This window comes from Stegostoma tigrinum, chromosome 13 (genome assembly GCF_030684315.1).
Source record: "Stegostoma tigrinum isolate sSteTig4 chromosome 13, sSteTig4.hap1, whole genome shotgun sequence".
In the NCBI taxonomy this organism is placed as follows: domain Eukaryota; kingdom Metazoa; phylum Chordata; class Chondrichthyes; order Orectolobiformes; family Stegostomatidae; genus Stegostoma; species Stegostoma tigrinum.
Window position 1 is genome coordinate 30,903,973 of NC_081366.1, and position 144,179 is coordinate 31,048,151.

General features: G+C 40.6%; 1 protein-coding gene across 3 annotated transcripts; it reads left to right on the forward strand.

Moving 5' to 3' along the window:
• Positions 1 to 54,178: 54,178 nt before the first annotated feature.
• On the forward strand, positions 54,179 to 114,032 carry ddx46 (DEAD (Asp-Glu-Ala-Asp) box polypeptide 46). Of its 3 annotated transcripts, none has more exons than XM_048543260.1 (24): positions 54,179 to 54,300; positions 60,002 to 60,193; positions 66,470 to 66,523; positions 68,228 to 68,356; positions 73,685 to 73,772; positions 77,697 to 77,862; positions 81,608 to 81,756; positions 83,621 to 83,734; positions 83,857 to 84,022; positions 88,103 to 88,223; positions 88,322 to 88,497; positions 89,618 to 89,739; positions 91,155 to 91,233; positions 95,528 to 95,610; positions 97,381 to 97,545; positions 99,413 to 99,575; positions 101,740 to 101,933; positions 102,043 to 102,180; positions 102,364 to 102,513; positions 102,685 to 102,858; positions 110,262 to 110,480; positions 111,075 to 111,219; positions 111,453 to 111,526; positions 113,647 to 114,032. In XM_048543260.1, the coding sequence occupies exons 1-24, from the start codon at positions 54,284 to 54,286 to the stop codon at positions 113,692 to 113,694; spliced, it is 3,126 nt and encodes a 1,041-aa protein (XP_048399217.1). In that variant the 5' UTR covers positions 54,179 to 54,283; the 3' UTR covers positions 113,695 to 114,032. The 3 variants fall into 3 exon arrangements, with proteins under 3 accessions (XP_048399217.1, XP_059506624.1, XP_059506625.1); XM_059650641.1 differs by having other exon boundaries at positions 66,485 to 66,523; XM_059650642.1 differs by lacking the exon at positions 66,470 to 66,523.
• Positions 114,033 to 144,179: the final 30,147 nt, after the last annotated feature.

Genomic DNA, 144,179 nt, shown 5'->3' on the forward strand with positions numbered 1-144,179 from the left:
GGCTGTTTGTGCGACTGGAGACTGGTATCCAACGACATACCATAGGGATCAGTGTTGGGTCCCTTATTGCTTGTGATACATATAAACGTTGTGGATGATAATGTGGCAGGGTTAATAAGCAAATTTGCAGATGACAAGGGTTAGCAACTGGTTGACACTGAGGAAGAAGGTCTTTAGTTACAAGAATATATAAGCATATTCGTCAGATGGGCAGGTCAGTGGCAGATGGAATTTAACCCTGAAAAGTGCGAGGTGACATACTTGCACAGAAGTAAAAAGACATGGGAGTACTCAATGAATAGTAGGACAATAGGAAGTTCAGAGGTACTTTGGTATGCTTGTTCACAAATCCCCGAAGGTGGAAGGAGGGTCAATAGGATAGTTAAGAAAACGGGACACTTTCAGTCGAGGCATAGATTATAAGAGCAGGAAGTTCATGTTGGAGCTATACAGAATGTTAGTTAGGCCACAGCTGGTGTACTGTATGCAGCTCTAGTTTCCACACTATAAGGAGGATGTGATTGCACTAGAGAGGATGCAGAGGTGATTCACCAGGATGTTACCTGGATAGTATCAGAGATAATGGGGACTGCAGATGCTGGAGATTCCAAGATAATAAAATGTGAGGCTGGATGAACACAGCAGGCCTTGTGCTCCTGAGATGCTGCTTGGCCTGCTGTGTTCATCCAGCCTCACATTTTATTATCTTGTTACCTGGATAGAGTGTTTTAGCAATGAAGAGAAGCTGGATAAACTCGAGTCACTTCATCTGGAGCAGACAAGTTTGACAGGGGATCTGACTGAGGTCCACAAGGTTATGAGGAGGATGAACAGGATGGAGAATAAGCAACTGTTCTCCTTAGTTGAAGGGTCAATATCAAGGGGGCACACTTTTAAGGTGAAAAGCAGGAGGATTAGCAGAACGTTGAGCTGAAATCTTTTCACCCAAGTTTGTAGGGATCTGGGAATGGAGTCTGGAGAGTGGTAGAGGCAGGTCATAAACTTTAAAAAAAACTTAGATGAACATTTCAAATGTCATAACATTCAAGATTATGATCCAAGTGCTGGAAAGTGGGATTAGTGTAGCTCTAGTATAGCTTTGGTGTTACAACCTTGATAGGCCCAGGGCCTCTTCTGCACAGTACGATTCTATGATATTGAATGAAATACGTTGATTTAATAAACGAGATAACTGTTCCGGAACCTTGAATATTATGGAGCTAATAGGATTATGAAGTCTCAGTGTACCCATTGTTTTGTTTCATAAGGAGAGGATTTGAGTACAGAAACAAGGATGTCTTGCTGCAATTATACAGTGTATTGGTAAGTCTACAGCTCAAATGCTGTGAGCAGTTTTGGTCTGTTTATCTGAGAAAGAATGTTCTTACTGAAGAGGCAGTTCAGTGAATGGATTCCAAACTGACTCCTGGGATGGCAGGATTCACATATGAGGAGAGATTAAGTTAGTTAGTTAGGATTATGTTCACTAGAGTTTAAAAGATCAACGGGGATCTGCTAGACACTTATGATATTCTAACAGGACTGGGCAGGTTAAATTAATTGCAGGAAAGATGTTCCTGCTGGTAGGACAGTCTGGAACCAGGAGTCATGGTCAAAAGATAAGGAGTAACGATTTTAGGACTGAGATGAGGAGAAATTTCTTCACCCAGTGAGTGGTGAGCCTGTGGAATTCAGTACCACAGGAAGTGGTTGAGGGCAAAACATTACGTGTTTTCAAGAGGGGTTAGATATAGCTCTTGTGGCAAAAGAAATCAAGTGATACAGGCGGAAAGTGTGATTAAAGTATTGAGTTTGATGTTCAGCCATGACCATATTGAATGGTGGAGCAGACTTGAGGGGTCTGATGGATTTCCCTGCACCCATGTTTCTATGCTCCCGGGCTAATTTCCCTTGCTACTTATTGCCTTGTGCACTCCATACAAGATCCATTCCAACTTGATGGGATGCCACTCTTTGCTGTTAATTAATATCCTGCAGCAAATACATTTGGGAAATTTCAATCCAGTTCCAGTGGCATTCAAAGAACTAAAGCAATAATTTTTCACTGTGAATTGCTAATATTATGCAGTATGCCTGTTCCGTTTATCCCATCAAGCATTGCTGGTCAGTTTTAACATGCATTAGAAACAGAATAAAACTCCTATTTTGCTTGTCAATATTTTTCAGGTCCAAAAGTATGTGAGAGAGTGATAGAGGCAGGTAATCTCACAACCTTTAAAACAAATTGTTAGATGAAGCCTTAAAATGTCATAACATTCAAGGTTATAAGCTAAATGCTGGAATGTACAAACATGATTTTGTTTTCTCATTGTTGTTCATCCTTATAACCACCAAAGTTGAAATTGTCAGGTACTACCGAGTAATAGCACCCATTATGGTCAGCTACAGCAGTATGCTACAAGGACCCAGGTGCCTCAAGAATACACCATCTGGATGCCTCCATGGACAGTTTGATGCAGCAAAGCCAGGTTCCAGCACACACACACGCACACACCCTACCCCGAATGGTGACAGGGGAATGGGGAAACTGGATCTCAGTCCCCAGTGCCCCTTCCTCATGTGGAGACAAAGCAGTGCCAGGAAACACCCAGAGGGAGGAGGAAATACATACAGGCCCCTCAGAGGTCTCCATTCAGACACTGTCAAGGTAGCCTGGCTGCAAATTCTTGCCAGGGATGGTCCATTTGCCTCTGGCATCTAGGCCCTCAGCATGTCTTGCTTGTTCAAACACAAACACGCCTAGGTTCACCCAGTCTCACCTTCAAGGCAACTGGTTCCACTGCCAACAAAATTTCCTTCACCATAGCAGCAGAACCTTGGACAACACGGAGACATAATGGGAGGGGATGAAAGAAAAATACTTTAAAAAACATTTTAGTGGCATGGGTGACAGTATATTGTATATGAAGTATCACTTTCACATGAATTTTATTGGTTTTGCAATACATCCATTCGTTGAAGTCTTTGTGTTGCCTTTAATATACTGTGCCTATGTAGTGGCTTACTTTGTGTTCATAGAGAATGCATCATGGATCAATACCTGTGCGGAGGACCTGCTGTGGCATGTGGAAACAAGATGGAAAAGGCATCTATATGGTAATATGTTCCACTGGTGCCATTAGCCCTTAGTGTCAAACATGCCTATTCTTTCCCTGGCATTTGTGACCAACAGTAATGGTGTGAATGAAGTGGTCAGCAGTGTGTGAGGCAGGGAGGTACAGAGCACTCAGGGAATCAATACATGAAGACCACTAGGGATTAGAGACTTTCAGGCCTGAGTCCTGTACTGGGGCATGGGTCTGTGTGAAATATTCTCCATCTAAATGGTCTCAAATCAGTGGGTATTGCAGCCCCTTTGGTTATAGATTGAGACATTTGCCTTGCACCACTCCTGCCAAATTGTCCTTCATAAGGGACAATGCTACTAGAGTGGGTCTGCAGCAGAGGGCAAGGGAACCAACAAAATTAAAATATCTATTTGACCTTGTCCTCACCAATCTGTCTCAATGCATTCATGACATTAATGGAATGACCACTGCATAATCCTTAGGAAGATGAGCCATTTCTCTCCAATTGCCTAATTTTGATTTCCAGCACAATAGAATGAGACAGTAAATACTCTTTGGAGACACAATGGGTCAAATAGCTTCCTTTTGTACAGGAACCATTCCATAATTCTGGACTCAAAAACAATCTATTTCATCTTTTCCTCTTTCCAAATTTATTTTTGTATTCTGTACAGTGCTTTTCAATATTATCTTTGACCTTTTTTTAAAATCCAATATCAGACAATACAGATATAAAACTTATCCTATTAATTATTTTAGTGAAGTTAACTGATAAGTCACTAATATTTAATATGTCTCAAAATGTCAGTGTTTATTAAATAAGAAATTTAGAAACTTTAACTTATCTTGCAATGTTTCATACATTTATAAAACCTTCATATTGGTCTTTAATCTATGTTACTTTCAAATTATAGCAATCAAATTTGAAAAAGTAATGTTCACACACTGTAGATTAAACAGGGGAATGCAAAAACAATATTTTTAAACCATTCTGATGGATGGACAGGTGTGATCACTAGGAAATATTGACAGTTTATTGTCACACCATGTGTAATTTTTAAAATTGGAAATGTCAAATAAATTGATTGGATCCTACCTTTATGCTCTGCCTCCCTAACCTGTTCTTCCTCTCACCCATCCCTTCCTCCCACCACATGCCGCACCCCCATCTACCTACTAACCTCATCCCACCTCCTCGACCTGTCCGTCTTCCCTGGACTGACCTATCCCCTCCCTACCTCCCCACCTATACTCTCTCCACCTATCTTCTTTTCTCTCCATCTTCGGTCCGGGTCTAGGCCCGAAACGTCAGCTTTTGTGCTCCTGAGATGCTGCTTGGCCTGCTGTGTTCATCCAGCCTCACATTTTATTATCTTCCTACAGCGTGGTTCCATTGTGCCCTCTTGTGCCTCCTATATCCCCCACATTTCAGGCTGAAGGAAACAATGTGCAGCTAAATCCTTCATCTAGGTAGCCCTCCAATCTGCTGAGGCACTCACATTGTGTGAATGGATGTATATCCACCACAGATATATATATACTCCAGCATAATCTAAAACTTCATGGCCCAACATATCACTCTCTCAACCCTGGTTCATTGAAGAGTGCAAGAGGGAATGCCAGGAGCAGTACTACGCAAATGAGGTGCCAACCAAGTGAAGCTATTAACCAGGATTATTTGTGTGCCAACCAGCAGGAGCAGCATGCAATAGACAGAGCTGAGCGATCCCACAACCAATGGATCAGATCTAAGCTCTGCAGTCCTGCTACATCCAGTGGTGAATAGTGGTGGGCAACTATACAACCAACTGGAGAAGGAGGCTCCACAAATTTTACAATCCTCAATGATAGAAGAGACCAATATGTAAGAGCAAAAGATAAGGCTGAAGTATCTGTAGGAATCTTCAGACAAAAGTGCCTAATGGATGATCCATCTCAGATACCTCATGTTGACTACAGCATTACTGATACCAGTCTTCAGCCAATTTGATTCACTTCATGTGATGTCAAGAAACGACTGGAGGGACTGGACACTGGAAAGTCTATAGGCTCTGACAACATTCCGGTAATAGTACTGAAAGCTTGTGCTCCAGCACTTGCTGCACCCCTCACCAAATTCTTTCAGTACCATTACAACAGTGGCATTTACCTGACAATACAGAATAAAGCAGGACAAATCCAACCTAGCCATTTATTGGCCCATCAGTATATTCTTGATTCATCATTAAAGTGTTGGAAGCTGTCATCAATAGTGCTATCAAGTACGAATTGCTCATCAATAACTTGCTCTGTGACACCTAGTGTGGGTTCTATCAGGGCTACATAGCTCCTTAGCTCAGTACAGCCTTGGTTCAAAAATGGACAAAAGTGTTGAATTCTGGAGCTGAGATGAGAGACTCAGCCCTTAACATCAAGGCTGTACTCAATCAAATGTGGCATCAAGGAGCCCAAGTGAAACTGGAATCAATGGGATTCATCTTCAGTGGATGGATTCATACCTGGCATTTAGGAAAATGGTTGTGGTTGTTGGAAGTCAGTCATCTCAGCTTCAGTACATCTCTGCAGGAGTTCCTCAGAGTAGTGTCCTAGTCCCAGCCATCTTCAGCTGCTTCATGAACGAACTTCCCTCCTTAATAAGGTCAGAGGGAATGTTTGCCGATGATTGTACAATTTTCAGCACCATTCATGACTCAACAGATACTGAAGGGCATGTTCAAATGCAACAAGATCTGGACAACATCCAGGCTTCGGCTAACAAATGGCAAGTAACATTTGCATCACACAAATGCCAGGCAATATTCACCTCTAATAAGAGATAATCTAATTATTTCACCTTGATATTCAACAGTGTTACCATTACAGAATCATTCACTATCAACATCCTTGGGGCTACCATTGACCAATAATTCAACTGGGTTCATCACATAAACATAGTGGCTACACAAGTAGGTCAGAAGCTGGGAATACTGCAGCAAGAAACTCACCTTCTGACTCCCCAAGTTCTACGAGTTAGAAGTGTGGTGGAATACTCTCCACTTGCATAGATGGGTGCAGTTCCAACAAAACTCAAGAAGCTTGACACCATCCAGGACAAAGCAAATTGGATTGGGACCACATCCACAAGCAACCACTCCCTCTACAACCAATGCTCAGTAGCAGCAGTGTGTGCTGTCTCCAAGATGTATTGCATAAATTCACTAAAGATTCTCATACAGTACCTTCCAAACCCATGATCACTTCCATCTAAAAGGACAAGGGTAGCACATACATGGGAGCACCATCACCTGCAAATTGCCCTCCAAGCCACTCACTATCCTGATTGGGCAATAAATTGCAGTTCCTTCACTGTCGCTGGCTAAAATCCTGGACTTCCCTCCCTAATGGCATTGTGGATCAACCCATAGCAAGTGGACTGTAGCAGTTCAAGAAGGCAGTTCATCAGTACCTTAAGGGCAACTAGGGACAGGCAATAAATGTTAGTCAGACAGCGATGCCCATGTCCCACGAGCGAATACAAACAAAAGCACTTAGGTAATCAGGAGGAAATGGGCTACACATTAATATCCGTAAAGATCTCAAGCTAGACTCTTTTTTTTCCCCCATCCATGACTCTATGACATCCTCTGATTGGGTGGAGCTTGATACAGACTCCTATATTTTAACCCTTTCAGAACCATTACTTTACACAACAGTATTTGGCCTGTATTCAGCATTGAAAGGAGGCCACATTTCTTCAACTGCCAGCACAATTTTCAACTGCTGACTGCTTATGTTTTACCAACACAGGACCGTAACTCACTAACTGAATGTATTTTATTTTTATTTATAGCCATTACTGAAAAACATTACAGTGTTCACCTTCTTTGCCCTACAAAACTGGTTTTGACATACAATCAGCTATGGCATTCAGAAGTAGTAAAATTTCAGTTCCAGCTCAAATGTCCAGTCAGACTTCCCAGCTCTGTTTCACCTTCCACAAATGCTGCCAGACCAGTGGAGTGTTTTTGCTTTTATTCTGCAGCACTTGATATTTCACCATCAAATTAGAAATAGTTCTATTGTCAAATACTTGCCCAGAATCACCTATTCATTTTTATTGCAGAGGTACAGCATTGTTGGAAATATATTGTAGTGCACTCACAATTGAAGATTTGGGCGATAATGGATTGCTTGATCTGATTTGCTTCTGCGATTCTGGAAATATGGGAAAAACATTAGTATATTACTCAGTTTGGGAAGTGATTCCTATAGGCCACATTTTAATGCAAAAGCAATCTGTGGTTTTCATGTTTTCACTGGTTTATTTCATAACGTATGATGCACACGTGTTCATATACACTTGAAGTTTTAGGCTTCCATACATATTTTTTAACATAATGCACTGATGCAGCATTATAGTTAAATCGTCTCAGTGACCAATAATTTACTGTAGAATAATACCCAAGAGTCTGGCAGCCAAGTAAGAAAATCATACCCTGAAATCATAATAAACAAGAGATTACCCTGTCAAAATGCAGACACCCATTAAGTCAAAACTAACCTTAATAACATTTGTTTTGACAGCACTCTAATAATTAGTCACACTCCATAGATGAAAATAGTTAAAACAAACCTGCACACAGTATGCATGTGTAACACACATATCGCCCCAAGTAGATCCTTCTCCATAAATGCACATATGTATAAATGAACATAAACACCTAACCATCTTTTCATTACCTTTACAGTCACTTAGATGCAGAGCCACACACAGACACAGATACATAAACATACACTGACACATGCACATGGAGACACACATACACAGAACCAGGATTTATTATGGCTCATCACAGCAGCTGGATACATTTAATCATAGTAGAGGCTCTGCATCCATCTCCTAACTTCAAAATGCTATGAAGTGGTCACCAAACATTGTCAATTGAGGTTGCAACATATTTTAACCTAATGGACTTTAATGTACAGCCAATCTGTGACAACATATGAACCTGTCAGTCTGCTGTTTTGTTGTGCCTGCAATGTTGCATTCTCTAAACCTTGTCCACCATCTGCAAAGCACAAATCAGAATTCTGATGCAGTATTCTGCATTTGCTTCGATGAGTGCAGTTTCACAACACGCAAGAAGCTCAGCATCATCCGGGACACAGGGAGCCACTTCATCAGCATTCATTCCACCGTAAGCATTCTCTACCTTCCTCACCAAAGCACAGTGACAGCAGTGTCTACAAGGTGACCTGCAGCAGCCTACCAATGCTCCATAGATAACACCTTCCAAACCCGTAAAGTCCAACACCAGAAGAAGAAGAGCTGTAGGTGCACAGGAAAATCAGCACTTGCAAGTTCCTCTCCAAGGCACATACCATCCTGACTTAGAACTGTACCATAGTTCCTTTACTGTCACCAATTCAATATTGGAATTCTCTTCCTAACATCACAGTAGATACATAAGTATTGTATAAATTGTGGCAGTTCAAGAAAGTGGCTCACCTTCATAAGTGCAAATAATGATGGGCAAAAACTGCTGGGCTTGCCGGAATTGCCGTCATCCAATGGGAGAAAATAAATGGAGGCAGTTGCAGCTTTGATTACATACCAATGACAAATATCTGGATACCCTCTGGGAAATAAAAGATGTCTTTTTCAAACTTATCTTAGCACCCTACTGAAAGTTGGGTGTGTGAGTTCTATTTGAATATCGTTCTTGATGAACCATGGGTTTAGGTCCTAAAGGCATGGGCCCATTAGTTAGATAGGGTTCTTGGGTTTCCTGAAGTAGTCCACAGCAAACATTTTCCAAGTTGTCATAGTTTGTGGTATCTAGTACAATGGTGCTCTTAATAGATTTGTGCAGTTGTACCAATGTAATGAATCATTTTCACCGAGAGAAGCTGTTCTGAATCGAGTAAAACAGCAACTGACTGAGGATGAATCAAATAATTATCCATGGTCCCTCATTGTAATTTCTAAATTAATTCTCTCTCACATCTAATGCATAAACACTAATCGAATGCACATCAATTTCCTCATTAATGCAGATCGAGTAAAAACAATTAAATAAATGTCAAAGAAATGCATTACTTAGTATTAAAGACAAGGCAAATGTTGCAGTTAATCAGGTTCATGGTGCCTTTTCTGTATGTCTACATGGTCAGATCCTTGCACAGCAAAACCATGAATTTCTCTTAAATGTCACCTGAATCCAAGGTCAGGAATTGTCTGGCTGCTGCCTGTCACTTTGACTTTCGAGTGATTGAGATAACTTCCATCTCGGGAAAGACTATCGACGCCTTCAATGTAGCTATCTCTCAAAAGGAAAGAAAATCAATCAAAGCCCCTAGAAACCCCTACTGTGTCTACCTGACCTCTAATCAGATTAACTTGTTTGACCTGGAATCCATCAGGATAGCCAGTAAACCCAAACAGACTTATTTCACAACTAAATATACCAGCAATCCTTGGCTACGACTTGTCAAGATTTATCAGCAACATGTAACCTGGGAACTAGGCAACTGACTGTAGGCTGAAGGGGAAAGCGTCAGGTCCATCCTAACAATGTGTGTTATGTTGTCATTTTGTTTCCTGCATGCTATCTGGTTGGGTAGATGCAGGCCAATTGATATGTAGCCAGAATAGCTTTTGCAGCTTTGAAGCCTTGAGGACACATTCTAATTGCAAAGAACATCTTTGCTTCAATTGAAATTGCCAGTTTGTGAAGCTGACTACTGATGGCTGCAGCAGCATGAAATCAGGATTGATTGACCTACAAACAAAAACAGACCAAGCTGGAGAACCTCAGCAAGTTAACGTTTCAAATCCAGTGACTCTTCTACAGAACAGTTTGCAGCTTGGCAAAAATTGGTATATATTCTGAAGATGGGCATGAGGAGGTAGAGATATAGCCCAGAGAGAGAGAGAAAACAGCAATTGGGCCGACAAAGGAATGGATAATCGTGAGTCTTAAAGAAGGAAAAGCTGTGAATGCATTTGTTGGATTGGTTGTGGTAAAAGTAGTCTCCATGATGACAAGGCCTGGAATGAGGGGGTGGGCAAAGGACACGGATGGAGGTACTCAGGCCCTAAAATTACTGAACTTAATATTGAGTCCTGCAGGCTGCAGGTTCCCCAAGGGGGAAATGAGATGCTTGGCTTGCAGTTTATGCTGAGCTTTGCTAGAGCACTGCAACAACTCTGAGACAGAAATATTTGCATGCAAACACAATGGCCTGTTGAAGGAGCAGGCAACTGGAAGCTCAGGGTCAATTTGCGGACACGATATAGGCGTTCCGTAAAGTGGTCACCATCCTTGCATTTTAACTCTCCGAAGAGGATTCAATTATTCTCATCCATTATCATGAAATCAAAAAAGACAGAACACTGTTAGATGGCTGACAACTGCAAAGAATGAGGTAATGTAATTTCATAGGGTTCTGAAGCCAATCTTCTCTATGATTCTCCCTGAGATTTGTTTTGGAAATGTGCCTGATCTAGTAGCAAAGATGATCAAACTGTTGGTTTGCCCAACCAGCACATTCTGGTTATCAAATATTGCCAGGTGTCAATGTACATATCAGATTTTAGCATGAAGCTGATATAATTGGCTTTTCCACTTGTACCTACAGAGTGGTCCCACCATATTTCTGCTGCTGTTCACAATATGGATTGGCGTGACAGCTGAGGGCCCTGATGATGGAGGGTCATTGTGAGGAGCACTGAAGACAGAGCAGTGCAGAAATCCTGAGGGTCAGTGAGGGAAAATGCAAGCACTCTTTGCCTGATGAAGACAGTTATTCCCAGCCTTAATGAGATTAATTAATTTCACCAGACCAGCCGCTGCTTCTACCCTATGCCCATAGGAGCTACGTATTTGATATATTGTGTTAATTTCATGATCTGTGGAAATGCACATTTAAAAACCATTCAAGCTTCATTGATCCAGATCATATTTTTCACAAATAAATTAGATGGATGACAATAGCAATTAGAGAACACTTTTATTTTTCGAGGAATGTATTTCATTCAACATATGTACATATTTTACATTACAGAAATACTGTTGTTGCAATGAAATTCAACTACTTCCCATTTGGTGTGTCCATTCTTAGGTATCTCAATATGAGTGTCATGCTCTCAATATTTACAATATATATTCATGTTTACAATATTTACAACTAAGAGCCTGACAGCATACATTTAAAAGGCAACAAAAGTGTTAGGGAAATAAACTGTACTTCCTCTATCAAATGGGAATGTGTTCCCCAAAAATGTACTTTATTAATAACATTTATAAAGATCAACTGTCAATTTTTAAGCTTGAGAGCTGTATGAAGAACAGGTTGTATTGCAAGAACTAGAAGCTAATGTGATTTAAAGACGGGGCATCCATGAGGCACTGTGTGCTATCAACAACACGAGAATTGTACTCCAGCACAATCTACAATCTACATTCTCATGACGTGGCATATCCCCCACTCAATCGATACCATCAAGCCAGGGATTCAACCCTGGTTCAATAGAGAGCACAAGAAGGCATGCCAGGACATACCTAAAAATGAGGTGTCAATCTGGTGAAGCTACAACTTACATGTTAAACAGCAGAAGCAGCGAGTGGTAGACAGAGCTAAGTGTTCCAACACTAACTGATCACATCTAAGCTCTGTAGTCCTGCCACATACAGCCATGAATGGTGGTCGACAGTTAAACAACTCACCGGAAGAAAAGGCTCAACAAATATCACCATGATGGAAGAACACAAAATATCAGTGCAAAAGACAAGGCTGAAACATTCACAGCAATTTTCAGCTAGAAGTGTCGAGTAGACGATTCTTCTTGGCCTCGTCCAGTAGTCCTCGGCATCCAAGATGCCAGTTTTCAGCCAATTCAATTCATTCCACGTGAAACCAAGAAACACTGAATACTACAAAGCTAAAGACCCTGGCAACATTTCAGCAATAGTACTGAAGGTCTGAGTTCTAGAACCTTCCACTCCTCTAGCCAAACTCTTCCCATACAGTTACAACACTGGCATCTACCTGACAATATACAAAATTGACCAGGAATGTCCTGTACATGAAAATATAGGACAAAACCAACTCAGCCAATTACCTCCCATCAGTCTACTCTCAATCATCAGTAAAGTGAAGGAAGGTGTCATCAATAGTGCTATCAAGCAGCACCTGCTCAGTGACACTCAGTTTGGGTACCGCCAGGGCCACCCTGCTCCTGACCTCATTACAGTCTCAATTCAAACATGGACAAAAGTGCTGAATTCCAGAGGTAAGAGAGACTACCCTTCACATCATAGATACATTTGACTGAGAGTGTAGTCACATTGGGTGGTACAGCGGCTCAGTGATTAGCACTGCTACCTACTAGCACCAGGGGCTTGGTTCGCTTCCTCTCTCAGGCAACTGTCTGTGTGGAGTTTGCACATTCTCCCCGTGTCTGCATGGGTTTCCTCTGGGTGGTCCAGTTTCCTTCCACTGTCCAAAGGTATGCAGGCTAGGTGCACTGGCCACGCTAAATTGCCCGTAGCATTCAGGAATGTATAGATTAGGTAGGTTATAGGGGGATGTGTCTGGGTGGGATGCAGTGAGAGTTGGTGTGGACTTGTTGGGCCGAAGGACCTGTTTCCATACTGTAGGGAGTCTAAGTCTAAGTCTAAGAAAGCCCTAGCAAAACTGGAACCAATGGGTATCAGGGTGCAAACTATCCTTTCATCAGAATCATATCAAGCACACAGAAAAATTGGTGTGATTGTTTGAGGTCGGTAAACTCAAATCCAGGACATATCCCACAAGTTCCTCAGGGCAGTGTCCTCAGTCCAACAATCTTCAGACTCTTCATCACTAACCTTCCCTCTATCATAAGGTCAGAAGTGGGTGTGTTTGCTGGTGATTGTGCAATGTTCAGCACCATTCATGACTCCTCAAATACTGAAACACTCCATGTTTGAATTCAACAAGATCTGCATGATATCCAGACTTGGTCTAACAAATGGCAAGTAACATTTGTACCACATGAATGCCAGGTAAAGACCATCCCCAGTAAGAGACAATCTAATTTCTGCCCCTTGACGTTCAATAGTGTCGCATCACTAAATCACCCACTATCAACATCCTTGGGGTTACCATTGACCAAAAACTCAACTGGACTTGTCGCATAATCATAGTGGCTTTAAGAGCCAGTCAGAGGCTAGGAATATTGCATTGAGTAACTCTCCTCCTGACTCCCGAGAGCCTGTCGCCATCTACAAGACACAAATCAAGAGTGTAGTGGAATAGTCCCAACTTGTCTGGATGGGCCCAATTCCAACAACGCTCAAAAAGCTTGACACCATCCAGGATAAAGCAGCCCATTTGATCAACATCACATCCACCAGCATCTATTCCCTCCACGACCAACACTCAGTAGCAGCATTGCGTACTGTCTGCAAGATGCATTGCAGAGATTCACCAAAGATCCTTAGATAGCACCTTCCAAATCTACAAATACCTCCAACTAGAAGGACAAGGGCAGCAGATATATGGCAAAACCATCATCTGCAAATTCCTCTTCAAGCCATTCACCATCCTGACTTGGGAATGCAATGCTGTTTCTTCACTGTTGCTGGGTCAAAATCCTGGAATTTCCTCCCTAATAGTGTTGCGGGTCTAACTACAGAACATAGACAATAACAGTTCAACAAGAAGACAGCTCACCAGCACATTCTCAAGAGCAACTAGGGACAGGCGATAAATGCTCGCCAACCAGCAATGCCCATGTCCAATGAGTGAATTTCAGGAAAAGTAACCCATTGAAAACCTTACAAGTCACACCATTGTTCCTAGGCAGAACCAAATATATCAACCAGTGGTAGAACACTTTCAAAGCTACAACAGTCACAAGTTGCTGTCTTATACAACACAGGTAGACACAAAAAGAATGGATTTTATCAAGAATACTGAAATATGTACTGTAAAGTAAGTATGGGTGCTTCTTTTTGTCTGACCTAGTGGCACAGAAATAGAGAGACAAAAAATAAAAATCAAAAAGACACCAACGCCAAAGTTTGTATTGTAAAAAGGGCTTAATTAGCTGCATTGTTATGCAGAAAGTACACAGCGGGTTCTTTAAGGTCTGGTTAAGATGAATACAAGAAGACAAATTTATTAGCTTAATGTACTTAATATGTATTGGAGGCATTTGAAAACTAATGACTGAATCTATTAGCTTAAACTACGTAATATTCCTATTTGTTTCACACTGCCTTCTACCTTTTGGGGACTTTGGCAACAGTGGCACTCAGAGCTCTGTTTCTAATTCCATGGCACTCATCTCATGAACCCCATCCTGATGGTGAAAGTTTGATGAAGTGGGACAAAGCCCCTGATATTAATACAATTCTGAATTTAAGATTACGTGCTGAATCCTCATTTCGTAATGACTGCTGTGCTTTTCCAACCTTCAAAACAGGCTGAAAAGCAAATCCAGGGGGCCCCATATGTAACTGCACAACAGGACAATTCTTCTTCAGGCAGCTCATTCTATTTGTGCACTGCCCTCTGCATGAAAGAGTTTGCCATTAGGTCCTTTTGAAATCTTTCCCCTCTCACGTTAAAACTGTGTCCTTTAATTTTGGATTCCCCAAGCTGTGAAAAAGACCTTGTCTATTCATCCAATCCATGCCCCTCATGACTTTATAAATCTCTGTAAGGTCACCCCTCAGCCTCCAGGGAAAATAGCCCCAGGCTGCTCAGCCGCTCCCTACAGCTCAAACCTTCCAAACCTGGCAACATCTTTGTACATCTTTTCTGAACCCTTTCAAGTTTAACATCATCTTTCCTATGACAGGGAGGCCAGAATTGTTGGCAGTATTCCAAAAGTGGCTGAACCAATGTCCTGTGCAGCTGCAAAATGATGTCCCAATTCCTATAGTTAGCACAGTGACTAATAAAGGCAAGCTTACCAAATGCTTTCTTCACTAACCTGTCTTCCTGTGACTCCACTTTCAAAGAACTATGAACCTGCACTCCAAGGTCTCTTTATTTGACTCCTTAGGACCTTACCATTATCTGCATATGTCCTATCCTGAGATAATGGGAACTGCAGATGCTGGCAAATCGGAGATAACAAGGTGTGGAGCTGGATGAACACAGCAGGCCAAACAGCATCTTAGGAGCACAAAAGCTGACACTGATGAAGGGTCTAGGCCCCAAACATCAGCTTTTGTGCTCCTAACATGCTGCTTGGCCTGCTGTGTTCATCCAGCTCTACACCTGTCCTACCCTGATTTACCTTACCAAAGTGCAACACCTCACATTTATCTAAATAAACTCCATCTGCCACTCTTCAGCCAATTGGCCCATCTGATCAGGGTCCAATGTACGCTGACATAATCTTCTTCACTATCCTCTATGCTATCAATTTGGGTGTCATCTGCAAACTTACTAACTTACAAATTGTTTCTTAGTTCAGAACCCATCAGCAGTTTAGTGTCTCCTATATTTGTTAGTATCCTGAGAAAGTGCAACATTGAACACAACTCACAATATGCTCCAGCAAATATGATTTTTAAAACTGTAGCCATCTCTTGCACAGTCTCTTTGGCTTAAAGCACTATTTGCATTTTTTAGTTCATAATTCAAAAGTAAAAGGAAATGACAGTTGTGAGGTTTATACAGTCTAGTTGCCTTTTGAATGATTCAATTAAACTAGCCTCACTACATACGCCCGCTGAGCATTCCTGACCCTAACTATGTTAAGAAGATTTCTTCCCATCACTTGCGTTTCTTTTGTCACTGCTATAAATTTGTGCACTTTTATTCTCAATGCTTTTTTGAGTAGGAGCAGTTTTACTCTATTTACTTACAACATTTTTAATTGGTTTCTCTATCAAAGCACCTGTTGGCTTTAATTGTTTGCTTCAAGGAAAACAGACCAAACTCCTCTAATCTTTCGTTGGAGTTGATAGTTATTAATACTTGGATTAATATTCTTGTGCATTTTTCTCCATGCTGCCTCACATGTTTCTAAAGTGTGGTGCTAGAAGTGGATACAATACTCAGCCGAGGTTGAACTGATGTTTTAATATAATTTCAACCTAATCTCCTTCCTTCTGTACTCTGGGCCTCCAGATAATAAAGTGTAGGATATTGTAAACTTTATTAGCTGCTCTCCCAAAGCGTCCTATAGTTCACATCTGGTTCAGGAATTTTTTTTATCTGTGTCTTATTCTCTAGGAGGCCTCTTTTCAACAAGGAAACCATTCCTTATTGAGAGGCTCTGCTCAACTGCAGAAATGTTCCTGCTTTGTAACATCATTTACTGTCACCACCTGCTCCTGTAGACCCATTATGCAGAGATATATGGTTATATAAAGTTAGCTAAAACAAACTTGGTCAACAGCTAACATTATTGCAGGAAAGTGACTGTCACCACTTCTGGGAATGTAGATCTCAGATTGAAGAACCAGGCTGGAACAGATTGCGGCACAGGAAGCACAGATCCAGTGCTTACTGTCCTATCTCTGCATTAAGCCTCACATTCAATCAAGCCCAAGAGATGATCCAAAAAGACGTTGGAATTATAACAGGTCTGAATTCTTCAAATGAGACTTCTGGGATGATACTGTGGCTTTAAGAGGTTATTTTGTCCTGGTTTGTTTTGGAGAGAGTTTTTAAGGCAGAGGTGTTGAGCTGTTTATGAGAACATAAACAACTTGCGAAGGCTTGGGTGTTTTATTTTTAAAATAAGTTGAAACAATAGAAGCAGCTTGAATGGGTGTGGTCAATCTCCCAACCACAGAGCCAGATTTTTAGTTTTAGCATTCAGCAGTTGTTACTGGGGTCTCAGCGGGTTTGGAAATTCCTGTCAATCCCTCCCGTCTGCTACACTCTCTCAGTGTTCTCCTGATGTTTTCTACCTGTGCTACTGGAGTTGCATGTGAGACAATGTGTTTTCTGATTTTGCCTTTTGCCAAGGGTGTGTTTATGGGATGTTAGTATATTGGAACAGTTAACTAGTAATAGTTACTGCATCTATTATTCTGTTTAGTTTTCCAATAATGTTAAGTCATTCTATTCTTTTTTTCTTTTGTTGTATTTTAATAACACTGAATAAATACAGTGTGTTTGGCTTTAAATCTGGTAGTTTGACCAATCATATTACATCTGGAACTCAACACCTTACATTTACCTTTAAAATAAGACAAAGTTAGGATCTAGATTATCTTCTGAATATTTTGAGGGTGTTTGGCCTGGTCTATAACACCTCTATCAACCACAGCCACTACTGTCATCAACCATAGAGATCCCATCCAGTGAAACAGTCTTTCCTTCTCACCAAGCATTAAACTATTTGGACCTCCCATCGGGAGCAAGGAGTACAAGGTTTCTTCAGGATAAGGCTCACTTTATCTACAGTGTAGGCACGTCCACTACAGTGAGTGGGAAATTTGGCAACATGGACTTGTGACTTATTGACACAAAGCAATGTGTCAACCATTACTCATTTGTTTTTCTGGGACCATCTTGCTGAAGGTGCGAGCTGATCAATATCTCTTCCATCATCTGGGTCTCTGCATTGCAATGTTTGGACATCCCTTATCATTGCCATATCGATTTGCGTCCATCTGTTTTCAACTCACTTTTCATAACCCTAGATTTGTGATAGTTTCTGACCCAATTGATACTTCAATGGAAGTAAAAAAAAATGTGAATACCTACGTTATATTTTTAAAATTACAACAAACAGAACCGCACTGATAGAAAACATCTTTAAGTCATGTATATTAAAACAATCCTGACATAACAAACATTGAACTTGATTTTGCTTTCTGACAACACATAAGTAGTAGTATGGTTGATTTTGTTCTTTAAAATTGTTATGAAGCAGAAAACAAATAATATATTTTTTGCTTTGCATGGATTTCTCACATACTTTAGTGGACATTTTTGATGCAAGAACTAAAACAGGCTAGATGAATTTTCTTACTTGTAATTAGCTTGTGATCATGATACCAGTACTCTATGAGATGCTGGTTAAAAGAAAATCTTCTGCTGTACACCATAAATGCAGGGAAGAAATAATGCTCAGAGCAGTTTGGAGCCAAGATTCTATGTATTGGAGATACTAAGTTTATCAGTTTTCCGTAAAATAGAAAACCCGAATTAAAGAAATTAATCATTAATCAATACAGTAAATTGTAATGTCCTAAGGAGAGTTATGCAGGTAATGGTAAGGTCCTGAGGAGTGTGGTGGAACAGAGGAACCTAGTTCATTTAAAGCAATGTCACAGATAGATGGGCAATGAGGAAGGCATTTAGCATGCTGGCCTTCATCAGTTGAGGCATTGAGTGCAGGAGTTGGGATATTATGTTACAGTTGTATAAGTCATTGGTGAGCCCGCACTTCAAGTATTGTGTACAGTTTTGGTCACCTTGTTATAGGAAAGACATACTTAAGCTGAAGATGTAGAGAAGATTTACAAGAATGTTGCCAGGCCTGAGTTATAGGGAGAAGTTGGCTAAGATAGGATTTTATTCCTTGAAACGTAGGAGAATGAGGAGTGACCTTAGTGAGGTATATAAAATCATGAATAGGATGACTACATACAGTCTTTTTCCCAGGGATGGGGAATTGAAAACTAGAGGGCCTAGGTCTAAGGTGAGAGGGAATAGATCTAAGAAGGACCTGAGGGGCAACTTCTTCATGCAGAGAGTTGTGTGTATATGGAACAGGCTGTCAGGAAACGTGGTTTAGGAAGATACAGCGGCAACATTTAAAAAACATTTGGATAGGTACACAGATGAGAAAGGTTTAGAGGGATATGGATAAAATGTGGGCAATTAGAACTAGCTGAGTGGGCACCATGGTCAACATGGACCAAAGGGCCTGTTTCCATGCTGTACTATCCTATGATTCAATGATTCTATGAAATGTCTCCAATCAGTTTAGAAAGCGTATAGAGGGGTAGTGATAATTTGTGGCTTGAAATAAATATTAGTCTTTTCTTTTCGCAAATATTTTTCACAGGAGTGAAGGTATAGATATCTTTTATAGGTACACTGCAATGTGCTGGAATGTTAATGAAGTGCTTCAATCCACAAGGAACAGAATTAATAACTTTTCATTAAAATAAACTGAGAATTTAATGTTTGTGTTTTATGGTTACCAGACAAGCATGTTTCATATCCTATGTTTTTTTAAATAAAGAACTGAAAGAATATGACTTGGAGAAAGGAAATGAATGTATTGTAGCCAAATTTGCAGATGGCCTCAATATAGATGGAAAGGCACATTGTGAAAGCAATATAAACAGTTCACAGAGAAATAATGAGGTATTAAGCAAGTGGGCAAATGTTGGCAAATGGAGTTTAATGTGGGATAATGCAAAATTCTTCATTTGGAAGGGAGAACAAAATAACACAATATTATTTAAATGGAGAAAAACTGCAGAAAGCTGCAACACAAAGGGACTTGGGAGTACTTGTGCATGAAACACAGAAAGCTAGACTAAAGGTGCAGTAGGTAATCAGAACAGCAAACGAAATTTTGTCCTTTGTTTCAATGGGGTTGGACAATAAGAGTAGGGAAGTCTTACAAGGTGTTGGTGAGCCAACATCTGGAGTACTGTGAGCAGTTTTTGTCCCCTTATTTAAGGAAAGATATCATTTCTTTGGTACCAGTTCTGAGAAGGTTCACTAAGATGATCCCAATATGGGCCAATTGTCTTATGAGCAAAGGCTAAACAGATTAGGAAACCACTCTTTGGAATTTTGAAGAATGAACAGTTATCTCTTTGAAACATTTAGGATTCTTAAGAGGATTAACAGGGTAAGTGTGAAAAGGATACTTCCCCTCATGGGAGAGTCTAGGACCAGAGGGCATAGTGTCGGAATAAAGGGGCACAGATTTAAGGCTGAGATGAGAAGGAATTTCTTCTCTCAGAGGGGTATGAGTCTTTCAAACTCCTGTGGAGAGCTGTGGGGGGAAAGTCTTTGTGTACTTTTAAGGCTGAGACAGATAGATTCTTGATCAGTAGAAGAATCAAGGGTTACGAGAAAGGGCAAGAAAGTGGATGCGAGGAGTGTTGGATCAGCCATGATCCTATTGAAAGACAGATCAAATTCAAGTGGCCAAATGGCCTACTGTTGTTCCTATTTCTTATGGTCTTATTGTCTTAACATTGCAAAATCACAGATCTAGTAATTTAATGGAAAATAAAAGCAGATAATGTATGCATGGCCCTTAAGAAAAAAAAAACCTGCTCAAATTATATGCTAAATGTATACTTTAAATAAGCATACAAAAATAAAATTGAGCCAGGCACTCAGTTCAGATTTAGCCAGCCTCCCAATGTGGAGCTAAGCATGTGGTCCACAATCAAACTTAAATATTATTGAAACAAAAGTAAATGAGTTACTCATTATCCACAATTATAATTTGTTGTAGTGCAGCAACTCACATAAACCGAGAATTGAACATTTTTTATCTTCAATAAAACCTAAGTTAATCCAACTGAATGAGAATTGTTAAGAATGAGTTGAGATCTTGAAAGGCAGATTTGTCCATTTGAGAACAAGGATTAGAAAGTAGCAGTGCTGTGTGTGTGGTAAGGTAGGTGTCAGTTTAATAGTTACTCGGGAGTATTTAATAATCTAACACTTTCTGAGTAACCATTTACTTAACTGCTGCAGAACCCTCCAGACTCTCCAGTCCAAACTGATACCTGGTACAGGAGAATTGACAACTAAAATCTTCACTTTCCCAGGCAATGCCTCCTATGATTACAATTCACAGGGTCCCCACCCGTAACTACCATCTACTTTTTCAAAAACAGTTATCTGGCCATTTGAAAATACTGGTGCATGAGTCAAAACTACAGCTGCAGGACTCTCAACTTAGCTGATATCAGTTAGATATTAAGTAATATAGATGGGAGCATAAAATTACAAAATAATGTTGAAAAAATTAGGTGAGTAGGTAAAACTGATAGATATGGGTATTGTCTAAATGGTGCAATTAATTAGGGTGTCCTCCCTACACAGATCACTAAACATTTGGGTGAATTTGGGCCTCAGTTTCCTACACTACGTTCTAGAAACGGGTCCGATCAGGATGCAAACCTATAGCCAATGCTCCCTCTGACTTTGCTTTGTTGACCTAGGTAGCTTTTTGCATTACGTAGTGTGTTTCAGATTGTCTTATGCCTGGGCACCCCCACTGCTAAAAAGGGTGGTTAAGAGTGGGCTATTTGTAACAACGTGCAATAAATTCTGCCTACTCACCAACACAGTCTATTTGGAACATTTTCTATCATGAGAAAGCATCAGTACCATATTGTTAGCTCACTACCCTAAAACTGGTGCTCCTGAATATATTATGTTCTATTACAACAATCTTTGTATCATTGTTCAATTTGATAAAAGGCTTTCTATTCTGTTATCTAAATTAACTAAGGCCCTAGACATTCTGGGCAACTATGAGTCACTTATTTCTAATTTGAATAGATGCCCATAAAAGCCATTCTCTCTTTCAGTCTCCAGTTGAATGGCATGACCATTTTCAATTCTGGAACTCAATAGAATGGCACAACCAGAGCTCACTATTTACCAGAGCTAGCCAATTGTCATCCTACCTCTGGGCACCTGACACAACTAGATCATTGTGTTCAAGGAAGGATTTATAATTAAAGGAGGATGGTGTGCGTCAGAAAAGTTCCTTTGTATCTAAGGTACCAAACTCACCAACTACAGGGATAGAGATGACACCTAGAAAAGCTGTTATTCAGATTTCCCTCTATAAGCTGGAGGGTATGTCATGGGATCTGATGGGCTGCAGTGAAGAATGTTCTTTTAAAGATGGGGAGAAGAGTACAACTTCTCCAACCAATCATATGCAGACGGAGGCAACCGAGATAGTCAGCAGCAAGAATGTGCTCTCTTTAACCTGAAGACAGCAGCACATAGGATCCACGCTACAGGAGTGCAAAATAGATAAGTGAAATAAAGATAGGCCGGAAAATAAATTGTGAGCATTACAGAACAAGCATGCAGACTGATATAGATTGATTCATTGAGTGGGCAGAAAGTAGCAAATAGTATATAATGTGGGAAAATGTAGAGTTGTTCAGTTTGGCAGGAAGAATAAAAAAGCAGAAGTTTACACAGGCCTAGAAAGTCTGCAGAATTCGAAGGTGCAGGGGACCTAGCTGTTACAGTGCATGAGTCACAGAAAGTTAGTATACAAGCCAGCACATAATTAGGAAGACTAATGGAGTGCTATCCTTTGTGATGAGCATTGAACATAAAAGTAAAGATGTTTCAGAGATAGTAGGAACTGCAGATGCTTGAGAATCTGAGATAATAAGGTGTAGAGCTGGATGAACACAGCAGGCCAAGCAGAATCAGAGGAACAGGAAAGCTGTCTTTTCAGGCCTAAACCCTTCTTCAGAAATGGGGGAGGGGAAGAGGGTTTTGAAATAAATAGGGAGAGAGGGGGAGGCAGATAGAAGATGGATAGAGGAGGAGATAGGTGGAGAGGAGACAGACAGGTCAAAGAGGCAGGGATGGAGAGTTACAGTGGGAGAGAGATCCACTGAGGTTTTTCCAGAGGGAGGAGGTTAACTTCTTCAGGGTAGGCATCCTTAGAAGAGGCTTCGCAGTGGAGTTTTCTTCCAATTTATTTCAGAATCCCCTTCCCCTCCCCCATTTCTGAAGAAGGGTCTAGGCCCAAAACATCAGCCTTCCTGCTCCTCTGATGCTGCTTGGCCTGCTGTTTTCATCCACCTGTACACCTTGTTATAGAAGTAAAGATGTTGTGTTTCAGTTCTTCAAGACAGAATTAGGTAGATTGGTGTTAGTCAAGGCAATCAATGATTATCCAGAATAGTCAGTATGTGAAATTCAGAATGAAAACAAATCAGCAATGACTTTCCTGTGTAGCAGAGGAGGCATGAAGGCCAAATGCCTATGTTTGATCTTAATTCACAGCTCATCAGTAGCTCTGAAGAAGCTCTTCCTGAAGTTTACTGACCTTGGAGAGTTCCGACAGAAAACAAACCTCCAGCTGAGAAATCTAAGATTTAGGATTGAGACAGGTTTTAATTCATTTCTTAACAAATTCAGCACGTCCATAATTACTTACTTGAATGATCCAATGGCTTCTTCTCATCTGCGATTCCAGCATGGGAACATTTGGAAGATGGTGAGATCACATGACTCAACATCAATCTGCAAAACTTTCACAACCGGTTGCTACCATTGCATGTCCACCAGGGTGGGAAAGTTCTGCTCTCTGTCTCTACCACCAATACGATTGCATATCCAACCAAGAATTCACCATCAATTTCAGGAACTTTCATTTTAGCTAATTATCTCTTATGTTGAACCTTATTAGATGCCTTTAGAAACTCTGATACAAATTGATCAACGTTGCCCTGTTTGCAAACTTCATCACTCCCTCAAACAGCTCAACTGCATTTTTTTAGGAAAGATCCGCACATTATAAATCAATGCTGGATCTCTCCAGCCAGCTCAGATTTTTCTAAGGTACATAGCCTCCCTGTTCCTGATTATATTTTCCAATTACCTCCCCAGATTAGATATTAGAGTGGCAGATCTATAATTTCCTGATTTTCCTCTTTCCCCTTTCTTCAATAATGAAGCGACATTTACAAATTTCTAAACTACAGCAACAATTCCTGAATCAAAAGAGGTTTGGAAAGGTTATGGTGAAGCCTCTCATTGGTTTGAGTCAGGGTGCCACAGACAGGTGAGAAAATTATGCGTGCAAGGCTGTTATATACCAAATAATACATTAAATTCTCAGCAGGATCCCAATTTAAATGAATGAATGCAGTGAATAAAATGAAAATAAAATGTTCTCAACTAAGGGCAACTGCTTTTGCAAGCTTATAAATAACAACTGTTAGCATATACAGCTATTCATTTGGATTGTCTCTAGAAGTGCTGTTTATAGGTCTATAAGCAAAACATTTAAAGTATAGATTTAGAGATTCCAAATATTAAATTCTCTAAAACTCATTTGTAACATTTAGGAACTTTCATGAATTTCCCTGGAAATGGCAGAGAACAAAGTAAAATAATTGAAGAAGTGCAAAATGGTTTTTAGTGGATCTGAACTAACTCCATTCACAGCTGTCAAAATGTCATTGATGTTCTGACATTAATTTGTGAAACATTTCATTCAACGTGTCTGGGCTATAACCTTCTTTTATCACATTATCACCCTTTCTCCCTTTTACAAGAAGTTGGCTAAAAACACAGGCGCATAAACTGAAGTTTGAAATTTCTTCAGAGATAGTAGGAACTGCAGATGCCGGAGAATATGAGATAACAAGGTGTAGAGCTGGATGAACACAGCAGTCCAAGTTTTTCTGCTCTTCTGATGCTGCTTGGCCTGCTGTGTTCATCCAGTTCTACACCTTGTTATCTCTGAAATTTCTTATTCAGTTTTAGAGAAAATAAAAACTTGCCATTATATAGTGCCTTTCACAACCAACAGTTTCAAAGTACTTTACCTCTGATGAAGTACTTTTGAAGCAGTCATAAACATAAGAAACATCCCAGAAGGGAAAAGCAGTAAAAGAAAACTGTAATACTTGGAAGTGAACATATTGCAGTTCTATTTTGAAATATGCAAGATGAGTTGGACCAATATATTTCATTTACCAGTCTTACTGAATTTCATTTTGGCATGGCTGGCAAATTTGTGCACTTCAAACTTCCACAAATAGCAATTTGATATTGATCCTTTTATGTCATATATTGATTGAGGAATAAACATTTGCCACAACAAATGAGGATAACTCTCTGCCCTCCATGTGATTGTACTGGGTCTACTGGAACAGGCAGCAGGTGGTCCAGTTAAATGTTTTATCTAAATGACAAAAGTTTGGAAGCTAAAGTAGTTTTCTTAGAATAAGAATTGGGATTAAACTTGTAATTTTATTTTAAATTGCAGATTGTTGTTTCATATGTTACAATCCCAAAAAAGTATATTGTCAATCCGACTGTAAGGCTCTGTAATTGCACTTGATAGTCATCAAACTAGCGGGGAACCATATCATAGCCTTCCATCTCAGTTGTAAAATTGGAATACAAACATTTGATGCCTTAATGTTTTTAATAACCCATCAGTATGTCCTATTCATGGCATAGATGGAAAATAAATGCATACTGGAGCTTGTACCATCCAGGACATGCTTTGCTTTATTTTTAATAAAACACTTCTTCTCGTGTATCAGTGACCTTCATCAGTTCAGAAAATATGAACTTGAAAAACTAAAACTTAGTACCTAGCTTTTGCTTTTCCATTTTCTTTACTGCAACCTCATGCTTCCAAAGTTTCTGCACCTAAGTGACATTTGAAGACCAGGACTTTTCTTAAAAATATTAATTTTGAGGTGTTCTTCAGACTGTTCGCCAAATTTCCACACTAACAAGTGGACACCATTATTTCTCTCTCTTGACTCTCCTGTGATTTTAATCTCATATTTTGGAAATACAGTCTATCACATTTAATTTTTTTTATTTCTTACTCACGTGTGACACATGGGCATCTCTGGCTGACAAATATTGCACCAGTAATTTCATTTCTTTTCTACCCATTTGGTATCTCTGAAAGCTGCTTCCATTATAAAGTGCACCGTGAATGCCTGGTGCCCCTCAAATGAAAGGTCAAGCTGCACTATTACTCTGCAACAAATCCAACAAGCTGCAGTTTCTGAGAATATAGATCATTTTATAAAGAAGTTGTTCTTAATTTTAATAGACTTGTGCAAAACAAAATGGTGCAATTCATTCTGAGTTGTTTAGGGAGAATGAATTTCTATGTGAAAGATCATAAAAATAGGAATAGGTTATTTAGTATCTTTAATCTGTTTTGCCGTTCAGCTAGAAGATTTACACTACAACTTCAAGTGGCTGAGCCCAATGTATGTAGGCAATGCCAGGTCATATGTATCCTTGTGGCAGGGTTTAAATTCACAATGCATAAATGGCATTAGTTGCAGTCAGTCAGGTTATAAGTGCTTGTGTAGGTATGCCTCTAAATTCCCTAAGTTCTACTTAGATCTTATAAAACTGGGAAAGAAAGACTGAGTGATGTTAATTTTTTAAAGATCCCTGGATTTCACAAGTCCAGGATGCCATTACTGTCAGTTAAATGCCAAAAAAATCCAAATTGAAGTCATGAGAAACCTCATCAATAGGTTTATAGTAATCTAAATGTTGACCTGGGTGAGTCCCCACCTATATTGCCCATCACTTGATTACAATTAAGCATCCAATTGACAGACATTAACTATCGCTGGCAATTGAGTAGAGACTTTTCTACATTGATCACTAAATGAGAGAAGATTGCCTCTACTTTCAACAACTGTGATCCATGTTCTTGAATCTGTAAAATTTTAATGATGGGGTTTCTGAGGTTATTGTCTTCTGGGCTCCTAGGCCAAGAGCAGCAGTTTCTGCCACATTAAGGAAGAGAAAATTGTTTCCTCATCATTGTCTCTTACCTGTTCCTACTCTATGATTCATCTGATCATATCCCTATTGCCTATACAGTTATCACCTTAAAGTTTTTGAGAAGATTTGCAGTTTGAGTTATGGATGAGGTTGTAGGCATGCTTACTGAGCCGGTGTGTTTGGTTGCAAACATTTCTTCACCCTGGTAGGTAACATCATCAGTGCGTCTCCAGTGAAGCATCAATGTTCTGTCCTCGTTATTTATATGCCTCGGTTTGCTGGGGTGGTCGGTATTAATTCTGGTTCTGTTTCTCAGTGGTTTGCGCACAAGGTCTAATTCAATGTGTTTGATGATGGCATTCCAGTTGGAATACCATGCCTCCAGGAATTCCCTGGCGTGTCTCTGTTTGGCTTGTACGATTATGGATATGTTGTCCCAGTCAAATTCGTGTCCCTCATTGTTCATGTGTAGTGAGACAAGTGAGAATTGGTTGTGTCTCTTGGTCACTACTCAGTGTTTGTGTATCTTTATTGTCGGTTTTCTTCCATTTTGGCCTATGTAATGTTTCTGACAGTCCTTGCATGGTATTTTGTATATTACACCAGTTTGAATACCCAAAAAGCACAATCTGCCGTTACCTCCAAGACAGGCCACAATAGGAAGACACAACACAACCAGAATCACTTATCATCTTCCTGTACATCAAAGACATTTCAGAGATAAACACAAGACTACTCAGACCTCTAGGTATCAAGAGTAACCCACAAACCGACAACCACCCTATGACAGCTACTGGCAAACATAAAGGATCCAATACCCAAAACCAGCAAAACAGGTGTAATATACAAAATACTATGCAAGGACCGATAGACACTACATCGGCCAAACCAGAAGGAAACTGACAATACAAGTTCACAAACACCGACTATCCACAAGCGACGTGACCAATTCTCACTTGTCCCAGAACACACAGACAACAAAGGACACATATTCAACTGGAACAACACATTGTTAAGTGCACCAGCCAAACAGAGATATGCCAGGGAATTCCTGGAGGCCTGGTATTCTAACCGGAACGCCATCAACAAACACATTGAATTAGACCCTGTGTACAAACCACTGAGAAACAGAACCGGAAGTAATGCTAACCACCCCAGCAAACCGAGGCATATAAATAATGAATGGGACAGAACACCGACACTTCACTGGAGGTGCACTGGCAATGTTACCTAGCAGGGTGATGAAACATTTGCAACTAAACCCACTGGCTTGATGAACATGTCTACAACCTCAGTTATCACCTTTAATGGGTATATCCATGTCGATTTTGAGATCCTTGGATGAAAATGGAAGTAGGGTTTAGTTGACAATGATGGTCGAATGTCAATGCAAAAGTCTCTGGGGCAAAGACACGAGAATGACACCAAGTCATGATTTACATCAGGACAGCCAGTGCAAACATATTGTTCCCGTATCTCCTCCTTCTGTGGCATAACACATTCTGCAATCTTTCAACATCTGCCAGCCACTTATGTATTGGATAGTCTTGAAAAGTGAGAAACCCAATGCGGTGGAGGAAGGGGAGATTTTGAAGCCGGTGAAGTCCACATTGCTACCATTGGGCTGCAGGGTTCCCAAGCGGAATATGAGTTGCTGTTCCTGCAACCTTCGGGTGGCATCATTGTGGCACTGCAGGAGGCCCATGATGGACATGCCATCTAAAGAATGGGAGGGGGAGTGGAAATGGTCTGCGACTGGGAGGTGCAGTTGTTTATTGCGAACCGAGCGGAGGTGTTTTGCAAAGCGGTTCCCGAGCCTCCGCTTGGTTTCCCCAATGTAGAGGAAGCCACACCGGGTACAGTGGATGCAGTATACCACATTGGCAGAAGTGCAGGTGAACCTCTGCTTAATGTGGAAAGTCATCTTGGGGCCTGGGATAGGGGTGAGGGAGGAGGTGTGGGGGCAAGTGTAGCATTTTCTGCGGTTGCAGGGGAAGGTGCCGGGTGTGGTGGGGTTGGAGGGCAGTGTGGAGTGAACAAGGGAGTCACGGAGAGAGTGGTCTCTCCGGAAAGCAGACAGGGGTGGGGATGGAAAAATGTCTTGGGTGGTGGGGTCGGATTGTAGATGGCGGAAGTGTCGGAGGATGATGTGTTGTATCCGGAGGTTGGTGGGGTGGTGTGTGAGAACGAGGGGGATCCTCTTTGGGCGGTTGTGGTGGGGGCGGGGTGTGAGGGATGTGTTGCGGGAAATGCGGGAGACGCGGTCAAGGGCGTTCTCGACCACTGTGAGGGGAAAGTTGCGGTCCTTGAAGAACTTGGACATCTCCCCCTCGTTCTCACATCCCAAAACCAGCCCAGCTCTTCCCCTCCACCCACTGCATCGCAAAACCAGTCCAACCTGTCTCAGCCTCCCTAACCTGTTCTTCCTCTCACCCATCCCTTCCTCCCACCCCAAGCTGCACCTCCATCTCCTACCTACTAATCTCATCCCACCTCCTTGACCTGTCCGTCTTCCCTGGACTGACCTATCCCCTCCCTACCTCCCCACCTATACTCTCCTCTCCACCTATCTTCTTTTCTCTCCATCTTCGGTCCGCCTCCCCCTCTCTCCCTATTTATTCCAGAACCCTCACCCCATCCCCCTCTCTGATGAAGGGTCTAGGCCCGAAACGTCAGCTTTTGTGCTCCTGAGATGCTGCTGGGTCTGCTGTGTTCATCCAGCCTCACATTTTATTATCTTGGATTCTCCTGCATCTGCAGTTCCCATTATCACCAACGCAATAATGCTACTTGCCATCAAATTAGTTGACTGTCTATGCCGACAAAACTCTTTCCTTTACTTAACAGATGCTGCTATTTTCCCAGTAGTTTTGTTTTGAAGGCTCCATATTAGTTTTCACAAACCCCTGCAGATTACAGCTGGAAATGCTAGACCAGTATCTTTGAAGCATTTGTGAATATCCTCAATCTATCTGGATAGTTGTTGTTGGCTGGGGATGTTACCTCATGGAACCAAATCTAAACAAAATGAACAGTTTTTTCCAAAGTCCATATCAGGTTAAATAAATAGTTCAAGTACTGCTTATTGAATATTTTTCTCCATTAACTGACCTACAAATACACAAACATCTCTTTGGTATGTGTTATATGTACAGGAATATAAAGCAGAACTAGGTCTGGGGAGAAATGCAGTCCTTTCATGTTGACAGTTCATTTGGGTGAGTTGATTGAAATTTTGATTAAACTGACACAAACTTTGATCAAACAGAAATCAAAATCCATAAGATTTAGAAAAGGAAAAATGCCTAGAGGTGTAAATCTGCTCTGCACTGACACTGAGATATTTGATCTATTGTTTCATTAATTCATTTGTCAGGCTAAACAGCTTGAATGGTTAGATTGGGTTGACATTTCTCACTGAGTTAAAATGAATGATGAGATCAAAATGCTTCAAAATATGACACCAATTGATTTGAAACTACCACAAATTATTTCAAATGCATCACTGACATCAAAACAAATGTTAAATTCATAATGTGTTATGACTCAGAATCTGTTTGAACATGATTCATGTCTTGCCCACTGTCTTTTTCATTAATTCTGCCATAATTTGTGAGAAAATATTATGAATTTTTAAATTACTAAAATGTCAACGCAAATTCTCGAGGACTGATTTTTATTCAAGGCAGGTTTTATGAATGACAGAAAGATGTAAGCCCCCATGATCTTATCAAATTGAGGCTTAAGCCATTATAACGCCTGGGTCATTTAATATTGATGTCTGTTCAACCACATGCAGAATCTGAGGTCCTCCCATATCAACACACAATGTTGATATCTTATCCTACTCCACTCAAAGCAAGGATGAGTCTCTTCTTCATTTTTTTCCATGGAAAGTGAGCACACAGCCAAGGCTTGGGTATTCTCTATCCCTAATTGACACAGAGAAGGCATTGTTGAACTACTTTTTTGATACACCCGCAGTTTTCTTGGGGAGAGACTACCAGGATTTTGACCCTGTGACAATGAATGATTGTGATATAGTTCCAAGGTTTTTCTATAAATTTTCTATTGTTCAATAATGTGAATGCTTTCAAATGTTTGAAGGTTTTGGAACATGAGATGCTGTCACACAGAACAATGAGAAGATGGTATGCTATGTTAGGCATTAGGGAAACAATAGCACTCCTTTAGTCAGGGTCCTTATATGGCACAGTGCTAAGGATGTGTAGTCTGTGTATCATGGTTCTTGTAGCTGCAGTTACAATGACAGTCGATCAGTCAAGTGATGATATCAAGTAGCAATACAAATGTGAGCTCCTATTTCCAATGAAGTGGCCCCTATGTGTCTTCAGAAGTTTTTTTTCTTTCATTTCCCTCCTGTTGTACATACAGTGAATGGCTGTTTGCGGCTGGCAGTGATTGAGGCGGTGCACAGCTAGTGGAAATCCCAGAAGGTCCCAGGAATACAGAGTCTTTTCACAAAACAAAAACAGAAATTGCTGGAGAAGCACAGCAGGTCTGGCAGCATTTGTGAAGAGAAATCAGAGTTAATGTTTCAGATCTGGTGACCCTTCCTTAGAACAGAGTGAGTACTTTCATGTTGGGTGAGCACAAAATAGAGTGAGCACAGCACCATGGAGGTGTGGTGCAAACATAATGAGGTGAGTGGCTTAAAGTTGTGTGGTTTAACTTTCCACGAGACTCTCCAAACTGGAAAATTAGCTGAATTTTGGTAAAATTCAGACTTTCCATCGCACATGGCTTACGACATAAGACATAATTTAAAAGGGCCCTGAGGTCATTTTTCACAACATAACAGGAATAGGCTCTCACTGTCTGACAACTAAACTCGCTGAAGAGTTGCATGCTCTCCTTTGTGAATTTTTACAGACTGTGAAAAAAGATGGGTCAGGAGAAAAGAGGGCACAAGAGAGCCCAAAAAGGCATGAAAATACAAGACACTGTAGCATCAGCACCATGTGCAGACGGACAAAAGGTGGAAATGTCTAAAATGCTTTCACTTAAAGTCATCTCCCCTTCAGCATCAGCATAGGTGATTCATTTAAATGAAAGTAAACACAATGAATGATTTGTACACTTTGTCCTTTTTGCTTCAGTGCATCATGGATTTTATTTCTCAGTGCCTCATTTTCCAGGAATATACACCCAAAACACACAAGTAACTTGGTGGCTGCAATCATATTATCAGCCCCAAAATGTGCAACATTAGAAACCTTTAATGGAGACAGAAACTAAAGACATTTTCAAGGCAGACTGCCAGCAGGAGCAGCTAATGCTATTGAACAATTTCTGTGGACAACCATTTGATAGGTATCTAGTTATAAATGGATTAAAGCTTATGGAGCTACTTAATCAAACAAAATAATTTCTCTACTGTTAGGAATGTCAGTAGAATTCAATCACGTGATATAAATCTTAGAAGCATAAATGTGATCCAACAAAGTTTCACTCAATCCCCTCCAAGAATCAGGGAAAACAATGTAGAATTTCCTCATGATAATAATTTACAGGACTAGGATACACAAAGCATCTTTCATGGTCTTTCCAAGGAGGTATATTATAAACAATGTGCAACTTTTTCTTTAAATGCAACCAGACAAACTTGTGTTCTTACTTAAGCAAGCGGTCTAGTCCTTACAATTAATTGTCCTCCTCCTAAACATCACAATGGGAAGTAAATCAGAAAGAAGACTAAACTCTAAAAATGGAGAAGCATGTCTTACTTGTGCCCACTGCTACCTGGACTACACTGGGTTTCAAACTATGCAAATGTTTTCTAAGGAGGGCACTCCATTTATATATTTTAACTAAATTCCTATTACGGAATTCAGAGTTTGATTTAAATTTAGCTCCTGCAGACAGAAATTCACAGGACTCAGGAAACTACCAAGCAAAAGAGAGCTAGGAGTTGCCTTTGTATATTGATACGATGAAAATTTTAGTATTCCTATGTGTTAATCAGGGCCTATTGTTAATTTCTGCTGCAATCAGGGACCCTTCATCTCCATTCTTCACTATAATGATGGCCCAATTACCCTAAACCCCACCCCAAAATCACAATTTGAGTCTGTCCCCATGGGTCCCCAGACTGCAACTATTTGTCACTGACTTCTCTGTCCTACAGTTTGCTGGCCTTACAATTTAATTGGATATTGGGCAGGAAATGCAAGAAAAAACTGCAATGAGATTCTGTTAAAATCAACAGGGTGGCTGTGTTCCTAAGCTTAGGGATATACTCATACAGCTGCACTATCCCGCACCTCCCCATTTCCCAGAAAATATTGGGCTGTTAGTGCAAAATAAAACTATTTTGATTGGAAGCAATTTCCAACATTCAATAGAAATGTTCCCAGAAGCTCAGACATTTGAAGACTTGACTAGAGTTTTCAATTAATCAAGACTATCTTCATAATTAGACATTATGAGAGAGCAATTATTTCACCATTATTCTAAAAAAGATTGAATTGGAGTCAAACATTTCAGCAGAGGAAGGACACTTTAAAAATCTTTAAAATTAATCAATTAATCATTTCTGCTTCTCAGAGGACAAGGGAAAGCTAACAAAAAAATTAAACATTAATGTGGGATTACTAATGGAAACTTTCAATTAATTTCATCCTGTGGCTGCATTCATTCACTTTTGGTTGTTATGCATTCATTTTAGTTTTCACAGCTGTGTGAATGTATGTGAAATCTAGCTAGAGACATGAGCTGAACATTTCTCGCACTCTGCCCACCAAATCATAACAAAAGCCCCTCTAGCCTTGGATTCTATTCTCTGTTTCTGTTTTAACTCCAGGTTGAGGCCTTGTGGGCAGTGGGTAGCTCACCTGTCCCACTCTAAGGCTTGGTGGCCAGGGATAGTGCATTCATCACGCATTCAAAGAAGTTGACTGACAATCTTCAAATCTGTCCAACATATGCCAACGGGAGACGATGGAACAGGAGAGATTCGTGATTAGCCATATGATGGAAAGAACATTTGGGCCTCTAACATCACTATTCCAAGCTTCAGGCTTTAACATTTATTGCAAAGCAATTTGGACTCCCTGAATGAATTGTGACCCACACCACCACCTCCAGCTCTTCTCGACAATCTGACCTTGGCAAGTATATACTGTATTTACCATTATAGTTTTCCTTCAGAATCATAGAACCACAGAAGTCTTACAATGCAGAAGGTGGTTGTTCTGCCCATTGTGTTTGCATCAACTCTTCATTGCCTTGTGTCAGTCTCCTGGTTTCACACCAAACCATTGCACTTCATTTTTATCCAAAAAGATCTTGAATACCTCAATTGTGCCAGCCTCCAAAACACTTTTAAGCAGCATGCCCTGCATGCTAATTACTTACCGAGTGAAAAGGTGTTTTCTCATATCACCCGTGCATTCTTTACAAATCACTTTAAATCTATGCCCTCTCATTCTTGTTCCCTTTATAAATTGGAAGTTTCTCGTTATCAACTCTATGCAGCCCACTCATGATGTTGACAACCTTAACTGGATTTTCTCTTAGCCATCTTCTCTCCAAGGAGAACAGTTCAAATTCCTAACCTATCCTCCTAACTGAATTTTCCCACAGCTTGATCCATTCTTGTCATACATGTATTCAAGATGTGGGATCACCGACAGGCTGATGATGTTCAGCACCATCTCACCACCTTTCTCAATCCTTTGAAGCCCCTTTTTTAAATCAGAATGCAGGCGCAACATAGGAGCTGAAATTTCATGCAAGTATACTCTTAGAAAACTGAATCCATTACATTTGAACATCAATAAAATCTCAATTCTAGGTTACATCAATTTCAATTACATTTTGTCTAGCTTAGATGGTTGGAGAATGTAATTTAACCAAGGTGTTTAAAAGGATAATGGGATTGTATTATTACACGGATTCCAAACCGAATAGGTGGTGTATATTAAAGACATGACATCACGATGTGATGTTCCAGTACATAAGGTATCCTCCTCATTTTCAGTCACTCCTGCTCTGTATTGGAGTTAGTCAAGTGTCTTCAGTTACTCAACTTTATTTACATACTGTACAGTAACATCAAACAGCACTAAAAACAGAATGAGTATGGAGGATTGTGATATTGTTGCTCTTAAAGTGGTTAATATTGTTGATAAACTTCAACATATCTGAGTCAACAAGAGTGTGACCACACGTTTGGTAGGCTAACATATAGAAAAGAGCATCATGCAGACAATGCCTGGGACAGTAAGTGGACACTAAAAGCTATTCATGTCTGTTAGTAAAAGTATATTGATGATAAAGGCTGAGAAGGAAATACAGATGTTGCAGTGTGAAAAGTCTTTTGTTATCAATCAATTTATCCACATTCAGGAATGTAGTTACAGGAAAGATTAAAGTGCCAGAACTAAGATTAAAGGCTACAAACCTGTACTGATGCAGACATCCAACTCTCTCTTTCATGTCATACCTCCAAAAGCCAGGTGAAATAATTGACAAATTCATAAGAGATAATGGGAACTGCAGATGCTGGAGAATCTGAGATAAGAAAATGTGGAGCAGGATGAACACAGCAGGCCAAGCAGCATCTTAGGACCACAAAAGCTGACGTTTCAGGCCTAGACCCTTCGTCAGACAGATTCGTAAGCATTTGTTAGCCCATAGGGATAGAATGTGATTTCTCCAAAACTATTTGAAAAGCTTATTGGACTGGTCATTGCTGCTACACTGGTCAATTTATACAGAAAAGCATCCTTAAGCAAAGCTAAAAAAGAACATTACTGCTTTAAAAGGAAAATGATGCAATCTGGAAGCAATTGCAGCATGCCAGCAATGTGTTTAAGTGTCTGACACCAGAACAAAATATCGCAGCCATTACTGGTTTCAGTAGAACATCCAAACTATGTATAAGACATTGCTGTTTCACTCACCTAAACAATGTTTAACATTTCCTGTGTATGTAAACTGTTCCACAAGAGGACATTGGGCTAAAGTCGAAAAAAAATCAGTAATTGTGTAAATCAGGAAGTGGAAGGGAGAGCAGAACACAGTAATTACAATCATTAGTAAAGTAGTGTTATGTAACCTAGTAAAACTTTGGGCTGACACTTCTCTAAGGCCACTTGTACTTCATCGTAGGAACTTAAAGGGGGTGACTAATGAGGTAGTAGATGAATTGGCGTTTAGTTTCCTAAATTCCCTGATTCAGCAAAGCTTCCACCAGGCTGGAATGTAGCAAATGTAATCCCTTTATTAAATAAGTGAAAACAAGTCAAAAACAGGAATCTATGGGTCAGTTAGCTTGACATCTTGTGGTTAAGATATTGGATCAATTATTAAAGAGGCTATAGGTGGGCACTCAGAATAGCTCAAGGAAATTTGGAAGAGTCGACATAGTTTCATGAAGGCAAAATCATGTTTAACAATTAATTAGACTTCTGTGAAGGAGTATCTTGTGTTGTGGATAACAGGGAACCTGAGGATGTACTGTACTTGGATTTCCAGAAGGCATTTGATAAATTGTCATATCAAAGGTTATTATGGAAACTAAAAGCTCTTTGTGTAGGGACTAACAAATTAGCATGGACAGATAATTAGTTGGCAGGCAGAAAACATGGATAAGCATAAATATGCTTGGTATGGTGTGCTAAGTAGAGTCCCCCAGAGATTTATACTGAGGTGTAAAATTTTTACAATTTACAATAAGCACTTTGATCAGGTGAGGAAAGGTATGAGAGCTAAATTCACACAAAACACAAAAATATTTTGTGAAGAAAGCATATGGAGTTTGCATTGGATATTGACAGGTTCAGGAAGTAGCAAAAAGCAAACAGGTGGAGTATGATGTGGGAAATTAGCAAGAAGAATTAAAAATAAGCAGAGTATTAACTTGAAAAAATGCTGAGGTGCTGGGGCCAAGGTATTCTCATCTATGAGTACAAAAGATGGAGCACATAATCAAGAAGGGTAATGGGTTGCTATCTTTTATTATGAGAGAAATTGAACATAAAAGTAAGCATGTCATGTTTCAGTTACATGGAGTATTGGTGTGACCACATCTCAAATAATGTATGCAGATTTGGTCTATTTATTTAAGAAGATTGCAATGCATTGCAGGATGTTCAGAAAAGGTTTAGTAGATTGATGAGTGATAATGGGAACTGCAGATGCTGGAGTGGCATTTCCTGCGGTTGCAGGGGAAGGTGCCGGGTGTGGTGGGGTTGGAGGGCAGTGTGGAGTGAACACTTGCCCCCACACCTCCTCCCTCACCCCTATCCCAGGCCCCAAGATGACTTTCTATATTAAGCAGAGGTTCACCTGCACATCTGCCAATGTGGTATACTGTATCCATTGTACCTGGTGTGGCTTCCTCTACATTGGGGAAACCAAGCGGAGGCTTGGGGACCACTTTGCAGAGCACCTCTGCTCGGTTCGCAATAAACAACTGCACCTCCCAGTCGCGAACCATTTCAACACCCCCTCCCATTCTCTAGATGACATGTCCATCATGGGCCTCCTGCAGTGCCACAATGATGCCACCCGAAGGTTGCAGGAACAGCAACTCATATTCCGCTTGGGAACCCTGCAGCCCAATGGTATCAATGTGGACTTCACCAGCTTCAAAATCTCCCCTTCCCCCACCGCATCCCAAAACCAAGATAATAAAGTGTGAAGCTGGATGAACACAGCAGGCCAAGCAGCATCTTGGGAGTACAATTGGCCTGCTGTGTTCATCCAGCTTCACACTTTATTATCTTGGATTCTCCAGTATCTGCAGTTCCCATTATAACGCATCCCAAAACTAGCCCAGTTCGTCCCCTCCCCCCAATGCACCACACAACCAGCCCAGCTCTTCCCCTCCTCCCACTGCATCCCAAAACCAGCCCAGCCTGTCTCTGCCTCCCTAACCTGTTCTTCCTCTCACCCATCCCTTCCTCCCATCCCAAGTCGCACCTCCATTTCCTATCTACTAACCTCATCCCACCTCCTTGACCTGTCTGTCTTCCCTGGACTGACCTATCCCCTCCCTACCTCCCCACCTATACTCTCCTCTCCACCTATCTTCTTTTCTCTCCATCTTTGGTCCGCCTCCCCCACTCTCCCTATTTATTCCAGAACCCTCATCCCATCCCCCTCTCTGATGAAGGGTCTAGGCCCGAAACATCAGCTTTTGTGCTCCTGAGATGCTGCTTGGCCTGCTGTGTTCATCCAGCTTCACACTTTATTATCTTTAGTAGATTGATGCCTGGAATAAGTGGATTGTCTTATGAGGATATGTTGGACAGACTGGGCATGTTCCCACTGGAGTTTAGAAGAATGAGGAATGGCTCAGGGAAGTGATGGCTTAGAGGTATTATTGCTGGACTGTTAAACCAGGAAAACCAGGTAACATTGTGGGATCCTCGGTTCAAATCCTGCCGCGACAGATAGTGGAGTCTGAATTCAATAAAAATGTCTGGCATTAAGAGTCTAATGATGACCATGAATTGATTGTCCAGGGGGAAAAAACACCATCTCCTTTGGGTGAGTCCAGAACTGAGGGCATTGTTTTGAAAATAGATGTCATTGTATTAGGACAGAGATAAGGGAAATTTTGCTTTTCTCAGGATTGTGTAATATTGGATCTCTCAGTCTCAGAAAGTGGTGCTATTAAATATCTTAAGGCAAAGGTAGATGCATTTTTGCAAGACAAAAATTTAAAGATTATCAAGGGTGGATAGGAATGTGGAATTCAATACATAGACACATCAGACATCAACTTATTGAATGGCAAAATAGGCTGAAGGAGGAATATGGCCAGTTCTTGCTTCTACTTCCTCCATTCATATGTCTGTAGGGTTCTCCAAGAGTGTAATCCTCAAAGGCAAAGACTCAATTCTGCAAACTCTACTTTAAGACATATGAAATCATATGCATATTGGCCACAAAGGCACAGACAAAAAAAATAAGAGATTGGCATTTGAATCCATATAATGTCCAGTTGTACCTGCCCAATGCTGTATGTGACACAAAATTGTGGCGGGTGGTTTTTGTAACTGATATAAAATGGTCAAGGAAAATTGTAGCTGAGGCACAATTTCACCTAGCTTAAATCATGGCCTTCACAGCCAGACAACAAAATGCTTCTGAATCTTAGAAAGATGGAGCTATAATGCAGATTGTAAAACTCTGATAAGGCAACTCAGATGAAAACCGTCTAATTTAAAATGCCCTATTTTTATATGAGATAGAAAGAGAAAGCCTGACCCATCTTAGAAGAAGCCTTGTAATTAATTACGGTTACATATTGAAATAGACACATATTTGTACAATATTAGTAGTTCATGTGCGTTAGACACTGAAAATTTTAATCAGATTTCTGTCAGCTGTCAGCCCCTGGACACAGATAACAAAGTGTGGAGCTGGATGAACACAGCAGGCCAAGCAGCATCTCAGGAGCACAAAAGCTGATGTTTCAGGCCTAGACCCTTCATCAGAGAGGGTCATCATCCTTTGTTTTGATAAACACCCTTTGAGAACCTTGTTAACAGTACCAGCTAGCAGCTGGCAAATGTCCGGCAAGCAGCATAACAGTCAGGGTTAGAATGTGGTCAATAAAATGTATTGCAAGAGCCAAAGAAGAGGTGGTAGAGGGTCTGGCAAACATCACAGGATTTTAGGAGGACTTAGGGTCTGAAACTTTCAATCAATGGTCATGCTTCACAGGATTGGATGTGCAGTCCAAAGAGGAGTTGGCAAGCATTGATGCCAATGTTGCATGTAACCATTGTAATGAAGTATGTGTAAATATCCTGCACTTTATTGAGAAAGGAGTGTCCTAGTGTTTTCACCCACACTGTGTTGGTAAGGAGCTCCAAATTTGTGTTGCTGAATACAGGACTCAGACTCCTCTTTAACATCCCTGTCAAATATGACCTAATATGGACACAGACATCAATCAACTTATCAAGTCACGTTAAGTGTATCAATTAGACCAACTTTATCAATTGTGAGAACTTCTCCTTACACACAAGATTTCTTCTGAGCCATGGTGAGATTTTGACTGATATGTTCCAAGGACACAATTACATTCTGGTGGCTGAATAATTCACCAAATTTCCTTTTGTATGACAAATCAAAGATACTATTGGTATAATGATTGTTGACTCATTGACAGTCATATTCAATTAACAGAATTTATCTTTAAGGATTACTTATCACAACACATCAACTTTGATTTTGTTATTAAAATCATGTGCAAACACATATAAATACAACTAGACTCTTGATCAATAAGAAAATTGCTGGAAAAGCTCAGCAGGTCTGCAGCATCTGTGAAGGAGAAAACAGAGTTAACATTTTGGGTCCAGAGAACTTCCTCAGAAATGATAATTCCGAACTGAATTGGATTCCTGAACTGATTAGATTCCGAAACAAACTGGGGCTCCTTTACAACATCTGCAATTGTTTGGGTCAGTAGGTGCCTTTACTCCTCTATATATAATTACATTTAATTGATTATGCTTATTTGATATGGTCCGATACAAAAATAAATTGCTGCAAGCTGCTCACATTAATGCCTCAGTAAAAGAGTGCAATAAAACAGAAACCCAACTAATTAGGTTGAAAATATATTCGTAAGTAATAGAAATTTAACTTTGGAGAAATGAGCATGAAAAAAAATTGACAGGTAAGATATCGGAGTTTGTTTAGTCTGTTCACTGTATTGAGCCTTTTTAACCCAGGAAGGTAAATTCTGATTCTCAAAAAGTCAGCTGAGATAAAACAATTGATCCTGATCAAAGATAGCTGAACACAAAGATTAAAGGTGTAGAAGTGGCTAACAACAGGCTGAATGGATGGATTAAGGAGGGGAAATTACGTATTCCCTGACCCTCTCCCGACACCACTCGCACTTCCACTCCAATACAAATGACTGAAGAATCTAAAGCCATTGATGAGCTTTAAAAGGTTGTTTGTTTCAGGTTATGTTTCATTATACCGTTTTATTATTGTTAGATTTCCTGTCCCGTGTGCACAAAGGTCTGTGTTGACAGATCTGTCAGTTGACTTGAAGACCCATGACAGAAAATTACGATTCTGTGTCGATGTTTTTCTGGAATTCAGGGACTGACAATGATGATTCTTTGAATAATAAAGTGAACATTTTGTAATGGGACTGTATGGACAACAAAACAGTGCAAAAACGTTCTTTCAATATTCAAAGAGCACGTGCATTCCAAATGTTAAGAGGTTGCAGCACGAAATCATCACTGCCTGAGCAACAGCATTGTGTTATTCATCACAGTTGTCAGAAGCTCAAAAATTCGCTATTAAAGTTGACATTTAATTATTCATAAAACAATGATTTTGCTCATGGCTTCATGCACAGAGACATTTTCATCTACATGTTTGGTACTCTCACTTTAATTTTAACATTTATTTGTTCTTTTCAGGGAATCCAATTTTTGGAAACATGCTTTTTTCTGGATGACTTTCCTACATCTGTTTCAGGCAAAAAACAGATTATGATAACAGCTGATGTGTTGTATCTTGTTATATGTGCAGTACTGCAGTTTAGATGCTTGCCTGCAGCTTTTGGAAATTTGCAAGTTCTGGTTTCAAATTCATCCAGGGCAATTCAATCAATCTTTTTTCGCATTATTTACGGGCAATTATTGTGAAATATTGCAAATATAGGTGCTGACAAATTCAATTGTCAATGAAAATAGGTGTACAGCTGTGGGCGCAATAACACTCTGCTAAATGCTATGCAAAAAGACGAAACGTTATCTGGGGCAGATGGGAATGGTTTAATCAGATCTGTCATGATCTTACTGAATGGCAGAGCAAGCTTGTGTAGGCAAATAGCCTATTCCTCCTCCTAAATGATGTTCCCCGGAAGCTGCGAACACGCTCAGGCACTCTGACGGTCTGTGTATGGTGAGCGGTATCCTGATGATATTTGCAGCATTTACTTCCTCTTCTGGAAGTTTTTGCTGTGCAAGACCCTCAGAAGTCCGCACAGAAGACAACAAAAGTAGCTGGAACGCTTCTCCTTCTATGTTTGTACGTTATCCTGGTCAACATTAACGTGAATCTGAACCCAATTTAGCTCTGGATCTCATTTAAATGCTGCTGCTGAAGTGCACAGAGTGAATAGCAACCATGCTGTTGTTTGCCAGTGGCAGACGCTGAGATATCAACTGACTGGATCTTGCAAAATGTGTAGTTTGAAGGGGAAGATGGAATGTCTTGGCTGTGCTAACTGTGAACAGGAGTTACATTTATGGGTTGAGAAAGTAAACTTCAAGTAAATAAAAATTAAGAATTCAGTCAGATTGACCAAGACTGTCCTACCGTTGGCCAAAGAAATCCTGCAAGAGTTCCATTTGACTACATCTGATTTGGATAACTGGGCAATCTACAATGTGTGTAAGATGTCAACTTGCATTTTAAATTGCCTCATGTCCATTTCAGATGCCCACCCATTGAAAGGCTTGCCTGAATATTACACTAGACAAGCTCTGGATATCAAAGGGGTAACGAGTTGCTCCAGTTCCCATTTAATTGCTATTGGTCCATGGTTTCAAGAATTAATGGATGGCCATGAGTTAAATTTCATCCTTTTATCTTTAAAAGATTGCCTCAGCATTTGATGATCCTTTTAAATTTTATAATATGATAGAAAATATTAAGTTTTGCAAAACAGTATTTCTGTTTAGAAGGAAGAACTTGCATATATGTGGAGGCGTAAAATTGCGCAGCACAGAAGCAAGATTCAAGGAATTGAATTCATGGAAACATCAACATTAAAAGTCAGTACTAGTCATTGCCTGGCAATTTTATCTTTTTTAATCACTTGGGTAGGTTAATTCATTCAATTATGAATTGGTGTGAATCTGAGCAATGGTCAGTCCTAAAGTCAACATGGTTTCTCTCTTCAATTAGATCACTTTTAATATCCTATTCTAAAATTGCTTCTTAACTTCAACAAAATACAGTCAACATTCACATGTTTGAATACCAGAAGTTGTGTTGATCTCCCACAAGTACTTTATGTCTATGAAAATTGGAACCAATGGATGGAATCTTAAAGGCATCTGGTATGATGTGAGTGATGGCGAAATGTGTGAAAGAAACAGGAAAAAGGCCAGGCAAGATCCATCTTGACATTGGGAGAAACATTGCATCTTTTACTGTTTCCAAAAATGCATGACAAGTTTCTTGTTAGCAGCAGGGAGTTGCCAATTAAGAGGGATTTTGGAGGATTATTTGTTAAACACCTTGTTGACAGCACAACTTGCCTCATTAACATTCAGCTTTCTGTCTTACCAAACTCACCAAATAAGATGGATGTTGAAGAAAATCAACATGGAAACTATTGTGATTAGCAGAGTTCGGGGAATCCGACCCAGTGCTACGACATGCCAGGAGGAGCTCCAAAGAAAAAGTGCTCATCTATGTCCTTGGACATAGAGGATAAGGATGTAGCAATTGTCACAAGGTCAGCGAGGTGGACCTTGTAGAACCAAAACAGATATTGCTGGAAGGGCTTAGCCGGTGTGGCAGCATTCGTTCTGGTAGAACCATTCTGAGGAAGGGTACCTGAACCTGAAATGTTAAAATGCTCCATAAAGTGTTATGGACCTGCAACTGGGTGCCCTTCACCCAGATGAACATCAAGCCTCAGAGAACTGCCAGCCAATCTGTTTAGCCAGCAGCTTTGTAGTCACAACAGTGTTCATGACAACAGTGGCCCTGAGTGGGACCACAAGATGATCCCAGATTCAAAGTTCTGGAATCACAGAAATACAGAACTGTTATGGTACAGAAGGAGCCATTCAACACATCGTATGAACACCAAGTCTCTGAGCATTGTGACTTACCGCCAAACGATGGACTTTTCCCCATAACCTGGCACAGTATTTAAATGGAAGCTTGAATGCTTTTGTTGAGCCTGCCTCCAGCACACTTCCTGGCAATACTCTCCAAATGCAGACCAATTGTTATGAGAAATGTTTTTCCACCTCACATTTGTTTCTCTTAAAAATGACATTCGAACTCTGCCATCTGGTCCAAAAACAAAGTTGGTGGAAAAGCTTAGCAGATCTGGCAGCATTTGTGAAGTAAAAATCAGAGATAACATTTTGGGTCCAGTGACCCTTCCTCAAAAGTGCTTTGAGTTCTGAGGAAAGGTCACCGGATCCAAAACATTAACTCTATTTTTTTTTCTTCACAAATGCTGCCAGACGTGCTGAGGTTTTCCAGAAACTTTGTTTTTGTTCCTGATTTATAGCATCCACAGCTCTTTCGGTTTTTATCTGCCATCTGGTTCCTGATCTTTCACAAGCAGGAACATTTTCTCCCTATCTACTCTGCCCTGACCCATCATTACTTTGAAGCCTTCTGTCAAATCTCCGCTCAGCCTTCTCTGCTCCAAGGATTAAAAGGCCCAACTCCTCCAATCTATTCTCATCATTAAAGCTTCTGATCCCAGGAATAGTTTTCCTAACTCTTTTCCGCATTCTTTCCACTGTATTCACACCTTTCCTAATATGTGGCACCCAGGATTTAAAGACAACATAGCCTCTCTGCCCTTAGATTTAATAAGGGTTGTGGGAAAAAGGCAGGAAAGTTGGGTTGAGGATTTTCAGATCAACCACGATCTCAGTGAATGTTCCTACATTCTATGCTTTTATATTGATGAAGCCTACAATTCTGTATGGTTTTTAAAAAGCCTTCTGCAACCTTTATTGAGTTTTGCACACTTACTCCTAGATCTCCAAAACCAATTTAATACTAAGTTTCACACTGGGGAGGGAACATGGGTCTTGAGGGAGCAGTGGGGTGAGGTGCACCCAATGTAGAAACAAGGGGATGTGCCTCCTCTTTATTGTGCTTAAATTTGCAACAAGATGATATGCCAGACTTTCTCCTTGCCACCAAGCTCCTTCTTGCCAGCTGGGCAAGAAACAGCAGTGAAGTGGCTAATAATGTTACTTGAGAATCTCAACTGGAGCAATGTGGATGGGTCCCCATAAAACTAACAGCAGTTAAGGGGCATGCAAGAGCATGGTAGGAAAGCCACTTGGGGAATTTTACAATTCCCCCACCAGAAAGCCCACCCAGGGAAGACCATAAAACTATGCTCAAGGAATCATTCATTGTGATCTCTCAACTAAACATCTATGACAATTCATGGCTGTCCACAGCATAAAGCAAATTCCTTCTGAGGAAATACCTAAATAGATATGCTAACTCTGTTTTCCTCTTCAAAGATGCTGCCTGACCTGCCAATTATTCTGTCTTTAATCCCTAAGAGACTGCTCAGTTACCTGATCAGTTGTGCTATTTTAAAAGCAACATAACACATCAACATTGATCATGATCTTCTTCATGGCTGAGTGATTATTTCAGATCAAGATCAAGCAAATCCAGGTAGGGGTGCAGCTTGTAAATCAAAGACCTTGCACAATGTTACTTAACTCTGTCTAATGGGTGATGCTTCCTTTTCCATGGTGTACAAAAAGTGCTTGATCATTTAGCATTATCAAGATGATTAATAATAACACAAATTTTATAAACTGGTAAAGCGTTTGAATGAAGCCAGAAATTTATTAAACAACTGAGACACAGTGCCACTGCATTACATGATTTGATTTTTGTCCTAGGTTTTTTTTATGCTCATCAAGGTGTTCGTACTGGGAAATGTAAAGACTCCTATTACAGGCACCTAATATGTGGATATCACTTTGAATCATAGATGCTACAAAAAGGTTCAAATCAAGAACGCTCCCACTGCAGTAGCAATAATATTACAAGGCTTCAATTTTGAATTGTGCAATATCAGGAGTTGTGTGATATCTGAAGTGGACCTGTGCAATATAGTGGTATCAGTTGGGCAATTGATAGTATTTATGCCTCGGCGTAGAAAATTTTGTGGGTTCAAGTCTTAGCCTAGAATTTAGATAAATAACCTGAAGGTATGCTGCATTGGTTTAAGAAAAATTGGTTTAAGAGCCAGACAAAATAAATACATGAAAATTGGGGTGGCACGGTGGCTCAGTGGTTAGCACTGCTGTCTCACAGTACCAGGGGCCCAGGTTTGATTTCAGCCTCGAGAGACTGTCTGTGTGCAGTTTGCCCATTCTCACCGTGTCTGCGTGGGTTTACTCCGGTTTTGTCCGACAGTCAAAAGATATGGAAGTTAGGTGGATACTAAATTGGCCGTAATGTTCAGGGATGTGTCAGTTAGGCTGATTAGCCATCGGAAATGCAGCGGTCCAGAGATTGGGTGGGATGCTTTTCAGAAGGAGGATGTGGACTCAATGGGTTAAATGGCCTGCGTCCACACTAAAGGGATTTTATGATTCTAAAAAAAATTGATATGATCTGGAATGCACTGTCTGAAAGCATATATTAGCATTAGGTTTGCTAGGAGATCAGTTGCATGTCGAAACTCATTTTAAAAATAAAACAGCATAAGAACAATTAATCAGCAATTTTAAAGCTACTTCTGCACTTTGCACCATTACAGTCTACTTTCTTGCGCTGCAGGTTGAGCTTTCAGAAGCTTTAGTGGTAATTGGTCTCCTGCTCCTTTTCTTCTAACAGTTCCATTAACGTCTATAATGAGTTTCAAAATTGGAAAGCTTCTATATTTTAACTTTTGCACAGAAAGTGGGGTGCTAGACAGGTCAAGCTGCACCAATGATATTCCATTACAATCTATTGATCCCTTCACACAGAAAAACGTCACAAACTGAACTTTGTCAGTCAATTACTTGGACATTTCAATTCCGAAGCGAGACTACTACAGTGGATATGATACACTGCAGTGCGAGCATAACTATTTTACAAGTGCAGGCAAACGTCTAACCAAAACATGGGATGGTTCTGCAAGAGCATTTCAGTCACAATATATCAAGCTTGAAGTGGTGATATATGAAACAAGTAATTCTTGATTCGTCAAACAGGTGATTTAACCCTTTCCTGAAAGTACAATCTGGGCAGATGACAAATTAACATTTCCGATGATGTTTCTTATAAATCCCACTACCTTTAACTTTGCCCTACTACCTGAATAGGTGGCAATGAGCAACTATACAATATATAAAATATCCTTTTATTGTCACGTGTACTCCATTGTAGGAGTAGAGTGAAAAGCTTTTACTATTGCTGCCTTCTTATGGTGACACCTTAGGTACAGGTCCCGAGGTACAATTCTTGGATACAGCAGAGTTCCTTAATTACAGTTATGAAAATAAGTTAAAATAGGAAAAAATGAAGGGATTAACATTACAGTGTTGTAAAGTGAGTTCTAAGGTAAGGATTGTCCCCTCACACCGGTCTCTGTCCCAGGACCCACTGCCTGCGTGCTACTCCAGGGCTGCTTCCCATGTGCTGCTGTGAGGCTTCTACCCTGCATTGCTCCAGGCTCACAGCTCGTGGTGTTCTGGGGCTCATGGGGTGTGCCTGCAGGCTCCAGAGCACAAAGTCACGTGGCCTGTGCTGGTTTCACCGCGCGACTTGGCCCATGATCCCTCTATCCACCGTGGAACTTGGCCTGTGCTCTCTCCATCCATTGCGCAACTCAGCCCGTGCTCCCTCCATCCACCACAGGATTCAGCCCACGCTCTCTCCATCCACAGTAGGAGTCAGCCCGCTCACTCCAGTCCACTGTGGGACTCGGCCCACTTCCTCTATCCACCATGGGATTCGGCCCGCTCCCTCCACAACTCCACTTTCTCAGGCCGGGGGTGCTGGTGGTGGTAAAGGGAAAAACCACAAGAGGAGAGGAAAAAAAGGAGAAAAAAAGGTAAAGGGACTGGTGAGCAGAGGAGCTCCAACCTGAATGTCCTACTCTGCCGACGTCTTGATAGAATTCATTAGTCGTAATAACCTGCCTTCCATAGTTATATCCATGTCCAGGTCTTTGAAGAAGAAGCATATGGTGTCCAATTTATATGCTTGTGTCAGGGTATGGGAGATGGGAGGGAAATTAGAGGAGGATGTGATGATAAAGGCAGAGCATTTGTTTGTTAGGCTATTCCTGGGACAAGATAGCCATAAACATGTCCAGGAAGTGGGCGTTTGAGGGCATCATTCAATCCAACTACCTTCCTGTCTGTTGCAGATACACCTACCCCTAGACAACCTTGGAGAGGGAACACATGGCGTCTGCTAGCCTGTTTGAGATCAATTGTATGGTATGAAATGCTTTCCCTGAACTGCGTGATGTATGGTCAATGCAGCAACAGTAAAAATTGGAGAGAATGTGGATGGTATATTAAATCTGGAATTGCATTCAGAATTATAGATTTTAAGTCCCAAGTAGGGACTCAATTACTAGGGGTCATGAGTTCAAAGTGAGAGGAGCAAAATTTATGGGAGATACGTGTAGAAAGTTCTTTACGCAGAAGGTGGTGGGTGCCTGGAACGCGTTGCCAGCAGAGATGGTAGACACAGACATGATAGTGTCTTTTAAGATGTATCTGGACAGGTACATTGATGGGCAGGGAGCAAAGGGATATAAACCCTTAGAAAATAGGTGACAGGTTTAGACAGAGGATCTAGATCGGCGTAGGCTTGGAGGGCCGAAGGGCTTGTTCCTGTGCTGTAATTTTCTTTGTTCTTTGTAAAATGTAACATAACATAATGTAGATCAATCTTCTACATTCTCAGCCTTGTGGAAATGAGCCAAAGAGGACTGATTTATTTTCTCCTGATAGCTCTGTAACCATTACCAAGCTGATGTTTCTGTTTTCACACATACTGCTGGTCAGGATGTTCACCTCCTCAGACATTACTGGATAGCCTCTTGGCCTTAGCCTTCTACTTTCAACAGAGGCAGTGATCAGCTTCCTGGTGCAGGGACCACTGCTCAGTGCCATCCTTCTCACATTGTCCTGCTTCACCATTATGATGGTTGTCTCCTGACTGTGAGTTGTCAAGGTTGGAGCTGAGTTCCTTGTTAATCTTCTGCAGCTTTGGTCTAAAAGCCAAAGAGGTACAAGATAATTGATTGAGAGTTTGGTTTGCCATGGGCCACTCAATCGTTGCCATGAAACATGCAGATCCTCAATGCAAATCCAGCTATATTTGTTCGTGGCCATCAGCATAATGACCAGAGGCTGGAGGCCAAACTTGGGTTCTGAGTGATGAGTAAGTTAAGATTCAGGGAAGGGAGGACACAATGTTGCAGGCAAATTGCCCAAATTGCCCACTGTCTGGAACCCTCAGTAGACAAACTACTTTAGAATGGGGTGAAGCAGTCTACACAACAAATCAACATTTACTAATTTATTAAACACATAAAAATGAAATAATGCCATTTGAGACAAATTAAAATCAGATATGAGTATTCCTATAAATTGATGAGCAATGAAGGGACACAATCAGTGTTTATTATTGATTGAGAATGCCTGAATGAAATGAACAGAAATGATCAAAAATAATGTAAAAGACAATGGTAAAAACAGAACAATGAAGAAATGTGTTTTGGGACTTTGTGCCTCATAATGTGAAGTGATGCAGAGGCCAGGCACGTTGCCAATGTGTAGGTCATAGGTAGGTCATTGGCCAATGTTTTTATGAGTCATATTTGAACATCAGATTGTGTACTTAATAAGTTATTTATAATGCATTACCTGCCCCTGCTGGAGTCTGAATTCCCAACTCTCTAAGTGACATCAGGTTTTAGTGTCACCAGACAAATGAGCAAATAATATCTCACTGTAGAGCAATGTTCATGCATAAGAGAAGGCTTAAGTATTAATATATTTCATCAAAGTTTTCTATTTCTTCAAAGTATTATAGCTTAATTTTGTTTGCTAGTAAAATGTTAAAATACATAGAGTACTAGTTACAATAGGAATTCTACAGAATAGAAATTGATCTAATTATTACATTCAGAGCTCAATCTGTATTCTGTAAATGTCTTTTCCTTTGTTGTAACTATGTTCAAGTTACTTGTACAGCAAGTGTGAGGAATTGGTTTCCATGGGCTATATCTTATAGGTTTTTTTTGGCTAGATGCAAGTTATGTCAATGTTTTTGGAGGATTTCTTGCCATGAGGTTCTCATGTATCAAACTCACTTCCTTAACTACCTACCCCACATATATTGCCCCTCTTGTACAACTCTAGCCCTATTCTATCACTTGCTATTCCTGGAACAGTTTGCCATTGCCAGGATATTCTGAAACAAACTAACATGCTGCCAAGGATAAATTGTCTCCCTATTTTGAGGGCAGGGTCTTGGAAGTCCTAGTCAACAAATGATGCAGACGAGTGAAGTTTTCTTTCCCCAGGCCCAGCAGTGGAGGCCACAATATCAGACCCTATTGGTCTGGTTTTAACATTACCACCCAGGTCAGTCTAGATAAATCCACAGCCAACTAGGAAGAAGGTCAATGTCCTTCTTCATTCTACCAGCGTAAGTGCCACCACCTTCTCTCCAATGCATCACACTCAATCTATCTTGGCGACTGCACCCACCTCCCACTCTTATTACTGCCTGCAACATCTTCTGTCACTTGTTATTGCCCATCGCAATACCTGACAGCACGAACCATGTATGTCTTCTGCACTGCCTAAACACTCACTCGGGACACCTTGCTACCTGCATTAGTGTTACCCAATTTTATCCCCTTTTCACCTGCTCTTCTCTCATTCCAGGACGAAAATGGCCCACAGTGGGACAGGGAAGACCAAGTGGAGTGATGGGCTGTGATAGTCTCCTCATTCTCTATTTGGACAGGATTCTGATATTGACCACCCCAACAGACCAAGTAAACAGGTGGTGATGCATTGTGGCTCAGTTTATGAGCTGGGTGCATGTTGCTGAGAGCAAAGTATCCTTGCTGCAGTATTACTCTCATAATTACTATTGCATCGTGAAGTGCAACATTGAAATTCAAGAGCACTGTGCATGGATTAGAGGTGTGCCATGAGGCTTCTTCAAGGCTGGCACATTCTGGACACCAATGCCCATGGATATGGGGTGTACATTAGCATTGCCCATGAGATGCTGACAACTGTTCCCAACATGGAGGTTCTTCAGAGTGAGCAGTGAGCTGAAGTCACCAGGTACCTGCTTTGACTTGCATGTTGAATTATCTTGGTGACTAGTTTGCTCACAGTGGGTGGTAAATCAGGAAGCTGCAAATTTATAAGGTCAAACGTGCAGTTAATAACATCATTAACAAGCAGTACTCACCCCTGATAAATAATTTGCTTCTGTATAGCTAGAATTTTGCCTCAACACCCAGAATCTAGTTATAAGACGCAGCAGTTTTTCCCAACATGTCGCTTGTCTTGTGTGATTGTGGTAATTTCTTGCCATAGCCCATGGCATCCAGGCCCCTATTAGGTTGTGCCCCATGTCCGATTCTTCCTTTCCAATCATTTTTCTTGTATTTATCATTATCTCATCATCATTTCTCCTTCAGTTCTGATTTACTTTGAATGGATTCAGGTAAAATTCACTTAGAGAGTTGTGTATATCATAAGGAATGATCAAGCAAGGCCCAGTTGAGATTATGCAGGCAGCATGTAAACATCATGCCAGTGGGTCAATTCAATGATTGGGATTTGCTACACAGTACAAAATGCATGACCAACTCATGGTCACCAACAAGCTATTCTGGTCCACCCATATTGATATAATGGTCAAGAAAGCACAACAACCACTCTACTTCCTCAGGAAGCCAAGGAAATCCAACATGTTCACAAGGATTCTTACCAGTTTTTTACAGATACACCATAGAAAGCATCTTAACTGGATGCATCACAGCATGGCATGGCAACTGCTCTTTCCAAGGTTGCAAGAAGCTAGACAAAGTCATAAATACAGCCCAGTCCATCACACAAACCAGCCTCCCATTTCTTTGATTCCACCTGTACTTTTCGCTGCCTCAGGAAAGCAACCAACGTAATCACGTACGAATAGATTCTAGAACAGCTTCTTCCCCGCTATTATCAGACTTTTGAACAGACCTCTCAAATGTTAATGTTGATCTTTTGCTCCTTCTGCACCTTCTCTGAGGCTGTAACACTGTATCTGGCACTCTGTTCTGCTGCCCTGATACACTTTGTATGGTATGATCTGCCTGTGTAACACTCAAAACAATACTTCTCACTGTATTTTGGTACATGACAACAACCAATCAATCGACCAAATTGCAGCCAGACAGTATTTCTTAAAGGCAATCTGTTCTTCTTAAAGGGAGCAACTGGTGGAATTCTGTGCGAGAGGCTTTGAGGAAAGGATTAAAAATATCAATAAAACACAGTTCAGTGAAAGGGATTTTCTGAAAAGTAGTGGGAGGCTTTAATTTAAGGGATTGGAAAAAGTAGAATGGTTATGTCTTCACAGAGGGCCAGGATACCCTCAATGTACAACCTATGAAGGAAATGTGAGCATAAATGATCACATTATCAAATTCCAGAAGTCCAGTGCCCAGGACCTGACAGCAATGCTAGCAAACGTTCAATGGTCCCACATAAGTAAGCAAGGTCAATGAGTGTATCATTTAATGTCTCGTGTTATCCATCAACCTACCAACTCCTCACACTGTGTAATGCACACAACCCATTACTCTGCCACCAGGAATCTTTGGTATTCCTACACTCAAGCCCAATATTAGATGCTGCATTCATTCTCACACACTTATCAATAGGCTGGCAAAGCCTCCTTCTAATTTCACAAACCTACAGCTATTCAGTCATGTCAGGCATGTCACCCCAACTTGTTTAAGTATACTTACAGATATTCTTTCCTCTCTCCTGTAGGACAAGACAGCATATAGCAGAAGAGAGCAGCATAGACCTCACATGTAACAGGCAAACTTACAGCCCTTGAACCCTTCAGAGAGAAAACATTACACAGTAGTGATTGCGGACTTTGCATTCTGCAGTGTTGAGAATTCTTGGATGAAGGCATGCGCCTGTCTTACTCACTTTTAAAATCCCACCTCAGCCTTTCCTGCTGACATGTAGTGCAAACTGCAAAGGGTTTGAGCATGATTCTGCAGCTTTCCACTCAACACATTCCTTTACCTCACTTCAATCCTCCTCTTTTGCATTTCTACTTTCAGATACCCTAGATCTGCTACCTGACCAGTTAGTGGTGTCTCATTGCGAAGATGAGAGCAACAGCATGTTATAAAGAAATAATGTTACTGATAGGCTGACATAATGGCGCTGAATATAACTTAGAGGCATTAGCACTTTAGTGCACAAGTGGGCTGCAAAGCTTATAATGTTATAAGCCAAGCCAGAGGGAAAGAATAGCTCATGTGTCTACTCTCTGGAGAGTGAAATTGTGCATGACATCACAGATGAATCCTAAACATTGAAGATTACGAGCCTTCTTTCAGCCATGCTGCAGCCATTGCGACTACATATGAATACTCGGCCAGGCAAAGACACCTTCAAAACAGGCACCTAAGAAATGCAGCAGTGTGAATAATTTGATTTTGTACATATCATTGGAAATGCTGTCAGAGAAAGTTGTTTTAAAAAGACTTGCTCTGTGCTGTCTTTCATTTCAGGATTTAAGCCAAGAAGATGAAAAGACTCTGGACTTGTAAAACAATGATGATGTGGCAATGAGATTACCAAGGAACGAAAGTCTGAGAATCTGCTCAGAGACAACTCACCACCATCTGTTCCTCTTCTGCCTCTTCTTTTCCACATTGCCCACTCTGCTGACAGGGCCTGTGCCCTCATGAGGAAAAAGTTATAGACAATGCAATAGACCAACACAAATTTGTTAAATACTGAAAGGAATTTCAGACAATGGAACAGTTGTTCGTAACATTAATCATTTGTTCCACAATGTTATAAGCCTGCTATCAATTCGTGATCAGGTCCAACAGTCATAAGCCACATGCAAAGTCCTTGCCAACAAGCATCTTTGGTGCATCATTGTAATTCAAATATGGTATGGATGGTTGATTAATGCAGTAAGATTGCTGCCAGCAATGGGCTTTCATCAACTTGCTCTGTGACTGGGTACACACTAGCTACATTTTCAGTGAGTGTTAGCCCTTGCATTTGTGATGTATCCTGGAAGGTGTTTTCAGGGCCTTGAACAGTAAGGAGGGAAGAGGAGAATGGGCAAATGCTACACCTTCTGTGATTGCTTGAGAAGGTGCCATAGCGGGTGAGAGAGCATTCGGAGTGTTGCAGGAATGAACCAGGGCACCATGGAAGGAACTGTTCTTGTGGAATGCTGACAGTGAAGGAGAGTAAAGATGAGTTCAGCAGTCACATCCTGATGGAGGTGACAAAAATGGAGTAGGGTAATCCTTTGAATGCGGTGACCAGCAGCGTGGAAAGTAAGAACAAGCAGAGCCTTATTACTATTTGGGGAAAGAGGATAAGGGCTGAAGGCAAGAGGTGTGGGAGATGGGTCAGACCAGACTGAGGGGACCCTGAGACCGCGTTAAGTGCTCAAAGCAAACAAAATTGTTCTCACAAACTGTGGAACTGGATGGACATAGCAGGGCAAGCAGCATCTGTGCGGGTTCTCCACCGTCAGCAGTCCCCATTATCTCTAATACAAAATTTATCATCGGTCCCAATGAACGATAGTGTGGCATTAGGTCCTCCGGTCAGTCGGTGGCGTTGTTGCTGGAAGCCAAGAGGCTTTTTCTTTCTTCTTGGCGCTGTGCGCTCCTTCTTCATCGGATTGTGGCGAAGGTGGAGAGTTGCTGGTTTTGTTCTCTTTAATCGTTCGAAATGGGCAGAGAGTCCAGGTAGTGATAAATGTATTTCTCACTGCGGGTGGTTAATGGCGGGGAGAACAGTCTGACGGGCGGTAATGAGTGGTAGGGAGAAAGGCAGTTTAATGGAGTAGGCCTCAGACCTAGCAGTCACCCAGCCAGAACTCTCTGCATCGATTTATCGCCCCTTCTATACCACGATACTTTCCTCCACAGCACCTCCAGCAAAGGATAAACCGTCGGAATATTTCACTTTTTGAAAATCGCCTTTGTATATTTTCACGTCTGGTATTTGGTAGCCAGGAGGAGATATGTTTGCCACCTGTTGTGGTAGTGAACAAGGGGGCTTCAGATTCCTGATGGGTCCTGAGCAAGGGCAGTGGAAATTTCAAATCTAATCTGGTACCCCCGAGCTCAGGTGCACAGCTGGCACAATTTCTGTACCAGTTTAAAGGGGTACATGTATTTAGTTATTAGATGAAAATGGTTTTGGGAATGATTCGATAAATTTCGTGGTCACAAAATCAGTTATAGTTAAGTCGTTGCAAGTTCACATAGGGAACAACTTTGTAATTACACGCTATACCTTATCAGCTGTGTCTGAGTTAGATCGTTGTATGAGTTCAAGTCAAATTTCAAGACTTGAGCATCGAAATCCTGACTGACACGCAGCATTGAAGGAACATTTACAGACTAAGAGTTGTACACCACAGAAACATGTTTCAGTCCAACTCATCCATGCTGAACAGATTCCCTAAGTTAACCAAGAGCCATTTGTCAGCATTTGGCCCATATCCCTTGAAAGCCTTCCTATTCATATACCCATCTGGATGCCTTTTAAATGTTGTAATTGTACCAGCCTCCACCAGTTTTTCTGGCAGCTCACTTCATACATGCACCTCCCTTTTAAATCTTGTCCCCTCTCCCATCATCTCCTCTAGTTTTGGATCCTCCCAGCCTGGGAAAAGACTTTGACTATTCACCTTATCTAACCTGGTCAGTCCTTAGCCTCTGATGCTCCAGGGAAAATAGCCCCAGCCTAATTAGCCTCTCCCAATAGCTCAAACCCTCCAATCCAAGCAAAATCGTTGTAAATCTTTAATGGACCCGTTCAACAGGAAGACCAGAATTGTATACAGTATTCTAAAAATGGCCTAACCAATGCCCTGGACAGCTGCAACATGACCTCCCAATTCTTATACAAATGCACTGACCAATAAAAGCAAGCATACAAAATGCTGCCTTCACTACCCTGTTTACCTTCAAAGAATTATGAACCTGTTTGGCAACACTTCCCAGACCCTAAATAATGCATAAGTCCTGAGATAAGAAGGTGTAGAGCTGGATGAACACAACAGGCGGAGCAGGAAGGCAGACGTTTCGGACTAGACCCTTCTTCATTTTCTGAGGTCTAGGCCGGAAACGTCAGCCTTCCTGCTCCTCTGATGCTGTTTGGCCTGCTGTTCATCCAGCTCTGCACCTTGTTATCTCAGATTCTCCAGCATCTGCATTCTTGCTATCTCTAAAGCCTAAGTCCTGACCTGATTTACATTATACCACATGTTTATCTAAATGAATTTCCATTTGCTACTCCTCAGCTCATCGGCCTATCTGATCAAGGCCCCATTGTACTCCGAGATATCCTTCTTCAGAATTCACTACACCACTAATTTTGGTGTCATCTGCAAACTTACTAGCCATTCTTGTATTCAGATCCAAATCATTTATTTAAAAGGGAAAACATTGTCAGAGGTGCTAACTTTTGTTAACTTGAGGACTAGCCTGCTCTTCTGAGCAGAATGGCACAGGGAATTGGCTGTAGTGTCATGCTGGTATTTAATGTGCAGCTAATATCTTAGAGCAGAGTGGTAATGACCACATTGTTCTCTATGCGACAGTTTGCTATACACAAACTGGCTGCTCTGATTTTTTTATATTCACTCATCGGACATGGGCATCACTGGCTGGCCAACATTTATTGCCCTCGAGAATGTGGTGGTGAGCTGCCTTCTTAAACTGCTGCTGTCCATGTTACTGTAAGTTGACCCAAAATGCTGTTGTGGTGGGAATTCCAGGATTTTGGTGCAGCAACAGTAAAGGAATAGCCATATATTTCCATGTCAGAATGGTGAGCAGCTTGGAGGGGAACTTGCAGGTGGTGATGTTCCCATGTATTTGCTGCCCTTGTCCTTTGAGATGGAAATGGTATTCAGTTTGGTGCTGACTAAAGATCTTTGGTTAATTTCTGCAGTGCATCTTGTATATAGTGCACACTGTTGCTATTGAGCATTGCTGATGGAGGGAGTGGATGCTTGTGAATGTTGTGCCAATCGAGTTTTCTCCTGGACGCTGTCAAGCTTCTTGAGCGTTGTTGGAGCTGCATCCATCCAGGCAAGTGGGGAATATTCCATCGCACTCCTAACTTGTGCCGTGTAGGTAATGGACAGGCTTTAGGAAGTCAGGAGGTGAATTTCTTGCCACAGTATTCTTAGCCTCTGACCTACCTTCGTGGCCACTGTGTTTATGTGAGAAGTCCAGTTGAGTTTCAGTTGTAATCCCAACGATGTTCAAGAAAGACGTGGAATCCTTGGAAAAGGCACAGAGGAGATTTACCAGGATGTTTCCTGGAATGGAGGAAAGGTCTTACGAGGAAAGGTTGAGAGAGCTAGGGCTTTTCTCTTTAGAACGACGAAGGACGAGAGGTGACTTGATAGAAAAGTACAAAATGATCAGAGGTACAGATAGAGTAGACAGCCAGAGACTATTTTCTTGGGTGGAGGTAGCTATTACAGGGGGCATAGTTTTAAAGCAAGTGGAGGTAGATACAGGGGAGATGTCAGAGGTCTTTACTCCTTGGCCCATCGTGCATTGATGTTTTAACTTTACCCAATCATGACTCCAGATGACTTGGAAATAGCTTAATCTGGTGAGATAACTGTTTACATTTACGGTAAAATTATTTGACAAATCATAAACATAGGATCCAGTGTAACTGGTTGATATAGTAGAATGTAATCGCAATTGTTTCTTTCCATTAGAAGTTTTCATTAGTGTATTGATGTAAGAATATTAACCTGTTGGGGTTTTATTCATACATGTGAGGATGGGTTAATTACCAAAGTAAAACATTTTTTTACTCAGCATGTTCAGTCATACACCCATGAATAATTTGATTTTAAGATCAATAAAAATAACTTTTTAGAAAAGCTAAACGGAATCATTGACTGGTTTCATTGGTATAGACTGTCAAGGGTCATTTCTCATGTGGTGGTAATGTCCTCACCTCTGGGACAGGAGACCTGCACGAAAAGTGTGTAAAAACAACTCTGAACAGGTTGATTAGAAAATAAGTATACTACCCAGCCTCATAGCAAACAAGATATTTGTTGATTGGAAAAATTGAATACAATTTGTAGAGCCTTCCTCAAACAGCAGGATTTTCTATATATTGAGCTCGAACATTGTCACTTTTTATGGTACGGCTCAACCTGTTTTAAAAGAACATTATACTAATGATTAAAATTCTCAGTAATTCTGAGCTGGTTCACCAGTTTCACTCAGATGAAGTAGGTATTACTAGTGAAATCCTCTTGCTAGGATTTTGTTACGTTTGTAGTTTAATAACATGGATGAATGGTGGCTAAGCAGTAAGCTATTTACTGGCCTGCTGTTGATTGCTTGGGTAATTTTTCCCATGTTTATAATGATAACTGATGCTGTGTCCAATTTTGGGCCCCACACCTCAGGAAGGACATACTGGCACTGGAGCATGTCCAGCGGAGATTCACATGGCTGATCCCTAGAATGGTAAACCTAACATACGATGAATGATTGAGGATCCTGGGATTGTATTCATTAGAATTTAGAAGGTTGAGGGGAGATCTATTAGAAACTTACAAGATAATGCATGCCTTAGAAAGGGTGGATACTGGGAAGTTGTTTCCGTTAGGAGGGGAGACTAGGACCCGTGGGCACAGCCTTAGAATTAGAGTGGGTTAGTTTAGAATGGAAATGAGATATTTCTTCAGCCAGAGAGTGGTGGGCCTGTGGAATTCATTGCCACGGAGCGCAGTGGAGGCCAGGACGTTAAATGTCTTCAAGGCAGAGATTGATAATTCTTGATCTCGCAAGGAATTAAGGGCTACAGGGAGAGTGCGGGTAAGTGGCGTTGAAATACCCATCAGCCAAGAATAAATGGCGGAGTGGACTCGATGGCCCTTACTTCCACTCCTTTGTCTTATGGTCTTATGGATGTTGATAGTGGGGATTCAGTGATGTAACACTATTGAATGTCAAAGGGTACTGATCAAATTGTCACATATTGGAGACGGGTTGAGTTTCTCCAACATTTTCTGTGTTTGTTTTTGAGAAGAGTTTCGGCACCTGGAGATTGTTACTTCATTCCAGTAATGGCAAGACCTGCCTCCCTTAATAGTAGTCTTCCAGTTTAATATATTGTTGAAAAAAAATGACAGGAGGGTAGGCTTCTGGTATGGTGGGCAAGGGTAAGAAACATTTTTTTCAATTTGGATTTGTTGAAGCCATCTTGTGTCTGACAGGCCTTATGTAACACAGTGTTAGTGTCTCACTGTATCTGGGCCAGAAAATCTCGGTTCAAGTCCCACTTGTCATAAGGTGTGCCATACCACATCTGGCCATGTTGATTCGAGGGCTTTTTATAGTGTAATGAGATTGTCCCTGCCTCTCGGCTAGGATTCCTGGGTTCAAGTCCCATCTGTCCCAGATATGACATGTTTGAACAGATTGATTAAGAGAACTACAGTGGTATCATCCAGACATAATTATTATGGCCCCCACAATTCTCTCTTGTCTAAATGACTAGATTGGGACCAGTGACAAGGCACTTCAGTTGTTTGGGAAGATCAGCAAAGTTAATTTTTCCTCCTTTGAGAAGACTTCTTCCTTAATCTCCATGCCAAAGATAACCCAGGAAATTATTCTTTCCTGAGGATTATAGTTTGTTTCTTTCTCAATCGGTTTTTCTCATGTTTCAGCACTGATAAATGATGGATGAAAAGCCTTGATTTCTTGTCTCTTCTTAGGAATTGTAATGATCTGAAATTCTCTGTTTGACAGTGTTGAAAACAGATTCAATAATGACTTTAAGATGATGTTGAATAAGCACTTGGAGAAGGAAAATTCGCACAGCAAAAGGAAAACAACAGTGATTTGGGTCTAGTTTGACAGCTCCTTCAAATGGATGATAAAGTCAAATAACCTCCATTGTGATTCTGTGTATTCCCCATCCTATCCTATTACTATTGAAAAGCTGGTGCTGGCTGTTTATGAACTAGTATATTTTTAGCGATTTGATACAATTGGAGACACTGACCACAGCTACTTTATGACTGTGTTGGTTTGGGACTGCAATGGCTCACTGTAGTGAGTTTACTTTCCAAAATATATTAATGAGACATTGCGGTTTTATGACATTTGTTGGCATAAATTTTATATTTGGATGCATTTAAATCTGAATTCAGATGATCAGAATGACAGAATGGGATTTGAACTCGTGCTTTAGATTATAATTTCACTGGAATAACTATTATGCTACAGTAGACATACACAAGATTTGCTTGGGAGAAAGAAAAAACAAAGGCTTGAGTTTTAGTTGAAAACCATTTGTCTTTCTTGGAAGAATGACCCTAGATTCCCTTTTTATGTAGATCTATTTTGTGAAGACTGAAGTAAATAGGTTTTATAATTTCTGTAGACACTATCGGAAGCGATCAGCATCACGAGGACGTTCTGGAAGTCGCTCCAGAAGTCGTTCACCCACAGAGAAGCGGTCTAAACTTGGGGATATTAGAGGTCGCTCACGCAGCCGAGAACGTGATCGGAGAAGGGATCGCTCTCGAAGTCGAGATAGGAGACGATCAAGATCTCGGGAAAGGAAACGGCTCAGGTGAGAATGTTATTGCTTTGTAAAATGAGTAAGTGGCATTTGTTTATTGAGGGGTAGTAGGTTCACTATGACCATTGTATTAGGCTAAAAGTTAATGTTGTTTGATAGCCTTGCATTACCATATATTTTAGAGTTAAATGACTACCTACTAACTCAACTTTAGACATTTTATAACCCAGAATAATTCAGGGAGGTGATGACCTAGCAGCTAGACTGTTAATCCGAAAACAGCTAATGTTCTGGGGATTTGGGTTTGAATCCTGCCAGAGCAGATGTTTGAATTTGAATTGAATAACAAAAAAAATCTGGAATTAAGAATCTACTGATGACCATGAAACCATTGTCGATTGCCAGAAAAAAAAACCATTTGGTTTACCGATGTACTTCAGGGAAGGAAATCTGCTATCCTTAATAAAAACAGAAGGAACTGTGAATGCTGTAAATTAGGAATAAAAACAGAAGTTGCTGGAAATGCTCAGCAGATCTGGAAACATCTGTGAAGATAAAATCAGAGTTAACATTTTAGGTCCAGTGATCCTTCATCCTAAGGAAGGGTCACTGGACCCAAAATGTTAACTTTGATTTTATCTTCACAGATGCTGTCAGACCGACTGAGCTTTTCCAGCAACTTCTGTTTTTGTTCTTGAATCTGCCATCCTTACCTGGTCTGGCCCACCTGTGACTCCAGACCCACAGCAGTGTGATTGATTCTCAATTACTCTGTGAAATAGCTTAGTGAGCCATTCAGTTATACCAATCTCTGCAAAATTTCAAAGAAGTGGAACCAGACGGATCATCTGACATCAATCTATACAACAGAAAAAACCAGAAACACCCCTGTTGCCCCTGCAAAATCTTCCTTACTAACATCTGAGGGTTAGTGCCAAAGTTATGAGACCTGTTTTACAGACTAGTCAAGCAACAGCCTGACATAGTCATACTCTCAGAATCGTTGCTTGCAGACCATGTCCCATACACTACCATCACCGTCCCTGGATAAGCCCTGTCCCACCAGCAGGACAGACCCAACAAAGGGGGGTAAAACAGTATGTAGTCAAGAGGGAATTACTCTGGGAGTCCTGAACATTAACACCAGACCCCGTGAAACCTCATGGCTTCAGGTTAAATCTGAGCAAAGAAACCTTCTGCTTATTACCAGGTAACGTCCTCCCTCAGCCAATGAATTGGCACTCCTACATGTTGAACAACACTTGAAGGAAGCACTGAGGATGGCAAGGGCACAAAATGTATACTGGGTGGAGAATTTCAATGTCCACCATCAAGAGAAGCTTGGCAACTGTACTTCTCCTCATCCTTACCAATCTGCCGATTACAGACATATCTGTCAATGACGATATTGGTAAGAGTGACCACCAGACAGTTCTTGTGGGAGTAAAGCTCTGCCTTCACGTTGAGAATAACCTCACAACCCACAATAATCCCACAACCAACAGATCTGATCTAAGATCTGCAGACCTGCCTCATCCAGTTGTGAATGGTGGTGGATAATTAACAACTTGCTGGAGAAGGAGGCTCCACAAATATCCCCAACCACAATGAAGGAAGAGCCCAGCACATCCATGCAAAAGATAAGGCTGAAGCTTTTTCAGCAATCTGCAGCCAGGAGTGCCAAGTGAATGATTAATATTGGCCTCCTCCAGTGGTCCCCAACATTACAAAAAGCAATCTTTGACGAATTTGATTAACTCTACGTGATGCCAAGAAACAGTTGGAGGCACTGGAAACTCCAAAGACTATGGGCCCTAACATCATTTCGGCAATAGTATCGAAAATTTATGCTCCAGAACTTGCTCCCCTCGTAAGGCTGTTACACCATTACAGTTACAACACTGGTATCTACCCGATAACATGGAAAATTGCCCCAGTTTGTCCTCTACCTAAAAAGCATGGCGAGTCCAGCCTAGTCAGTCACTCTTGATCATCAGTAAAGTAATGGAAAGTGTCAAGCAGGACCTGCTCAGCGATGCCTAGTATGAACGCCTCCAGGGCCACTTAACTTCTGATCTCAGTACAGCTTTAGTTTAAACATGGACAAAAGAGCTGAGTGCCAGAGGTGAGGTGAGAGTGATAGCCCTTGATATAAAAGTTGCATTTGACAGAGTGTGGCATCAAGGAGCCCGAGCAGAACTGGAATAAGTGGGTACCAGAGGACTGTCTGCTGATTGGAGGCAGGCCTGGCACATGGGAAGATGGTCATAGCTGTTGGAGGCCAGTCATCTCAGCTGCAGGACATTTCTACAGGAGTTCCTCAGGGTGATGTCCTGGGCCCAACCATCTTCAGCTGCTTCAGCAGTGACCTTCCCTCCATCATAAGATCAGAAGTGTGATGATTCAGCAATGTTCAGCACCATTCATGACTCCTAAGATACTGAAGCATTCCATATTCAAGTGAAACAAGATCTGGACAATATCCAGGCATTGGCCGACAAGTGGCAAATAATGTTCATGCCACACAAATGCCAGACAACAGAAACATGGAAAGTAGGTGTAGGAGTAGGCTATTTGGCTCTTCAAGCCTGCACCACCATTCAATACAATTGTGCCTGATATGTAATCTCAGTATCCCATTCCTGGTTTCTCTCCATACCCTTTGATCTCTTTAGCTGCAAGAGCCGCGTCCAACTGTCTGTCTTGAACACATTCAATGAACTGGACACAGCAGTTTCCCTGTGGGAGAGAATTCCACGGGTTCACACAACTCTGAAGAAATCCTTCCTCATCTCAGTCTTGGATAACAAAGTGTGGAGCTGGATGAACACAGCAGGTCAAGCAGCATCTTAAGAGCTCAAAAGCTGACGTTTCGGGCCAAGACCCTTCATCAGAAAAGGGGATTGGGGAGAGGGTTCTGAAATAAATGGGGAGAGAGGGGGAGGCGGACCAAAGATGGATAGAGGAGAAGTTAGGTGGAGAGGAGAGTATAGGTAGGGAGTTAAGGAGGGGATAGGTCAGTCCGGGGAGTATGGACAGGTCATGGGGTGGGACAAGATTAGTAGGTAGGAAGTGGAGGTACGGCTTGAGGTGGGAGGAGGGGATAGGTGATAGGAAGAACAGGTTAGGGAGGTGGGGACAAGCTGGGTTGGTTTTGTGATGCAGTGGGGGGAGGGGAGATTTTGAAGCTTGTGAAATCCACATTGATACTATTGGGCAGCAGGTTTCCCAACCGGAATATGAGTTGCTGTTCCTGCAACCTTCGCGTGGCATCGTTGTGGCACTGCAGGAGGCCCAGGATGGACATATCATCTAAGGAATGGGAGGGGGTGTTCAAATGATTTGCGACTCCCCATCCCTCTTTTTTGATGAAGAGTCTAGGCCCGAAACGTCAGCTTTTGCGCTCCTCAGATGCTGCTTGGCCTGGTGTGTTCATCCAGCTCCACACTTTGTTATGTCGGATTATCCAGCATCTGCAGTTCCCATATCTCTCATCTCTCATTTCAGTCTTGAATGGCTTACCCCTTATTCTTATACTGTGGCCCCCGTTTCTGGCCATCCCCAACATTGGGAACATTCTTTCCATATCTAGCCTGTCCAGTCCAATCAGGGTTTTATATTTTTCTATGTGATTCCTCTTCACTCTTCTAAATTCCAGGGAGTACAAGCCCAGTTGATCCAGTCCTCCCTCGGATGTCTGTCCTGCCATCCCGGGAATCAGTTTGGTGAGCCTTCTCCAATAATAGACAATCTAAACACCACTCTTGACATTCAGTGGCAATACCATCACTGAATACACCACAGTCGACATCGTGGGGGTTACCATTGATGAGAAGCTCAACTGGATTCGCCAAATAAACACTGGCTACAAAAGCAGGTTAGAGTCTCGGAGTATTCTGGTGAGTAACTCACCCCCTGACTCCCCAAAGTCTTTCCATCATCTACGAGACACAAGTTATGAGTGAAACGGAATACTCCCCACTTGCCTGGATAGGTGCTGCTCCAACAACACTCAAGAAGCTTGACACGTTCCAGGACAAAGCAGCCTACTTGATTGGCACTCCAACAAGCATCCACTCCCTCCACCACTGACGCTCAGTAGCAGATAGTATACAATCTACAAGATGCACTGCAGAAATTCACTAAAGAGCCTCAGACAGCATCTTCCGAACCTATGACCAGTTCTATCTAAAAGGACAAGGGCAGCAGATACATGGGAACACCACCACATTTAGGTTCCCCTTAAAGCCATTCACCATCCTGACTTGGAAATGCATCGCGGTTCCTTCACTGTCTCTGGGTCAATTTCCTGGAATTCCCTCCCTGATAGCATTGTGGATCACCCCACACCAGGTGTACTGCAGTGGCTCAAGAAGGCAACTCACCACCATCTAGTGGAGGGGGCAGCTAAGAATGGGCAACAATGCTGGACAACCAGCAATGCCCACATGCCACAAAAATGAACAAAATAAAGAAGAAAAGAATGTTAGAAGAATTGGAATTAACTTGACGGTAGCCACAACAAAACAGATGATGAATGGGAAAATATCCTGTTGGTGGATGCTAAATCCAATAAACAGCTTATTCTATTCTTCATCACTTATCCCTCTGAAATGCCACAAATTTTTTTGCATTGATTACTTGAGCCCTCCTTTTTGGATGTTTGCAGTTTAAGGAAATTAAATATATTTTCATCATCTGTACCTTTCTGATTTAAACTTAACTCTTGTAACTGAGCAAAAAGATATAGTTAAATTAAGTGGTGAAGTAGTTATGGCATGGCCTTTTGAACAGAGCAATATTTGAAATTGTACACTAGTACTATGTGTGATATTGATGTGAAATAATCGGCTTTTTGGCTTATAGCAGTAAAATAACATAAAACATTTTGGATACAAACTCTGAAATAATAACAGAAGGTGCTGGGAATGCTGGGCAGGCCTAGCAGCTTCAGTTCAGTCAGAACCATTGATGAATGACTCATTGTTAACTGTTTGTCTTTATACAGGCACTGCCCAACCTTCTGAGTATTTCTAATGCTTTCTATTTTTAAGTAGCAGTCTTTGACTACTTACATAAACCTACTTTAAATGAAAGAACAGTTTTTCTGTACAGTTTGTCAACTGATTTTAATTCATTAGACATCTCTGATTTATGTATCAATAATGGTGAAACTGTAAATACTTTAATATAGTTACTGATAACTGTGCAAGCTAAAAAGTTTGTTGTCTGCTATCTTCTAATGGGTTGAATGTTAACAATTTAAGGCCTATGGCAGCATTTTGATAAGCTCAAAAATTTTTAGTACCTTATTTCAAATTAATAATTGATAGTTTATTTCCCACATTTCTATCTGACATAATTTAAAACATGGGCATGTTTTAAAATATACAGAGAAAGCATTGTACAGGACTCCTCAAGTGAGTATTTTTACCCAAATGATCCATTATCTGTACAGTCACTTTGCTATTGCCGTTAATACTGTTTTATCAGGATTCATTTTACATGTAATGGTGTATGGTGGCTAGTATTTCTGGAAGAAAAGTTTGTCCATTGAGAATAAAGTAAATAGCTTAGTGTGTGTTCCATTAGATTGCGACGTGGATTGTTGTTTAATTTATATCATTGTAGAGTGTTTTGATCAGCTCTGTTCCTTCCTTCAGTATAAGATGTCCTTCACAATCAGTAAATATTGTTGACAATATTGAAATATACATCTTGCATGAATATAAGTTTTTACTATGCATTCATGTGCACACTTTCAGTTAAAGGGTCATAGATTCCTTACATCGATCCAGAAGAATACAATGAACTAGTTCGAAGTTTTGCATTTGTAATCAGTCTGTTGTAGAACACTACGATACAGTGAATCAAAAAAACATGTGATACACATGCTTGTGTGTTTGTTAGTGTTTGGCTGGTAATTCATTCATTTCTGCAATAAACCTTTTGGGAGAGTTAACATATCTGATGTCCCACCGTTGACGAGAAGTTGTTCAGCAACGAAACCGATGACGAAGTTACTGTGAAACTGGCTGTTACCAGAATAGTGCTTTGCGATTATCCCACTGATTTGTATATGTACATTTTGTAGATTATGGTTTGGCAGTGTAAATGGCAGGATTCAGTGGATTTGTGAATCTTGAAAACATAACAAAATGTCTTAAAGCCGCTATGTAATTGGTGGAACAAATAGCAGCCACACTGAATCCCTGAAAAATCTATGTAATTTTAGCCCCCTTATGTCGTCTAATGCAAGATGTAAAGCTGAGTATAATTTATTTTTGACTGTGTTGTTTTCCACTTACATTCCAATTGTTTATTTAGTTTTATCTCACACAGAATACCGCAGAGATGCAGAATGTCAGTGGTCACACCAAAGTGAGTAGATAGCCATTTAAACTTTACCTAATGTTAGGACTAGGTTTTGCAGTTAACTGACTGCTAACTTTGAAGAAAGCTGCTCACAAAGATTTAATGATCTCTGTGGAGTGGATTTCTCTTTTCCCAACATCAGTTTGATCTTTACGCAAAGTCAAAAGGATCTCTAAGCGTGCAACTGTGATGTCATCCATTCAGGTAAGCAGCCAATCACATTGAAATATTCTCACAAACAGCAAACCAGGATGTAAAATATACTGATTATCCTTCACTTTCAGTGAAGATTTTTGGAAGCAAAATAATGATTGGGACATGTGCATGGGATCATGGTATAACCTCAAATATATATTTTAATGCAAATTTTTTAAAAATTACAATGGAAAAAATTACATTCCATAAATATAAGATGGCCTAGGACCAGTGAGGCTGATCAGTACTTAGAACTTAGTGCACCAGAGAAAAAGGTCAGTTGCATCTCATTCAGCAAGGTATCTTTTTCATTTCGAGTACTTTACGGTAAGACTGATAACATAAAATGACAAGTTCCCATAAGTGCAGGGTTTTCAGTGATTGCCATCTGGGGACGTCTTTAATGGTGAACTTTAAGGGCAGGCATAGAGTCAGTAACAACAGCTTCAGGATTTCCATGTTTAACTTGCCATGTACAGAAGTCCACGTTTTCTGTTTGTTTCAGAAGTATATGAAAGCAAGCACTGAAAATTTCACCGTAATTACTACTACGAGATCTGGTCTGAGGGTTTAGCCTTAGATTATTGGTAGCACTGTAACCTTTCAATGGGTGAGTTCTTGGTTTAGTTTCTGTTCTAGACATATGAGCACAATGAGTAGACTAACACTGCAGTACAGTATTGACAGTGCTGCATTGCTGAAGTTACCATCTTTTAGATGTGATATGGAGATACCAGTGTTGGACTGGGGTGGACAAAGTCAGAAATCAAACGATGCCAGGTTATGGTCCAAAAAGTTTATTAGAAACCACAATCTTTTGGAGTGCTAATTTCTAATAAACCTGTTGGACCGTGATCTTTTAGATGAATAGTTATACTGATTCCTGTCCCTCAGCATTTTTCAAAGAAGAGCAGACTGTTTTGCCTAGTGCCCCAGCTAGCATTTATCACTCAGCTAGTGTAATCCCAAAAAAAAGTGGTAAATTATATCATTGCTGTTTGTGGGATCTTGACAAGTGCTAATTGACTGCTGCGTTTTCGTACTTGCAATGGCAAATGCACTTAAAAAGTACATGGGCTATGAAATGCTTTAACATTTTAAAATTATGAATGACTATATGAATGCAACTTCATCTTTGTATCATTCAGAATATATTTCGTTTCTAACTTTAAGTCTTAGTTTCTTTCAAATTACTTTATCAGTGCTGTACAATGTTGAAAATGTAAATTGATTAATATATTTTTATGGGAGGCTCCTGTTATATGCATTTGGTTGAGGAAATAGAAAATGTTTAGTGTAAGCAAGTTTTCATGATAGGAGTAGCTAATACAGTACTAAATTGAAACTCAATTTGGGAATTTATATGACTGTACGAACTTAGCTATGGCTTTCTGAGTTTGAGATATTCAGACTGCTACTCGGTCATTACTGTATTTGATAGTAAACTAAACAAATGAAGGATGCTAAGATCTCTTGGTTTTCCAATCAATAAAATCAAATACTTCCATCTTGTAGACGTTCCAGGAGTCGAGAGAGAAGGAGATCTCGCAGTCGTGAAAAACGACGATCATTAAGCCGAAGCAGAAGCCGTAGGTCACATTCTCAACCACGATCTCGAAGCCGCAGTAAGAGCAAGGAAAGAAGGTATTGGTTCAGAAGATTCTGAGTATTATTTGACAGTGTAGAATATCAAATGAAGGGAAGTTAACAGGCAAAGTTTATTCTTTAGTTGAAATTGTGTATGGCGTTAGATGCAAAACTCATTTACGTGAGGGCCTATGTTCTGTTGAATAATGTCTTCCTTCCATCACCAGAGAGGTAATCATTATGCTAAATCAGAGGGCTTTAGTAATTCAGTTGCCCATCTATTTACATAACTTTGTGTTAATGATTTTTTAATAACTGCTTCGCTTTGAACATCTATTGTACTTCCTATAGGGAGCTCTGCTATAAACTCGTGTTCTAGCAACAAAAATTGGCTATAACACGATTGACTAAGAGGGAAATGCTGTTTCTAAAATGCAAACTTGTGTTAGCTATAACGTAATTTCATTGGTGATCTTATTCCTGATGTTTTGTGAAATGTTTTTAGAAAGTATTGCAAGAAAAAACCTTTGGATTTCAAGATTCTCCTCGTCCTGGAAAAAGTGCCAAGTCATCCTCCCATCATTAGTGAGTCTTCTGAAAACATCAAAGTGCTACTTCTGCCCCCAAAACACAACTTCTCTCCTTCAACCCATGGACCAGGATGCAATAGCAGCTTTTAAAGCTTATTATTTAAGGCACATATTTAAGAGGCTGATTTTACCCATTGAGGGAGATAAGGACAGTATTCTTCAATTTTGGAAGAGCTTTAGCATCAAGAATGCAATTGACATTATCCTGACAATGAAGTGCCAACCTGACCAAGCAGGATCACATGCATGCTAAATAAAAGCAGCATGCATTAGACAGACCCGAGCAATCTGCAGTCAGGAGATTTAAAAATAATTGCATTTATGCCACATCCAGTTATGAATAGTGGTGGACAATTAATCAACTGAGAGAAGGAGGCGGAGGAGGAGACTGCTCCAAAGTGGTGAGAAAGGCCAGCACATTAGTGAAGAAGATGAGGTTGAAGTATAAGCAAATCTCTTCAGTAAGAACGGCTAAGTGGGAGATCCATCTCAACCTCCACCTGAGTCCTGAGCATTACTGATTCATTCTTCAACCAACTGGCTTCACTTCATGTGACATCATGAAAAGGCTCGCAGGGGCTGGAGACTCCAAAGACTGTGGGTCCTGAAAGGATCCCAGCTATGGTGCTGAGGACTTCGTTTTCAGAACTAGCTCACCCATAGCCAATCCAGCTGTTACATTGTTTCAACACAGCTGTAACATTGGCAATTATCTGCAAGTAATGAAAGGTGTCATTATCACTATCAAGCAGCACCTACCCAGCTATAATCTGCATTTGATGGAGTACGGCCTGGAGGAGCCCTAGCAAAACCGAAACAAATTGGAATCAGCAAGAAAATCCTCTACTGATTGGACCCATATTTGGGACAAACGTTGATGATTATGGTCCAAGATGTTGCTGGAAGTGTTCCCAGCCTGACTATCTTCAGCTGTTTTATCAATGACCTTCTCCATTATAAGACTAGAAGCAGAGAAGGTCATATTTCATAGCATTCATAACTCATCTGATACTGAAACATTCCATATTCATTTGCACCAAGATCCAGATAACGTTTTGTCTTGGGCTGATCAGTGACAATTGAATCATAACAGTGCCAAACAATAAACAACAACTATGGTTTTGGAGTAGATTTGTAGCTCGGGTTATGGGTGTTGAGGTTGGTTGGCTTGCCAAGCTGGTTAGTGGTTCCACAGACATTTCGTTACCACGCTAGGTAACATTCTCAGTGCGGCCTCCAATGAAGCATCAGCGTGTTTCCCACCTGATTTTTAAACTCTGGAGTCCGTTGAGCTGGATTGCCTTCCTTCCGGTTTTCCTTTGTAGTGGCATGTATATGGGGTCAAGTTCTATGTGTTTATTAATAGCTTTTCTCGCGGAGCGCCAGGCTTCTTGGATTTCCTGTGCCTGCCTCTGCTTAGCTTGTCCCAGGATTTTGGTGTTGTCCCAGTTGACTTGTGGTTCTCCTTGTCCATGTGGATTGAGATGAGTGAGTATTGGTCGTGTCTTTTTGTAGCCAGTTAGTGTTCATGTACTCTTATTGTTAGTTTCAACTGCCACAAGAAGGAATGTAACCATCTCCCCTTGGTTTCAATATTATTTTCTTCACTAAAATCCCACTGTCAGTATCCTAGGGTTCAGCACTGACAAGAAATTGAATGAGCCAGCTATCGTAAATACAGTGCCTGCAAGAGCAGTTTGAAGTCTGGGAATTCTGCAGGGAAGATCTCAACACTTGACTCCCCAAGCCTATCTGCCATTACAGGGCACAATTCAAGAGTAGGATGGAATACTCTTCTTTTGCCATTTTCAATAATACTCAAACTTAACACCATCCTTGACAAATCAGCCCATGTGATATGTACCCTGTTCACCACCATAAGCATTCTGCTCAGTTCACAGTGACAGCAGATGCTTCGAGATGCATAAGAACAACTCGCCAACCTTTCTTTGACAACGCCACCTGGGAGTAGGAGTACCACCTGCAGGTTCCCCTCCAAGCCATGTACCATCCTGACTTGGAACTGTATTGCCATTCCTTCGCTGTTGCTGGGTCAAAACCCTTTCAATCTGCAATGTCCCTACACCACAAAGTCTGCAGCAGTTCAAGAAGACAGTTCACCACCTTTACAAGGTTAACAAATGTGGGGAATAAATGCTGACTTAGCCAATAACAACCACAGCCCATGAATGAATAAAAATCAAAAACCCATGACTTGTACCACCCTAGAAGGACAAAGAAAGCAGATGAATGGCAATGTCAGCACCTGCATTTTGTGTTCCAAGTACCCCACATTCTAAGATGAAGAGACATGTTACCTATACTTCACTATTACTCTGGATCTAAAACCTGGAACTAACTTTCTAACAGCACCCTGATTGTACCTATACCAGGTGAACCAGCACTTCAGGAAGGCAACTGTGCAAGGGTGATCTGTGATGGGCAGCGACACAGTAAAACTAAAATACTCAATTAACCTCAAGTCAGACCCTGATGGTCTCTAAAAAGACTCTTTGAATAACCAGCACCAGATTTTATGAGTAATTGATATCATACATTGGGTCTCTAGCGTAAATAAGAGATGTAACAACTTATTCATAATACTGTAGCTTTAGTAGAGCAAAGTTAAAGTTAATCTAATTAATGTCTTTGATTTAAACCCAATCCTCTTTAATTCAGAAACAAAAACAAATTGCTGGCAAAACTCAGCAAATTTGGCAGCATTTGTGAGAAGAAAGCTAACAAGAGAAGTTAACATTTTAAATCCTGTGACTCTTTATCTTTAATCCAGTCCATATTCTCTCTTGAAGACAAATAGATACAGTTAAATGATAAATCAAAAGGGAAAAATAAATGAGATGTATCTGGCCAGCTCATTTATGCAGACTCCACAATCCATAACACCACTGGCATGTAGGATTCTGTCTTGCTTGGTTTCTGACAACACCTATACACAAAAATATCTTCCATTAGGCTCTGAGGAATAATCACTCACTTCTTGTAACTGGGATTCTTTTCTCTGAACTTTCAGTAAGTTGATAATGGGAGTGTAGCTTTTGCAGGCACAATCCTTCAGAATCTGAAAAACAGTTCAAATTCTGGCCTCTCCCTGCCAGACTGACCATCTCCAACATCTGCTGGAGCATAAGATCTCTCCAGAGTTGAAGTGATTATAGAGCACTTTTCTTTTAAACCTAACCTGGAATCAGTTTTATAGTTGACTCATTAGCTAATGTCACCTTGTTCTTTTTCTTAAAAAAGAAGCTCCTGCTCACAATCCGAAGGTCATCTTCAGCTCTCAGCTCGAGTTCACGGCTGCAAACGAGAATTGATTTTAAAAAATGAAATAATAATAAATAATCAACAGTATTACGCAGGACTTGGTCCGTCTGAATCTAGTTATTGCTGGACATGGGTCCACTAGGTGGCATTAAATTGACATTCATTTTCAACATAACAGTTGGGAGAAATATTATTGCACAGGGACTTCAGTGATGAAATATTCTCTACTTGCCTGATGTTTGAGACTATCCCAGACAAAGCAGCCTCATGTTTGGCACTCCATTCACCAACTTTACCATTCACTCCCTTTAACACCACTGTACCATGGTGAAATGTGCATCATTTACAAGATACATTGTCATATCAAGACAGCCTTGCTGAAGTAGCACTTTCAAAACCTGTATCCTCAACTACCTTGAAGCGCCAGATGTGTGGGAACAACACCATCTGCAGGTCCACCTCCAAAACACTCAGCGTCCTCATTTGGAACTACATCATCATTCCTTTACTGTCATTGGTTCAAAACCCTGGAACTCCCTTCCTAACAGCACTGTGTCTTCCCTACACCATCAACAGCAGTAGTTCAAGAAGCAGTTCCTTGGCAATAAATTCTGGCTTAGCTTGTGGTGCCAACATTCCATCACAAATGCATAAAAGGAAAGGCCAAATTCATGTACGTGGTTCAGGCAAAATTACGTAGCTGGCCTATATAATAAATAGGCTAGGCAATTGCCTCTGTGTCCAGAAGTTCAGGAGACCTTATTTTTAATCTTACAACCTCTCTTGGAATAAATCCTAGCTCTGTTTCTTCCTGAATTTTCAGTTACTTACACCTTAAGCAGCATGACTTTTAACTTGTGTTGCTGGGATACTAAGTTGCCTACAAAGTCTTAAAAAAAATTAGTAAATGGGCTTTAATCTGCATCAAACTAAGTTAATTTTGAACACTGATGTGGTTTCTTGAAATTATAATTCATTAATACAGAAGAAAATACCGCAGATGCTGGAAGCTAAAAACAGCAAATGCTAAATATACTAGGATTAGACAGTATTTAAGTGGAGAAAAATAGATATAAAAGTTAAGTTTCTTGTTCCTAACCTTTGGTCAGTACAGGAAAGGTCATTGGCTGGAGACATTAGATCAGATTCTGTCTGCAGAAGCTACCTGGTCTTCTAAATATTTCCAACATTTTGTTTTTACTATATTTTATTATATTGGTGCTAAATTTCTCCAAGAAAATAGAATGGTCATTGGATGAAGGAATCGTTCAGCTAATATTCTTCAAGATAATTTCTAAAAACAAATGTTCAAATTGATCAGTTTAAGCATGTTCACATTAGACCAACACAGTGAATCTAATAAAAACTGAAAGTTCTGAGAAATGGTGACCGGACGTGAAATATTAACTGTGATTTTTTTTTCTTCATAGATGCAGCTAGACCTGCTGAGCTTTTCCAGCAACTTCTGTTTTTGTGTAGTATATTTAATAATTGAGTTATGTGTATTATTCAGATCAAAATCAAAAGACCGTGTAGAAGTCACCAATGAGGCTGTCAAAGAGAAGAAAAAGGAGGAGAAAGATGATGACAAAGATGTCAGTGTAAGTGAAACACAGAATTTTTCTAATCAGCAACTTCCACAAGTTTAAGATACTCCAAAGTGCGTTATAGCCAGTGAAGTACTTTTCTGTGATTTAGAGAAAAGTGACAACCAAGTTACATTCAGCAAGACACTCCAAAATGCCATTGAATGAATAACCAGTTAATTGGTCTATGATTAAAAAGAAAACAAAATACTGCAGATACTGGATATCTATATTAAAGACAGAATGCTGGAGGCACTGAGCAGGCCTGACAATATCTGACAGAGCAAAATAGTTAACATTCCAAGTGCAGTATGGATCTTTTTCAGAACTTGGGTAAAGGTGAAGTCCCTGATCCCTGGAAACCTCTCATAAATCTTTTCTGGAGTACCCACAATTGGATACAATCCTCCAGTTGAGGCAAATCAGTGTTTTCTAAAGGTTCTTCGTAATTTCCTTGCTTGCATAATGGATAAAGAGGAAATAGCATGAGTCTCAATTATGATGTATTTTCCCTTCTTAAGCCCAAAACAGCACAGTATTGTTTGACTTAGTCCTTTCACTTTTCATTCCTGACTATTACTGATGTAGGCCAAAATGCGTCATTCAAACCCTGGATTTTGGATTCTGTTTTTTTTTAAGATGAAGTCAAAAGTGGGACTTATTAAACATTAAAAGTGTAGTGCTTTGCCATTCCATCTGTATATACAAAGACTGGAAATGGAGGCAGATAGGAGAGGAGTTGGGTCATATGTTACAAGCTATGGTAAATCCAAAGCCCTTAAAAACCAGTTCATGTGATTTTCAACTGTCTAGAGGTCAGTGTCCAATCATAGTTTCCTTGGTGAGCTGCACCTGCTAGCTTTCCTTCCTGAAGATAAAATTTAGGCTTCTTTCCGGCCATAAACTTAGATATGGAAATAGAGTCCAAGATATGTTGCCAACTGAGCCTGGTGACCTGCTCTCCCTCCGAGATCAAGCAACAATTGAGTTAAAATCCCAGAAATGTAGATATTTTTAACCATCCTGCTCAGATGTTGTTGCACGTCTCTGGAGCAAGTGGGACTTGAACCCAGACCTGCTGGCTCTGGTAGCGATGTTACCAATACTTAAACAATTCAACAAGCTTGGATTTCAGTGATGCAACCATGGCAAGCATTTCACTTGCTGTAGACACATCTTGATGGGCCAATTAGTAGGTCATTAAGCTGAGAGTATAGCTTTATTTCCCCATCAGAGTTTTCATTGCAAGGCAGTGAGTTAATTATTAAAAGCATTGTAGCCTTTTTGGAATTTGCACACAGGTTATAGGCATTGGTGATTGGCTGAGTGTTCACTGCCCATCCTAGTTGCTCTCGAGACTGTGGTGGTGAGCAGCCTACTTGAACTGCTGCAAACCAGTTGGTGTAGGCATACCCAAAATGCCCTTAGAAGGGGAGTTTGAGGAAGTTGACCCATGACACTGATGGATTGGTGATATATTTCCAATTCTATTTGGAGGGGTAATGGTGTTCCAGTATATCTGCTGTCCTTCTCCAACTAGGCGGTAGTGATTGTGGAACTTTGAACTTGCTTAAGGAGCCATGGTAAATTTCTGAGGTGGTGCCTTGTCACTGGTACACTGCTGCTACTAAGCTTCTGTGGTGGACGGACTGGATGCTTGTTTGTGGGTGTGCTGCCAATGAAGTGGCTGCTTTGACCTGGATGGTGTCTAGTTTCTTCAATATTGTTAGAGCTGTACTCATCCAGGCAAAATTAATTTTAAAGACAAAGGGTTTTGAATGCTTTCCTTTGTCCAGATTTGGCTAGAAGCAGAGGGCTTATTCCAAGTCCGTTATCAGCTTTAGTTGGATATCTGTACAATGCACGTGGTTCAGAAGCTTCCGTAAATGCAATCATGTAATCAACATAAACCGTTTATAAGTCTAGCAAGGTCTGAAAGAGCGGAGCTTCAACGCAGATAAATAGAGGAAAATAGAGTTTTCTTTGGAATTTCTCTTCACATTCTCAAGCCATGACATTTGTGTAATTAAGTCAAGAATCCCTTTTAGTGGTTGGATATTCCTAATCAGCCTGTCTAGAGATTTTACCACACATCTCTGGGGCAGGAGGAACTTGAACCAGAGTCTGCTGGTTTAGAGTTAAGAACACGACCAGTACATCACAGAAGCCCCTGTTAGTAGTTGATGATGTTAAAAATACATAGGTTGTCCGTTTTTTCATGAACAATTGAGAAGGGCTCTGTAGGTGCGTTCGTGGCACACTAGTAATGTACGTACCTCTGGTCAAATCCCACCTGCCTCAGTTGTGTGTAATAACATCTCCCAATACGTTGAACAGAAAATATCCTTGAGAGGGGCCTATTTGGGGTTCTTGAAGCACATCTGTAGTGTTTCCATCTCAAAGCCAGGAGTCCTGGATCAAGTCCCATCTGCTTCAGAATTATGTAATGCTTGTTTAGGGAAATTACCTCTTGACAGCAAACATATTTGGAAACTATCTTTAGAAAATATCTTAAAAGCAAATATATAGGGTCCTGAATCCTTTAAGGGCTATTACTTGTTAACTTGACTTGATTAGATTTAATTTGGTTGGTTTTTAAAATGCTATCATGGCTGAAAACTTGGGCATTAAGTTAGTAATTGGGAAATCTGTAATGGTGCATCTTGCCAATAAACTATCCAACAAGGAAAGGGTCTTGTTTAGTATTTAGGCATCTGATTTTAATCATACCAGTTTCTGAATGTACCGTTATCATCATCTATGATCTGTGTAGACAATAATTTCAGGTGACACGTCCACCCCTGTTTCAAAGAAAAGTCATTTACATCAAAAGGTTAACTTTATTTTTCTCTCCAGATGCTGCCAGGCATGCTGAGTTTCTCCATCACTTGCTTTTAATTTCTCCCTTTTGTGGGATGTGAGCATTGCTGGCTGGCCAGCCAGCATTTATTGCCTGCCCCTACTTGCCCTTGCAGTCCACCTGCTCTGCATTGACCCATAGTGTCGTTAGGGAGGGAATTCCAGGATATTGACCTAGCAACAATAAAAGAACAGTGATATATTTCCTATGGTGTGTGACTTGGAGGGGAACATGAAGGTGGTGATATTTCCATGTATCTGCTGCCCTTGGCCACCTATATCGGAGTGACCGTGGGTTTGGAAGAGGCTGTTTGAGAATCTTTGAATTTCTGCAATGCATTTATAGATAGTACACACTGCTGCTACTGAGTGTCAGTGGGTGGAGGGAGTGGATGTAGTGCCAGTCAAATGGGCTGTTTTGTCCTGGATGGTGTCAAGCTTCTTGAGTGTTGTTGGAACTTCAGGGAGTCAGGAGATGAGTTACTCACCGTAGTATTCCAAGTCTCTGATCTGCTGTCCGTAGTGAGTCCAGTTGAGTATCTGGTCAGTAATAACGCCCAGGATGTTGATAGTGGGGAAATTCACTGATGGCAACACTATTTAATGACAAGGGGTTGTGGTTAGATTGTCCTTTATTGGTGATGGTCACAGCCTGGCATTTGTGCGATGTGAATATTTCCTGCCACTTGTCAGCCCAAGCCTGGATATTGTCCAGATCTTGTATTTGAACATGGACTGCTTCAATATCTGAGATGTGGCGAATGGTGCTAAATATTGTGTGATCATCGGCGAACATCCCAATTTCTGACTTTTTGACGGAGGGAATCTTTAGGTCTCTACATTTGCATTGGTATGCCTATGTTGTATAAATGTGAATATTTGCAACTTGTATCCAATAAGTAATGCCTATTAGTCATTTTTCACTTTCGTTTTCAGAAATGCAATTATTCATGTCGTTAGTGCTAGCTGATTCGTTAGTTAGCTGACCCTATATTGACAGAGAAAAGGCTAATGGACAAGTTTTGCTGCCATAATGAAAGTAATTAATGTTAATTATCAAAATGTCATCAATTCTGACAGAATTTTGAGCAAAGTAAATTGGAAGAGGAAATGAGAAAACGGAAAGAACGTGTTGAGAAATGGAGAGAAGAACAACGCAAAAAGGTTGTTGAAAATATTGGTGAAATAAAGAGAGAACTTGAAGAGATGAAACAGGGCAAAAAATGGAGCCTTGAGGATGATGATGGTAAAATTCTTAATATCGACTTTGTATTGCTTGCAATTAATTACTTTGACTTGCAATGATTATTGTCACATAATCAACATGACAACCATTTTAAACACAGTAAGATCTTTGAAGGATTTGGATGCTGGGACATTGAGTAAATTTAAGGAGGAAATAGACAGATTTTCTTACTACTAGTGGGTTGAAGGTTTATGGAGTGTGGGCTGGAAAGTAGAGTTGAGGCCCTGATAGTATGAGCCATGATCATACCAAGCAGCAGAGCAGACTTGAAGGGCTGAATTGCCTACTGCTACTTCTAGTTCTTCTGTTCTTAAAGTTACTATTTTGGTAGTGTTGGTTGAGGGACACATCTTGGCCAAGGCATTTAGCAAACTCCCAAGTCTTTTCTAGTTAATGCCAGGGATTTTATTGTGCCCAAATAGCCTAAGCCCTTGATAAAACATTTATTTGGGAAATATTTCCAGGTTTATCGTTTGGTTATTTTGGATGATTGGAAGATAGAATAAAAATGGCAGAAGGGAAATGGGGATCATTAGATAAATATGATCTTGTTCATTTGCTCATGGGATGTGGGTTTTGCTGGCTAGGCCAGCATTTATTGCCCATACCTAATTGCCTTTAAGAAGGTGATGGTGAGCTGCCTCTTTAAACTGGTTTAAGCTGCAGTGGAAGATTTGAATTATTTGCCCACGTGGGACAATATTCATTTGAACTAGTCCAAGTTGACAACTGTCCTCCCTTTTAATTTCCATGTATTAAGTCTTGCTGCCTCACCTAGATTGCCAGGAGAGAAAACCACTGACATCTCTGTCTGCTGGGGTGCATAGTTTCCTATTAAATTTGGAAATGTCTCTGTTTGCAGGATAATTAGAACACCTAGACATGCATGTTCAATGTTTGTGTGTCTAACTCAGGATATAAATTGTCAAAAAGTTGTTACTTCAGTTTGCGTTGTATTAGATTATATTGGAACAAGGTCTGATTAGAGATAGTCAACATGGCTTTGTGTAGGGGGGCATTGTGTCTCACTAACTTAATTGCGATTTTTGGAAAAGTAACGAAGAGCATTGATGAGGGCAGGGGGGTGGACGTGATCTGTGTGGACTTCAGTAAGACGTTCAAGATTCCTCATGGTAGATTGGTTAGCAAGATTAGATCATATGGAATACAGGGAGAACCAGACAATTGGATACAGAACTGACTCAACAGTAAAAGACAAGGAGGTGGAGGGTTGTTTTTCAGAGTAGAGGCCTGTGATTAGCGGTGTGCCACAAGGATTGGTGTTGGGCCCACGGCTTTTCAACATTTATATGAACGATTTGGATGTGAACATTAGCAGATATGGTGACTGAGTTTTCAGATTGAGATGTAGTGAACTGTGAAGAAAGTTATGTCGGAGTACGACAGGATCTCAATCAGATGCGCTAATGGGCCAAGAATGACAGAGTTTAATTTAGATAAATGTGAGAAGCTGCATTTCGGAAAGCCAAATCAGAACAGGGCGTATCCACTTAATGGTAAGGACCTGGGGTGTGTTGCTGAACAAGTGCAAGTTCGTAGTTCCTTGAAAGTGGAGTTGCAGGTAGTTAGGATAGTGAAGAAAATGTGTGGCATGCTTGCCTTTATTGGTCAGTGCACTGAGTGTAGGAGTTGAGAGGTCGTGTTGCAGCTGTAGAAGTCATTGGCTAGCCACTTTTGGAACATTGCCTACAATTCTAGTCTCCCCGCTATAGGAAGGTTGTTGTGAAACTTGAAAGAGTTCAGAACAGATTTACAAGGATTTTTCTAGGGCTGGAGAGTTTGAGCTATATGGAGAGGCTGAATGGGCTGGGGTTATTTTCTCTGCAGCATCAGAAGCTGAGGGGTGCCCTTGCAGAGGTTTATAAAATCACAAGGGGCTTGGATAGGGTAAATGGTCTTTTCCTCAGGGCGGGGGAAAGTCCAAAACTGGAGGGCATGCTGTAAGATGAGAGGGCAAAGATTTAAAAGGGACTTAAGGGGCAACCTTTTCACACAGAGGGTGTTGCGTGTATGGAATGAGTTGCTGGAGACAGTGCTGCCACAATTACAACATTTAAAAGGTATCTGTATAGGTATGTGAATAGGAAGGGTTTTCCGGGATATGGGCTAAATGCTGGCAAATGGCTTCAGATTAACTTAGGATATCTGATCGGCATGGACAAGTTGGACCGAATGGCCCATTTCAGATGGTTGTACATTTCTATGATTCTATGACTGTGTGTGTACTTGGAATGAATGTGCTGCACTCAGCAGTTACTTCATTTTGTGTTAGATCAGAATGCATGTCATTTGCTCTGTAATATTTCAAACAGGTCCAATGCTTTAGTTTGAATTTTGGTATCAAAGTCACAACTCGTTTTGAAAAGCATGGCAGTACGCGGGATATTGCAAATTTCCCATTTCTTACATTTCCCTTTGAGATAGGAAATAGAATTCAACATGAATAAGGTTTTATAGTCTAAGAAATAAGAAGACCATTTATGTGATTTAGAAAATTAGATTATAAATAGTTTAGAAGAGCAATGAAGGATCTAAGAATTTAAATACATAAATCACTAAAAAATCTACTGTAGTTAAAAAGGCAAGCAGAACCGTTGCTTCAGTTTTCACATTCATAGAATTAAAAACTAGAGGTGTATGCTGAACTTGTACCAAATCTTAGAAGACGTTTGGAGTGCGCTATGCATTTCTGGTCATCATATTTGGAAAGGATATGCAGGCATTGGAGTAAATTCAAAACAGGTTTCCAAGAATATTGCCTAAACTAGCAGGTTCACATGTTGTGAAGGGTGAGCAAGCAACAGAAAGGATTCCTCCAGGTAACATCCTTGATTGTTTGGGATCATAGAACCCTGATTTATGCCATGATTTTTACTACAGGGCGATGGGGTAGGATAGAAGTTTGCCTCCATGAGGACAGAGTTTGAACTCTGCAATGTTGGCATTATTCAGAAACATAAATTAGCCTTGCAACCAACCAAGCTAACAAGCTATTGAATAGCCCAGTAGAGGTTTTAAAAATTACAGATTTTAATTGTTCGCATGAAAGGTCAGTAGTTGCAGTTTTGGTAAAGTGCACAAGTAAAGGCTATTTGTGTAAGAGGATCCCCAAGAAATCAAATATTCTCCCCTTTTAATATCCTCATATTAAATTCTGCTGCCTTACCTTGATTGCCAGGAGAGGAAACTACAGACATCTCTGTCTGCTGGAGTGCATAGTTTTCTGGTAAGTTTGGGAATGCCCCTGAAGAAATTTCTTTTCATAAAAATTGGCAGTATGTGGAATATACCACCATTAGATGTATTTGTCAAGCAGTAGCATAGCTTAATTTAAGGTAAGCGAGATAAACATACAGGAGAAGGAATTAAAGAGTTATGACAATAAATGAGGAAGCATGCAAGCAAGTGCAAGTGGAGCATTGACACTAGGTTAGGTTAAATGACCTGTTTCAGTGCCTGTAGATTCTATGTAAAATTGTTGACTGTTCTCATCTACACTGTCTAGTTCATATGGATTTATCTTGATTCAGATATCCACATCTGACAATTCAGTGTGGTAGAGTCATAATCATGGAGTCACACAGTATTGAGGAGGCCACTTGGCCCCTAGAGTCTGCACAGACAAAAAAAACCCATCACATATCTAGACTAATTACACTTTCTGCACTATCACTCACTCGAGCGCATCTCTCATTGACTAGATTTTCATTTTTATGGTGAACAGATGATGAAGATGAAATAATAGAAGGTGAAAGGAAAGAAGAAGGAGATGATGACAATGAAGAATTGGATCCATTAGATGCTTACATGGAAGATATAAAGGAAGAAGTGAAAAAGTTTAACATGGGAAGTGTGAAAGGAGGAAGTGAAAAGGTAAAGTTACTCTTCTAGAAATTATCTTAGTCTCAAGGGGAATTCATTCCCTTGCTATTATTAATGCTGGTTCTAACTATTTGGTAACTTGCAGGTGCATTTCCAGATTCTTGACAGTAGAAAGTGCTTGCTTTTCAGATAAGTTTTGATTTTGCTCAGATCACATTATGTCTGTTTTGGTGGTTTTGTGGCTGGAAAGCCAGGTGAGATATTTCATGGAACCTTGGTTCTACGTCTCATGGAGATCCTAAAACATCTTAAATACTTTTTCTAGTTTCAATTGAATATGGATAGAGATTGAATGTAGCCTGGAATAATGTCAGATGCAGATAGTGTAACTCCTGAATACTGAATGAGATGATAATCCAAGATGATAATTGCTTTTGTCAGGTAAAATTGGAAAAAAAAATCTTTTATTCTTAAGTGTTGATATAATAACTGCAGTGAAGATAGAAACAGTGCTGAGTATAATAATGTCCAATTTTATACATTTTAAGCTACAGTAGAACCTTGATTATCTACATTTGTTTATCCTCAAGAATTTTTGGTCAGGACTAGCAGGGTGAAAGTTTTGTTTGCACTTAACTATTTTAAATACTTTAGAGGACAGCCAGTTCATTTTGTACATTTGGAACTTTGATCCAGATAATTAAGCAGCAATGTAAAGGTGTAGTATCTGACAGAATTTCGCTTCTGTTCAGCTCAGCTTTATGAAATTAAAGCAGTCCTTTCAAGTCAATGAGATCATCAAGACTAAGACTTTTGTTTTTAGTAGAATACCTACTTTTGAACTTAAAAAATACTTAAGTTATCCACTTGACCTATCTAGAGTGATAAACACTCATCGCATAAAACTCATGTGAAGGAGGACATCAGCTGTCCGTAAGCAGTTCATTCCACTTTGTACCAATGAAAGATATTGGAGGCTGTATCATTCATGGAAGTTATTAATGCTTAATGTTCACAAGATTCAGTTAGTTAAATTAATGATTCTGTCTTTCATTGTAAACTTCCATGCTTCAGATTTTCTTGCTGTATTTAAGCCTGGCACTTGTAATAATGATGGAGACATTTCAGATTATTTTATACTTGTAATTTAACATTCAGTTTAACCACTGCCCCTTGGCATTCAATGGGATTCACTTGACATTAACGGAAACCCCCACGATCTACATCCTGAAGGTTATCATTGACGAGAAACTCAACAGGGCTTACCACATAAACACAGTGGCAACAAGAGCAGGCCAGAAGCTGGGAATACTGTGGTGGGTAACTCCCCTCCTGACACCTCAAAGCCTGTCAACCATCTACAAAGGCAGAAGTCAGGAGTGTGATGGAAAACTACTCACTTGCCTGGATGAGTGCAGCCCTAATGACACTCAAGAAGCTTGACACATCCAGGACAAAGTAGCCTGCTTGATTGGTACTACATCCACAAGCATCCACTCCTTCCACCACCGATGCTCAGTAGCAGCAGTGTGTACCATCTATAAGATGCACTGCAGAAATTTACCAAAGATCCTTAGACAGCACCTTCTAAACTCACGACCACTTCCATCTGGAAGGATAAAGCAGCATAAATATGGGAGCACCACTGCTTTCAAGTTCCCCTCTAAGCCAGTCACCATCCTGACTTGGAAGTATATGGCAGTTCCTTCACTGGCGCTGGGTCACAATCTTGGAATTTCCTCCCTAAGGGCATTGTGGGTCAGTCTGCAGCAAATGGACTGCAGTGGTTCAAGAAGGCAGCTCACCACCATCTTCTCAAGGGCAACTAGAATGGGCAATAAATGCAGCGCAGCCTGTGACACCCACAGCCCACAAATGGATAGAGAGAAAAAATAATAATGTTTTTTGTTTCCAGAAATCAGGTGCAACTGTAATGAAAGTCATGACTGTGGTAACCACTAAAAAACCACATTCTGATATGGAGAAAAAGAAAGGAGAGCTGATGGAGAATGACCAGGACGCAATGGAGGTAATGAAAAAGACTGATAGAGACATTTCAGATTATTTTGTATTTGTAATTTAAAATTCAAACTATGATTCAAGTTTCTCCACTGACTCTGCAGAGCTAATCTTTTTATTTAAACTGAACAGTATTCCTCAGAGGAGGAAGAAGTTGATCTTCAGACAGCACTGACAGGGTATCAGACGAAACAGAGGAAGCTACTGGAACCTGTGGATCATGGGAAAATAGAATATGAACCATTCCGAAAGAACTTTTATGTTGAAGTTCCTGAACTTGCTAAAATGACTGCTGAAGGTTTGTATTTACAATGCTAACTGGTGACATTACAGCTGAGATTAATTTAATGCTTTTTGTTTGATTTATGCTTCTTTAGAATATAATCATGCACAATAATAATTTGGCAAAGGCGTATAACTGCAACATAGCACCTAGGTACTAATCTTGCAGGTTTATAACAGCAATTGTATTCTAAGTTTGGGTGAGGGAATTTTTCGTCAAAATTTATGACTGTTGCAATTCATAATGGGCATTATGTTTGCATACTCAGACCAAATTATCCAGCTTGCAAATTCTGTTTCATCTGTTGATTACAGTGGCTCTTCCTTAAACAATTGATAAGCAAGATTCATAAAGGGTAACACAATCTGTTCTGGTGTTGATTGAGGGCCAAATATTGCTTTCAATACAGGCGATCTTTTGCTTTTTTTCGACTAATATTCCAGTTTCAGTGTTAGAAAAATGTGACTAAAAATTATCACGTTGGAAGTGAGCTTAGTGATGAAAGGAAATGTAGACCATCCATGATATTAAAAATATTACTGAAAGATATTCTGTATCCTTGCTGACAGTGAGTTGGCAGATATGTTTTTTAGCTGTCTGCTTGGAAAATTTTGTTGGTCCAGTGCAACAAGCTGAAGGATAAGTGGGAAAAGTCGTCTTAAAATGTCTCAGCTTTTAAATTTAAAGAAAAAGACTATTATTTACTAAGTCATTCAAAGTTGGTGTGTCTTAAATTATGGAAGGATAGGTTAGATGTTTGGCTGTTCTTTTTACAGAAAAGTGGCTGATTCATGAAGTGAGTGCTGACTGTGCATTCCTTCAAAAGAGAGCAGGTCCATCTCTTGACTGAGCAGAGATCACCTCTTCTAAAAGGTAGATGAAACACAACATAATATAAGAATGATCACCCTTGCTTCATAGACTAGTTATCGATTGCCCAGGGTGGGGGGAATTGTTGCAGAGATTAATCTTACTGGAGTTTTAATTCATTCTTTTGCGTCTCCAGAAGATTGTATCACTGATTCTGGTAAGAATTTCAAGAGCTTATGGACTTTTGATGCCCTTTTCTTGCCTGTCATTGTCATATGTTTGCAATAATGTTTATTGTCTAGTATATTCACTTTTAAGTGCCAAAAAAAAATTGCTGTAAAACATCATTGCTGCTGTGGTTGATCTATGGAAGGATATTTCTGGTGGCAGGAGCACACACTTGTGGCTGATGGGGAGATGATCCAAAAGTCAAAAAGCAAAAAAGAGTTCATGGATAGTAGTTTTCAAGAATGAGGTGCAAGGGTCAAGGCAGCAGGGTCAGAGTGTGAGTGTAGTTAGTTATTGTTTGCAACTATAACAGTGGCAAGATTGATGCCTAAGCACACACTTCAGGTTGGACCATATGGGGTGTTCAACCAAAAATTGAATAAGTGAAATTGCACTTATCCCTGATGCCTAGGAAATCAAGTGAAAGTTGCTACAAAATGGAAGAGAAACACCACAAACCAGGTGGAAAAACAAGATACTAGATGGACAATTGTGACTTTTAGTTGTGAACCTCTTTAAGATTATATGGCATTTGTTTTGTTCACTATCTTTTAGTTATCACTGTCCTACAACTGCACGTCACGGAACTTGTAGTTACATGACATTCTAAAGAACTACGGAACTGTAAACAAGCGTAGGGTATTTAGCCCCTCAAATCTGTTTTACCATTCAGTGAGGCCATGACCATTCTGCAAAATTACTCCTTTGACTCATATCTATCCCATTTATGTTTTAGCTAAAAGTAATCTCTCTCTCTTAAAATCAGCAGTTGATCTAGTATAATTTGCTTTTTATATAGAATATTACGATGAAGGGTAGAGGAGTGCACAGTAACTCTGTTCCCACTATCCACAAATCGCAGCAAAAAATAAACACTTTTTTCCAGTTGCCAAGATGACCAATTAAATACCCATTCCACATCAGGTTTTCAAAAAGATCTATCAACCATGTTTCTTTTTAAGCAAAATTCTTGGTTTATTGTTAAATATAAATTATTCAGTGAAAATGTAATAATTAATTAACATTCAGTAATATATAAATGTGCAACCCTGTAAGTATATAAAACACAGAACTCTTAAGGAAAACAAGAAAAAAGATTTCTCTGTAGAGATTGGCTTTCTGAAAAAAAAACATGCTGAGCAATTGGTTATTCTTGAAGACAGAAGAATACAGCACAGAATGTTCAGAAGTTTGTTACACTAACATTCTGGCTGATGTAGTCAATTCACTAATTGTGTATGGTGAGTCTCTGAAGTCTTGCTGATACAGCTTAGTCAGAAATGTAACCTGGAGGAACCATTTTAAGAGAGAGTTTTAAGAAACAAATAGATTTTACCCTGAACTCAACAAAATGGTTTTATTTTCAGAAATGAGAGATGGGAAGTTTCCCTAAATGAGCCAGTAAACCTATTCTTAACAAGCTTTCCTCCAATTTAGCTTGAACTGAGCTAGATAAAATCAGATAACCAAAGCCAGTCACTCTTCAAAACAGCGCCAACAGGAGTCTGTAGCAAAGCAAGCAGTAATAGTCTGTCATGTGATTCCTGGAAAGCCTTCTTTTAAAGACAAAACTGGAGTTATTGGATCCAGGATTCAAATTGGCTGGCACTTGACTGCAATCGCTTTGCCACACTGGATGCTGCAAGTGGGTCAGAGTCCAGTTCTATCTGCTTTGCCGAGGGTATAGATCACTTCTTTCTCATCAGGAAGGGAACTAAATAAAATGTTTTTGTCATGTTTGGGCTTTACTGAGGGAGAAGCTGAAAGTTATTTCAGATGTTTCTCATTGAATTGAAGTGAATTGTTGTTAGCAAGTAAAGAATGTTCCCCTCCTCTTCAGTAGAGTTGAAGGAGAAGCACTGGCTTTAGTTTGAGATTTTTCTTATGAGAGGAGAGAGGCAAGATTGTTTTTTTTTACTTATTGGGAGTGGAGGTTGCGAGTTGTCTTTTTACTCACTAGGGACGGTGAAGGCTACTCTTGGTAGTGGCATAGAGAGTGAAGTGGTGAGCAGAAATTGGACATTTTTCCCCTTGTTCAGTGGGTTGTGTCTGCATGTGGGTGGGATAGTTTGTGGATGTGGAGCAGGAGTCATGGCTGCCTCGGGAGAGGTGCTAAGCAGCATTCAGGAAGTTGACTTTGCCTTCTCACCAAGGGATTCATTTCCACAAAAGAAAAACCTCTGTCCACTCACTAGGTTGACTGTATCGCAGCCATGATTACCTTTGCTTTTTCTGTTGCACTTTTGAAGTTGTTTATCATTACAATCCCTTTGGTGTAGTTCTGTGTATTATGTCATGCCTATTGTAATGATTTACCAAACATTAATCACTGCCACGATTTGTTATAGATGCTATTTCTCTGATTTGAGAAAAATGTCAAAATAATACTCCATGTTTCTATGGCATGACCGGTTTGATTAACTGAAGCAGCAAGCCTTGCCACCTCAGTGACTTTGGGCTGAATGACTTGCTGTTTAAGACTGGCTAATTTTCTCTTATTTCTGTCATACCCTGACTGTTTGACATAATACCACAATTTGATCTTTTCTCCTTGGTTATATTTTGTGTTCTGGTTAGTTAAATTTCTGTTTACTATGATGACTCGAATGCATTTTTCTTCAAATGATAAGTTGCATGATGTTAGGTTATGGTATGGGTTTGGTTTTTGTGCCAATCTGGGGCCTATCTCCTTACCATGCCACTGATTGGTGATTTGCCATTGCCTTACACAAAAATATTACAGAAAGACCAGCAAGGCTGAAACATCATTAGACAATGAACCAAGGACCTGGCCTGGTCACTGTTGTAAAATTCATTTGCATATGGCCTGTTCAAAATAGAGGAATATCCCAAAGCGCTTTTTATAGGAACATCAAGAAATGTACAAAGACATTGAAAGGTCATCATTGATATGAAATGTTAACTATATTTCTTTCCACAGATGCAAATATTTCCAACATTTTCTGTTTTTATTTCAGATCTTCAGTATTCGCCATAGTTTGTTTTTGAGGAAGTAACTAAACTCATCTTATAGATTCATTCTTTGTTGCTTTACAGAAGTGAATGCATACAGATTGGAGTTAGAAGGAATTGCAGTACGTGGCAAAGGTTGTCCAAAACCTATTAAGTCATGGGTGCAATGTGGGATCTCCATGAAGATATTGAGCTCATTGAAAAAGTGAGTATTTTCTAACAGTTACTATATTGAAATTCTTTTGTAAATGCACTCACTGCTTTTTGCCAAGTTTGCAAAATTGTATTGTTTTCTAATCCTAGGCAGGGGTATGAGAAACCGACACCAATTCAAGCACAGGCAATCCCTGCCATCATGTGTGGACGCGATGTAATTGGAATTGCTAAAACTGGAAGTGGAAAAACTATAGCTTTTCTTTTGCCTATGTTCCGACACATCATGGATCAGAGGCCACTTGAAGAATCAGAAGGTCCTGTTGGTGAGTATTTAGTTCTGTGTGTGCCCAGTGTCATAACGCTGTATCAGTGTTCATAGATTGTTAAAACCTGCAATATACTGATTGTTTAAAACTGAATTATCTCCATGTATGTCTTGGTCTTTCTGTTTTTAATGACTGAAATTTTCCTCTTTCTTTTAAAAAGAATTGCGTGGCTTAGCCATTATTTTGGAACATTTTGAGACAATCTCGCGCATATACCAAGAAAACAGCAATTGAACAGAGTACAATAAAAATACTGATAGTTCTAGAGCAATTAATAAATCATGGCATGCATATGTCATAGCTTTCGCCATTTATATTGTCCCAGTAATTGAATTTGCCGTTTACTGAAACAGTAACTCACTTCAAATCCAATATAAAGGCATATTTAATCAATTACTAATAATGAATCATTTGGCAAGTTCAGTGATTGAATAACCACATAGATCTCAATGCATTTCACAAGTTTATAATATTTTCACCAGATTTTTGCATAAAACACTTAAGATCTAAAAACTTAGAAATTGAGTTTTATAAATTTAATTTTCAATTAGCCCAAATGTAAAATTCTACCCAGAAGGGTGATAACTTAAAGCTAACCGTTTTCTTTCTTATAAAGCTGCAGTATAGCCAATATACAAATTAGAATAGGATATCCTATAGCCGCTTAAACATGATTACTATTACTTCAAGTTACTTGCTTGTCCGCATATATGTAAGAAGTGTTGCGTAAAAGGAAATTATATTAAAAATGTGAAGTCTTGGTTAATAAGTTTCTAGATGGGAATTTAATTTCTGAATACCAAGTGAGATTAATAATCAACGTATAAGAGGCGCTGATTTTTCCAAAATTATTTAGAAGACAGAATTGTGCAGAAAACCTGAAAGTGAAATTGATTTCTCTTCAGAAGAGGAAACAGCCGTCTAGATATAAATCTATTAGCTTCAAAATATTGATTTAAAAAGTCACTGAACATAATTAGGCAAAGTATCAGTGAAGGTAGTATGATGTGGTCAGAATTGACCACCTTTAGTTTTGCTGTGCTGCATTTTATTTATGAATCAATATTTAATACAAATATGGAATGATCAAATATTTTAATTTTTCTTTTGTTTTTAGCGCTCATTTCTACCCCCACCCGTGAGTTAGCCCTTCAGATTACCAAAGAATGCAAAAAGTTCTCAAAAGCACTTGGACTGAGGGTAGTGTGTGTTTACGGTGGAACAGGAATAAGTGAACAGGTAATTACTTTCTGATGGCTTTCTCTGTTTCTGTGTTAAAAGCAGTAATTCATGTGTGGAAATTGTATCTCCTTCAGTGTAGGCTGAGAATTGAGCCCAAAACCTTTGTGGGTTTCCACCGAATGAATAAGAAATTGTGTAAATGTTTCAGTCAGATCAAAGTAATTGAGCCCGCTGTTGTGAAATTCTTCATCCTCAAAGCAACTGATTTTTAAAAAATTGTTGGCCATAATTGCTGGTTGATCTAGTATATGTTTCCAAGATTTTTGGGGCTTTTTAAAAGTATTTCCAGAAGGTCTAGTGTTTGGCTTTTTAGCTTTTAGTCCTGTTTTGATGTTCCACATTATCCAGTCAATAGTTTAACGTTTATTACATAATTACGTAATAGTAAATTTGTCTTGCACTGTTGCAACTTGTGTTTTTTCAATAAAGAAACATTTTGACATATTACACCACAAACATATTATTCTGGCCTCTTCAAGCATAAAAGACTAATCTGAGTTTAATTTCAGATCAAGTTACATAAATTTCTAAAAACTAACCATCCAAATGAAAACCCTTTTAGCTGGAGCCATCATCCTTTGCATTTTTGAGAATCCCTGTACTCATTTGCCATGTTAATACCAAACATTGCCCCTTAGCAGACTGTGATATATGAGCACTGCAAATGGTAAAAGCTAAATTGAGCCTGGGAAGTTTTGTGGCGACGGTGGTCCTCCTCTGTGCCCTAATTGTTAAGAAAAGCCTGCGGGAAAAGCAAGTTATTTTTGGATTTATGGAGGGACAAATGTCTCGTTTAGGAAAGAAGAGCATTGAAAAATGGCATCTAAAAATGTTAACTCCTAAAGGTCTGAGATATATAGCTAGATTGCTTTGAAATACTAGTAACGCATTTTCTTAAGTCTTCTTTCCCTAGCTAAGTACAGTAAACTCATTCTTGTACAATTCTCAGGTAGTGAGCTAGAGTCAGCGCTTCTGACTTGCATAATCGAGAATATCATCTGACAGAGGGGACATTTTTCTAAGTATCTTTTGGTATCATTGCTTTATTGCTTTGTTAGGATTTTAACAATATACGTTATGGACAAATTGCCTCCCATTTGTGAGGTCATTGAGTATTCGGCTTGACTCAAGTTATGTAATATTGTGCAAATGCATTTATCCAGTTTTTAACTATGTAACAATTTAATAGGATAAACTTTTTTCTATAATTATTACAGGTATTGACCCATTAAATGTTAAATGCCTTAAGGCAGTGTCACTTAATACATAATTTCATTTGTCTGCTAATCTTTTTAAATCTTTAGAAACTTCTCCAAAACAAAATAACTTGAATGATTAAGCAAATCATAATTGTTTCATAAATGACTTGAGATGATTTGTTTATGTATTTAAAAAAATATTTCTTAATCCAGATTGCTGAGCTAAAGCGAGGAGCAGAAATTATAGTTTGCACACCGGGCCGCATGATAGACATGTTAGCAGCCAATAATGGTAAGTAGAGGGAATTGTAATCAGTTTGAGCACTTGCAATAGTTTGTGCCTGATCAATTAGTAAATGTTAAGTATACATTGGAAGACACTTAAAGATGAATGTAGAGGGGAGCACTTTAAAAGGAGAAAGTGCTCAACCTCTATATGTTTCCTAGAGTTTATCTTTTTTTTTAAGTAGTGACATGATTCCTGTTTAGAGCTGAGGTGATGGTCATTTGTATGACTAGCTCCGCTGATGCAAAGTAGAATGAATTCTTCATAAGGTGCCTTCTAGGCAATAAGCGTTTTCAAGCTTGTTCATAATTTTATGCCGGCAGTGGTATGCATTTTATTACTCCCTCCCCTTTCTCAAACAACAAGAACAGTCTTTGCATTAGCTTTATTCAAACAATGGTTTTCTGGGTTCTGCAGAGGAACCCTACAGCTGCTGTTGTGTGGTAGGTCAGTTTTCAAATACAGTATAATGGAATGCATATGGAAGTGAGCACTTCTCTCAATAAAGTCAATTTCTCTTAACATTGGCACACTTTCCTGTCTAAAATAAAATAACATGCTAGAGTTTTAGATATTGAATAACAAACAGATTTCTAAGACAAAACACCTCTGATTTGGATTGATTTTTTAAAAAAGTATATATATCTTTTGTCTTACTACACAGCAAGTAAATTTTTTAATCACCGATACATTTTTATTTAGAGTCTGAGCTGGTTAAGTATGTGTCTTTGGCAATGTTAGTTCCCTGTCCATCCTAAATTTAGTGAAGATTGAAATTCTGAAATGACATGACCATGTAGAATCCATAACTTTCTCAATATAAGGCCATTTAATTTGCAGAGCAACTTCTTCATTATTCACTTTACGTAAGCGTGTGCTAAGTGGCCAATTTAATCTCTTCAATTTAAAGTTTCATAAAATAACCAACAGTTTACCTGCCTTTTTCTGCTGTTCCTGCGTCTCCACTATTCAGCCCTGATAGATTATCTGTAAATTTAGAAGTCAGCCTTTTACTGCCAGGCATGGATCAAGATAGAACTGATTTGCTAACAGCTCTTTCCCAGTTAGATGCTTCTGCAGCTTGACTCATTTTGTCGAAAACCTGTTACTCTTTGTTAAATTTCTAAGTGTACGTGGACTCAGTCTCCTGGTATGACAAATGGTGGTGTTGAGTGCTGTGCATGTTGGGAGATTATAGGAATTGACTCATGTGAAGTGCAGTGAAATGCTCTCAACTTGAAGGTCTGCTTTTTGATCTTGGTCTCTTCCTCCAACGTAGGAGCATTTTTCTAAATTCAAGTCTCATTAAAGCTAATTGATGTTAAACTTCAAAACCTGAACTATGTGAGAGCAGCTGTTATCAGGGTGGTGTTCTCATATGTATGTTTTTACCTTATGTTGATCCACCACATTTCTGAGCACAATGCCAAAGGCATCAAAAATGCGCAGCATGTCCTAAGTCCAGATGAATCCACGTAATGTAAAACAGTTGCAAGTGGCAAAGCTATGCCCCCTTTTTCCTATTGTATTGTGCTAATTAATTCACTAACGTGTTTGACAGCTGTTGGACACTTAAACAATTTTTCGGAGTGTTAGTGAAAATTTTAGCCATTTAAGTGGATCGGGGTATGCGGGGGGTGGGGTTTGAAAGGGGGGTTGCGTCAAAATAAGTTGCAGGATGGGTATAGTGGCACACAATAGTCCCTCCTGATGTTTTTGCTTTTGGTGCACTCACGACACAACATTCAAAACCGGGAGTTAATGCATTGGCGCACCAATTGGCGGGCAAGGAATCTCAAGCAGCCACACAGCTCACAGGAAATACTGGTGACAGGGTGGGTTAGGTAAGGTAGGTCCTTCAACAGAACAGCTAAGGTTGTAGGGTGGCAAGGTGGATGAATCGGTTGGAGATAGGGGTCACATGGGCTAGATGAGGGGAATGTTAGTCGGTGGTGGGGGGGGTTCTGTCAGATCAAGCTGTGGGATGTGGCAAGGAGAGAGGGGGGAGGTTGGGTCAAGTCAAGTGTGGGTGGCAGTGGAACGTAATCAGATAGGGGGCATTTGATTGGGGATAGGAGAGCAGTTTTGTCTTTAGTCAGAATTTAAGACATTTCTTAATTCCTCTAATTTTTCATGTCGAACTCTTAAGATCAATAAACCTCAACTGTCTGAAGTTTCTGCCTTGAACTCCAAGCTGTGAAGACCTATGAGAGGGTTCCATATCATAGATAATTGCCCACCTGAAGTTTAAATTTCCATATAGTTGCTACATAGTCAATTCATTGGGACTTAAGTAGCCTCGACCCATCTTTCAGGGTATGTCCAGGCTCTAACTGGCCAAATATTTTTAATTTTTGGGCCTAAATTTTAAATTTTTAGTTTCTAATTTTTTTTTCAAGTAAGCACTAATGATAAGGACTTCTTGTGCACCACCAGCCATGTTAAAAATGTTTGAATAACATATGCACAGCTCTGTGATATTTGCTGGGGGCGTGCTTTCTCACAGATCTTACTCGGAAAATTATGTTTTGCTAGTTATAACATTGTTCACAAAAACACACTACAGAATAATTTGCATATTAATTACTAATGCCCAATTCTTATTAATTTGCTATTAATGAAAAGAAAATCACAAGCTCCTAATAAGTACAGATGATCTGTGTTTCTAATACATCAGCTGACTGCTTGACAGTTCCAACTTTTGGTTGGAATTTGCATGTTTACATATTGGCAGTTGATATTCCTATGCCTTTGTTTCTAATTTCATTGTTTAATTTCTTGCAGTCATTTGGAATTACCATGTTTGGCTTAGTTTGTTTTTTTAAAATCTGATGCCAACTAACTCATCAGATGGAAACTATCAAATTTGAGACTTCAGGTTAGTCAGGATAGAGCAAATTTAGGCCAGAGTTAGGAGTTTCTTTGAATGCAAGTGATGGCAGTTTAAATTAACTCTGCACAGGGTGATGAGTGCGAAATGTTGAATGGTTCAGTGTTCTGGAGGAGGCTAAGCTTTCATAGGTCTGTGAGCTATTAAAGGGTTTTCTCATTTCTGTGTGTTTAAACATTAAGATAAGGCTGGCATCAAATTGTGGGCTATGCGATATATGACCTTACTGATGAATTTGACAAATGTTCTTGGATACATTCTGATATTAGTTTTGTCAATGGTGCAAGTTTCTTGCTCTGCAAAGCTAAGTGGTCGGTAATTTTCCTCCAATCTGTTTCCTCCTTCATCTTGCTGTGTAGTAAAACTGCACAAATCTACCAAGATTTAAGCTCAACTCAGGAGCTGCCTACAAAATTATTGCTTTAAAGTAAAAATCAATAAAATCACATCAGTACCAAAAAGAACAGCTGCGGGTATATGTGGAATTAAAGGTAGCTCATAATGACTTACCATAATTGTAGCACCTAATGTTTTATATCAGACATGATTGCATGAGAAGTGTACAGTTTAATATTAGACAAATACTGTATGATATTGACTATCACTTTACTAAACTGTCAACATTATTTGACCCATATGGAGAAAGTTTCCTCAAGAAATTTGATTTGGGCATGCAAGACTTAACCCATAAGAGGTAGGTCCATGATAAAGTTGTGCAGTATCCTGTTACTAAACTCGTGGCTCCTTGTGAATGTGTCCTATTCTTTGCAGAATATAAGCTCTACTGTTGGAACATTTTCAAATTTTTCCCACCCCCAATCTGTTTTTTGAGTTTTAATGTTCTATTATTCGGATGCTTAAAATGTAAAGTTGAGCATACAGCAGCTCCTCACTACTTCATGGTTAAACCTGTACAGAAACAATGCTGTAGCTTAGTATAAATATATTGACTAACGCTGTTAAGCCACATAGTGAAATCCCTGTCTTCCACACATGCGGCGTAACCTCTAATATGTTCTTTTTCTAGGTGAGTGCTGAGACTTGTCAGATAATGGCTGATGTGGCTCCATGCTTCATCACAGTCTAAAATTGTATGATGGGTGTTTGTTTGGAGAGGGGTGTTTTGTTTGAATTGTGCAGGTTCTGCTTGCCCTGATGGTATGCAAGAGAAAAGTTACAAAACACAGGCAGCTGTTTTCATACAGCACCTAATGGATAATCTGTGTTTAAAAATGTTTTACTTCTGTGAAGGCAAGACAAAAGTATAAAACAGAATTGTCCAGAAAATATGGATCATGTTGCTTAATTTGGGAAAGGTTTTTATTTAGTTTTAGTAAAGTTGGAGATATTTAAGGAATGCTGAAAGTTTGACCAGAGCATACTTTAAAATTATATTCTTGCTATCCCTAGGTCGTGTGACAAATTTTCGCAGGGTTACCTATGTTGTACTTGATGAAGCAGATAGAATGTTTGATATGGGTTTTGAGCCTCAGGTAAGCAGTTTGAAGTAAAATTGTCTCTGGACATATTGTTCGATAATTTTGATTGTTGAATTTATGTATTTTGCTACATGTGCATGACAAACAAAATTCACTGAAAATGATAACAGTGCATTAAAACAATTCTGTTTGTGCAAGCCAGAAAATCGACTGGCTCACTTAAAACCTAAATTCCAGTTGCCTCTTGACTGAGTGATTTGGTCAATGTTTTTATAGAATACGAAGTAGTTCATAATTTACATTGCATTATTTGTGGATAGATTTGTCTGAAATTGTGCTCCAAAACCAGCATTTCCACTGTTACTGTACTATAAATATACCAGTTCAGAGTTAAATTATGCCCTCATCATAGACCAGCCATTCATTAGTATAATGTATATCTGGTGGTTAGTATCAATTTACCTTGCATTTTATGTTAATTATTATCATACAGAGCACTCCCCATCCCACATTTTGGAGGTATACAGTTGATTCATATTGTATTTATAGATGCATATATTTGAATGTGTTGGCATTGTTGAGTTTATTTCAATACTAAAGTTCTTAAGCTGTAACTTCCAAAATAAACCAGCCTGCTAAAATCTTTGCATTAATGAGGTAGCCTTATTTTCTTTGCCCTGGTGATCACCATCTTCTGCTGCATTATGCCTAATGTGTGTGTGACCACGTGAGAGTATGTTTTCTTTCAGTATTTCCCTGCATCTTGGGTGTTGAAAAGCACATGGGCCTGCTTGTCACTGCCACACGACAATGAGTCACCTTACCAACTTATTATTGAGGGAATCATGCGAATGAACTAGATTACTCTTACTTCTGGCATATAAGCATATTTTCAGAGTATTTGTACTGTCACCATTCCCATTCATAACTTTTCACAGAAGCAATGCTGCAGGCATATGACAAGGTTGCTGCCTGTTAAATCCTCTCCTCTTGTTTCACTAGCTTAGAAATGTATCATCATTCACCATAGCTGGGTTAAAATCCCAGAACTTCCTCCCAAACAGTGCTGTTGCTATTAACTGTACCACAAGGATTATTAAAACAGTTCACCACCACTTTTAAGGGTAGTTAGCAATTGTCAGTAAATGCTGGCTTTGCCCACAACCCACGAATGAATAAAATAAATATTTGTGCAGAAACAAGCCATTCAGGTCAGGTGATCTGTGACTCCATTGGCATGACACTTTATTAACTTTCACCCTTGTATGCTTATCTGATTTCATCTGAAATTCACCTTTGCTACTTCCCTCACCTGTTCCCAGATTGGATTGTTCCACATTCTGACCTTTTCCTGAATTAAAAATAAATCACCTCAGTTTGTGATTAATTATATTAATAACTAATTTTTATTTGTGGCTGCGTATTTTGGGCTCTTACCACAATTGCAGGTATTCTGTCTATGTCTATCTTGTTAAACGGCAAGTATTTAGAGATTATTGGAAACTGGAGTTAGAAGCTGCAGAAATATTCAATAAAATAATTTGCCCACGCCTTTGATTGCTTCCCTAATTTCCCTCCTCCCCAAATCTGTCATGAGGCACTCCATTCTCATTCAGATGCCCCACCTCAAACAGCAAGCTGGCCCTTGATTGGAGAATGGCATCTGCAGCTCACCAGTATACTTGTGACACCAATGAACCAATTTCTTCTGGTGATGTGTCTGCCCTCATGATTTGTGTGCAATCTTGTGTCTAAACTACGAGTTAAGTATTCGTAAAACTCAAAAAGAACGGTAGATGAAATGTATTTTTTGTGTATCAATAGGTAATGCGAATAGTGGAAAATATTCGACCGGACAGACAAACAGTTATGTTTTCTGCCACATTTCCCAGAGCAATGGAGGCCCTGGCACGACGAATATTAACAAAACCTATTGAAGTGCAAGTGGGCAGTAGGAGTGTTGTTTGCTCTGATGTTGAGCAACATGTGGTAGGTATTAGACAACAATGCAGCTTCACTCGTGGTCAGTCAGTTTAGTTCCAAAGTTAACAAATTTGTATAGTAAACTAAAGCACTTTTTTTTAAATGGATAATGCTACTGTGCTTGTTGCATCTAGTATTAGTTTTAAATGTTCCTCTTTGGCCAAAATGAAACCTCTGTCTTTTTTGGAAGGATTTTACACGTAATGAGTATGAATGTAAACTGCCACTATTGCGCTAGTGCATGTCAAATGAAGCCCAGCCATTTCCATCAAAGCTTAAAAAAAAATTATGAATTGAACAGATCCTGAGAAATGTGCTTCGCAGAAGATCAAATAATAGAATGGGATGAAGAAACTTGGCTGATGTATTAATAGGTATATTTCCTGAGATTTGACTGCATTGACAATAATGTGAAATGGAAGAAAGTGTTACATAGCATCCTGGTGGCTGGAACTAGTTGGATTTCTCTTTCAAGCAAAAATGTAATGGGCTGTGAATATTCCTGGCAAAGCCAGCATTTATTTCCCATCTGTAATTGTCCTTGAGAAGATCGCAGTTCCAAGCTGCCTTCTTGGAAAATTGCAGTCCATCTGGTGCAGGTTCACCCAGAGGGACGGCATTCCAGGATTTTGATCCGGTGATAGTAAAGGAACAGCAAATACCGCTCAAATCCGGAATGTTGTGTATTCTGAGACAACACGGTGTAGAGCTGGATGAACACAGTTTGCCGAGCAGGAAAGCTGACGTTGTATTCTGGTGGCTTTACCATGTGTCAGCTGTCCTTGTTTTTGTGGGTTTGGAAGATGCCACCTTCCAGTGCTGGAAGCAGTTTATGTTAGTAGATGGATTTTCTATCACGACTAAGAAAAATAGAGGTAGTTGAGCTGAAATCAGATGGAAGTAAATGGACCAGGTATTTAAAGATGCCCACAAATAAGCAGGGGATTCCATGTGATTGATTCCTGTCTTACCCCAGTTATTGTTGAAAAATGTGGTAACTTGATTAGCAGCCAGTAAACATATGTAAATATAGTGTAAAAGTAAATTTGTGGGTGAACTGCATGAGATGAAATAGCTCCATTTAATTGTGGAAAGTTTTCAGTTGTAGAAATTTCCACAATCCATAATTCCTTGCCAGTATAAAGCATAGCATAATGTGAATGTTGTGACATGGAAAGCAAGGCAATGTGTGCAGGAAATATGCTCCATACACAAAAGTATTATTATGCTTGGAGCCCATCCATGCCATTACCTGTGGACAAGTTTGAGGTTTAATATGAACAAGGATGTTATGGCATGAAATATTAGTATGTACAGAAAACTGTTATCTGACTTTGCCATCTGCCCAAATTACATCACCTTCACCATCACCACCACCCCAATCCACAGCCATGTGAAATGTTTACAAATTCCTTTTTTATGACCTATTACAATTTGGGTGGGCCATGGGATTTGGGATGGGGATTGGGTATTTGACAAACTAGATGAAGTGGTAATTATATGGTAATTATTCTGCAGAATCTGGGGAAAGCATCTAGAAGTGATGCATTGAAACAGCTCCTAAAATCTGCAAGTGTTGGGAGTATAGAAGAAGGTTTTTGAGTCAGGAAGCACTAGGCATATAGTTTAATGGTTTGTCAGCACTAGAGAGAGTATACAGGGAAGTGGTAATGCAGGACACAGGATCTGGAGTATGGTCTAAAGTCTGAGGGTGGTGAGGAAATGTCTTGAAACAAACAGAAATAACAGGGTTCTCGCAAGAGGTTTTGGAGCATGAGGAGATATGTTTATTAGTGTTGGATGAGTGCTGGGATTTAGGACTATTTGAAGCACATCCTGCAATAACCACATTATTTTTGTTTCTATCCCACAGATCGTTATAGAGGAGGAGAACAAGTTTTTAAAGTTGCTGGAACTTCTGGGCCATTACCAAGAAAATGGCTCTGTCATAGTGTTTGTGGACAAACAAGAGCATGCTGATGGCCTGTTAAAGGATCTGATGAGGGCAGCTTACCCCTGCATGTCATTACATGGAGGTACAGTGGAGAGTACATTCAGTTATGTCCCCCTTGTAAAGGGGGTAACTCTTAAGGATGCTGCTCAGTGAGCACCTGCAGATAACTTTGAGTCTTTGTTACCATGTGAGTTATTGACAACGAAGACTATGCAGAATGTAGAGATATTGGTTAATCCATTGACATCTATCTCATACCTCACCAAAAGCGATTACTTGACTGTAGAGGACGTCATCACTGAGCAAAGAATTGTCATATGTTTCCTTGGCTGAGATTATGTAACTGAGCATGATTCAGGCAATTAACAGGCCTTACCAGCTTGATAGAATTCAATAAGAGCAGGAGTTTAGAACGCATGGCATTTAGCAATCTTGCTCAATCCACCCTTATTTCCTTCTGTCTTGAAACCGAATGTTTTGATATCAGCACACTTGCTGTAAAATATTGCTATATGTTTCCACCCTGAAAAAAATTTAAAGTGACCATTCTTCCGATAGTGACCGAGGTAATGGGACTGAAATGTTGTCTTTGTTACCATGTGAGTTATTGAGAACTAAGACTATGCAGAATGTAGAGATATTGGTTAATCCATTGACATCTATCTCATACCTCACCAAAAGTGATTACTTGAATGTGGAGGACGTCATCACTGAGCTGTTAAGTACGTTCCAGGAGGTTACTGGATAACAATTAGAAATGAGAATTGTCATATGTTTCCTTGGCTGAGATTATGTAACTGAGCATGATTCAGGCAATTAACAGGCCTTTCCAGCTTGATAGAATTCAATAAGAGCAGGAGTTTAGAACGCATGGCATTTAGCAATCTTGCTCAATCCACCCTTATTTCCTTCTGTCTTGAAACCGAATGTTTTGATATCAGCACACTTGCTGTAAAATATTGCTATATGTTTCCACCCTGAAAAAAATTCAGGTATAGCGTACTTAACTAGTGTAATTCTTTCTTTTCATGGTAAATAAATAAGGCATTTGATTTTTGATTTGCCGTTCTTTGTATGTCCTCCCTTGAAATACAGGAGAGACCATATTATGCTAAACCCAAAAATAAATCTGAGATTTGTTAGACAGCAATTGTAGCATATATGTGCAACTAGACTTGGAAATTGTTGGTGGATTTTGATTTGCATAATGTGAAATTAATGCACAGATAAAGGGAACGAGGCTGTTGCGAAATTTATGTGGAGCTCTTTGTCCAATAGGAAAAGGATTTTCTGTGAATTACTGTGCGTGTGAACAATGCCACCTGTAATAATGTACTACAATATGTGATTTAATGATAATCCACTCATTTGTTGATTTATAAAATCTCCTTAATCAACACGGATTTAGAGAGATCTACAGTGCAGAAAAAGGCTGTTGAGCCATCGTGGCTGGGCCAATCAAAAACAGCCACCTAACTATTCTAATTCTATTTTCCAGCACTTGGCCCTTAGCCTTGTGTGCCTTTGCATTGCAAATGTACATCTAAGTACTACTTAAAAGTAATGAGGTTTTCTGCCTCTAACATCCTTACAAACAGTGACTTAAAGATTTCCAGCACCCTCTGTGTGTAAAATGTTTTTCTCACATCTGCTCTAAACCTGCTGCCCTTTACCTTAAATCTGTGCCCTGGCCATTGATTCCTCCATTAAGGGGAACAGTTCCTTCCTGTCTAACCTATCTATGCCCTTCATAATTTTATACATCTCAATCGCCTCTGCTCAAAGGAAAACAGTCCTAGTCTGTCTAATCTCTCTTCATAACTAAAACACTTCAGCCCAAGTACCATCTTGGTAAATCTCCTCTGCACCCTCTTCAGTGCTTATCATATCCCTCCTTTAATGTGAATTCCATAACTGCAAACAGTTGCTGTGGCTTAACCACCATTTTGTATAGTTCCAGCATAACATCCCTGTTTTTAAACTCTGTGCCTCAGCTAATAAAGGCTAGTATAAAATATGACCTCTTAACCACTTTATCTACCTGTTCTGATGCCTTTAGGGATGTACAGAGGTCCTCTGTTACTGCCCATGACCCTACCATTCATCATGTATTCTATGTTAGTTTGTGAAGAAAGTGGTGTGTTGATGTATCATTTTGTTTTTAGGGTTTTAGGAGCTTAAATATGCAACCACATTAAAAGTTGTTCTCATTAAAATGACAGCATAAAACTTCAATTTTGTTGCAGGTATTGATCAATATGATCGTGATAGTATAATCAATGATTTCAAAACGGGAGTGTGTCGATTGCTTGTGGCAACATCAGTAGCAGCTCGAGGGCTGGATGTGAAACATTTGATTCTTGTTATCAATTACAGTTGTCCCAATCACTATGAAGATTATGTACATCGAGTAGGACGTACTGGAAGGGCAGGTAACAAAGTGAGTAATGCCCAGAAAATTGTGTGGGATCATTGATGAATTACTCTGCAGTAGATTTGATTAAGTACACTTGAATTTAATTATTTCTCATTACCTGTCTCTTTTGAAGGGTTATGCTTATACATTCATAACTGAAGATCAAGTCCGTTATGCGGGTGATATAATTAAAGCCTTAGAATTATCGGGAAATGCTGTTCCACTTGAGCTGGAAAAGTTGTGGGATGATTTCAAAGAGCAACAAAAGGCAGTAAGTTGTAGTTATGGTTAAGTGCATGATGGGTTTTAAAGATTATTTCACCGATTGTTATGAAAATGTAAGTTTTGAATTTTAATATTTTGCAGCTTGGAAACATTGTTCAAAATTAACCTATTTCAGAATTATGCAATAAGCAGCAGCCACATTAATTTTATTTTCTTTTCTGTTCCTAAGGAAGGAAAGACTATTAAGAAGTCTAGTGGTTTTTCAGGCAAAGGCTTTAAGTTTGATGAAACTGAACAAGTTCTGGCAAATGAAAGAAAGAAACTACAGAAAGCTGCTTTGGGTTTACAGGATTCTGATGATGAGGACACTGCTGTTGATGTAAGTATAGCAGACAGTGCGAATTAGACATAGGATTTCAAGATTTGGGACAAAGGCTGTCCTGTGCACCTTGTTAGCATATTTTAATTCAGTCGTTCCTGATCATTTATAGTAACTAATATGTTTAAGTTATTTGATTTCATGATTTTAGTATGTTGTAATTTTCTTCAGATTGATGAACAGATTGAGAGCATGTTTAATTCCAAGAAGCGTGTAAAGGATATGGCAATGCCAGGAGCCGCTAATGTTCAAGTGCCATCTGCTGGTAATGCAGAGAAACTGGAGATTGCTAAGAGGTTGGCTTTGAAAATCAATGCCCAGAAAAATCTTGGTGCAGAAGCTCAGGTAATAGATGTCTAATGTGAATCAGTCGAATGTTAACTAGTTTAAAGTTACTGTGATTCAGCATAACTTTGGGACTATTTATTTTACATGTAGTTATTTTATCGAAAATTAATTGGGTGGTAAGTGTAAAAGAAAAGCTACACAACAGCAAAAATAGTTTTGATCAGGTTTGCCAGTTGAAACAAAGAAATGCGTTTATGAGATTGAATTGCCTGCTCTGGAAACAGAGTCGTACTGTACAATTCTTGCCGCATAGGAAACCTAACACGGCGAGTTCTGCGCAGTAGGTGTTCTGCCTTCAAGTAATCAATCTAATTGTATCCAGTCCTGCAAAGAAACAGAAATTAACCCAAGATTGTTTTTTTGAGTGCTCTGTTTATTAAATATGAATACATTTGTCACATGTGACACAGTTGCTTATTTGAGTATTTGATTTGCCAATAACTAAAGGCGGTTCACTTTGTTTTCTCTAGCGCACTAATAAATAATAGGCTATAATGACCATGAGCCTCCTTAGGTACTTATTAGAGTTTGTATGACCTCTTTTTTTGAATCCACTTGATCTGTGATGCTGCATTTTTGTAATATGGCAAATTAATTACTTAATTGAAAGCAAAATATTACAGATGCTGGAAATCTGAAATAAAAACCAAGTGCTGGAGAAACTCAGCAGGTCCAATAGCAAATGAAACAGTTCATGTTTCAAGTCTAATAAAGCTCTTATACAGTATGGAAACAGACTGTTTGGTCTAAGTCGTCCATGCCAACCATGTTCCCAAACTAAATTAGTTCAACTTGCCTGCATTTGGCCTATATCCCTATAAATCTTTCCTATTCATGTATGTATCCAAATGTCTTTTAAGTGTTGTAACTACCTGCACCCACCACTTTTTGTGGCAGTTCATTTCATGCAAACTACAGTGTAAAAAAAAAAGTTGCCCCCTTGGCCTTTTTAAATCTTTCTCCTCTTACTTTAAAAATATTTCCGTTGGTTTTGAGCTCCACCACCCTAGGGAAATGATCCTTGCTGTTCAACATGAGTATTCCGCTCATGATTTTATAAACCTGAATAACGCCATCTGTCAATCTTCTGAAGTCGTCTTATTGGACTTGAAATGTTTACTCTGGTTATTTGATCAAATGGGTCTGTTAAGTAAAGTGCTCTTTCTGAAAGCATTGTCATGCAAGTAACAGAGTGATTTTGTAATACTCCATTTTTTTTGACCTTCAAACATGATTTCTTTTTATAGTATTTTAAAAAAAACTACCTTGACACGAACAAAAAAAAAGCACATGAACAGAGTAGCAGCTAGTTCTGAAGTCAGCTCTGTATTTATTTGGGGAGTCACATGTTCATGAACGCAAATTTTGCAATGCCCTCTTGAGGTATAGCATCACTGATTATAGTCATATGCCCTAGATGTATGAGTATGGTACTTGGAGTTCACAGTTTTGTACAAAATATTAGCTAACACTTCATAAAATTTGATTGCATTTCAAATAAAGTCGAAGTTTGGAATTTGGTTTAAAAAGAAATCAAAGTATGCTAAAGATACATGTAAAATTAATTTTATTCATTCTTCATGGACCTAACTGTTTTCTGTGGATTAGCAGCTAACTTAATATTTCTGGAATGTCAGAGTTACTGGAATTAGAATGCGAATAGGACTCATAATGGATAAGATATGTTGTCTAAAAGAATTTCCACTGTAGTTTGTTTTAATTTCATTTAGTTCTTAGCTGTGAACCGGAGGTCAGAACCTTAAATCAGTTAGCATATGTGATTGCTGGCAGAACTTCATACACAGTTTCGTAAAGGTACTTAGCACAGCTGCAACTACTTATTACTAAAGAACAGGGCTACTCAGCACTAGATCACACAATTGAACCACTTGAATCACAAGATTCTGAATTTAATTCCTAATTTATGCTGAGTTAGCTGATCCCAGCTGGAATGGCAATGCACCACCTCAATGTGCCTAGTCCAGGCAGAGGATATCTTTCTTCTTTCATGAGCTGTGGGTGCCACAGCAAGCCAGCATTTCTTACGTATTCGTTATTGTCCTTGAACTGAGTGGCTTGCAAGGCCATATCAGGAGAAATTTGAATCAGTTATATTGCTGTGTGTCTGGAGTCAGCTATACGCCAGACCTGGTGAGGATGGTAAATTTCTTCCCTGAAAGACATCAGTGAAGCGTATGGGTTTTGAAAAACAATCAGTAAAAACTGTCATGACTACCATTACTGAGTCAGTCTCTTAAATTTAAGTTCCTCGAGCTGACGTGGTGGGATTTGAACTCCAATCCCCTGAACGTGAACCTTGATCTCCAGATTACTAATTCAGTTATATTACTGGCAGTCCATTATCAGCCTTGCTTCATGCTTATGATCACTATTTCGAGATCGTAGGTAGGAAATACACTTAAAACATCATTGAACTTTGTTGTAATGCCTCTGAAAATTGATTAGTTCACCAATTCAAATAGGAAGACTGGGCAGTTGGATGAGATACCAGAGCTTGTTCATGAAGCCATATTCTAGTGGAATTTAAGTAACAGGAAACAAATGAATGAAAGTTAAAATCTCTGAGAGTAGTAAAGTCTTGTCTTAATGGGAATGAGTAGGGTAGATTTTTATTTTCATTGTTCTAAGCAGTAATCTGGTGGGTGGATTCCCCACATTTTTTAAAACCCAGTGAATTTTAAATCTTGTTTTTGATAAAAAGAAATATGGCAGCTTGTGTAAAGTTAATGTGATTCGTGGTTTTAGATTGCCACTTGGGAATGAGATGAAAATCTACAAAAGTATATTTGTTCTCTGCTGTACTGAATAGTTGAATGTTCTGTTGTGTATTCTGGCGCAGCAGTGTTAGTCGACACTGTTAATGGGAATGTCTGCTTTTTGGATATACTTCTCTCCTATTTTCTATTCATTTCTTGCACTATAAGTGCTACAATGTTTGCGTAAAGAAATGTTGACAGTAAACATTTGATCACCAGTGAAGTTCCTGTTGAAAGGCTTGTCCTGGAGTCATAAGGCATGGAAACAGACACTTCGGTCCAACCTGTCCATGCCGAACATAATCCCACATTTGTGTCAGAGAATCAACCACCATCCTTTAATTTAAAAAAAACCATGCAAACCACTGCTGATTTCCCCTTTATTCAATAATAAGTCATCAATGGCATAATTAACCAAGTTAAAATTTATGAACAAGTATTGAAAGTTAAGAGTTCTGTAATCGCTACATTTTTAAGGTATGTCACGCCTGAACCAATAATCTGATTTTAAGCCAATGAATGTTTCAACATGCTCTGAATGCAGATCACTTGTTTTCTTAAAGCTATGCTGTGCAGTTTGCTATCCTAAGGCAACTATTAAGACATTCACATTTTTTCTCCACTTTCTTTCTTCAGTTTCTAATTGAGGCCTATTCCCACTTGCTGTTTTGGATGCCAAATGCAGTTCTTTGTTTCCAATGTCTGTTTTAAATCAAAGTTCTCCATAAGCTTGCCATAACTGATTAGAATCCAAAAGTAAATTGGTAATTCCTACACAAAAGATATTGCGGATTATGCAATAACATATTCTCAAATGACTTCCATACTTTTGTTTCAAGACTGAATGTAGAATGGTACCTGGGAGTATATCTTTTCATGATTTTATTGAGGAGAAAAGGAGACAGAAAGCTGGAGAGAATATACCACTGAGCAGCAGAAGTGAGGACAGCCGTTTGATGAAGTCAGCCAAGCAGCCGGGATGAAATTTGAGAACAAGGCTAAAAATTTTAAAATAGAGGCTTTTATTTTAAAACTGGGAAGCAATGTAGATCAGTTAACATAGGATGATTTGAGGATTGAAAATTGAATGTGAATTTAGACATTGGCAGGAGAGGTTTTGATTACCCGCTGTCAAACCAAGATAATCAAAACCTTTGCTGCCAGATTGTGGACTTGATATGTGTAAGGAAGGCATTTTTTCCCCTTTGGAAGAAATGAGAGAATTAGATGAGGTTTTTACAACAATCTGGTAGTTAATCGTTACCATTACCCTCTACTTGCATTTTGTTTTAGACTAGTGCAATTAACAGAATTTGTATTCCCCAGCGGCTGTTGTAAGATTTGAACTCTTGTCTTTGGATCGCTACTTTAGGCTTCTGGATTATGAGTCTGGTAACATAACCACAGTGCTACTGTACCCAAAGTGCAATCAGTCAATGTAGTACTTTTGAAATGTTGTCAGTGATGTATCATAAGGATAAAGCAGAAGCCTCTTTATGGAAATCAAGGTTTCACAAATAGCAAACTTATTAATGGCCAAGTAGTCTGCTTCTGTACTTTTGATAGGTATATGTTTATCAGGGCACTTCTTTGAATACTGTCATGGAAAGTTCTGGGCGCCCTATTATAGGAAAGATGTGGATGCTTTGGACAGAGTTCAGAGGAGGTTTACCAGGATGCTGCCTGGACTGGAGGGCGTATCTTATGAAGAGAGGTTGACTGAGCTCGGTCTCTTTTCATTGGAGAAAAGGAGGAGGAGAGGGGACCTAATTGAGGTATACAAGATAATGAGAGGCATAGATAGAGTTGATAGCCAGAGACTATTTCCCAGGGCAGAAATGGCTAGCATGAGGGGTCATAGTTTTAAGCTGGTTGGTGGAAAGTATCGAGGGGATGTCAGAGGCAGGCTCTTTACGCAGAGAGTTGTGAGAGCATGGAATGCGTTGCCAGCAGCAGTTGTGGAAGCAAGGTCATTGGGGTCATTTAAGAGACTGCTGGACATGTATATGGTCACAGAAATTTGAGGGTGCATACATGAGGATCAATGGTCGGCACAACATTGTGGGCTGAAGGGCCTGTTCTGTGCTGTACTGTTCTATGTTCCATGTTCTAAATAACTATTGACAATGTAGTTGTTTCTCTGTAATACACTGAAGGATCAACTTGTATTTGTATACTCAAGTCCTTGGATAGGGCTGGAACCCATAACTTTATGACTTGGGGGAAAGTGCTACAAGGTTCAACTAAGGGCCTTAAAATTTGCTTTGTATTGAAACAGTCCTATGGGAGTCAGTATCTTGGACAGAAAACTGTTAGCATCTCTCCTTAGTCCAAGAAAATCTCAGGGCCATTCTAATTACCATTCTAACAGCCTTTATTTAAAAAGGGCCGGAGATAAAAATCAGGCAACTATAGACCAATTAGTGTAATGCATGTCATTAAGATATTGTTACTTAGTAACAGGATAATAAAAGGATGTAATAGCAGAGCATTAAGAAATGCATAATATGATCAAGCAGTGTCAGCTTGGCTTCACAAAAGTGAAATCATGTCTAAAAAAAATTTGAAGAGGTAATCATGATAGGAAAGGGAGAAATCGATATTTTTAATATATTTGCATTTACATAAGGTTCTTAATAAGGTATCCCACTTTAGGCTACTTAATGAGATGAGCCCATGCTGATGGAGGTAGTCTGTTAACACAAGAGGATTGACTACTAGAAGACAGTGTTGATGGAGGGAGCTGTACGTTTTCAGGATGGCAAAGTGCCAGAGGAACCTGTGCTAGAGCCACAATTATTTACAAAATATATTAATGATTTAGATAAGGAAAGCAAATGCACTTTAGAGAAGTTTGCAAATGACAGGAAGTTAGGTGGGAAAACAAGTGGTGTGGAATAACTCAGTCCGCAGAGGGATATGGATGGATTAATTGAGCAAGCAAAAATTTGGCAGATGAATTATAATATAGTAAAATATCAACTTTATCAGGAAGAGTAGAGGCTCAAGATGTTATTTAAGTGAAGAAAGACTGAAGACTCTTGTACATAAATCACAAAAAGCTAGCATCCAAGTTCAGGTAACAGGGAAAGTAAATGGAATGTTGGCTTTTATTGCAAAGAGAGTGGAGTGTGAAAATGTGGAGGTCTTAATAAAACTAAACAAGGCACTGGTCAGACCACAGTTTTGGAGTATTGTGAACAGTTTTGGTCCCCTTATCTAAGGAGAGTGGAGACAGTCTAAAAAAGGTTAACTAGGCAGATCCCACATATGGAGGGATTGTTATGAGGAGAGGTCGAGTACATTGGAGTTTAGAAAAATGGGAGATGACCTTATTGAAACATACAAAATTCTTAAGAGATTTGGCAAGTTAGATATTAAAATGTTGTTGACCCTTGTAGAAGAGTCTAGGTCCAGGGGGAATAATGAGATGAAGAGGAATTTCCTTTTGGAAGGTAATGAATCAGAATTTGTTTTAGTGCAGGGGGCGGTAGAAACTAGGTTTTTTTTAGATATTTTCAAGCTTAAATATACAGATTTTTAATTGATGAGAGAATTGAGGGTTATGGGGAAAAGGCACGAAAGTGGAGTTAGGAATTATTAGTTTAGCCATGATATCATTAAATGGGCTGAATGGCCTACATACTGCTCTTATGGTTTGTGGTCTTAAGGTTGATTAAGGATTTCAGGAGACAACTATAATTGTGTATTATAATTCTTAGTTTAAAACTTTAACTATTAATTTGCCACCTCTGAAATTATTTACCCTGTATTGCAATATAAGTATTAAAGCCCTCTAAAAGTACACATGATGAGACAACTCCACACCAGTATTACATACAAATGAATTTCTGGCTAATGTTCTTAATGGATTATATGACGTAAGTAATAGTTTGTGTCAATACACTGTACTATCATGAATGAAATGCTTTATCCTTGTCACACATTTCTACTCCATTTTAGAACTGAGGAGAATACTTAACTAGAATCCCGATCTTCTCTTGCAGAAAGGCGAGAAAATTCCTTGCTCTCTTTAAGCATGAGCTTCTCGAGCTGCATTGAAGGGGCCTGATGCTAAATCATCTGTTCATCCATTTAGATAGCTTGTAGGGAAGAGCAGGAAAATTATCCATTCTCATATTGGCACTATATTATTTAAATTGTGCACGTGTGTTCTTCTATACTCAGTCCTTCCTTACCAAAGTAAATCTTGAGACATTGCAACAAAGTTCTGTTGTCAAAGTACTTTACCATTCTCTGAGTCTCAAGTTAACCATTATCTATGGCTAAGAGCATAGAAGTCTGAAAAACAAGATCCCATTAAAGATCTTAAGAGTTGATCTTAAGCAGTGTTAAGCATTGTTGAAGACTAGCCCTGGCTCTGTGTAACTCTCTTTTGTTTTCTCCATCTGTTTTCCTGGAATAAGAGTTAGGCGTTACTTCATGTTTCTGCACAGTTGAGGCTGAGAACGTGCAATGTGGGGATATGAATTTATAATGCCAAATCACTCATGTCTTGATATGTTGTGTCATTCTACATGGGAACTTGGCAGTGTCCCTAATAATATGCTGCATCATTTTTGTTGTTAGTTCATTACATTAAATTTTTCCCTTTACATTCAGGACGTAATGCAGCAGGCAACAAATGCTATTATGAGAGGCCGCACGCTCCAAGCCCCAACTGTATCTGCTAAAACAATTGCAGAGCAGAAAGCAGAGAAGATCAATGCCAAACTCAATTATGTACCAGCAGAGAAGCAAGATGATGAGAAACCAGAAAATGCACAAACGGAATCGTTCAAGAGATATGAAGAAGAGCTGGAGATCAATGATTTCCCACAGGTGAGAATATATCTTCTGATAGATTTTAAATTTGAAAATGACATGGTTCTTCAACTTGAGTTTTGTTAATTTAATTGTATCAACTATATCTACTTTTGATGGTTCCCTGTATCTTCACACCGTTGGTTAAAAATGGGAAACGTTATTTTTGTGTGATTAATTTTAGGTGACAGCCTGTAATGCAAGTTCCAAATAAATTTTTCATGTAAAGCCACCTGACAATATACACAGTAGTCCTGATAATATATTTCCTGTGACCCCTTAATTCAAGCATCAACATGACCAGCTTCAACCACTTGTATTTTAGATATTCAGTGCTGTGTTTTTGGTTCTTCATTTGGCATGACACACTAGAACTAGTAATCTGTTCAAGAAACTCCCTCATTATGTCTTCAATCCTGTTCTTCCAGTAAAAGTTCCATTATTCCAAATTTCTCTTATTTTCCCCCAGTGCAACTATTTGCTCCCTCAAATTCAATCTCAAACCTTATTGGTGTAGAAAATTCTGAAACCAAGAACCTTTTCATCATGTAAACTTGCACTAAATGTTTAAATATGTCCATGACTTTATATGTTGTGTATAATGTTTTATAGACTGCCAGATGGAAGGTAACCTCCAAGGAAGCTCTTCAGAGGATTAGTGAATATTCAGAAGCTGCTATCACTATTAGAGGCACTTACTTTCCTCCAGGGAAGGAGCCCAAAGAAGGCGAGCGGAAAATCTACCTTGCTATAGAAAGTAAGTATTGATTAACTTATTTGGACTGTGACTTATGAAAACATTAGTTTATGTATTAGACCTGAAAACTGCAGCAATTGCTTTCTTATCCATTACATGGAATCTGCACACAACGTCCACAACTGCCTTTTTGATGTTTAGCTAAAGCTTTGCTGTCTATGCTCTCAAATTTTATAAGCTAGTGCATTAATGTGCTTCAGTTACTTGTAACATATTTTCCTACCATTTTACAGGTGCCAGTGAACTGGCTGTTCAGAAAGCTAAAGCTGAGATTACAAGACTTATTAAAGAAGAACTCATTAGACTGGTAAGCAGCTTAATGGAAATATTCTTTGGAACCTATTTACACTCCACAATGTTGACAAGAATCGCTGCAGTAAACTAATCTTTTGAATAAGTAAAACAGCCTGTTTCTAAAACCTACTTTCTTTATTTAACAATAAACAAACATCGACTGAATTAATATGTTTCACTTTTTTGATTGGATTCCTTTAGAGGGAAAAAAGTTTTGTCTTTGTGATCAAAGGAACTGAGAAATTCTCAACATGAAAAGAGCCTGTTCTGACCAAGCAGTCTATTTTGATCTTTATTCTTCCTACAGTTGGATACTTCATACTTATCCATCTTTTCTCATCCTTTCAACCTATTTTCCTTCATCCAGCAATCCGACTCAGTCTTAACTATCAACCTACTTTGCCATCTCAACTAGTAACCCTGAAAATGATTTGACTAGCCTCACAACTCTGAACAAAAGGTTTTCCTCCCCTCCTCTCAAATTCTTTGGGCAGTGCGTGGCTCACTTGTTAACATTGCTGCCTTACAGCACCAGTCACCTGGGCTCGGTTCCAGTCTTGGATGACTGTGTGTGGAGTTTGCACATTCTCCCACTGCCTGCATTGGGTTTCCTCTGGGTGTTCGGGTTTCCTCCCCCAGTCCAAAGATTGTACAGGTTAGGTGCATTGGTCATTCTAAATTCCCCATATTGTACAGGAATGTGTGGCTAGGTGGATTAGCCAATGAGAAAATGCAGGGTTTCAGAGACAGTAGTGTAGAGGTGTGGGTGGGATGTTCTTCAGAGGGGCAGTGTGGAATCGTTGGGCCAAATGGCCTGCTTTCACGCAGTAGGGTTTCTGTGATTCTTTGGTATTTAATATTGTAGCCATTGATGGTTTGTTCTTCACTGCTCAGCTGTTGCTGACAGTTCACTCTGTCTTATCCTCTCACAATTAAACACTTGTGCCAACACTTTTAATAGAATGTATTAACATGCTTTCCGAATCTTGCTTTGTATTTCAATTACCTAATACCAACCAATATCTACTGAATTTATGCATTGTACTACATTACATACAGAATTTATATTAAAGTTTTACGTAGTCCCAGCATTACTGCATTAAATTTGATTCCAGATCTCTTGTAATAAAACTAGTTCGCTCTTATTCATTTTGCTCTTAACCATTTCAGAGCTCATACTGCCATTAGTAAAGATTAATTGTTGTTTTTCCATTCGTCTACAAATTGACAATCGGACTTTTCATACTTTTAACTTGCCTTATCCCACTCTTAACCTTGTCTTATTTTTGTTTATCAACTAATTGTCGTTGTAGTCGCAGTAAACTATTACCTTTAATTTTAATTGGTTTCTAAACTCTGCATTTAACAGTGACAGTCTAGAGGACTAGTAATTTTCTTTTTAAATAGAAGTTACTTGCTCTGCACTTTGCTAAAATAATTCCATGCTGCTCTATTGTCCTTTGGGAGAAGTACGAAGTAAATGGTAGCATAAAATAATTTGGGTTTTATTTCTTCTCTAGGTCTGTAAATGCACTGTTCAATTATGTTTGTCTAGCTCAGGGACAATGCTTTTAATCTTGAGGCCAATGAAAAATATAAAAATTAAAATTTGAATCATGAAAATAGCCTTTAGTGCAAAGACTTGTACAACTTTGTGGCCTTTATGTCTTGGCTTTAGGAGAAATGCATACATTCCAGTGCTGTGCCTCAGCTATTTTATCATCTTGGTTTAAGAAAGAAACAAAAAATTTAGCAGCCAATTGTCCACTTTCACATCTTCCCCACTTCAGAATGTGGGGTTTCCTGTGATATGAGCAACAGTTTGTTTCTAAAATTTAAAAATCTTGCAGGATGTTGTAGTGGCTGAACCCACATAAGCCAAGAAACAGTGATAGTTGAGGAAATTCCCTTAGTTTTGGGGGCAAAAATAGCCTTTTTAAGACTCTTGAACTGGGTATCAGGTTGGAAAGCAATAAAAACTGACCTTAACAGGAAAGATTAGATAAGCCTGGAATATGCGTACCTCTTGCTGTAAGTTACTTGAAAAAGTAACAGTTCGCAGAATGTGACCACTAAACGTTGAATTTTTTTAAAAAAAAAATCAATAAGTTATTTAATTTTTTTTTGTTACAGCAAAATTCATACCAGCCGACCAACCGTGGGCGATACAAGGTTTTGTAGGGGACCTGTAAAATGTATGCTATGTCTACAGTCAGTTTTGAAGATTGTTGTTGTTGGTTAATTGATTTATTTTATTCTCTCCATAATGTTTAAATTACAAGTTAATTTGGAAGTGTTTTGGCATTCTCTCGAATCTGTAAAATCCATCTTGTGAATTTCTAGAAACTGTGTAATACAGTATTGGAGATTAGTTTCTGTTAATGTGTTAAACCTTTACTAAATCCAACATGCTGCACGTGAACAAGAAGTACTCATGCTTTTGAAATGTAAAAAATTTGCCTTTTGTATGCTGGGATATAAAAATGTCAAGAAAACAAATAAATGAACATTATCTTTAATTTCATGGCTTCCTTTGTTGAATCATCAAACTTATAACTTGCATGAGAAGTACTAGCTAGTGATAATAGTTTTGTATAGCATCAAACATTTTGCCCTGATCTTACTAGAATTAAAGTAAAAATAAAAGTGGGCCAATATAATGCTTCATTACATTTCTGCATTTAAATCAATTTGCTGACTGTTAGTGTACTTTCGTTAGTTAGGAAATTCCATGCATCTAAGATTTCTAGAGTAGATTTGTACCTTGGGTTGTGGATGTACTACATGCAAAAATGCATGTAGTTTGTGGTTGGTTGGCTCCCCGAGCTGATTTGTTGTTCCGCATCTTCATTGGAGGCTGCACTGATGATGTTACCCAGCAGGGTAATGAAATGTCTGTGGAACAACGAACCAGTTCGGCGAGCCTACCAACCACAAGCTACGTGCATGTTTGCATTTGTCACTCTCTGGTGACTCAGCCCTGCACAGCAGTATTTATTATTTTTGCATTTACTGTAGCTACACGTGACATTTATACACGGGCAACTTGGATTTAAACTCTATAAACTCTTTAAACTCTAAACGCCATGTCTTTTAATCGAAGGATGGACCTTGGTCAGGATGCAAGAATCATTTTTTAAAAATGTTATAGGATCTTTTCCATCCACCTGAGAATATACAACCAGTGGTAAATCTCTATGTGCTCTTCATCTTCCTCCTCTTGCTGTTGAATCAGCAGAGGCAGAAAAACTACTGCGGGAGACTTTTTCTGTATTCAAAAGAGTCAGAGAAGAAAGATCTACTCAGACAGTGCCTCACAGCCAGCCTGACAATGACCAACGTGCTAGAGCAACAGCATGCCCACAGTGCCTGGTCCACCCAAGAAGCCACCATAATCAGCACCTGCTTGGAGATCCTCGGTCTCTCATTCGTGAGGCACCGAGACTGGTTTGATGAGAATGATCAGGAGATCCAGAATTTCCTAAATCTCAAAGGCAAGATACTCCTGACCTGTCACGTCCACCGAAACTCAAGCGAGAGGAAACAAGCTGACAGACAACTGAAGGGCAAGGTGCTACTCTGTGGAGTAGAAGGTAAGTGGATGGAGCGCAGGAAACTCAGCAACTCGCCAACAACCACAACATGCGCAGCTTCAATGCCATCAACAGTCTGAGTACCCAGGTACCTACTCCACAGAGTCAAAAACAAGAGTCGCTCATCAAGGACTGAGAGGTAATCGTGCCTGGTGGATAGAGACTTTGAGGATATCCTCAACCAAGACCAACTTCACAACTGCTCTTGACACCATCCTGCAACACGCTACTTGTCACCATCTCAGTGCACCTCCAACCCACCGTGATGTGAAAACGTCATCCAACAGCTGAGAAACAATAAAGCCTCTGACGCTGATGGAATCCCTTCCGAAATACTAAAATACAGAGGAAACGCATTCTTGATGTGAATCCACAACCTTATTATCCTTACATAAACAAAGTGTTGGAGAAACCCAGCAGGTCTGGCAGCATCTGTAGGGAGAGAGGCGTGTTGACATTACAAGTCTAGTGACGCTTCAAAATAAAATCTCATCGCCCTTGTCTGTAAGGAGAAGAGCATGCCAGGAGATTTCAAAGATGCCATAATTGTGTATATCTTCAAGAAAAAAGACAGGTCTGACTGTGGAAATTAGAGGGAATTCCCTACTATCTGCCATAGGAAAGGGTATCACAAGAATTGTCCTGCTCTACCACTTCCGACAGGCTAAAGAGTTCCTCCCTAATTCTCAGTGTGGCTTCTGCCCAGTGAGAATCACAATGGACATGATTTTCAGTACGTGACAAATCCTAGAAAAGTGCTGCGAATAACACCCACCTCTGTATGTGTGCAGTATCCTCTGCAAATTCAGCAGTCCACAGAAGTTTGCCAACATTCTCTGCCTGTTTCATAATGACATGCAGACCATGATCCTCACCAACAGATCCACCACAGGCCCAATACAAGTGCAAACTAGGGTCAAACAGGGTTGCATCATCGTACCAAAGGTCTTTCCCATCTTATTTGCCATGACATACCACTCCATCTCCATGAAGCTAACCTATAAGACATGTGGGAAACTGTTCACCCCATAGGCGTCACACAAGATCACCACATCTTCTGTTATCGAGCTGCAGTACACAGATGATGTTTGTGCATGCACAAACCATCATTGACATATTGACTAAGGCATGTGAAGGAATGGACCTCAGAGTAAAAATCCAGAAAACACAGGTTGTCTACCAGCCTATTCCTGCCACACAACACTGTCTCCCGACCATTAAAATCCACAGTGAGCACCTGAACAACGTGGATCATTTCCCATACCTCAGGATCCTCGTCTCAGTGCGAGCAGACATTGACAAGTGCAGTGCCAATGCAGCCTTCATGCACTTGAGGAACAGAGTGTTCAAAGTTCAAAAAGAAATCAAACCCAGCACCTAACTCGTGATCTACAGAGCATCTGTGGTCCCCACCCTCTGATATATGGCTCATGTTTCTGACATACATATGGCAGACATTCAAACCCGTGAAGAGTTATTACTAGCACTACCTTTGCAAAAGCCTGTAAATCCACTAGTGGGATAGGCATTCCAATGTGACCGTCCTCTCCCATGCTGTCCAGTAGCGAGGCACCAGTCACTCATGACTCACTGTGGCGGGTAGGCCATGTTGCCCACATGCCCAATGTTATAAAGCAGAGGTTGACCTCTCTCAGAACTAATACCAAAATACCCAAAGAGGAGCACCTCGCCCCATAATCTGTGAAAAGAGTGTGAAAAGTGATGTAACCTGCCTTTCAGCAATTGCTAGTGATTAAATAAAATAAACCCCTGACATTCACTTCATAACCAGTACAATAAAATTTATCTAATGCTAACAGTGAACAAATTAACGAAACTCTTAACAAACTACTAACTATTCCTGAATAAAACAATATTCTAATTGTATGCTGTTCCAAGAAGTATAAATCCCAATTACATATAAAAAAAATTTAGTCTCTCAATTACAGCCAGGTTTATGTGTCTTCGAATGTTCTGTCCCTTCTCTGTCGATTCTTCTGTCAGGAATATTCACTAGTTGTGCCGTGGAAAACTTTGTTATTTAGATGGTGCTTTTCTAAGACATAGAGGAGGCTGTGGCAGCCAGCAATTCTCTCTCGAGAGCTGAGGGTTGTTAGCTGTGGCAGATGGCAGTTAGCCCTGGGGTGTTTGTCCAACTGTCCCCTTTATATACCCTTATAATTTAATATAGTTAATACAAGTTAATACCAATATTTCTTTTATAATAGGAATAGTCCTATGTTGTCAAAACCATCAAACTTTAATTTAATAGGCCTTTATTATCTAAGTACCTGGTTAAAATTGATTAGCTAAATTCAAAAGCCTGTTGTCTTTGTAAAAACTGCTGCTTGGCTGCTAACTGTGTATAGCCTTTTGATACAAATACAAGTACAAAGAGGAATTGAGTATAGGAGCTGCACAGGGCCCTGCTGAGACCGCACCTGGAGTATTGTGTGCAGTTTTGGTCTCCAAATTTGAGGAAGGACATTCTTGCTATTGAGGGAGTGCAGCGTAGGTTCATGAGGTCAATTCCTGGAATGGCAGGACTATCATATGTTGAAAGATTGGAGCGACTGGGCTTGTATACACGAGTTTAGGAGGATGAGAGGGGATCTGATTGAGGCGTATAAGATTATTAAGGGGTTGGACACTCTGGAGGCAGGAAGCATGTTTCCGCTGATGGGTGAATCCAGAACCAGAGGACATAGTTTAAAAAACGGGGTAGGCCATTTAGAACAGAGTTGAGGAAAAACCTCTTCACCCAGACAGTGGTGGATATATGGAATGCTCTGCCCCAGAAGGCAATGGAGGCCAATTCTCTGGATACTTTCAAGGAAGAGATGGATATAGCTCTTAAAGATAGTGTAATCAAGGGTTATGAGAATAAGGCAGGAACAGGATACTGATTGTGGATGATCAGCCATGATCATAATGAATGGTAGTGCTGGCTCAAAGGGTCGAATGGCCTACTCCAGCACCTATTGTCTATAGTTCAATTCGGGTGCTCCCTTTGCACTTGCAAACTTTCAAGCTGCTGCTCACAGTCATTCATTTTAAATCTCTAAGCACAGAAAAAACATCTTTTAAAGGGACCACGTAATACTTTGCCCCTAGTATTTTACAAACGCCAAATTCTAACTTCCTGCCTCCCAATCCACAACTATTCTACCCAATTTTGCAACACCCACCACAAGAGTCCTTAAACAAGTGCTCTGCTTCGAACTCTGCAATGGTAAGCGATTACTAGAAAGACAAAGGAAATGTTACATGGACATCCTGGACACCTCCCTAAACAAATGCAACATCCCCGTGATGTGGGGAAACCCAAACTGGACAAAAAGCATCCACAAAGGCACCAATGACTTCAAGCATCACGACATGGCATGCGGAGGCCAAGCACAAGCTGTGATAAGAATGCACAGAGTCCAGACCCTAATCGAGCATCACACAGCCACAGATCCAGCAACTCCAAGATTAGACTATTCAACCACTATGGAAATGTTCATCCTCCCCCGGAGTGGAAATAAGTCAACCTCAACCCTGAGGAACTGCCAAAGGAAGAAGAACAACTCAGCTGAAAACCAACATCTTCTGTATACTATGGATCAATGGAAAGAAACAGTATTTACAAGAAGACAATGTGTAGGATCGAAAGTAGACCATGTGCCCTCTAGTGTCTCCTCCACCAAGCAATACAATCATGCCTGATCTTGAATTTCAACATAATCTCTCAATTCCCAGAGATATCAAAAATCTATGTACTAATATTTTAAATATAATCAATGATGGAGCATCAAAAAACTTTGGCAGTATAAAATTTCGAAAGGTTCACAACACTTTGCATGAAATAACTTCCTCCCTTCTACTTCCTTGATGATTAATTCCTTAACCTAAGATCATTTCCGAGTTCGAGATTCCCCAACCAGCAGAAACAACTGCTCCATGCCCACCTAACCATACCCCTGTGGAGTCTTGTATGTTTCAATGAGAATTTGTGGTGTAAGGCTATTGACCTGCAATGTTAACTCTGCTTCTCTCTCTCTCTCTCTCTTCGCTGCCTGTCTTGGTGAGTGTTTCCAGCATTTACTCTTTTTATTTCAGATTTCCAAAATCTGAAATGAATTTCAGACCCACTCCAAGTTTTAACAATGCTACATGTTTCCTACCAAGTGATAAACCCCTATCGGATTTGGCCAGGAGAAACCCTTGGAAGTGGTGAAATTCGGAAATGTAAAACAAGACATACATAAAGTTTAGGACTTCCACTTGCAACTTTCCACCCAGCAACTTTCATGTGAGTATGGCACAATAGCAAGAAAATTTAAAAAGTTAACAGAGCTGACCAAAACATGGATGATGTTTTGTTGAAACTTTGGGAGAAACAAACAATGTAATAATATTGAGGAGAGAAGCCCATAGGAGTGCAGAGGTTATAACATGCACGGTAGATTGCTCCCCTGCAAAAAAAGTGAACAACTTGGTATCTTTTTGACTATCTGAAACTTTTCCTAATATTAACTTTATACCGAGATTTATTTAATTAACTTATAGATTTGAACTGAGCTCTGTGAATCTGAAAATGCATATCTCAGAATTACTGGTTGAGTATTCTGGATTACAAGTCCAGCAACATAATCACCAGACTTCTCCCAGTTTGACCTGGTGCGACAGGTCCACACCAAAGTGTTTGCATCTTAATTCCTATCTGAAATGGCATTGCAGCTACTCAGCTGTATACCACCAAATGAGTAAATACATACCTCATAAAACAGTTGTTTTTCTGTCGACCGCAGGGGAATGCTACACTTTTGTCTCATTTGAAAAATAATCATTTCTATTAACTCTTGTTTTCTGTCCATTAGCCAATTTTTTTTATCTTTGTTACCACTGCCTTTCAATCTTATAGGCCTTGTGACCTACTTTGATAGATTGTTAAACTCTTGAAAATCCATATACTCCACTGAATTGATAAAAGTCCTGCAACTTCCTCTCTAACATCACAGACTGCTATGGTTGGAGAAGGCAACACATCATGTTTTCAAGAGCACTTGGGGATGGACAACAAATTTTGGCATCATCAGTGATTCCCATATCCAAGAATGAATATTTGAACATATGAAAGTAGAATAGACGTATTCAACCTTCAAGCATTTTTTTGCCACTAAACAAGATCATGGCTGATCTAATTGTAACCACAAGTTCATATTCTTGCCTAAATCTGATAACCTATCACCCCTTGCCTGCCAAGAATCTATTCTCCTCTGCTATAAAGGTAGTCAATTCATTGGAACTCTCTTCCTCAAAAGGCAACAAAACAAGACTCACAACAGTCTGAGAAAACCTTCTGTGTCATCTCTTTCTTTTAAGAGGAGATCCCTTATTTTGAAACAGTGACCCCATCTAGATTCTCCCTCAAGAGGAAACATCCTCTTCAGATCTACTCTCAAAAGCACCTCAAGATCTTGTCTCAATTAAGGTGTCTCATACTCTTTTACACTTTGGTCTAAACAAACCTGGCCTTTCCTCATAAGGTTAATATCCTTTTCATGCATTACTCTAATAAACCTCTGAACTGCTTCCAAACTATTTATATTCTTCCTTAAATAGAATGACCAGTACTGTACATAATATGCCAGGTGTGGTCTCGCCAGTGCCCTGTTTTGCTGAATCATAAACATTGTAATACAAGATAACATTCTATTAGTTTTCATAATTACTTGCTGTACCTTCATACTAGCTTTTTGTGATTCATACACTGGGATACCCTCATTCTTCTGCATCTCAGAATTGTGCAATGTCTCGCCATATAGTTAATATTCTATTAGTCTTCCCACAAAAATGGGCAACTGAACATTTTCCCACATCATACTCCATTTACCAGATCTTTGCCACTCAATTCACCGACTTCGATCCTTTTAGCTCCTTATGTCCTCTTCACAAGTTACTTGTCTGGATGTGAGTTTGTTCGCTGAGCTGGAAGGTTAGTTTTTCAGACATTTCATCACCTTTTTTTTATTTGAAAAAACATACTTTATTCATAGAATGTGCAAAAAATAAAACATTTATACACCTACCCAGCCATGCAAGCCACTCCGGGTTACCCAGGGGGTACGTACACTAACTAAAGGAAAAAACAAAACAGAGGGAAAAAAATACAAAGTAAAGAAAATACCCTGGCAGTCGTCACCCCGCACAGTCCCAGTTGGCCCGCTGACCAGTTGGGGAAGGCGCCAGCTGGGCCCAGTTACCAGATAGGGTTCTTTTTCCTATTCTGGACGAGGGGATTCATACCGTGGTCTTTCCCCACCGCGCCTTGACGGCGGCTGCCCCAAGCTTTAGCGCGTCCCTCAGCACGTAGTCCTGGACCTTGGAGTGCGCCAGTCTGCAACATTCGGTCAGGGTCAGTTCTTTTAGCTGGCAGACCAGCAAATTGCGGGCAGACCAAAGAGCGTCTTTCACCGCATTGATGGTCCTCCAGGCGCAGTTGATGTTGGTCTTGGTGTGCGTCCCCGGAAACAGCCCGTAGAGCATGGAGTCCCGCGTCACGGAGCTGCTTGGGACGAACCTCGACAAATACCACTGCATCCCCCTCCAGACCTCCTGCGCATTGGCACACTCCAGAAGGAGGTGATCAACAGTCTCGTCCCCCCCGCAGCCACCTCAAGGGCAGTGTGCGGTGGCGCAGAGATTCCGGGCATGCATAAAGGAGCTCACTGGCAGAGCCCCTCTCACCGCCAGCCAAGCAATGTCCTTGTGCTTGTTTGAAAGTTGTGGCGATGAGGCATTCTGCCAAACGACTTTGGCAGTCTGCGTGGGGAACCACACGACGGGATCCACCCTCTCCTTTTCCCGAAGGGTCTCGAGGATACTACGTGCTGACCATTGCCTGACGGCCTTGTGGTCAAAGGTGTTTCCTTTCAAAAATTTCTCCACGAAGGACAGGTGGTACGGAACGGTCCAACTACTCGGAGCGTTCCGCGGCAACGAGGCCAGGCCCATCCTTCGCAACACTGGGGACAGGTAGAACCTCAGTAAGTAGTGACACTTGGTGTTTGCGTACTGAGGATCTACGCACAGCTTGATGCAGCCACACACAAAGGTAGCCGTCAGGGCGAGGGTGGCGTTCGGTATGCCCTTTCCCCCATTTTCCAGGTCTTTGTACATGGTGTCCCTGCGGACCCGGTCCATCCTCGACCCCCAAATGAAGTGGAAGATGGCCCGGGTGACCGCAGCGGCGCAGGTCCAGGGAATAGGCCAGGCCTGCGCCACATACAACAGTACCGAAAGCCCCTTGCACCTGACAACCAGGTTCTTACCCGCGATGGAGAGGGACCGGAGCGTCCACCTGCCCAGCTTCTGCTTCAATTTGGTGATACGCTCCTCCCAAGTCTTAGTGCATGCCCCAGCTCCACCAAACCAAACACCCAGCACCTTCAGGTAGTCTGTCCTGACGGCGAAGGGGATGAAGGAGCGGTCGTCCCAGTTCCCGAAGAACATGACCTCGCTCTTACCCCTATTGACTTTGGCACCCGAGGCCAGTTCAAACTGGCCGCAGATGTCCAATAGTCTACTCACCGACCGACGATCGGTGCAGAAGACGGCGACATCGTCCATGTACAGGGAGGTCTTGACCTGAAGGCCTACGCTGCCTGGGATATTCATGCCCTTCAGGCTCACGCCCTTCCTGATGGAGGCGGCGAAGGGCTCCACACAGCACACGAACAAGGCAGGAGAGAGCGGGCAGTCCTGCCTGACTCCAGATCTAACAGGAAATCTGTCTGATTCCCACCCGTTGATCGAGACTGCGCTAACGATGTTGGTGTAGAGCAGCCGGATCCAATTGCGGATGCCCTCCCCGAACCCCAATTTGGAGAGGACGTCCCTCATGTAAGCATGAGAGACCCTGTCGAAGGCCTTCTCCTGGTCCAGGCTGACGAGGCAGGTGTCCACCCGCCTGTCCTGTACGTAGGCGATCGTATCCTTGATGAGCGGGAGGCTCTCAGCGATCTACCTGCCCGGCACAGCACAGGTTTGGTCAGGGTGAATCACTGACTCCAGGACTGACCTGACCCGGTTGGCTATGACCTTGGTCAGGATTTTGTAGTCCACGTTCAAAAGTGAAATGGGACGCCAATTCTTAACTTCTTCCCTCTCCCCCTTCCTCTTGTAAATGAGGGTGATGATGCCCTTCCTCATGGACTTGCACATTTCCCCTGCCCGAAGTGCACTATCTTACACCTCCAGCAGGTCCTGGCCGACCAGGCCCCACAGAGCGGAATACAGTTCGACCGGTAGGCCGTCGCTTCCGGGAGTCCTATTCCTCTCCAAGGACTTGAGGGCTCTAGCCAGCTCGTCCAGGGATATCGGCCGGTCCAGCCACTCCCTCGTGCCGTCGTCTAAGACCTCCGTGATAGACGACAGGAACGACTCGGAGGCCGTGCTGTCCGTGGGCTTCGTCTCGTACATTCCGGCATAGAAGGATCTGCTGATCCTCAAAATGTCGGGCCGAGACGACGTCACCGAGCCGTTGTCCTCCTTCAGCCGGTTAAGCACAGAGCTCTCTTTGTGCATCCTCTGAAAGAAGAAACGCGAGCACGTCTCGTCCTGCTCCACGGAACGGACCCTGGACCGGAAGATTATCCGGGAGGCCTCCGCGGCGAAGAGCGAGGCTTGCTGGCCCCTCACCTCGTGGAGGTCCTCCATGACATTGACCCCCATCAACTGCAGAAGGAGCAGGTTCTGCACCCTTTTCTGGAGTCGCGACAGCTTTCCCCGCCTCTCTCTTGCCTTCTGAACACTCTTGAGGACAAAGAACCTCTTGATGTTCTCCTTCACCGTCTCCCACCAGTCGCCTGGAGACTCAAAGAGGGGTTTCACGGTTCTCCAACCGGCATACTCCCTCTTAAGCTCCTCGACATTCTCTGGGGTCAACAGAGTCGTGTTGAGCTCCACGTCCCCTTGCCGGCCGGCTGGTCGTCCTGTAAGTGACAGTCGGCCAGCAGGAGGCAGTGGTCAGAGAAGAACACCGGCTCGACGCGGGTGGACCTGACCGAGAACGTCCGTGACACAAACAGGAAGTCTATCCTTGAGCGGATAGACCCGTCTTGCCGCGACCAGGTGTACCTCTGCTGCGCTCCGTCTGCAGGGGTGCTGAAGACGTCGAGCAGCTTGGCGTCCTTCACCGTGCCCATCAGGAATCTGGACGTGACATCCAGTTGACTCCCCCCACCCGCTGTCCCCACGCCGGATCTTCCATCTGCATCAATGATGCAGTTGAAGTCTCCGCCTAGGATGACCAGCCTGGACGTAGCCAGCAGGGGTGGAAGCTGCTGCAGGATGGCCAACCGCTCACTCCGTACCGCTGGGGCGTACACGTTGATCAGCCTCAGGGGAGCATTCCTGTAGGTGATGTCAGCCACTAGGAGGCGCCCCCCCCACCACCTCCTGAACTTGAGAGATGGTGAGGTTGCGCCCCCGCAGCAGAATAGCCAGGCCCGAGGAGCGACAGTCGTTACCCCCCGACCAGATCGAAGGCCCACAGGTCCAGGCGCCTGACCATTTCCCGTAACTGCCGAGGTGCGGTATCCCGCACTCCTGCAGAAACCGGAGGTCCGCCTTGATGGTAGTCAGGTAGGCCAACGTGGACACACATCTTGTGGTTGACTTGACACTGCGCACATTAATGCTCGCAACTCGTACCCCCATTGTGGGCAGTGACCGCAGTACCCTCCCCAAGTCCAAGGTTCAGCCCCTCCACCTGTCCCTTGATGCCCATTGCTCGGGCTAACTGCTGGACGCTCTCCAGGCTCAGGAAACCGTCCGTGCTGCCTTCCGGGTGGCATCCCCCCGTCAGGGGTGCGGAGGCAGGAGGGTCCGGCTCCGGGTCAGGCTGGGGACGCGCTGTTTCCTCCTTCCCGCCTGGAAGTTCCGGGGGGCCCTCCAGTGCTCCAGCGGCACTTGACTGGGTCTCGGAGGGATCCTCAGGACACCTCCCGTCACCTGGAAGCGGGGTGCTTCCCCCTGTAGCTGCCTCTTCCCGCCTGATGGTTGCGGTTCCTGGGCCCGTCGACGCACTGTCCTCCTCGCTTTCCGGACTGTTGTCCACTCCCCTGGGTCGCCTGTTGCCGCATCCATCGACTCCGGGTTGTCGGGGGGATCGGAGCCTGCAGGGGTGCTTTGCTGGCCTGGGGCCCATCCTGCGGGGCTGGGCCCTCCTGCACGGCCTGGCCCTCCTGCACATTAGTGGGGTCCTTGCTGGGCCCTGGTGCCTTCCTCTCCTCCAGGGTGGCTGGCCCCGCATTGCCCCTGCCAGCTACCTGGGCTTAGGTGGTCCCCCGCCGTGGGCATGCCCTATTGAGGTGGCCCGCTTCCCCGCAAAGGTTGCAGCTTTTCTCCTGTGGGCAATCCTTTGCAAGGTGTCCCTCCTCCCTGCAGTTCCTGCAGATGGTGGCTTTGCAGTCGGCCGCCACGTGACCTGACCTACCACAGGCATGGCAGACTTTAGGTTGCACTGCATAGGTCAGGTAGCCCCTGCTCCCGCCGATCGCGAAGCTGGACGGTGGGTGTACGAAATTCCCATCCGCGCCCATCCTCAGCGTCACCTTGACCTGCCTCTTACTCGTCCAGATGCCAAAGGGGTCCATGATGTCAGTTAGGTCCCCTTCCACCTTCACGTACCTTCCGAGGAAGGCCAGGACATCAACTGCTGGCACATGCGGGTTGTACATGTGTACAGTCACCATACGGCTCCTCTGTGCTGGCATCACAAACAGCGGGACAGTGGTCAGTACAGAGAGGGGGCCCTCACCTCCTTTCTCCATGAAAACCTCCAGGAAGCGCTCGCAAAGCTTGGCACTCCTGAAGGTCACGTCGTAAAAACCTCCTTCTGGGAAATCCTACAGGCAGTAGATGTCCGCAGCAGCGAACCCACAACAGTCCAACAGGACCCTCTTCACGAGGAAGGTGCGGTCCACAGGTGCACCTTCATCCACCTCCTTTACAGAAACACGGATGGTGTTCCGGACCCCCTGACCTGGGGCACGAGTACTTGCCGCGGCCATTGTTGCAGGTTGGCTGCTCCCCTGAACCAGCGTTAGGCCGAAGCCAGCATTAAGATCCACTGTTCGCAAGGGTGCACAGCCAACCCGACGTCTTCCTTCCACCTCCAAGACAGCACTCTCCTCCTCTCGATCCACAAGAGAGTGGGTCTTTATTTTGTTCCAGATGTAAGCTGGTTCACTGAGCTTGAAGGTTTGTTCCCAGATGTTTTGTCACCTTTTTTTTTTATTTGAAAAAATATACTTTATTCATAGAATGTACAAAAAATAAAACATTTATACACCTACCCAGTCATGCAAGCCACTCCGGGTTACCCGGGGGTACGTACACCAACTAAAGGGAAAAAAAAAAACAAAACAGAGAAAAAAGAAAACAAAGCAAAGAAACCGCCCCGGCAGTCGTCACCCCGCACAGTCCCAGTTGGCCCCCTGACCAGTTGGGGAAGGCGCCAGCTGGGCCCAGTTACCAGATAGGATTCTTTTCCCTTTTCTGGACGAGGGGGCTCATACGGTGGTCTTTCCCCACCGCGCCTTGGCGGCGGCTGCCCCAAGCTTTAGCGCGTCCCTCAGCACGTAGCCCTGGACCTTGGAGTGCGCCAGTCTGCAACACTCGGTCGGGGTCAGTTCTTTCAGCTGGCAGACCAGCAAGTTGCGGGCAGACCAAAGAGCGTCTTTCACCGCATTGATGGTCCTCCAGGCGCAGTTGATGTTGGTCTCGGTGTGCGTCCCAGGAAACAGCCCTTAGAGCACGGAGTCCCGCGTCACGGAGCTGCTCGGGACGAACCTCGACAAATACCACTGCATCCCCCTCCAGACCTCCTGCGCATAGGCACACTCCAGAAGGAGGTGATCAACAGTCTCGTCCCCCCCGCAGCCACCTCGAGGGCAGCGTGCGGTGGTGCAGAGATTCCGGGCATGCATAAAGGATCTCACTGGCAGAGCCCCTCTCACCGCTAGCCAAGCAATGTCCTTGTGCTTGTTTGAAAGTTCTGGCGATGAGGCATTCTGCCAAACGACTTTGGCAGTCTGCGTGGGGAACCACACGACGGGATCCACCCTCTCCTTTTCCCGAAGGGTCGCGAGGATACTACGTGCTGACCACTGCCTGACGGCCTTGTGGTCAAAGGTGTTTCCTTTCAAAAATTTCTCCACGAAGGACAGGTGGTACGGAACGGTCCAACTACTCGGAGCGTTCCGCGGCAACGAGGCCAGGCCCATCCTTCGCAACACCGGGGACAGGTAGAACCTCAGTAAGTAGTGACACTTGGTGTTTGCGTACTGAGGGTCTACGCACAGCTTGATGCAGCCACACACAAAGGTAGCCGTCAGGGTGAGGGTGGCGTTCGGTACGCCCTTTCCCCCATTTCCCAGGTCTTTGTACATGGTATCTCTGCGGACCCGGTCCATCCTCGACCCCCAAATGAAGTGGAAGATGGCCCGGGTGACCGCAGCGGCGCAGGTCCAGGTAATAGGCCAGGCCTGCGCCACATACAACAGTACCGAAAGCCCCTCGCACCTGACAACCAGGTTCTTACCCGCGATGGAGAGGGACCGGAGCGTCCACCTGCCCAGCTTCTGCTTAAATTTGGAGATACGCTCCTCCCAAGTCTTAGTGCATGCCCCAGCTCCACCAAACCAAACACCCAGCACCTTCAGGTAGTCTGTCCTGACGGTGAAGGGGATAAAGGAGCGGTCGTCCCAGTTCCCGAAGAACATGACCTCGCTCTTACCCCTATTGACTTTGGCACCCGAGGCCAGTTCAAACTGGCCGCAGATGTCCAACAGCCTATTCACCGACCGACGATCGGTGCAGAAGACGGCGACATCATCCATGTACAGGGAGGTCTTGACCTGAAGGCCTCCACTGCCTGGGATAGTCACGCCCTTCAGGCTCACGTCCTTCCTGATGGAGGCGGCGAAGGGCTCCACACAGCACACGAACAAGGCAGGAGAGAGCGGGCAGCCCTGCCTGACTCCAGATCTAACAGGAAAACTGTCTGATTCCCACCCGTTGTGCTGGCATCACAAACAGTGGGACAGCGGTCAATACAGAGAGGGGGCCCTCACCTCCTTTCTCCTTGAAAACCTCCAGGAAGCGCTCGCAAAGCTTGGCACTCCGGAAGGTCACATCGTAAAAACCCCCTCCGGGGAAATCCTGCAGGCAGTAAATGTCCGCAGCAGCGAACCCACAACAGTCCAACAGGACCCTCTTCACGAAGAAGGTGCGGTCCACAGGTGCACCTTCATCCACCTTCTTTACGGAAACACGGATGGTGTTCCGGACCCCCTGACCTGGGGCACGAGCACTTGCCGCAGCCATCGTTGCAGGTTGGCTGCTCCCCTGAACCAGCGTTAGGCCGAAGCCAGCATTAAGATCCACTGGTCGCAAGGGCGCACAGCCAACCCGACGTCCTCCTTTCACCTCCAAGACTGCACTCTCGCCCTCTCAGTCCACAAGAGAGTGGGTCTTTATTGTGTTTGAGATGTAAGCTGGTTCACTGAGCTGTAAGGTTTGTCCCCAGATGTTTTGTCACCATTCTAGGTAACATCATCAGCGAGCCTCCGACAAAGTGCTGGTGTTGTGTCCCGCTTTCTATTTATCTGGTTAGGCTTCTTTGGGTTGGTGATGTCATTTCCTGTGTTGGTGATGTCATTTTCAGATGTTTCGTCACCATTCTAGGTAACATCATCAGTGAGCCTCCGACGAAGCGCTGGTGTTATGTCCCGCTTTCTATTTATCTGGTTAGGTTTCCTTGGGTTGGTGATGTCATTTCCTGTTCTTTTTCTCAGGGGATGGTAGATTGGCTCCAAGTCAATGTGTTTGTTGATGGAGTTCCGGTTGGAATGCCATGCTTCTAGGAATTCTCGTGTGTGTCTCTGTTTGGCTTGTCCTAGGATGGATGTGTTGTCCCAATCAAAGTGGTGTCCTTCCTCATCTGTATGTAAGGATACGAGTGATAGTGGGTCATGTTGTTTTGTGGCTAGTTGACGTTCATGTATCCTGGTGGCTAGCTTTCTGCCTGTTTGTCCAACGTAGTGTTTGTCACAGTTCTTGCAAGGTATTTTGTAGATGACATTCGTTTTGCTTGTTGTCTGTATAGGGTCTTTTAAGTTCATTAGCTGCTGTTTTAATGTGTTGGTGGGTTTGTGGGCTACCCTGATGCCAAGAGGTCTGAGTAGTCTGGCAGTCATTTCGGTTACTTGTCTGCCTATCTCTGTGTCATTTGCAAATTTAGCAACTACACCTTCTTTCCCTTCATCCAAGTCATTTATATAAATTGTAAACAGTTGAAAGATTAGCTGTAGCTGTTAAATAATTAAGTAAGACTGTTAGGCAGTAGGTCCTGCTTTTAAAAGTTGTGATTCTTCTACTGCAGTTGAATATTCTTGTATACTGCACCCATGCTTCCAGTTTGAGCACATTTGCACCAATCACTTTTTGGGCAAACATGTCAGTTGCAGTCTTCAGACATCCATATCCTGAAAACCTTGCTGGAACATTGATTCATTTTGCTTCAGGGCTGGAATCCCTGATGCAATTTTATTGTTTTCATTATGGATACCTATTACAATATATCTTCTACTATTGCAGCATGATTTCATACGTTAGTAAACATCTGGGAGATCTCCTGTCCATATGTGACATATAAACTCAAACATTGCCTAGTTTAAGCCTTAAATAATTGATATTAATAAATTTATCTGACAAATAATAAAGTAATTTTTAAACTGCTGGACCTATGCCTGACCACCCACTTCACCTTCAATGGCCAAACGTACGAGCAAATTAATGGGACATCCATGGGATCGCCTATCTCCGGACTCATAGCAGAAATAGTGATGCAAAGACTGGAAAGGACTGCCCTTCCGCAAATCCAACCTAAAGTATGGATACGCTATGTAGACAATGCCTTTGTCATCATTAAACGGACCGAATTAAAAGAGACACACAAACTCATAAACAACACCCTCATTGGAATAAAATTCACCAGAGAGGAGGAGAAGAACAAACAGCTCCCATTCCTGGACATCATGGTAGAGCACAAGACAAATGAGGAACTGGAAACAAAAGTACACCAAAAAGTCACACTCACAGGCCGGGTATTGAACTTCAATAGTAACCACCCTAGCACATACAAACAAAGCCGCATGTGAATGCTATTTAAAAGGACAACAACACACTGCAGCAACATGGAACTATGCAAAGAGGAGGAGGAATACCTCTTCCAAGCATTCAAGGGTAATGGATATCCAAAGAACTGGGTCAGGAGATGCCTACAGGAACTGCATCAGAAAGATTCTACATGCCCCGACACACTCATCACACTCCCCTATATCAGGAACACGTCAGAACTCACCGCAAGACTTCTACAATCGCTGGGCATCAGAGTGGCACACAAACCCACATCAGCCCCATGACAAGTGCTCACCCTAACTAAAGACCCACTCCCCGCCATGGACAGGGCCAATGTCATCTACAAGATCCCCTGCAGAGACTGTGAGAAACACTACAATCAGACAAACAGGAAGGAAACTAACAACAAGAGGACATGAGCACCAACTGGCTACAAAAAGCCATGACCAATACTCACTCACCTCAATCCACATGGACAAGGAGAACCACCACATTGACTGGGACAACACCAAGATCCTGGGACAGGCTAAGCAGAGACAAGCACGAGATTTCCTGAAAGCATCACACTCCCTGAAGCAGGCTATTAATAAACACATTGAATTCGACCCCATATATATTCCACTATGGAGGAAACCGGAAGTGAGGCAATCCATTGCAACAGACCCCAGAGTTTAAAAACCAGGTGTGAAAACACACCGACGCTTCATCAGAAGCTGCACTGAGGATGTTACCAAGCGTAACAACAAACCAGCTCGGCGAGACAACCAACCTCAACAAAATAATTTCTAAATGATCTGGGTCTGTATAAGCAAGCAATTGTCTGCAGCATTTAATAAATAATTAATCTGTTGTCAAGAATACAGAAAGCTTATTTCTTTGGTATGGATGACCACTGTTGAACCTAATTATTCTGTGTGAAAACAAGCAAAATCCTTGTGTGCATGGATGGCTTCTCCCAATCAAAATGATCTTGAAAGAGAACTATCAAATACGAGCGTGCAGTCACCCAGAAATCCATAATGTTCAATAAGCGAGATTTTTCAGTGGCCTGATCTTTTGGGATTTCATTTGCTTCCAGATAAATGTTATATTTCTTTTGCTGGAATTCACCAATGAATTTTTCATCATCCTATAACCCATTGCTCTATTCGCAAAGCCCATCAATGACAATAATTTACATCTATATAATGCTTTAAGCATAGGAAAATGTTGCGAGGTTCCTCCCCCTATATGTCTTTATTCTTTCATGGATTGTGGATGTTGCTGACAAGGTCAGCTTTTCAAGCCCATCCCTATTTGCCCTTGAACTGGGCTATTTCATACAGCATTTAAGAGCTATGGATCTCGAATCACCTAGGCTGAATAATGAAGGTCAATTTCTTCACTAAAGCACATCAGTGAAACAGATTTTTTTTTACAAAAATTGTAATAGTTCCACGGGCACCACTAATGAGATTTGCTTTCCATTCTAGGCTACATTAATTGAATTCAAATTCCATCAGCGTCCTTGGGTGGATTTGAGCTCATATCTCCAGTGCATTGGCCTGGGCCTTTAAATTACTAGTCTAATGACATTACTACTGCACCAATACCTCCCCCAGTAGCACAAAACTGACACTGGGCCAAAGAAAGAAGCTATTTGTAATGGGTGACTAAAAGGGAGAGGGGTTGCAGAAGGCCAGAGTTAGAGGAATTCAGTGTTCAAATGCAATTATTGATGAAGAGAAGATTACAGAGTTGGAGAGAGGAATGAAGAAATAGAGAGATTTGTACACAAGGATAAAGAATTTTAAATGTTAAGACTCCAGATAGACTAAATAGGGTGAAGCAAGCACAGAGAATGCTGGAGAAACTGGGCAGATCTGGCAGCACCTGTGGAGAGAGAAACAAAGTTAATGTTTCAAGTCTATAAGACTTATTCAGAATTAAATAGAGTAGGACTGAGCCCCTTTGGCAGGATGATCGAGGACCAGAAGACTTATAATTAACAACAAAAGATGCAAGGGCAATGTGAAAAAAATCTTTTATGCAACAAGTCATTCACATTTTAAATGGATTAGCTGACAGTAGCAAAGATCGCCAGAGTCTTTCAAGGGGCTTTCAAGTGGGAATTGAATAAGTACACAAAGAGGAAAACAATATAGAACAACAAAGAAACAGGAAGGGAATGATGTTAGTTTGAGTTGCTGTTGCAGAGAACGAATTTGAGTACAATAGACTGAATGGCCTCTTTTTGTGCTGCATCTATTCTTTGATTCTATGAAGACTGTGGTGGACCATGAGTCAATAGAGCTCAAAGGGCATAAAGGTAATGGGTGAGGAAGACTTGGTACATGTTAGGTTACAGACAATACAGTTTTGGATGAACTCAAATTTATGGAGCATAGAACATTGGATGACAGCCATGAGAGCATGAAATTGTTGAACTAAAAAAATACTGGAGACACTGGAAGTATGAACTGAAAACAGCAAGAGCTGGAAAAACTCAACAGGTCTGTCCAAACAGAGTTAGTATTTCCAAGTCCTGTGTGTGACTTCTTCAGAGGAGTTGAGTAGTTGATTCTTGAATTAATCAAAGCATGGATAAAGGTTTCAGAAACAGTTTAAACAGTGCAAAAAGAAACAGATGGTACTATAGAGGTGGGAGTTGTCAATATTTATGATTTATAGGGCATAGGGTCAAAAGCGTAGCTCAGGAATAAATAAACACCAATGTGTGAAGCAACCTGGTACAGTCTGAGATATTGGTCATGGAAAAGGATGAAGTTGATAGTAAGGTACACTTATGACAGGATTAGAAGAAAAGATGGAAAAGAAGAACAGTGGATGTTGGAAATCAGAAACAAAAACATAAATTGCTGGGAAAACTCAGCAGGTCTGGCAGCATCTGTGGAGAGAAAGCAGAGTTAACATTTAGGATTCAGTGACCCTTCTTCAGAACCCCTGTGAACCCTCTCAAGAATAAATGCATAAGTTTTCTGGATTAGCTGTCTATCCAATTAGACATTCAAACTAACTAGTTATTTAGGATGCAATATTTGGTTGCTTTATGATGGACATTATTTACTTTAAATAAATTGAGCACATATATTTAACTTATCATCTTTCTTTTTCAAGAATTTTTCTGTGAGTTCATGTTTATCAAATGCTTATTCATTTATTCATTTAGACTTGCTAATTAGAAGTTAAACCTAAATAAAATCTAGTCAAAGTCCTTGTTTGCCTAATTATCATGTTGCATTTGCTCTGTGATGCAATTATTTGTTAACAATATTTAAAATGTTGCTAATTTAGAAAGACAATTTTGTAAAATACTCTTGAGCTCTATTTGTTTGCTCATGATTCTGCTCGACAATCATGAACTCCCATCTCAATTGCTTAAAACCAGTGAACCCCATCTCTGGATGTTTTATTGCCTAGCAACCGTACTGTTGAATCATGAATGAACTGATGAGTTTGAGTATGATACAGGTTTCCTTCAATTCTACAGAGAAAATGTTTTGCCATGTCTTTTTGAATTCCAAAGAAATGCTATGTTTCTCAAATGGTGCAGCCATAAATTCTCTATTAATATAGGTGCTTCTAAAAAATAATTGTTTTTTTTTTCAAAATTCACTTACTTTTATAAGAGAACTAGTACATCCAGGACAGGCAAAACATTTGGAAAGCAGGTACAGGGGCCAGATTCAATTTTACCAATCCCTCATGCCCTGCAAATTGTCCTGGAATTGGACGGTGAGTGAATGAGGTCCTTTGTAGACAGATGTCATTAATTGAGGTAGAACAGGGGTGTAGAACTATCTCAAAGAATTCTTATTAGTCCAATCTCTTTCTTAGGGGCAGTAGCAGCTCCCACAAGAATGGTGTATTCTACTTTTCCAGCTTTGCCAGATAGACCAAATCTGTATCTACATTCAGACTCATCTCCCTAATGTGTGCCCGAGGCAAATTCACATCCATCCAGCCTCATCACTTTGTAATCAGAATTGTTAACATCAAAAATATACATCATGTTACAATTACGTTAGAGGCACATGATTAGTTGGCGAGATCTAGAAAGATGCAGAATCTCATTCATGTGAATGTCCAATGTGTGTAGCTTCAGCTGTAAAGGAAGAGTTCTTTGAGCAAAAAAAACCATAGAATCAAGCAGCAGACTAGACAGCCCCAAGCAGCCCTCTACACCTTGAGCATGCAAGAAAGTAATCACTAAGACATCCAAATTCCCAGGTTTATCATCTATTCTTTCAATATCTTCCTAAATAACTAATTACTTTAATTGCCTAGCTGAATAAAAAGTTGATCCACAAAACATATGCATTGATGCTTGAGAGCTGGACAAATAAAATGTGTAAAAATGTAACTTTGATTTATACTTGCTTTTAATCATTAAATGGCTACACTTAGTTATAGCTAACTCAAATAATTAAAGGTCATTGCCACATTTGAGAATTGTATTGAACTGCACACACTGTGCCTTTTTTTCATGTGACATTGATGTGGGGCTGGAGTCACATGCAGACCAAACCGGGAAAAGGTAATAGTTTTCCTTCCCTATAGGGCATTAATTAAACTGATCAACAATAATCACACAGTCACCATTATTGAAAGTACCTTTTAATCCCAACTGCTGCTGTTGAGTTTTGAGCCCATGTCCCCCAAACTGCAAGATTGCTAGTCTCATGGCATAAGCACTAGGTCTCCACTTCTCCCATGTGCATTCCTATCATAATTTCCAAGAAAGCCGTCGGGTTGTGAGAACTGAAAAATGTCAGGACAGGAAATAAAATCTCTAGATCTCAAGAGTTGTGAAGAAGCCTGTAGCAATCAATATGAAGAAAAAGTCACTTTAGTAAGAAATCTTTAAGATAGAAATGAGACATCACTACGATTGAGGATGTGTCATGAATATTAGTTCAGCTTGGGAAACTTGGTTGGCATGGATGAGTTGGACCAAAGGGTCTGTTTCCATGTTCTAAAACTATTACACTGCAAATTCCACTTTGCTCTCTGGCACTGGGGTGTCAGTGTACCAGTTGATAATCAGCAGAAAGACTATGTTTCTCCTTCAACATTCTGACTTGTTCATGTCTTTTGCTGATTACTCGGATTAGCAATTTCTACAATGTGACCTGCTCACTTCTTGTCAGCATTGATAATTTTACTCTTGTTATGACCTGTTCACTCAAAAAATTCCAGGCTTCTTTCTGAACTAGAATCACTTGTGAGAATTGGCAACCACTTAAAGTTGTTTAGAACTTTCGCTACTTCAAAGTCAACTCACTGCTGGGAGAAGCTGTCACTATGATGAATTCTATAAATAGCTTTAGTCATGTATGTGGCACTTCAAAATATAATTGTTTAATAGTTGTGGTATAGGACTAGCAAGCTGGAAGTTGTGGCTTGAAGGCCAATCACATATTTGCAGTTTATAAAATGCTATCCAATAAATGTGGAGTTTGTTGGCCAACATGAGGAAATGGTTAAATGTGGATTTGGAAGGATCTGAAGAGGTTAATATTTGACTGAAAGAAATAAGCAGGGCTCACTCTAACGATGTCATGAGGACTTGGTGGGAGAGTAAAGCTGCGTCCTCCATTCTTATAAATTGTCACAACCTGTAAGCTGTTGTGGAAATGGAATAAACTACATCTTGTTTACTGTACAAGACTGTTCTCATTAGACCAGAAGATGGCTATCCTCATACACACTGGGCCATATAAAACAACCATCCATTCAAGTAATTTTTCACAATAAAAGATTACTATGACATTGCTGGATTGTTGCTAAAAATCCAGTTGGTTTATTCATTTTCTTCAAGGAGTGAAACCAGCTGCTTGCACATGATCTTATCTCCCATACAATGTGGTTGATTTTTGATATGCCCAGGGCAATCAGGAATAGACAATTAATACTATCTAATAGTGATGCTAATGCTTCAAAATAAATGAATAAACATTTGGGGGTTGTAATACACAGGTCTGCCCTGCCAAAATATCAACATCTAAGTTGCTTAAGTACAATACAATACACTACAAACAGCAACTTGCAATATTGTTTTGATTTTACTGTTAACTTTTGCATTTTCGTCTAATATCACATTGCTCTTTTCCTTGCCTTTTGTTTGCTTATTCCTTTCTGACTTCCTTCAGCTTTTCAGAATAAAATTGGTTAAATCATTAATCCTTTATCTGCTAATTAATTTAGTTTCCCTTGAAATAGTTTTCACAATCTAGCAGTAAAATACATCATATGGGAGAGGGTGACATAGAGGCACTGCTCTTACAATGCAATTCTGGGCTAATGCTCCAAGATGATGCCCTGGTGACTCAGATTCAAGTCCCAAAAGAGCACCTGTTCAAATTTCAAATCATGGAATAAAATCTGGATTTGAAAGCTAGTCCTCGTAATGGTGAGCGCAAAACTGTCATCAATTGTTGTTAAAACCTATCTGGGTCACTGACTCCAGTTCTGACCTCCATGTGACATCAATGGAGTTAACATTTATCTGTCCTCTGAGAAGGCCCAGCAAGCCAGTGTTTGAGGGAAAGTAAGGGTGGCTAATAAATTCTGATCTTACCTGTGAAGGCTACATGCCTCGAATGTTTTGTTTTATAATTCAGAGGAGGAGGAATTGGAAATTGAACTAGAAAATGGACTTCTACCTTCATCAGGTAGGTACCTCTCCCTGAAACTAATTAAACACTCACTTAAATATTGTTCTAGAATTTAAAAATACATAGGCTGTTGTACATCAATTGAGTCTCATTAAACCAGAATTAATGTTTTAAAGGATTAGAATCACTTATTTCTTCCATGCTTGTGTTGTGATTCCAGTTGATGGTAAAACTGGGCAAGTTAAATCCCAGAATGAAACTGGCCTGACAGATCATATGTTTTATTTTTCTGTTCACTTGGTTAATATAGTGGTTAATCACTGAAACATATTCACATAAGGCTGCACATTTTCTTTAGCAACAGACTGGAAGTTTATTCTTCAAAAGTAGATTTTCTAAAATGAACCAAACACACTGCAAAGTTTCAATTTGTTTCCCAACACTACCTGTTGCAGACTCTCATACCCAGAGAATATAGGCCCCTACCTGAACTCTTATGAGTTCTCCTTAACTGTCTCCTGACAGTTTCCCTAGTGTGGATTAAAAAGACCATTCAACGAGACTTTCTAAATCCTTTGACATGGACTTCTCACAAAACTAAGAGTTTAAATATTCTCAGTTATAATAACTTTCAGATTTCTAATCAAACTCTGATGTTGGAAGTTTCACAAAATGAACCTTTCTGCTTATGGTAAAACAAAGAAGTGCAGATGGTTGAGATCTGAAACAAGAACAGAAATTGCTGTCAGCAGCTGTGGAGAGAAAGCAGACTCAATGTTTTAAGTATTGCAACTCTTCATTAGAACCATTCTGATTGAATTTGCCAGCAATTTTTGACTTTTTTACTGCGTAGGAGGCTGGATTTCTGAATTATCCTGTATTTATTCCAGTAAACTGTCTTCTAAACTTGGAGTCTTCTGAACTGTATTTTAAAAATTTTGCTAATCCCTAGTTTCTTTTGAACTAAAAACTATGTTAATTGCCTTACATATTTATACTACCTGTTGTAAATACAACAGCATAAATATATTTCCATTAGCACTACAGGGGACCACAGTCACCTGTTCCCTGAAAATTTTGGATTTAAATCACAGTTCTGGCAGAACTATCTGACCTTTATTCCAAAAGAAAATTCTTCACAAAAGTAACTAATGTCACCTGCATCTATTTTGAAATCCAAAATGCAAAAATGACATTAACATTTGCACATTCTGCAGGGGTACACAAGAGAAAAGAATTCGAAGAGAATCTTTCAACAGTGTGGTGTGGAACAGATTTTAGGAATAGGGAAGCGTGAAAACTCAGAGGGATTTGCAAAGGAATGTGAGAATTTTTAAATCAAGATCAGAAGCGATTGTAGGTCAGCAAGCACAGGAGTAATGGGGAATAGACTTACTTGTCAGTTAAAACATGTAGCAGAATCTTGGAAGGCCTAAACTTTTCAGAGGGTAGAATGTGAGGGCCAATTAAAAGTGCATTGGAATAGTCATGTCCCCAGATAATAGGAGCATGAAAGTGGTGTACAATGATTTATGAGTTGGGATAATTCCGTAGAGGGGGTAATAGACAGCATTAGTGTTGACATGAGCATGAGGTTGAAATTTCATGTAATGATCAAAACTGACAGCAGGCAGCAAGACTAACTTAATCACAGACCTTTGCCATGGAGGTGGGTAGAGATGGTAGCTATCGAATTGGCTTTGGATCAGGGTCTGAAAACATGTGCCAGTCTTTCAAATATATATTTTGAGAAAATTTCTGCTCATCCAGTAGTGGATTTCAGGGAAGCAGTTTGATAATTTAGCAACAGTGGAGGAGTTGAGAAAGATGGTGGTGAGATAGAACTGGGAGTTATCAGCTTACATGTGATAAGAAGGCTGTGCTTACAATGCTGTCACCAAGAGGTAAGATGTAAAATAATCAGATCCAAGGATAGATCATTGGGGAACAGCAGACATTGTGGGAGTGGGTAAAGAAGCCATGTGTGATTTCGGTGAAAGGGCCATAAATGGAATCTGGTGATGGAAAGTTTTGTTAAGGCTGCTGTCAGTGCAATATCTACCCAGAGCCTGAGTTTGTCACTGGATTGCAGAGGTGAGACATAGCTAGTATGTTGTCACAAGTGAGGGTAGCCCAAGGACAAGAGGGTCCCACAATCAGGTACCAAGTGGATTTGAATGAGGGACTTTCCCTTTGGATCATGCAAGTAAATGTGCCAGGGAAGGTGAACTCCCTGCTACCCCCATTTGGGATGCAGCTGAGGTCCTTACATAGGTATTGATCATCCACTTAAATGCCTTGATTGGTGGCAGGGTCAGAAGTCCGACCGGGGGCTTTCTTCCACAAACTGAATTAGCGTGGCAGAGGGATCCAAACCCACAATTCTGTCAATGGCCTTCCAGCATGCAGAGATCTACGTATTATAATGTTCTATAACATAACAAATACATCAATTCCAGCTCACAATGTCAAGACTACAGCATCAAGTCTGTTTATGGCCTGACAAACATCTACCCAGAGCAGTTAGATCCTATTGGTAACTTTAAACACAACGCAATGTTACACCTGAAAGATGAAACCCAACCCAATACCAACACTTGTCACAAAGTAGACATTTAGAATAAGTTCATACTGAACAAGGAGCAGAATAACATCCTTCAAAGGTTTAGCATTACATTGAGTAATGCAACTCTATTTACCTGTATTTTAAAGAAATATGGTACTGTGCATCAATAATTAGATCAAAGGTGACTCAGCTTTGCACTAAACAGACGTTCACAAAAATATTTCTAGCCATGATGGGTTTTACTCACCCGGCATCAGTAAGAATATCAATCAGTTAATAAAGTTGTATAAAATATTTTAACTCCCACAATCTCAATAACCAAGTGGATCTTTCATTTCACACAAAATTGTTTCTGAGCTGCATGTAAGATTGCAACTGAAAGTATCCATGTTCAAACATATGACTACGTTCTGGTGATTATCTTACAAAGTTTCCCTTTGTGTGACAACTCAAACATACCACTAATGGAACATATTATTGACACCATCATTTTCAGTACGTTTGGTGTTCTTCAACCAACAGTAATTGATAACCATCCGCAGTACACGAGTTCACCCCTTGAAGACGTGCAGGAAGTGAGGTATTCAAAGCATTACCTCCTCTGTTCACTAAGCACAATCTTGCAGAATGCTGTATGCACTAAGTGAAGTCCTTGATCATTACATGTAAAGCTACATACTAAGATTGTCATTTTAAGCAACCTATTCAGAGATGTTAGGACACACTTCTGGAACAGATGGGACTTGAACCCAGGTCTTCCCTGTAGGGATACTACCACTGTACCACAAGAGCCCTATATTAGTTCTACATGCTACACCTTGAGGCAATGGTTTATTCTCTGACAATGCTCACGTTTGGAAAGCAGATCCATATAATTATTCCTTCACACAATCCTGTCACCTAACCTCATGGATGTGATGCATTCTTGGAAAGAAGGGAGAAAATGGCACAAGAGCATGATCAATTAGCATGCAGACAATTATCCCATATTGAACCAGGACAATGCATTAGAGTTCAGGAACTTCACATGAACATATTTGTGGAAAGATATTGCAACAAAGTCCAGCCCAGGCCATTGACATCGCCACAAACAATGGCCAAATCTTATGATGAAACAGAAGATACATCTGAGTTGTACATAGTTAAATGTCTGTCATACCAGACAATGGTTCTGGTATGGTAAGTGTTGTACCAGGCAACAACCAGACATCTGTCCACGATGGCGATCAGCACACCACAAGTGAAACAATTTGCCTGAGTAATGATAATTGCATAAGAACTAGATCTGACTATGTTATATGCCAACTTTAATGAACAACCTTATACATATTTATCATATATGTTTGTCATATACATTATCATATATTTGTACTATATAAGAGTGTATAAGGTGTGATTTGTACTTTTGCAGAAATCTCAGAAAGGTGCCATACCTTTAATTCAGCAAAATGACATGTAATATCCTAGTATAAAGATTCTCCTTCTAAATCTTTGTGCAATTAAGTAAGAAGCCAGCCAATCAGTTGGTCAAGTCAATTGGACTGCCAGGGAATTAGCTACAGTTAGTTAGTCATTCAGTTAACCATGTATATAATGAAATAGCAATAAAGCAGGCATATAACCCAGATCATATATGTAAGTCTGTCATGTTACATTAATCCATATAGTTAGTTGTTAATAAATTTCAAGATATCTGTCTCAATATGTAAGGCAATCTCTGTGATATATGTTACATGGGCTAACATATAAAAAAATCACAATCACATCAACAAAATGGTTGAACCACTTGAACACTTTTGGAAGTTGTAAATGACTGACGACCCACTCTGCTCACCATTTATTTGGAAAGGCGCTAGAAAAATTATCCTTTAGATGTGGAAGAAACACATAGAAAAAATGGGTTTGGGAGATGGGACATCAGAATGTTCATGGATACACTCCATGCTGAATGTGCCTGTCGCACAGCATTTGTTGCCTGAGAAGTCTGGCGATATGTCATTAATGTCACCGCTCTGTTTGAGATCTGGTGAGCAGAAGAGGGGCAGCCTAGGTAACACTAAAATGTTTGCTTCTGGAAGGGAATGCTAGAAGGAGAACACAAAATTTGCAGAGTTGGATTTGTTACCAAAAAGGAATCTGTCAGCCAGCTTCATGAGAAAACTCTAAGAAACAATGTGCACTTCACGGCTCTTCATCTCAAACTGGCAAGCAGCCAAAACGTTATGCTGACCAGTGCATGTTCTCCAACTCTAAATGCTACCAATGCAACAAAATAAGATTTCTATGCCAAACTTAATTAAGTTTTCTCTGGGTTCTGAAAGAGGACAGTATCATTCTTCTCAGAGACTTCAGTACCAGAATTGGAAGAAATTTCGGTATCTGAAATGAAACTATTGACAGGAAAAGAATTGGAAATGTGAATTCCAAAGGCATTTTTATCCCAATCAAATACATAGAGCATAGGCTCATCACAGCCAATATCCTGTTCCACCAGAAGATCAAGTACAAACTTCATGGCAACATGCACATTTTAAATACTGATACCTGGTTGACTATTGTCTGGTAATGATTGTAAAGAGGTCAGCCAGGTGGGCCTCATGGAATATGAGTTCCCTGATTGACACTGTTAATCTGGCCCAATCAAGGAGCCCTGGTTGACAGATAAGAACCAGAGAGTCAAGATATCCTCTTCACTCAGAGAGATGGCTCTGAGGGAGCTGGATCAATGTCAAGGGCTCTTCACGTATAAATAAGGGATGATTTGGTGGTGGTACACTCGCCTCTGTGAAGTTATTTAAGTGGCAATGAGAGAAAACCAAGCTCCTGAAGAAATTCACTCATACAGTCATCTTTGAGTTTGGGTAAGCATTTCTGGCATCATGCCTTTATTTGGGAAACTTGATTTGTTTGAGCCTACCATCAAAGACCAGGCTCAGTTTGTGAAAAGAAATGTGTTTTTTTCCAGGCAAATGACATTTGAACAGATGAAAAGCTACAAGCAATTCTCCTAACTGCTTGTGGAGACACAGATATTTCAGTTATTAGGAGCCTAAATTTCTCTGAGTCCTCAGTTACTAAAACCATTTAAGATGTGACAGATTTAGTTCAGTAATATTATGACCCCCAAGCCTTCTCTAATTCGGAGATGCTAACAGTTTTACTCAGCAATTCAAGAACTGAGGAAACCATATCAGAATTTTTGACGAGTGTTAAGACAACTGGCAGCAGATGTGACTTTGGTTCAGCCCTTAATGAGATACTGAGAGACTGTTTGGTAGGGGGGGATTAACGATGTAACCACGCAAAAGCAACTACCAGTAGAAGCCCAACTGGACTGTGATTGGCTTTATCATCGGAAATTGTGGCAAATGGAGCATATACGTTGCAAGATATTCCGATGGAAGTGGAAAGCTTTGTCAATCTGACTGAGCTGGGAGAACCATTATTTGAGTGAAGGCAATTGCATTGCCTGACTCAGGACATATCTTGAACTGATAGACTCTAGGTCAGCCCACAGCAAAACCCCAAAACAAAGCCAAACATCAGCCAAATGGTTAAAATTTTTTTCACGTTCTGGGTTGGCAAGCCATTGTATATGCTACTGGGATGTGGACTCAGAAAAGAGTCCTGCTGGACCTAAATTGAGTAAGGGAACTCAAAAGCTTGTATCCAGGAGAGCACATACTCTAGAACATCAATCTACATCTGGTTTGGAACAGATAACTTGGTTAGCAACATTCAAATCAGTACCAATCAAAATAAAGGTTAAATGGTCACTCAGTTCTCATGAAGGTCGATATCAGCATGGCCATTTCAGTGATCGCAGAGCCAGTCTTTAGGAAAATTTGCTCTGGATTCCAGCCCTTACTTTTGCACCAGACTTTGGCTCGACTGAGAACCTATACCAAAGAACCAGTACAGATTAAGGGTACAACTTCAGTTCCTGTGTGTTATCAGAAGCGGCTGGTTCAGTTACCATTGATTGCCATAAAAGGCTCGGGCCAGTGCTTGATGGGATGAAATTTGTTGAGAAAGATTCACATGGATTCGCTGAATTAAATACTGGAAGTTTGTCAGAATGTTCTAGGGACTACCAAAGGAGACAAGGCTACCTTGCATGTTGACCAGGAAGCAATTCCATGATTCTGCAAGGCCTATCTAGTGCTATTTGCCTTACAGGCAAAAGTAGAGGCACAAATCAGGAGGCTGGAAAGCAAAGGAATCATCAAGCCATTCCAACATGTGGAAGGGACAGCACCAGTCATAGTGAATGTGTAACCCAGTGGGTCGGTTCACGTTTGTGGGGATTTTAAACAAACAGTAAACTGTGTTTTGCAGCTGGATAAACACCCAATTCATCATTTCGAGGACTTAAACACAAAGCTAGCTGGGGGCTGCCCTTCACAAAGCTGAACATGAGTCATGCATACTTGCAATCGTGGTTAGATGAGAATTCCCAGAAATACGCTACAATTAATACCCAATAGGTTTTCCTTTGGGCTGGTAAATTATTACTAATGGTTCATAATAACCTATCCTCCATCCTGCCACCTTTGCATCAACTCTTTAAAAAAAGGTCAGTCTTGGAAATGGTCACGTTGCCAGCTATAGCATTCAGGGAAGTGAAGAAACAACTATTGTCCTCCCCGGGGTTTGCAAACTAGAGATCTGGTATTGACATATGATACCTCTTCATGT

Excerpts from the sequence above, each read along its gene's own strand:
- ddx46 (XM_048543260.1), top strand. Across the intron at positions 99,576-101,739 it reads CTGCATGTCATTACATGGAG|GTATTGATCAATATGATCGT; the intron begins GTACAGTGGAGA and ends ATTTTGTTGCAG. Across the intron at positions 102,514-102,684 it reads ATGAGGACACTGCTGTTGAT|ATTGATGAACAGATTGAGAG; the intron begins GTAAGTATAGCA and ends AATTTTCTTCAG.